General features: G+C 42.6%; 10 protein-coding genes, 2 long non-coding RNA genes and 1 other non-coding gene across 21 annotated transcripts; 6 read left to right on the forward strand and 7 right to left on the reverse strand.

Annotated features, from left to right (window-relative positions):
- Positions 1–8,300: 8,300 nt before the first annotated feature.
- On the reverse strand, positions 8,301–13,095 carry LOC122029948 (dof zinc finger protein DOF3.7-like). 5 transcript variants are annotated; one of them, XM_042589090.1, is made up of 3 exons: positions 11,904–13,093; positions 9,636–10,829; positions 8,301–8,612 (listed from the first exon to the last, which is right to left on the reverse strand). In XM_042589090.1, exons 1-2 carry the CDS (start codon positions 12,777–12,779, stop codon positions 10,614–10,616), a joined length of 1,092 nt encoding a protein of 363 aa, XP_042445024.1. In that variant the 5' UTR covers positions 12,780–13,093; the 3' UTR covers positions 8,301–8,612; positions 9,636–10,613. The 5 variants fall into 5 exon arrangements, with proteins under 5 accessions (XP_042445024.1, XP_042445028.1, XP_042445027.1 ...); XM_042589094.1 differs by lacking the exon at positions 8,301–8,612 and adding an exon at positions 11,464–11,546 and having other exon boundaries at positions 10,686–11,163; positions 11,837–13,093; XM_042589093.1 differs by lacking the exons at positions 8,301–8,612; positions 9,636–10,829 and adding exons at positions 11,185–11,338; positions 11,464–11,546 and having other exon boundaries at positions 11,837–13,094.
- A 6,242-nt stretch (positions 13,096–19,337) lies between these two features.
- On the reverse strand, positions 19,338–22,164 carry LOC122030481 (probable thylakoidal processing peptidase 2, chloroplastic). Of its 2 annotated transcripts, XM_042589698.1 has the most exons (6): positions 21,100–22,163; positions 20,880–20,948; positions 20,700–20,768; positions 20,506–20,592; positions 19,772–19,839; positions 19,338–19,648 (listed from the first exon to the last, which is right to left on the reverse strand). In XM_042589698.1, exons 1-6 carry the CDS (start codon positions 22,030–22,032, stop codon positions 19,543–19,545), a joined length of 1,332 nt encoding a protein of 443 aa, XP_042445632.1. In that variant the 5' UTR covers positions 22,033–22,163; the 3' UTR covers positions 19,338–19,542. The 2 variants fall into 2 exon arrangements, with proteins under 2 accessions (XP_042445632.1, XP_042445633.1); XM_042589699.1 differs by lacking the exon at positions 20,700–20,768 and having other exon boundaries at positions 21,100–22,164.
- Positions 22,165–23,400: 1,236 nt separating this feature from the next.
- LOC122030483 (nuclear pore complex protein NUP58-like) lies at positions 23,401–36,393 on the reverse strand. Of its 3 annotated transcripts, none has more exons than XM_042589702.1 (5): positions 35,943–36,393; positions 35,387–35,501; positions 24,375–24,788; positions 23,745–24,029; positions 23,401–23,610 (listed from the first exon to the last, which is right to left on the reverse strand). In XM_042589702.1, exons 1-4 carry the CDS (start codon positions 36,359–36,361, stop codon positions 24,000–24,002), a joined length of 978 nt encoding a protein of 325 aa, XP_042445636.1. In that variant the 5' UTR covers positions 36,362–36,393; the 3' UTR covers positions 23,401–23,610; positions 23,745–23,999. The 3 variants fall into 3 exon arrangements, with proteins under 3 accessions (XP_042445636.1, XP_042445634.1, XP_042445635.1); XM_042589700.1 differs by having other exon boundaries at positions 23,745–24,033; XM_042589701.1 differs by having other exon boundaries at positions 23,401–23,615; positions 23,745–24,033.
- A 10,820-nt stretch (positions 36,394–47,213) lies between these two features.
- Positions 47,214–48,907, forward strand: LOC122028553 (protein JINGUBANG-like). Its single transcript, XM_042587398.1, has one exon. The coding sequence runs from the start codon at positions 47,342–47,344 to the stop codon at positions 48,812–48,814; it is 1,473 nt and encodes a 490-aa protein (XP_042443332.1). The 5' UTR covers positions 47,214–47,341; the 3' UTR covers positions 48,815–48,907.
- Positions 48,908–67,827: 18,920 nt separating this feature from the next.
- Positions 67,828–70,764, forward strand: LOC122030580 (wall-associated receptor kinase-like 14). 2 transcript variants are annotated; one of them, XM_042589787.1, is made up of 3 exons: positions 67,828–68,826; positions 69,283–69,345; positions 69,438–70,764. In XM_042589787.1, the coding sequence occupies exons 1-3, from the start codon at positions 68,082–68,084 to the stop codon at positions 70,625–70,627; spliced, it is 1,998 nt and encodes a 665-aa protein (XP_042445721.1). In that variant the 5' UTR covers positions 67,828–68,081; the 3' UTR covers positions 70,628–70,764. The 2 variants fall into 2 exon arrangements, with proteins under 2 accessions (XP_042445721.1, XP_042445722.1); XM_042589788.1 differs by having other exon boundaries at positions 69,286–69,345.
- A 1,138-nt stretch (positions 70,765–71,902) lies between these two features.
- LOC122030570 (BTB/POZ domain-containing protein At5g66560-like) lies at positions 71,903–74,766 on the forward strand. Its single transcript, XM_042589776.1, has 3 exons — positions 71,903–72,631; positions 72,705–74,021; positions 74,089–74,766. Exons 1-3 carry the CDS (start codon positions 72,524–72,526, stop codon positions 74,587–74,589), a joined length of 1,926 nt encoding a protein of 641 aa, XP_042445710.1. The 5' UTR covers positions 71,903–72,523; the 3' UTR covers positions 74,590–74,766.
- LOC122030571 (pentatricopeptide repeat-containing protein At2g15980-like) lies at positions 74,647–76,378 on the reverse strand. Its single transcript, XM_042589777.1, has one exon. The coding sequence runs from the start codon at positions 76,320–76,322 to the stop codon at positions 74,778–74,780; it is 1,545 nt and encodes a 514-aa protein (XP_042445711.1). The 5' UTR covers positions 76,323–76,378; the 3' UTR covers positions 74,647–74,777.
- Positions 76,379–76,747: 369 nt separating this feature from the next.
- LOC122030619 lies at positions 76,748–76,865 on the reverse strand. Its single transcript, XR_006125495.1, has one exon. It is a non-coding gene; the product is annotated as a 5S ribosomal RNA (ribosomal RNA).
- Positions 76,866–94,768: 17,903 nt separating this feature from the next.
- LOC122030028 (probable galacturonosyltransferase-like 1) lies at positions 94,769–96,060 on the reverse strand. Its single transcript, XM_042589179.1, has one exon. The coding sequence runs from the start codon at positions 96,014–96,016 to the stop codon at positions 94,937–94,939; it is 1,080 nt and encodes a 359-aa protein (XP_042445113.1). The 5' UTR covers positions 96,017–96,060; the 3' UTR covers positions 94,769–94,936.
- A 5,713-nt stretch (positions 96,061–101,773) lies between these two features.
- LOC122030029 (elongation of fatty acids protein 3-like) lies at positions 101,774–103,217 on the forward strand. Its single transcript, XM_042589180.1, has one exon. The coding sequence runs from the start codon at positions 102,004–102,006 to the stop codon at positions 103,030–103,032; it is 1,029 nt and encodes a 342-aa protein (XP_042445114.1). The 5' UTR covers positions 101,774–102,003; the 3' UTR covers positions 103,033–103,217.
- A 547-nt stretch (positions 103,218–103,764) lies between these two features.
- LOC122028687 (glycosyltransferase BC10-like) lies at positions 103,765–105,320 on the reverse strand. The gene has a single exon (XM_042587533.1). It carries the CDS (start codon positions 105,021–105,023, stop codon positions 103,863–103,865), a length of 1,161 nt encoding a protein of 386 aa, XP_042443467.1. The 5' UTR covers positions 105,024–105,320; the 3' UTR covers positions 103,765–103,862.
- A 3,589-nt stretch (positions 105,321–108,909) lies between these two features.
- On the forward strand, positions 108,910–110,150 carry LOC122028688. Its single transcript, XR_006124915.1, has 3 exons — positions 108,910–109,473; positions 109,563–109,663; positions 110,090–110,150. It is a non-coding gene; the product is annotated as an uncharacterized LOC122028688 (long non-coding RNA).
- Positions 110,151–117,238: 7,088 nt separating this feature from the next.
- On the forward strand, positions 117,239–117,984 carry LOC122030009. Its single transcript, XR_006125278.1, has 3 exons — positions 117,239–117,339; positions 117,431–117,531; positions 117,958–117,984. It is a non-coding gene; the product is annotated as an uncharacterized LOC122030009 (long non-coding RNA).
- The last annotated feature ends 10,463 nt before the right edge of the window (positions 117,985–128,447 follow it).

Here is a 128,447-nt window from a genome sequence, read left to right on the forward strand (position 1 = left end):
TTCATCATCGTCTCCGATGTGGCCGTTGGGATATCCATCGCCACTTGGTTGAATCGCTGGATGTAGGCTCGAAGCGATTCTCTCGACTCTTGCTTGATGGCAAACAAGCTGACACTTGTCTTCTGATAACGCCGACTGCTAGCGAAGTGGTGGAGGAAGGCCGTTCGGAAGTCCTTGAAGCTAGTGATGGATCCGTCCGGCAGCCTCCGAAACCACCGTTGGGCCGATCCCGAGAGAGTTGTAAGGAAGACGCGGCACTTTACTCCATCTGTATATTAATGGAGTGTAGCGTGATTATCATTACCGGATGATCATCCGGGTCCGTTGTTCCGTTGTACTCGCCGATCGTCGGAGGCACGTAGTGCTGGGTAGAGGGTCTCGTAGAATTGATCCGCTCGGGAGATGAATCCGCCCGGGGGGCTTTCCCTTTTCTGTCATCCCGCCTTGGCATTTCGTCTGAAGAAGAGCCTCTATCTCTTCGAGCTGGTGCGGCTTCAGGGGTGCGAAATAAGGCCCGGTGGAATGCGACGGTGGCTTGAGGTGCTTCCGCTCGGCCACCCGACGCAGAAGTTGCTTGCTGCTCCGGCCGCTCGGTTGACGCCTTTTGTTTTTGCTCCACAAGTTTGGCGGCTCTCATCTCGACCAGAGCGTCCAACTCTTCTTGTGAGAGTGCCACATTGTGTATTCTTCCAGCCTCGTCCATTGTCTCTGTTCAGATGCAGGCGCGTTCCCACAGACGGCGCCAAATTGATCCTGTCCGAACCAGGGGTCAACGAACGCTGGGGACGTGGCGCTCCCTACTAGATCCTCAGGTGCTCCGGCGAACCTGCAACAAAACCGAGCCGGGAAGGGTTTCCCGGCGACGGCCCTCCGACGCTCAAGTCAGGCGAGGAAATAGATGAAGTGGCTTCAGAGATCCAGACGCGCGTACCTCCGGTGAAGAAATGGAGGCCTTATATAGAACTATCGAAAGAGCCCGGGCACGCCCAATCGAAGCAGTCATCTGCTTTAGACCATACCCAGGTATGGGTCTGTCAGAAGGGCCATGCCCAGATATGGATCTGTCAGGAAGACGTCCAAGAGACCATACTGCTACTGTATCAACCTTTCCATGATGTGACGGCAAGATCCTCCATCGTGCGATCTTGTGTACGGCCTAATCATCAGACATGCTTCTGCTGATATCCCATATCCCGAGCCGAGCGCCTAGGCCGCTCGGCCACCTTTGTACCCTCGCCCTTATCTTGGCCGAACGGACAACCCGCTCGGCCCTTCGATCCTCCTGCCTTGGCGTCGGAAACCCAAGCCCATGGATGGGTTATCTCTAGCTCCGCTCGGACCATTACCCGCTTGGCCAGCCCTCCATCCGTCCTTAGGCTGGGACCCTTCAGAAGGTGGGCCCCCCATTCTTATCGCCGGATCAAAGTGTATTACCGCCTGAAGAAATAAATTGCATAGAAAGCTACACATCAGCAAAAGACCTTTGGGAGAAATTCCTAAAACTCCATGAAAGAACATCCAAAGAGAAGCTCGCACGATGGGGCATTCTTAGGAACAAGTTAACGAATATTCATTTGGAAAAATATGAGAAGGTAGCCCAATCGCAAGTGACAATCAAGGAGCTGATCACCAGACTAAGCAATCTCGGTAAAACGGTAACCAATCGGGACTCGGTACACAACACACTAAACGCCTTCCCCATAACCCATGAATAGACTTCGATCGTAAACCTCTACTACATCTCAAAGGACCTGGAGATAAGCACCCTAAAGGAATTATTTTCAACTTTAGAATTACATGAGACTCGATGTGCAGGTACAACAGTATAGTCAAACCAGAATCTAGCACTAAGAGCCACCAAGAAGGAAGAACCCGAGTCAGACTCAAATCTGGAAGGAGACCAAGAAGCATACATGGTAAGAAAGTTTAAAAAAAAATTAAGTCTAATAAATTTAAAGAATTGTAGGAAAAAAAATCAAAGAAATAGAAGGAAGGTTCGATACTACCAGTGTTAAAAAGAAAAGCACATAAAGGAGGATTATCCAGAGCTCAAAAAGGAAAAAAGCAAAGGCCCTAAGCAAAACAAACACAAGAATCTCAAGGCCACTTGGGACGAAAGCTCGTCATTTAAGTCAGAAATAGAAACATACGCCGGACTAACGCTGATGGATAGTCACAAAGAACAAAGCTCCTCAGAAGCTAACATCGATGAAGGGGGAGCGACATCAGACGAATGCAACGAAGCAAGGGGGAGAATCAGACTTCAGATCTGACATGGTAAGTGAGGTATGTCTCTTACCTCCTGATCAACTTTACTTTGACATTAAATCTATGACTAAATTAATGTGCAAATCAAAAACCAAAAAGGAAAATTTGAAAAAAGAAAACTTAAAAATAAAAAGAATTTTAGTAAAATCTTGCTTAATAGAGGAGCTTGATAAATTAAAAATTAAAAATACTAATTTAAAACAACAAATAGAAAATTTAAAAAATCTGCATGCTCATATTCTAGATATTATCAAAAACTAATTTGATATTTTAGATACTATAAGGGTCAAATTAGAAAGTTATCATTAAAATATGTTTCTAAAAGATACTTGATCAATCCAGTAAGAAGAAACCTATATTGGGTTCTCAAATCCTGCTTAGAATAAATTAATTTTTTTTTGAAAGTCATAATTTACAGAAAGAAAATTAAATGTTTAATTTATTTAAAAAGTTTTGTCTAGAAGTGGTTGTTGTTCCAATATCCAAGAAGGTCTAGTGTCTCGCCATAGCTTGAAAGCAATTATTGAAATGAATATTTAATAGACTAATTGTTCTAATTTTTTAATTTGTCCAATATAAAATATTTGTTAATTACTCAAAAAGGTAGTTTTAAAATTTTAATTTTTTTAGAATTTATTTTCTGCTTAAGTTAACTCATTTGTACAAAATTTTATATCTACTTTATATATGTCTGTTCAAACTCTATTAAAATTTTTAGAATTTTTCAATACTTAAAAATATTTTTCAAATTATTTTTTTTTTAAAAATCATTTATAACTTATTAAAGTCAAGATTTTGTCAAAATTTAAACTTTCATGATTTCCTAGATAATTGTTATAATAGTATTTTCCTTTAGACTTTGTTTTAAACTTATTTCAAAGTACCTCATTTTATATGTGATCAAAGGGGAAGAAATGAAGGTCAAGTTTAGGGGGAGGGTATTCATTTAATTTTTGCACATTGCAAAATTTATTACCTAGTTATTAGTTTGTGTTAATTTTACCCTAACTTAACTTGGATTGTTCACATAAAAATTGGAGATATTGTAAATACCCTGTGTAGGTTTTGATATGATCAACCAAGTTAGAGTTAGGTTTTGTTGTGTTTGATGCCCTGTGTTTAAGTGTACAGGAACTTAAGAGCACATAAAGTCGAGTGAAAGATACAGCTAGCGAGAAGGACGACACGAGAGAGAGTGAGCTTGATGCATTCGACGGTCAAGGTGTTGCGAAAGAGTACACTGGCGGACGAGAAGGAAGCACACAGTGGTTCCGAGGGACGAGAAGCCGGAGTGGAAGACTGCTTGAAGACCGGAAAATGAGTTCGAGTGAACCCTATTCCGAATGGCCGAAATCATCCAAGCGAGTGGAAGGCCCGAACCGAGAAGTCAACAAGGAAGTTAACTTGGTCCGGACGCTCGGATCACCTGGGCACCCTCAGTTCGCCTCGTCCTAGGGGAGTTGGAATAGCACCGTCCTGGCGATTGGAATTGAAAGTTTATCACAATGCGATATGGCATGATCCGTTGCGACTTGAATAAAATTCTATCTAGGTGCCTGGAATCCTTCCAAGTGCCCCGATCAAGGCTATAAATACAGTCTTGATCCCAAAAGCTATATAACAACACTTGTAATCAATTCTCTTTCTGTTTAGCTTTATAATTGAGTGGTTCAACTACTGTAAGAGACTTGTCCACTTAAAGGAAACTTGAGTGAACTTTACTTACCTTATATTAATAACCACCTAAGTTGTAACCAAGTAAATGTTCTGCCTCTTTCTTTCTTTAATTAAGTTTCTTTTTATGTAAGTGTTTCTTAATTTAACTTGAAAAGACGAGAAAAGTTTTATTTTTATTTCAAGCTATTCACCCTCCTCTAACCGGCTGCTACGGGACCAATAGAAACATTTTTGATTCTTCGAGTTATCCTTTCCTCAAGCGACTAGATGTTCAATCCTTCCTTTCCATTGGTTGTTCCCCGTATCATTCTTTTTGCCATTCTTCTTATCATCCTTCTTTCATTCTCTTTTCTTATCCTTTCAGATCTAATTGGATTGGAAGATGAAGAAGTTTTAAGATTATCTTTATTCATGCAAAGATCCACTAAGGCATCGACAGCAACAAGTGCACTAGCCAAGCCCTTCACATTTTGCCTCCGAAGTTCAATACATGCCGAAGGCTGTAAACCATACAAGAAGTTATACAATTTATCCTCTTCGAACATATTTTGAATATTCAGCAACAAAAAATTAAATTCTTTGACATAGTCTTCACAAATCTTTCTGTTTGAGACGGTTTAACCCATCTCGTGCAATCCATGAGGTATTATTCAGAAGAAATTGATCCTTCATTTTCTTCTTCAATTGATCCCAAATATCAACCCTGAAAATTCTTCTTGATCTGATACATATCAGGACTCAATTCCATCTTTACGATTTACAGACATGCCCTTACTACATGAAGACTTTTATATGCGGCACATCAATCTACGACAAATGGAAGAGCATAACTCTATAATAAAGTTTTAAATTTAATAAGTTTATCATAAAACATATAGGAGCTTGCAGAGAAGAGCGTGGTGTGGATTGGGTAGTGCTCGTGGAAGATGACGTCCCGCCGCGCGCGGCGCGCCTGCCTTCGTCGCCATTCTCCACCGCTTTAGTTCTATTCCAAGTTCCAACCTCTCTTTTCTTCTTCTATTCCTTTCCCTTCACTCTTCACTCTTCCCCCGGGATTCTCGCTTTCTTCCCTGCCCCACTGTCCACCCACTTTTACGTTCATTTTCTGTGTAAAAATTCCAAAATCTAATCCTTTTGTTTCTGCTACTCGGTTTGGAGGATTAGGTGTCGAGGTTCTAGTGAGCAAACAGGCATCGGAACAAATTCGTTCCTTGAACTTGAAGAATTGGATTCAAGTGATGTGCCAAAATTGCTCTGAGTGGGGAGAAGAAGACAAGATTCTCTCTCACTCATCTCCTCGTATGCAGAAGATGGACGAGTCCCATCAAATTAATATTCGGGTTCCCCTTTATCAAAAGGAGAACATTTAAGCCTGCCTCTGGAAAAAGACACGCTTAAAGTGTGGTGAACAATCAAGTATACGGCTGCCCTCCAACTGCGAAGGAATCACACAGCATTGTGGATATCTCAATCATTTCTCAGGCCGAGGGATTCGGATGTGTATTAAGGAACCTAATTAATAATGCCCCATGTTAAAAGAAATAGGAATCACAAGATGAAGACAAAGTTGCATGGAGTTAAAATAAATAAATAAATAGAACTTTATTACCCCTTTTCACTGTCTGGCTTTTCGAAGTGGGAACAACTGTAGCTGAACTTGGACCTTCAGATATGCTTACTGCCACTGCAAAAGTTGAATTCTGAAAAAAAAAATGCACAAAGATTTCCAGACACCAAGATAATACAATGAAGAAATAAGAGTTAGAGAAACCAGTCCTAGTCCAAACTAAAAAAACAGGATCTTATTTACCATCAGTAATAGGCTACAACAGATACTACTTATGAATCATAACATAAAAAGGAAGCCTACAATTTGATTCGATCAGAAATACAATTAATAGAAACAATGTAAAATCTTAGTGGAAAGGGAACTAATTAAGCCTGGCCTTGCACTCGATTCCTGGTATGATGACAGTGGAGTATCTGCATGATATTACTTTTTGACTCTTAACATTGGCTTTTGCCTTTTGGAAGAGGAAAAATGATCAATGGTGTAAAAAGTGGCTCTATCTTATCCAGAAGACAGATTATGTGAAACTTTTTTGCTTGTGCGTTTTTTCCTATCGTCCTCAAGCGTTCTCATTTCATTCAACCAAATCACTGCTTAATTTTTGTACTCAAAATTTCTAGATTTAGCTCTGAAACAAGCTTATTGCTGCTGATCTCTTCTTCTCAAATTAAAGTAAAGTAACCCAAGCATAACTGCATAAGTAAAGTAACCCTCTCATGATCTGCATCTGAAAGATACTGCTTTTAATTGTGACGCTCGTGAAAAGCGTGGACTGGAATAGCAGCTGTTAAGATAAGAAGAGCATTTTATGGGATGTCGCCCTTTATTTTCAGTTTTTATTAGATCGTGCCCCAATTTTTCCAATTGATGGAATCACACCGCACTGCCCCTCTAATATACCTTTATCTTTGTCAAACAAGTAGATTGACTTATTTTGGATTAAAATCTAGTGCGAGACCATTTACATCTTAAAAAATGTTATACTTTTTAAGTCTTACTGTCCTATAATGTCTTAAACAGCCCAAAATGAGTCAACAAACTGATTGTAAAATCAACCTTTTGAATCACTTTGTAATAAATTCACACAAAATTTCAACCCAAACTGAGTCAAAAGTTGATTGCGTGATCAACTTGTTAAACATTCCATGTATTTATACCCCATAATTCACATTCAGGCATAATGAACTCACATCTCGAGGTTTTAGTTCAAAATGATTCAGCAAGCCGATCAAAGAACCAGATTATTAGGAATAGAGTATTCAGCAAGCCGATCACAGACCTCCATTTGTTTCTGAATGTGTATAAGTTATAAATTTATCTAGTAGACAAGCTAAGGGAAAGCCGTCTACTTTCAGAAGTAATCGGTAAAGCTCAGACAACTGAATTACCAAATAGAAAGGGATATACTATTAATCTCTTCCTATATAACAGAAACTTGTAAATCTCTTTCAGACACTAACGAATTGGGCACGCCAAGTTACATAAGAATAGAAAGCAAATAATGATCTGTCCTACCTTGCAATGGCCAATGGAGCTCATCCATCAATGATCTGGATAACCTTGAACAGATTATCAACTGTATATCGTCATGCATTTAATTTTGGTGTCCTTTTGCAAGTACCCACGAGACAGAGAATTGAAGAAAATTGCTGATTCCATTAGGACCCACTTCACATGGGAAGGAATCTGCATTTCCTCTCCCCCGTCATATCATGCAGCATTGAATGCTTTATGAGCCTGAAAGAATTAATTAAAGATATACTAAATACTATACCAGCAGCGGCGATGGCTCGTCTCCTTCAAGATTTAATGATTTATGAATTAGACAGAAGAATACGAATTATACCGACACTGGTTTTGCCTTCATTGGTGGTTGGAGACATGAGATCCATTCATGATGAAGCTAGCAACAAACAGTCACAATAAAAATAATAGATAACGAGGAAGAATCAAAATTCTAATATTCTGACAAGATATGCAGAGCTTGGAGACAAAAAGATCATTTTCATGGTGAAGCAGCGCACTGTCTAAGTAAACAAATGGTAGATAGTGAGGAAGAATCTGCATTTAAGATGTATGGAAGATGTGGAAGAGATAAGATCAAGGCATACGGTAATTGAATCACATCGGTTAGTTTTATTGGTCTTCAATTAGTTTGTGAATCACTTGCCCATGACAGAAAATTTTGTGGCTGTCACTATTTCAGTGGTTGATCTGGTAGCTTCTGAAGGGGCATGAGCTGCATAAGGAAACTCAGTATATTAAAAACTAATCATCCTCAGAAAGCTATCCTTATCAAGCTGTATTTTTCCGAAAAGTAATTATATATTGCATTTATGTAAGCAATGAAATTGTGCAGATTCAATTATTGTATGTATATCAAGCACAGAAGCTACACGCATAGAAAATTTCACACTCATATTTCATTGTAATACAGTTTCGCTTCAAATGAATCATATGTAGGACTTTGGATTGAAGCAATGTATTCAAATCAACATCAACTGGAGAAACTAAGACTTGATATGAATTCCAAATTATGAAAACTGAAAATTTTATCACCTATCACACCTTTAGCATTTAGAACATCAAAAGCAGCATTGTCGTAATTGGGCGATATTCGGTTCCCTTGTACATTTTCATTATGGAACTTAAATGGTGATTTTGCTAGAGTAGGCTCTACTAGTTCTTTCATAAATAAAACCCCAAACAAACCACTACATTCTGAAGGTCACCTAACATACTCTGCCATCCAGTGTAAATATTTCTGATCTTCTAATTAGCACAATAAAGAAAGTTTCATGCAGAAAATTCGTTGCAATTGAAGGTCAATTCCTAAGCAAACACACAAACTAATGCATACAACATATTTACTCTTGGTCTCAAACCAATCTCTCATTCTGCATTACACCATTATACAACCAACAAGTATTTCATTTTGCAATAAAACCTCCATTCCACTTTTAGAATGCATGGCTTCTCAAGCAATGTCTCCTTCCAATTCAAAACATGTTCTGGTCTCACTTGAGCCCTTGTCTGAATTTGCTTCAAAATTGATGGAGAAAGTTATGGCAAATCCTCTGAAGCCTACTCCACTTCCCTGCATTGATCATTATCAATTCTCAGTTATTAAAGTGATATGGATAGGAAACTAGTTTCATCAATACACACAATGCCTTAACGTATGTCTCTCTGCAATCATTTTCTTTTTCACTCTAAAGCACCATTTCTACAACTTTCTGGTCGATTGCTTGAAATTCTTTACACAATAGATGCAGTAGACACTTCTTCTTCTATCCGGGGGGCCCAAGAGTTAGAATGATTTGTGGTTTCATTTACCCTCATGATAGAGTTCACGCTTTCATTATGCACACGGTTCAATTGGCTCTATAACACATTTTTCGACAGACTAATGGTGTCAACTTTGTCACATTGAAAATCTCTTCCATGAACTTTCATTCTTGAATGTTGCCTGATACTTAGATGACACACTTTCACTCAATTTATCCTTCAAAACAACCCATGTGATGTCCATAGGATGTTGCCTCATGACATATGTCAGATGGCACTTCCATCATTATGCCATACTAACGATGTTTTCAAGCCACCAGATTTTCGACCTCAGTGGACATGTTCATGCCACATTACTACCAGCGGTTACGTAATCATATTGTTCCATGCCGAATGGTATGAAGTTGCCTGGTTCTCAAGATGGAACTCCACAAACACATCCTTCTTTCACCGTGTCAGCAAAATCATAGAAACAAATTGCACATTTAGTTTTTTTTTTTCCAAAGAGCAACTCAGCCATTGATCCACCAGTTCACTAGATATAACCCACTGTACTGACATTTCTCACTTCTCCTTCTGTTATGACAGCTTTCCTAGTAACTTGCAAACATTAAATTTCAAACAAAAAAGAAAGAAAAATGAACAGTGGGTTTTCTCTGCGTCGCTGATATAGCTCCAGTTAGTTATATGTCACTAACTTGACGACGAGAAGGATTCCTGACTCAGAAAAAGAGTAGAATATGAAACAAGAAAGAGGGTTTTCGAATAAAGCTTCGATCTTGATCCATCAAATGCATCCTTCAATTAACACGAGCAATGAGTAAGTTCTCACCTTTCATCAACGCGGCTTCGCGATCGCTCTTCCAATCTTCCTCTATCCCATATGATGCTCCTACCATCGTCCTCCGCCTATTTTCCTTCTCTCCGGAAAGATCGACCATGTCCACCTCGCCGTCTAACAACTTGGGCTTCCATTTCATGGTCCAGCAGAGGTTCATTTTGGGCTTTAATTACATGGACTCGTTCTCGTCCTTATATGGGCCTTTGTTTGCTTAAATCATTTTGCACGATTTAAATTCAACTAAAAAAATGTTCATAATGATTTCCAAAATCTAGGCATTCAATAGTTGGAAGGATATAGATAGATTCTAAATGAAACTAAATCAGAAAAGGAGGCCAAATTCTCCCTCTCCCCTCCTCTCTCTCTTTCTCTCTCTCTCTCTTGCTGTCTCTAAAAACATAAGGCTGCAGTGCGTGTGTTGGGTGGGGGAAGAATCTAATTCGCCTGCTGCGTTTAGGCCACACCCCCTTCCAAAGGCTGCCATCCTCCCTCTTTACCTCTCCACTTTCTCACTTCACAACAAGAAGGAATCTCCCTCCCATCATATCTCCTCTTTTTCCCCACTTTCATCACACTCACACTCCGGATCCACATCTCAATTTCCATCCGATCGACTCATCGATTTGAAATCAACGTCTCCTCTTTTTGTCACGATCGAACATTGCGTACTTCTCTTTGAGAATTAGGCCACCAAAAGACAGAGACCAAGAAAAGGGTGACTAACCACTATATCTAATTATCAATCGATCTCGATGTAGCAGCTGATGATACACAGAGTAAACACGCCCTTAAAAACACAACAATGATTAAAAAAGAGAAACCTAACAGTACGTCCATCACATTTCCCATATCTATAATTTGACTGAAGATATCATCTCAGTTCACCACCATGAACAAACGACGACATTAAGAAGCCTAAACACAAATTACTACAACAGAACAAAAGTGAGTCCTAACTTTTCCTGATCATTAATGGAACGCACCATTCGGGGTTGGGAGATCGGACCATGCCGCCAGTGCGGGGTTGTTGTTCCAGTAACCGAATTCGGCCGCAGCAGAGAGCTGTGGGATTGGCTCTAAGATGGTCGCCGTCGCAGAAGCTGCGGCGGCAATGGCGGAATTCGACAACATGGAACTCGAAGCGGTGGAACCGTTGCAAGAGGAATGCTCGAATCCGGCGTTGGCGTTGCCGACAGAGGCGGATTTACATAGTGACTTGGGGGGGCCATGGCCCCCCCACCCCAGTCCATGTGTAAATCCTGGATCAGTCCTGCTTTTAGCTCTCTTCTCATGAGCAAAATTTGAAGACACTCAAGCAGAGATCTCTTTTCAAAATTGTCGTCCGGAGAAACCAAAAGTTGGTGGATCATGGTGAAGGTTTATCCCAACACTGAAGCATATTGCGTAGCCAGTGGCGTTGAGGTCGCTAACAACGAGAAAGATAAAAGTAGGGTGCTGTCAGTGTGGAGGAGGTCTCTACTCTTCAGTTGCAGACTTGACAGACTCCATATCTACTAGACTGGAGTGTTCCAAAGAATAAGATACAATGAACATTCAACAAAGGATAAACTAAGCCAAAGAAAAACATTGACAAACTCCAGATCTGCTATTACAAAATTCAGGGAATGGAAATAGTGTATATATTGATAATAGGATGCCAAATAGAGGCATTTTGCGATCAACAAATAGACCCCCTGAAAAACATCGAGTTATGTTGGTCAACAGTGAAGAATTTACTGGGCTCTATAGGTGAAGTTGAGCAGGTGAAAGCTATATATATTTTTGTTTGATGGCAAATAGAGTTGTAGATAAGGAGTACCTGCATGTGAAGAATGTCACGAATGTGAGAGGAAAGCAATTCGAATACTCAGACGCTTCAGCTTGATGTAGTAATTAGAGTACCTAACCAATTAATAAACCCATATTATGAATAGCAATAATGAAATGCAAAGTAATAGATGCTGAATAGATGTGAATGATCAAAAGGATGGCAAATTGAATTCTACCCTAACGTTATCATATAACTGGTCTTTAGACCATACAAGTTCGCATGTAGCTCCGATGTGAAACAAGGGCCGACAGCTTATTTCAATGTCACAATATTACTTCGAGATATTGATATCAAACTACCAATAGAAAACTTAGGTCACGAGTTTTTCTAAATATATAATGAATTCTAAATTCTCCCGCACCATCGACAATGAATGTAGCGGCACAAGTTTTGGCCCCCCCAATGTTCAAATCCTGGATCCGCCCCTGGTTGCCGATCACCGTTTGCAGCGGCTCGTTGTAGTAGTTGGTTGAGGATTTGAACTTTTGGTACAGGTCTTGGATTTCAGAGCTTGGCATGTCGCTTATAGCCTGCAGGTGGTTGCCATTTTGCTGCGGCAGCTGCCGTGACTGCGGTTGGTGGTAGTAGTTGTTGTTGATGCTGTGGTGGTGGTGGTTTTTCCACAGAGAGGCGCCCAAACCGAGCTGGTTCAGGGGATCCAAGCTCAGGGCATGGGCATTTAGATCGGCCGCCGTGTTTGAACAGAGCAAGGAGCGGTCCTCCTTCGGTCTGGCCGCCGGCGAGCCAAGGTTGAGGCCGCAGTGCGTGCCGGAGATCTGCATGCCGGCGCCGGACCTCAACAGGCTCATCAGATGGGAAGTGTGCGGCGAAGCCCAGAGCAACGGGCCGGCGGCGGAGAGATCGCTCTCTAGCCCGCCGGCGCCACCTAAACCGGATCTCAGAAGGAGGTCGGAGCCGGCGGCCGGCGGCTTGGCCTTGTTGGGCGCAGGCTTAGGGCTGCAGACGGCGGCGGCGATGGCGGGGACCACCTTGGTCTTGCGGCATCCGCCGCCGATGGGGACGTTGCGGAGGGCGCCGCCCTTGGTCCAGTAGCGCCGGCAGGTCTTGCAGAAGTGGCGCGGCTGGGTGAGGTTGTAGTTGTTGTAGTAGCAGAACTTGGTGTTCGTGGAGTCGCACCGCGGGCACCGCAGATTCTGCTGCTGCTGCTGCTGATCTCCGGCAGCGGCCGCCGACGTGAGCGAGGAAGAAGGGGAGGAGATGTTGGAGGAGGTAGGGGAGTGGTCGATGAGGTGCGAGATCGTCTTCCTCTCCTCCACGACTCCGCCTAATAACCCTTGGATCATTTTCTCGATCGACAGAAAGACAATTGAACAGAAGGAAAAAGAACAAGGAGCAAAAGGAAGATGAAGAGGTAAAGAAATGCAGTGGCTTTGGTGAGTAAGAAGGATCCTTCAAAAGGAAGGAGAGGTTATGTTTGGATCAGAGTGATGGATAATGGGGAGATCGAATAACGTGGAGTGGATTGTGGAAGGTGGATTATATAGGAGAGAGGAGAGGGAAAAAGAAACTGCCATGGATGCACTTGTTGTCCCTCAGCAAGCAAACCAGACCAAGAGAGGTTTTGGGGAACTGCAAAGTTGCAGTATTTTATCATGCCGATGCCGATGCCGATGTTCATATTTATTTCACTATTATTCACCACTTAATTTCTCACTTCTCGTACAAATTTAAAAACGTAATATAAATTCTATTAATTCACACTGACATGATTCTGCTTACGTCCCTTGTAAGATCCAATTTTAAGTTTCTTATCGTCATCGCAAACTCTATCATGATGAATAAACACATAGGGTCGTGATTCCGTCCGCGAAGTTAGAACATTGACGGAGCTAGGAGTTATGGACTCGCGCATATTATAGATAAAATCGATAGAAACATCAAGGCAAGAATCAATGAGGGGTCATGGTGCAAGTATTTTAATGCTCAAGTTATAATGGTAACCGAGCAAAATGAAGAACAAGATTAATAGTAGAACAATAATATGAATACGTATGTATGTATATGTACCTGGCCAACAGAGATGATCCTCTTTCATATTATCCCTCCATAATAATAAGGCATCAGGGAACATTAAGTGTCAGAATATATAGGGTAGTGGAGATATATGACTACATTCTTCTAGACAGAGGAAGAATCTGTTGCATGTATATGTTAGAGTAGTGGACATGTAATTATGATTCCATAACAAGACTATCTTCTAGAGGGAGTATGATCAAGCTCGGAGCTAGGCGATCAAGTTTATGTTTGGAGGTATGCCCATGTGAGGTAGGAAGCCAAGCCCAATTGAAGTCCGATTGGTATAGGTCAGTCGAGTTTATACTGGAAGTCATATCTATGAAAAGTGGAAAACTTAAGCCTCGAAGGTCCGATCAAGTTTATGTTTGAAGTCATATCCATGTGAGGTAGGAAGCCAAGCCCAGTTGAAGTCCGATTGGCATAGGCCGGTCGAATTTATACTGGAAGTCATATCCATGAAAAGTGGAGAACTAAGCTTCGAAGGTCCGACTGATTATACGACCGATCGGATTTATGTTGGGAGTTATGTCCATATGAAGTGGCAAACTGAGTCCCGAAGCTCCAACTAGCTATAAGGTTGGTGGAGTTTATGTTGAAAGTCATGCCCATGAGAAGTAGGGAATTGAACTCTGAAGGTCCAACCGGCTTTAAAGCCGGTAAAATTTATATTGGGAGTTATGCCCATAAGAAGTAGGGAACTGAGCCCCGGAGGTCCGGTCGATTATAGGGCTGGTTGGATTTATGTTGGGAGTTATATCCATGAGAAATGAGGAACTGAGCTATACAAGTCCAACTAGTTATAGGGTCGGTCAGATTTATATTGAAAATTATGCCCATGATAAATACAGAACTGAGGCCCAGAGGTTCGGCCGATTCTAGGACGGGCCGAGTTTATACTTGGAGTCATGCCCATGAAGAATGGGACATTGAGCTCTAAAAATCCAACCGATTATGGAGTTAATCAAATTACTATTGGGGGTCATGCTTAGGAAAAGTTGAAAACTAATTCAGATATCCGATCGACTCTAGAGTAGATCGAATTTATATTGAAATTCATGCTCACAATAAATAGACAATTAAGCCCCATTAAAAATGATATATCCAGATACTTATACTTTAATTTTGACCACTACACTATCTCAACTTCAGTTTAATATATTCATCTTAATTATCGATCGATATTATCTTTGAAATCATTTATATGAAGCCGTATCATTTCACGACAGCAGCCATATGTTTTCAAGAAGTGTATAGCACACAGCTCTGCTCGGACGATTAAAAAAAGACAAAATATATATAAGTTTTTTTTATATGTTCCATAATTAATCCAAAAAGCACCAACTCACAATCGATCACAAACTTTATCTGCGTTCCGTAGAATTCAATCATTCAGTCAATGCAATGTCCCAATCACATATCGCCCCAGCCAAGCATATTTCGTCCTGCATCTTTAATTAAATCCGTTCGTGGAATGAGTCGTTCACTGAAACTAATATAAATAAACCGAGCCATATCGTCCTGTCGGTGCTTGATAACTTTGTGGTTTGGTTTGTGGATGAAATCTTAGTCAATGCAACCGGGGCACGAAGGATAGGGTCCTCGCGCGTAATCCCTAGTCTAAGATCCCTAGATTTTAGAGACATGATGGTTAGATTTTGGAGCAAAACATAAACAAGTATGGAAATGGCCGGGGACAGTGGGCATCTTGTCATGTTCCTCGAGAGTAGATACAAATTGGAACGCCATCATCTCCCTTCATTGGATTCAACACTGACAACGACATAGAGAGTGCTCAAAGCCGGTGCTCCGACTGTTTCTTTACCATTATTCTAATCGGATCGAAGGAATTAAGATTACTGTAAAGCCGATCCGTTTAAGTTAACCAGGAACGTTGTCAGAAGCATGAGAATGAGAAGGCGACTGAAATCCGATCCGGTCCAAGTGAATCTACCTGTTCAAGATCTTGGAAGGAAACGGTACTAAAGATGTTGGAGTGTGAGCTGGCCTCAGTCAGTGTCCGTCATCTAATCGATTATATTAATCACGATTCAAAGAAAATGATTACGAAGGCAGGCTAATTGCTTCGGAAAGAGTGCAAAGGGAATGTCCCCTTTGTGTCGATCTATGTCTGGATAAATCGTAGGCACGTTTCCCATGCAAGACGTTGGAGTTTATTATTGTGGACGTAATCCCACTCACGGAACTCGCGCCACAGATTTCGACGATCTCCTCCGGCAAATTCTCGCCACTTTTCGGTGTATAAATGATCAATATACGAATATTAAACAGAGCAGTAATTCTCGTCGTTTTCAATCTATAGTTTGTTTGGGCGCGATCTTGTCTTCTCCTTTTGGAAGCTTAGAAACGAGCCGTAGCGTACTATTCCTCCTCGCCTCGGTCAGAATCCAGTCCACAAAATTGGCACGTGGGCTCCACGACGGTCGCGTCGCGTAGCGCGGTTGGGTGCGTAGGGCTGAGCCGAGACGCGGAGGGAGTGATGGCAGATGGCGCAAGCAAGGAAGCGGTGCCGCGGCGTTCCCGAGGCAGCGCGGTCAGTGCGCGTGCCGTCAGGGAACAAGGGAAGCCGAGACCGCAGCGAAAGCGACGGCTCACCGCCAGCAACGCACCACAGCACGGCCCTCCCCCGTGGACTGGCCACGGCCCGAGCCGTACGGGACGGTTGCTTCGCTGAAGCGGGCAGCGAGATGGCTCGCGCAAACCCACCGCGGTCGCCGTCAAAAAGAGATAACGGACAAGAGGAGGGAAGGAGCGGAGTCACTGAATCGACCCCTCGGAATCCGGGCTCTCCCGCTGCTTTAATTTTGTCCCAAATCGGACGCTCTTTTCCCACGCTCCCCAATCTTATTCAATTCAGGAACAGTACTGGCGCGATGCGTGCTGCTGATAAGAGGAAAGCGAGAAAAGAAAGAGAGCGGGGAGACAGAAGGATAGATTCCCTTGGGTTCTCTTTTCTAGCTCATGGCTCTGTAATGGAAGCTGGGACGAGAAGGCATCGATGGGTGTTAATGGTGCATGCAACGCATGCAACAGTGGCTGGTGACGCTGGAGCTGGAACAGAGCGAGCAGGAGCAGGCAGGGGAAGGTGGGTGATGCATGTATGTCAGTGCCGATGCCAGTGCCTGCCACGATATGACATAATGATACGACATCAATGCATGACTTGACATGACATGGGGAACATACCCATCCCATGCATCCATCATCCATTCAATTCTCACGATCTCGCTTCTTTAGTGTGCAGTAAGTACGATCACTGATCATGACGGAGAGGTCTGCTCCCTCAGCAGCAGGCAGCTTCGACTTTCCTAGGGCTTCACGAATCCATCGCCATCCCATGCAACACAACGGACATGGAATTTGTCGATGCGGTGGCGATCGATTTGAACGTATAAACAAACATCAGGCTCCGGTTTGGTGCCCATGGTCTGCGTGGATTTTCGTGCGGGTGGAATGGTCCTTCTCGATCTCCACAGCCGTCTCGCTCTCTCTCTGCGCCTGATCGATCGTCGATTACAAAAGGCTTAAAGGAGTGCATGCTGCCGCATAGCTAGATTTCCTAACTAGAAGGAAAGATTCATGATTTCATACTTGTAATGGCCGATCTCCACTGCAACTTTTGCTTAGCCCCTAACCTTCCTAAACTCCGAATTATAAATCTAATCATAATTATGCAGGTTTGTATATAATAAATAAATTTCGTGGCATAGGAATTTGGATGTGACTAGGTAGATAGAGAGGTAGGTAGGTCAGTAGCTGGCAGTGGCGAGGAGGGCATGTTAGGGCGCTGCCATTGGAGAGGAAGGGGGGGAAGATTCGTCAGGACAGGTGGGGGAGAATTGTTGTGTCCAACAGGGTGGGGAGGGCCCTATGCGTGACCAAGATTTTGGGCGCAAGATTCGATGCTCAATGTTTAGATTATGCATCAGACATCTTTACTAAATTAATATATATCAGTTTCACGAGATTATTCCCATAATGAAGATCTTGGTCTCCTCTGATTTTGTTGATCGGCTATGCATTGTTTGTTCAGGTTTTGTCGGAATGAATCAGATTCTAATACTCATCGGTAGTCGAGAATTTATATTCCAACGTGATGAATTCTTTGTAGAATAAGGAGTATACAATAACAATAAACTACAGGGCGAAATACCATGAACAATAATAAACTATGAACTAGCCACGATATATATACAGAAATCTTATGTTACGATACTTTATGTATGATTTTACTGTGATACTTGCCACGTCAGCGAGAAAATAAAAAAAAAAAATCAACCTATAGTCTGGAGGTAGAAAAAGGTAGGGAGATCGGTCTGTGGACCGATCCACCTATAGCCTGATCGGTCCATAGACCGATCATGCTTCGAAGCCAACTCTCACAGAGAGTTGGTTGATCGGTCTAGGGACCGATCAACCTAGGCCCTGATCGATCTGGGGACCGATCAACCTAGGGCCTGATCGGTCCACAGACCGATCAACCAACTCCCAGACCGATCAGGTTGGAGCATGATCGGTCCAAGCCGAAAAAACAACTGCAAAGCCAATATGTTCTTTTGTGGTTCAACTATGAGTGTTCATTTGCTCAGGAGTATTGTCTGCAATTTACAGGAGTACATAATTGAAAATGTCTCTCTGATTTTTAAGTCAGCGCTCCAATTGCAAAAGAAGCCATAGACAACTTTTCAGCTGAAAATGATGCAACAAACTAATTTGCCTATCAAATTGTTGAGCATTTTTGTGCAATTTTATATCTAAATTTTATTTTTTAGATTAAATATATTGAGCCATTGTTTCTTATTTAGAATATTTTAGAATGATAAGTTGATTCATATCGCCATCAACCAAAGTTTAGGCACAGACAACATTATGATAGTGAGTTGATTAAATTAAAGTGCTTACCAGATACATGGATTCGAGTTAAAGGTAAAATTTCAGGAGAACAAAGCACAAGAATTAGAATGGAAGAAATTCTAATGAATAAATCATAATGGAAATATCCTTAAACTGCATTGTGAAAGAGAGATTAAAACATAATAATTAGTAAATCATATTGAAACAAACTAAGAGATTGCTCTAGCTTTTATCAATCTTTGTTCGCATGTCAGTAGATACACAAGGCAGCTACGAACGAATTCAGAACTCCTACCTTAAACTCGTGTTTTCTTCCATTAACTGACGCTTTAAAGCCAATTATGCAACTCCAATATTATGCTATCCACTTTGATAAGCAAGAATCCAGAAATTGCCACGATTGAAGGGCGTGACACTTTTTGAAACAAAGCATAACCTCTCATTAAGTACAATAACAGTACAACGACAAGAGAATACAAGAGTACTCCGACTCAGAAACTTACTCCTACAGTTACTAATTTTGTCAAAAACCTGTGCCAGAATGCTAAAGGGCTTTCCAATATATTTCTTCAAGAAGTGCAGAATTTGTCGTCTCCAAAACAAAGATAATGATCAAGAATGTAATTGGATTTTGCGAAAGTAGGGTATTCATGGAATGAATTAAGGACAAATAATTCAACAAACAAACTACCAAAGCATACAATCTGACTACTCCGTGGACTGTGAAGATGCAAAATCTTGAGCTCTATGATTTTCTTGTACCCAATGTGGGTTTGGCCGAGCCATAATGCAGTTCTAATGCATGATGAATATGTTTCCCCTCCATTCCTGGTTTGCAACAAGAACTTCCCTTCTGACGCATGATTACGCCGCCATAATTCAAAAATGCAGCTCTATAATTTTTTTAACATGTGCACCTCCGGTCTTGTTCCTACCCATAGATAAGCTCATGATAGACAAAAGCACATACATAAAACGGAACAGTTCTAGATGCACATGATGATACTCTTAAACATCATATTTACAATTCTACATCCACTTTACTCATCCAAAGAACCGTGGTATTACTCCTGCAACTTCAGAAGGATGCATAGACTGCATTGTTAATTCTGTTATTTGACAAATAAATGAATCCCTCCTAGAGATAACTAAGCCACACTATGGGCTGCATTTGGTGCGCTCGCTTATGGTTTCTGAAATTTTTGAAGGGGGCCAGTAGCGCAGAACTGACCTTCCAAGAATGTTTTTAACTGGGAGCGGTCCCCTGCATAAGGAGGAATAATTATAAGACAATGGCCAATATTAATTAGTGTTGAATGAGAAATTTTACAATTTTGGAGAAAAACTCAAGTTAATTAGCCAATCAAATTTATCTCAGAAGGCTCACCAATTGTGAGAGTCAAAGCTGTTGTTACGATTATCCCCCAGAACAAAGACATAGCCCTCAGGAATAAGCTATTTATTTAAGAAAAAAGCAGTGATTAGTTACTACAAGAAGAATTATAAAATATACATCAAAATAAAAACAAAAATCATTACATGATCTGCAGGTTAACAAGCCTATCTAATAATATTCATTTCAATGATGGTCATCATTTTAAGTGAATCCTACAGTTATTTACTATACTAGTGATGCAACTTTGCATAAAGGATAATGGAGAGGTAAGACCCATATAGTCGCTCCCAAATAGTTGGCACTAACACGATAGATGTTGATGTTGATGATGACTCAAATTCTATTCACTTAGACAAGGTCTATAGTGAATATTTCCTTTTTCTATTCATTAGAAAGGAGTTATTTTATGAAATAGAAATCCTTCCAATCATTGCTGTGAGGGTTAAAAATTGGCACACATGTATTTCTTTCTAGTAAAATTTGTGAACATAGTACACCAAAGCATTAGCAATCAACACTATAAAAATTTGATAAAAGTTTTAGGGAATGTGACTACCTGACTAGTCATATATACTAGGCTAGAAAGAATTATTCTAATGTATAGTACCATCATCTATAGCATGGAAACACATTAGTTGTGAAAAAATTTTAGTGCTCATTTCTAGCAATCAGACTAACTTTAAAAACTAAAATTAAATAATTCAAATCAAATTAATTGATCATACCATTGGTTCCATATCATAATCAAGAGGCTCTAGAATGAATTCCTCATTCTGGATGATACCATTCACCAATAGTTTACCATCACGGACCTAAATGAGAAACGAGAATAATCATAGTAAATTGTAAGCAACCTATAACCTACAAACGAAAATTTTTCAAGAGCACGTGAATTGCCACAATGAGGCTAGAAGCATACTTCAACATAGTCACCAGCCTTGGCTACTACTCTTTTTATAAAGACATCAGCGGAGTTATACCCATGTTGCTATATACGATATACAATGATTTTATATCAGAAAAGTTAATTATAAACAGAAGATGCTTCATATACTTCTTTGGCAAAAATAATTACTAGCAACAGTAGAATGAACCATACCTCGAGAGTTGGAGGAGCAGTGAAGATAACAATATCAGTAATTTCAGGCTCTCTGAAACAATAAGAAACCTATAGCAACATTAAAAAAAACAATCGTAAATAACATACCCAAAATATAGCTGTGCAAGTCAGAAATTTTTCTTACAAACGAAATAACCAAAAGAATACAATAAATGAATCAATACATGAAATAGAACAAAAAATTGTTGAAGACTATTACTTTCTCTGCAAGAATCCGATCTCCAACATCCAGCGTTGGGTACATCGACCTTGTGGGAATCGACCTAGGCTCCGCCAAGCGTGATCCAGACAACAGAGGAACTGTCACAGCAGCTATTAGCACCTTTGCATCTTCCGAACAGGAGCCAAACATGCGAGAGAACCAATGATTTGCGACACTAGCCCCATTGTTTCCTTTGACATCAAAACTTTCCATCATTGAAACTGTGGAGGCTTTGGAGGAGCATTTTTTCTCTTCACTCGCATGTGCAGAAGAAACTATTCTTCCTCCTCTGTTCTCATCTCTAGCAGGATGTAAAGTACTTATCTCTTTCTTATCCTCCGGGCCAACACTTGATCCAGGGAGGAGGTCACTACAAGGAAACCACTTTGATGCTTGGAAGAATGGGATGAAAGAAGATGGCTTGAACCCGACCGACAACGAAGAGGCGACCCCAAGGGCGCTGGTGCCGCTCAACGATCCAGATCCAGAGGCGAAGACGGAGATCAAGCAAACTGTCAGATTAGTTATCGGATCCTTAGCTGCCGAAGCTGATGAGGGGGCAGAGGCGACAGCAGTCGGTGTCGCAAGGGGGACGTCCAGGTTCCTCCTCGATACGACATGAAAAGAAGACTCATGTTCCGCACCGTGACCGGGGAAGAGAGAAGCGAGGGGACGACCGGCAGACTGATCCTTGGCCGCGGGAGCTGATGAGGGGGCGGCGGAGGCGACAGCAGACCGTGTATCCGTGACATCACGGCTCCTCCTCGATCCGTGTTGGAGAGAAGAATCATGCTCTGCGCACTGAGCGGCGAAGAGGGAGGCGAGAGGACGACCGACGGACTGGTTGACTGATCGGAAATGGGTTCCGGCGGCGGAGGCGAAGTTGTGCGCGAGGTAGCCGGAGAGATAGACAGTCTGTCGAATTGCCATGGCCGCGAGATTCAGCGATCCCCGTCGAAAGGATCGAGGGAGAACTAGGGTTACGATTTGGGAAGAGAAGCCTTTCCGGGAGGAGCCGAGCTCCAAAGGAAAGGGAGACTCGAGAAGAAGCGTCGAACCGATCATGGAATTTATATGCAGTTCCCATTTACAATAAACCGAACCGGAATCCTCCGGTCCAATAAAATGTAACACTTTGTCTTATTACTCCCACTGTTTTTGCAAAAAAATTTCACCAAATCGATTAATTCACAGCTTTTTATTGAACCATTGATAAGTTTTTAAAATTACTAAATGCTCCCGGAGCTAAGTTACTTAGTATGGGACAAAATTATGAATTTAAATTTTAATAAAATCAAGAAAAAAAAAAACTCCAGCCTTCGAGCAGCCTTCGACTATCTGCTCCAAACAAAAATTATAATCTGGTCGGGATGATAAACCCAAGAAGAGATCGCAACCATTTATAATCGAATCACGATCTTAATTCGATCATAAATACGAGTGTCATATCTGTTGGACCACAAACAATGATCCAAAAGATTACTTATATAATTTAATAAAAAATTAATTAATCTAAAATGACCCATCTATAAAAGTTTTCCATTAATTATCTAAATAACTAAAAGTTACTCATGATCAATAATCCATCAATTCTACCGTCAATCAAAAAAATTCATCCATTAATTAGGACTCAAAATTAAAAAGGCACCTGCTGCGTTATTTCCCGAGGACTTTGTTTATTATTTTTAATTTTAGGTACACACAGAGATTATAGGTACACCACATGAACAATTTATCTTAATTGTTTACATTTATTGAACAATTGACTTGAAATATTTTACTTTTCTTTTAATTTAAAAAAAAATGATTGATCAGACCCTTGAAACCACTACTTTTGAATGTAGACTTTGACTGGATATTATCTGTTTAGACATAAAACAAACCACGGCATGCGGACAACTAAAAGTGATATCGGATTGGGTCAGAGAAGAAGATCTATTTGGATCTGGAACGACCAGCTGATGATGATGATGTAAGGACATACGCAATACGTGAAATAAACAAAGGATTAAGCTTCCATATTACAATAATACCAGAGCTAAGCAAATCACAACATGGTTGATTAAGAAAACTAGATTTTTAGGTGCTCAATTACAAGAGTGCAGCATTAGATTAGAACATCAAAAAGAATTCCATGGAGCTTCTATTCATTCTTTTGAGGATTCATGGCCATAAAAAACTATCATATCCTTTACCCTACAAGAGAATAATTTCAGAGCTTCAAACAAATAAATTCTAGGCCTGATTTTATTTTATTTTTCTGAAATTTTAAATAGTATAGCTTAATTTAAACTTCTATTTGAATTTGGATTAATTGGTTAAAATGCTAGAGTTCCGGTTCTAACACAGATATCAACGAAACGTCTTTAGTTGAAATTAACAAATTGTTACTTCAATCTACAAAGAGAAAAGTTTTAAGAGAAAGTTGTGAATAAGAACGTAGAAACATCTTGCCTTAGCTGACGACATATTCGCTTATGCTACTGCAACTACTTGCTTGCAACTTTTCTGCACTTTGTGAAATTAATAAGAAGCACATGTTAGAGACAAGCAAATTAAAAAGTTGTTCATATTTAATCACAAGAAATATAAATTAAACGTAATTAGTCAGAATGAAATTTCCAAGTGAGATTTTAAGATACCTGTAGCAAGAGACTGATGTTTCAAGGGAAAACTAAGGCTGGGTAGAAGCTGTCATTGCAAACATTAGTACAAAGTAAACAATTGTGGAAAGCTTAGACAGCACTGGTTCCAACAAGTTGAATAGTTGGTTGTGGGGAAGTTGAAAAGCGAACTGATGAATGAACTAGTTTGGGAGCATCTTCCCTTTTCATAGCCTCAAGAAATGGATCACTTTTGTTCCCCTGCTTGATGCTGATGAGCAAGATATGCTTCTTTCATGGATTCAATACAGTGATGAAGTCTTTCTACCTAGCACAGACAAGCCACATGTGAGTGTATAATTGTTTGTACTGATATTATAGTTGTTTGTACTGATTGAAGGGTTTCTAGTTAGAGAAACTAAATTCAAGACAAATGCGTAATCCTACCAGACATCTGCACCCCTGTGTAACTTTTCTTAGACTGGAACAGTATTCAGTCAATATATGGTGTTTAAAGTATATCTATATCAAAAGTTGATAACGGATATTTTTAAGTAGCAAGTGTGCAATGTATTCTATGATGAAATCAATGCATGAAAGAGCAATTTAATGAATACTTACAAAATCAAAAATAGTATAAAGCAGTCACAAGCACACCTAAATTCTAACCTTCGAAACTATGTAGACGAAGAAGTCATGTGTATTAGAGATAGTGATTGGTAAAGCCTTTAAAGCATCTGAGAGTGTCATTCTAGTATCATTCATGAGCACTTGGTGTAAATGTTCAACACACTGGTAAATCTCATTCAGGCACATCTCTTGTCTAGCAACTGTATTCACCATAAAAGTTGAAGGCTTTTTTGGAACTCCATTATTGAAACCAGAAATCAACGCTACACTCCACATATTCTCATGAGAAATATGCCCTACAGTCAAAACATTTTGACGAAAGAAGAATTGGCTAAGAAGCATAAATGACTGGACAACAATTTCTGCATCCAGCAACATTCTTTTCACAAATGTCAATTTTTCTTGCAATAAAACTCTTTGCCTTTCTATTGCAGCACAAATAACCCCAAGTTCCTGCAAAAGAAAACCTGTCATTACTATTTCTCACCATTTGGCAAAAAATTATATCACAGTCATAGCTACTAATTTGTATTTACAATGATAAGAATGTTTAAAATGAATAATCAGCAATAGATTTTTTTGTCCGTAGCTCTTGTAGAAGTACCAGAAACATTATGACAAATTTTTAACATTATATAGATAAAATTCAATTAGCACCAAGAAATTGAAAAACTCGATGAGCAGATTAAGAATATTAGAGCATATCAAATTAAGAATTGATCCGCATCATAGGTGGAACTGTTGGCATGTAAACTTATTCCAAAGACATTGACTTTTTCAACTATGCAAGAACAATGCCAAGAACAACTTGATTTCATCAACCATGCAAGGAAGTTGTCAAAATCAATTTGACTTCATATGACTTTTCGTCAACTAAGCAAAGTTCAATTATCTTACTAAGTTCAATAAAACCCTCTAGAGTCATTAGTATAGAAAAGAACAAAATCTAATTGTTTTATGTTTAATGATATGATGTATTAATTGTAGAAGAATGTGAAAGCATGAATCTAAGTATATAAATAGGGACCTTGTATGATGATCAATAATATGTAGTAAACATTCTTCTTCATAGAATCTCTCTCTCAAATAGGGACCTTGTATGATGATCAATAATATGTAGTAAACATTCTTCTTCATATAATCTCTCTCTCATCCTCGTACTTTTCTTACAAAGTCTCTCCTACATTCTTGTTTCCTCGTCCTAGATCTATCAAAATTTCAACAAATCTGGTATCAGAGCCCTATATACCAATAGCTTCGATGAGCTCCCTCCAAGTGCCAAGTTAACCAAAGACAACTACAGAATGTGGAGTATACAAATGGAGACACTATTAAGTTCCCTTGATGTATGGGACCTTGTGAAGACCGATTATACTATAGCCGAAACAAGCGATGGGAATGAGTAAGCTCATAAGGCGATGAAGAAAAGAGAGAAGGTCTTATTCACTATCTATCAAGGAGTAGATGAAGCCGCTTCCAAATTGATTGCTCTAGCAACAACGTCACAAGCGGCTTGGGAGATATTGAGGACAACATATGATGGAGTAGATAAAGTAAGAAGATTCTCCTACAAGCTCTACGAACACAATTTGGAGCACTACAATAAGAGGCTTTAGAAACAATTCTGATTATTTCTCCTGAGTTATTTCCATTGTTCATCAAATGAGAAGAAATGGCAAGGAGCTAAAAGATGTTCGGGTCATTGAAAAGATCTTAAGGTCTTTAGACTCGAAGTTTGATTTCGTAGCTGTGGCGATCGAGGAATCAAAAGATTTGGAGGTGATGGCTGTGGAAGAGCTTATGTGACCCCTTCAAGCATATGAACAAAGAATATTGAAGAAAAGTGAAGAAAGAACTTTGGAGCAAGCACTCTAAGCCAAACTATCATTCAAGCAGAATGAATCATTGAGAGGGGTCCTCAACAAGGAGGGGTCCTCAACAAGGAAGGGTTTCTACATGGAGAAGAAGAGGTGGTCGTACTTCTAACTCAAATTGGCACACTCAAAATCAGAATGATGGAAATAAAGATAATCAAAAAGGACATGGAAGAGGCTATGGTGGAAGTCGATGTCAAGACCTTGGACAAGGTAGAAACATCGGAAGGAGGTATGATAAAACTAAATCTCAATGTTGCATTTGCAAGAAGTATGATTATCACTATAATGAATGTTGATATAATACTAACAATGGAGAAGAAAAAGTGAACTTTGTTAATAAAGAGGTGGACAATGAAGGACCATTATTGTTGATGGCATGCGATGGGCCAGAATCTGTCTAGCCTAGTACATGGTTCCTAAACACAGGAGCATCAAACCACACGTGTGGGAGAAAGGAGTTGTTCACAAAGCTTGATAAGAGACCAATACGCAATATCACCTTTGGAGATCTCTCACAAAGGTCAATTAAAGGAAAAGGTGACATTCTATTTGAATTGCAAAATGGAAAGAAGATATGCATCTTAGATGTTTATTATGTTCCTGACATAAAAAATAATCTTTTGAGCATTGGTCAACTATTGGAGAAAGGATATAATACATAAATGAGGGATTTGACATTTAGTATTCGTGATAAGAGTAATAATCTTAGTGCTCATGTCACAATGGCCAAGAACAAAATATTCCCACTGAAGTTAAGCCAATGAAGGGAATTGCTTCAAGGCAAGCACTATGGATAGTTCTACTCTTTGGCATCTTCGATATGGGCATCTAAATTTAGAGGCATTAAAGCTACTTTCAAAAAATGACATGGTATTTGGATTGCTAAAGATTGAGAGTTCTAACCATGTATATGAAATGTGTGTTATAATAAAGCAATAGAGGAAGTCATTCAAAAAGTACAATATGAGGCAAGTATCTTCACAACTTGAACTTTTGCATTCTGATGTTTGTGGATCCACCAAACCTATCTCTTCAAGGTATTTCTAGACTTTCACTGATGTTTATAGTGAAAAAACTTGGGTATATATGCTGAAAGAGAATGATCCGGATATGGCCTGAGGGCAGAGAGTGGAATAAGAAAGGAGGAGGGTAATGCAGTCATTTGACTGAGGTAGGTTTTTTGTTTTAAAGGTGCGTTGTTCATAGTGTAGAGAGGAGGAAGTCTGGAGGTTTTGGGGTCGCCGCCAAGCACAGTGGATGGGAGAGAGCGGACCGCCGTCGAGCACCTCTTCGGCGACTCTTCTTCCCGCAGGCACATTCGCCTTCGCTTCCAGCGAGCCCCACTTCCCGCGAGCGCCTCCACCTACAGCGGCCGGCGCTGTCTCCTAGTGGCCAGTGTTGCCTTCAATGGCCGGCGGTGTCTCCAGCGGCAGGTGCCTCCTTTTCCAGCAGTAGCCGGTGCCTCCAGCAGCAGGTGTCGTCTCTTCCAGCAGCAGTCGGCGTCTCCAGCAACCGCCGACACCTCCGCCATCGCTGCCGGCACTTCCCGCGGCTAGTGTCGGCGATTACAGCGGATACCGCACCCAGACCACTGCTACAGTAGCCTTTGGCAGCCAACGCCTCCGGTGGCCAGCGCCTCCGGCGTCCAGTGTCGTCACCTCTAGCAGCCACTGCCGCAGCCATCGCCACCCTCCGAGTAGCCGCTGTGCATGTATCGTACTATGTCTATATGCCGGCCTGCGAGCCGAGAGTGCGTTCGGCCTTCGTGCCGCTATTGTATTCCGACCTGCGAGCCGAGGTCGTAGTCGTACAGTGCGTCGTCCTGCGGATCCATATCGCGTCCGGCTCCAAGCCACTGGAGTTAGCTACTCACCAGGCGGACATTTATCCACTATCCAGGGTCACGACGACTCGGTCAGTATCCCGATCAGCTTATCCATCCATCCGAGGGCGCCCCCCGGGGCCAGGGTACGTTCTCGTACTCGTTACTTGTTTCATTGTGCGACTATTTATTCGACTGCTTATGTATTCGTGGGATCCGCCTCAAGCACCAAGGTACCAGAGACCGGGGCAACCTGGTCGCTGGCTGCAGGTACGGTTGACCAGAGGATTTCTGACGACTGGGTCAACACAGGAGACAGCTCTTCAGCCAGGTCGTGGAGATGCGGTCAACCTTCCAGACACGTCGTTCCGGCAGGTCCGTCTTCTCAGCTTCCCAACAGGATCAAATTGGCGTCGTCTGTGGGAGCACACCTGGTCTGGAACGTGAAGATGGACGACGCCGAAACTTTCTGTCATCCTCATGACCTCGGTAGATTTCGAAGAATATATCATATTCTCCTCACTCCACGGGTATTCGGGAGTCGAGGAACTGAGTCAGATTCTCAGCTGGTTGGCAGGTCAGTTTTTCCGTTATATTTGCTCCTTCAGTTAGTTGATCTGCCAAAGTTCCTCGATTGAAAACCCCATGCTGATCGGTCGAGCGTATATTATCCGAGCCACGGGCTCGATGTCGAAGACCCCGTGCCGACCGGGCGGACGTATACTATTCGAGTCACGGGCTCGATGTCGAAGACCCCATGCCGATTGGCCGGGCGTATATCAGCCGAGCCACGGGCTCGATGTCGAAGACCCCGTGCCCATCGGCCGGACGTATATTATCCGAGCCACGGGCTCGATGTCGAAGACCCCGTGCCGACCGGGCGGGCGTATATCATCCGAGCCACGGGCTTGATGTCGAAGACCCCGCGCCGATCGGCCGGGTGTATATTATCCGAGCCCGAGCTCGATGTCGAAGACCCCGTGCCGATCGGCCGGGTTTGAGTTATATTTGAAGACCGTCGAGAGGCGACATTAAACCCTCGCGTCATCGGCGGTCGAGCGGCGACCTTAAACCCTCGCCTCATTGGCCGTTGAGCGGCGACGTTAAACCCTCGCGTCATCGGCAGTCGAGCGACGACCTTAAACCCTCGCGTCATCGGCGGTCGAGCGGCGAACTTAAACCCTCGCGTCATCGGCGATCGAGCGGCGACCTTAAACCCTCGCCTCATCGGCGGTCGAGCGGCGACTTTAAACCCTCACGTCATCGGCGATCGAGCGGCGACCTTAAACCCGCGTCTCCACCGACCAGCTTATCAGAGCATCGGATATTCTATCTCCCCCATCAGGGGTCGAGCAGTTTTCATGAGCACCTACCTCCCCCATCAGGGGTCGAGCAGTCTTCACGAGCACCTACCTCCCCCATCAGGGGTCGAGCTTCGGGGTCGAGCAGTTATATCGGATCTCATATCTTCCCTGATCGAGGTCGAACGGTTTTTACCAGTCACGGGTCAGCCTATCAGATATATTCTATCTCCCCCATTCGGGGTCGAGTGGTCGTCACTTGGCTCGGGTCAGCTTATTAGATCTCTTATCTCACCCGTGCGGGTCGATTATCTTTAATGATCGCGGACGAGAGTAGGTCCACTGGTTTCAGATCAGGATATCTCACAGGCTCTATGTACACGCGGCAAAAGACTTTCGCGTTCGTGCGCCTCCATTTCCTGGGCTATGTTTCCGTTCAGTTCACGGGTGATGCGTCCGCTCGGCATCATCTGCACGACATCTATTCACCCGACGACATCCTTCCGACCGCCTGATCGGCCTCTTCGCGGTCGCGCACTCGGCATCGCTCGTCTGTCCAGCATTGGCCACTCAGCTTACTCGATTGTCAGGCCAACATTTTACGATCGCCTGATTGGCCATTCTCTGAGCCGCTCAGTCAGCACTCTCGTAGCCATCTGATCGGTATCGGTTGGCCGTCCATTCGGCTGTACGCTTGAACTAGGGTGTGCACTTGGCATCATTCGGTCGCTCAGTCTGCTCAGCATCGCGCGTGTCGATCGAGCTACTATCATTTTGCTCATCGCTTGCTTGACGCTCGACGTCGATCCAGTGACCGATTTGGCATCATTTCTCGTAGTTCGCTCAGCGTGGCTACCATCCCCTCGCGACGTGCTCTAGAATTACTCGGTTTGTATTTTTTCAGTTACTTGATCGGCACCTTCTCGATCGTGCGCTCGACTCGATCTCTCGCCTTTCTACCCGATCAACACTATCTCCGTTGCCCGGACCGCACTATTTCTCGTCGCTTGCTCGCTACTACTTGAGTCACTTGCCTAGCATCACCACAGCTGCTCGTTCGACGTGATAAGATGAGCACAGTTATCTGATTTCGCGTTCGACAGTGATTCTGTTTTGGGACTTGGTCCAGTCAGTCGGACTTGCGCCTCCTTCGACTAGACTTAAAGGGGAGGCTTGTGATCCGGATATGGCCTGAGGGCAGAGAGTGGAATAAGAAAGGAGAAGGAGGGTAATGCAGTCATTTGACTGAGGTAGGTTTTTTGTTTTAAAGGTGCACTGTTCATAGTGTAGAGAGGAGGAAGTCTGGAGGTTTTGGGGCCGCCGCCAAGCACAGTGGATGGGAGAGAGCGGGCCGCCGTCGAGCACCTCTTCGGCGACTCTTCTTCCCGCAGGCACATTCGCCTTCGCTTCCAGCGAGCCCCACTTCCCGCGAGCGCCTCCACCTACAGCGGCCGGCGCTGTCTCCTAGTGGCCAGTGTTGCCTTCAGTGGCCGACGGCGTCTCCAGCGGCAAGTGCCTCCTTTTCCAGCAGTAGCCGGTGTCTCCAGCAGCAGGTGTCGTCTCTTCCAGCAGCAGTCGGCGTCTCCAGCAACCGCCGACACCTCTGCCATCGCTGCCGGCACTTCCCGCGGCTAGTGTCGGCGATTACAGCGGATACCGCCCCCAGAGACCACTGCTATAGCAGCCTTTGGCAGCCAACGCCTCAATTGGCCAGCGCCTCCGGCGTCCAGTGCCGTCACCTTTGGCAGCCACTGCCGCAACAGTCGCCACCCTCCGAGTAGCCGCTGTGCAGGTATCGTACTATGTCTATATGCCGGCCTGCGAGCCGAGGTCGTAGTCGTACAGTGCGTCGTCCTGCGAATCTATATCGCGTTCGGCTCCAAGCCACTGGAGTTAGCTACTCACCAGGCGGACATTTATCCACTATCCAGGGTCACGACGACTCGGTCAGTATCCCGATCAGCTTATCCATCCATCCGAGGGCGCCCCCGGGGGCCAGGGTACGTTCTCGTACTCGTTACTTGTTTCATTGTGCCACTATTTATTCGACTGCTTATGTATTCGTGAGATCCGCCTCGAGCACCGAGATACCAGAGACCGGGGCAACCTGGTCGCTGGCTGCAGGTACGGTTGACCGGAGGATTTCTGACGACTGGGTCAACACAGGAGACAGCTTTTCAGCCGGGTCGTGGGGATGCGGTCAACCTTCCAGACACGTCGTTCCGGCAGGTCCGTCTTCTCAGCTTCTCGACAGGATCAGAGAATAAAGAAGTTTTCACCAAATTTAAGTAATTTAAAATTTTAGTTGAAAAACAAAGTGGATATCAGATAAAATGTATATGAATTGATCGAGGAGGTGAGTACAGCTCGTTGGAGTTCGAAAATTTTTGCAAGGAAAATAATATTCTTCATCAATTCACTATGCCCCAAACACCACAACAAAATAGTATTTCAGAAAGAAAAAAACGAACTATTCTAAATATGATTCCATGTATGTTGAAAAAGGAAACTGTCCCAAAAGAATTTTGGAGAAATATTATTGCTCGTGTTGTATATTTATTGAACATGTTTTCCACTAAAAGAATTAGAGACATCACCCCAGAGGAAGCTTGGAGTTTACACAAACCAAGGGTGGATCATCTTCGCATTTTTGGGAGCGTAGCATATGCAAAGGTACAAGAAAAGAAGCGGACAAAACTTGAAGATAAAAGTCAGAAGTATATTTTCTTGGATTATTGCGAGAATGCTAGTTAAGCCCCCTCGCACTTTGGCTCGCCTCATGGCCGGCTATCGTCGTGATGGGCTCTATTTTCGGAAGATATGTAGAAGGGGAGCCTTGGCGCAACGGTAATGTTGTTGCCATGTGACCAAAAGGTCACGGGTTCGAATCCTGGAAACAGCCTCTTGCAAAAAGCAGGGTAAGGCTGCGTACAATAGATCCTTCCCCGGGACCCCGCATGGAGGGAGCTTCATGCACCGGGCTGCCCTTTTCTTATTGCGAGAATGCTAGCGGGTACAAACTATACAATCCCATAATTAAAAAGCTCGTGGTATCAAGATATGTGGAATTTGATGAAGAACAAGCATGGAAATGGGACAATAACAATAATGATGACATGAAGCAAATCTCATTTGAAGAAGATTATAAAGAGAAGAAAGACAAGCAAGGAGAGAGTGAAGAAGTATCATCACCCCAACAAGTTGATACTCGGTCAAAAATAATGATCCACATAGTCCAATTGTAAAAAAGATGAAGAACATCCAAGACATATATAACTCCAGCCAAGTGATTGATGCAGACTTTGCGCTTAATAATTTGTGCTTATTTGCAGGATATGATCCTATAACTTACGAAAAAGCCTCTACGGATGCAAAGTGGACAAAAGCAATGGAAGAAGAGATTCATACTATAAAGAAAAATAATACATAGGAGCTCACTTCACTTCCGCAAAGACACAAAGCTATTGGAGTTAAATGGGTGTTCAAAACGAAGACAAATGCAAAAGGAGAAGTTGAAAGGCACAAAGTAAGGCTGGTTGCTAAAGGATACAAGCAAAACTACGGGATTGACTATGAAGAAGTCTTCACACCAGTAGTCCGGCTTTAAATAGTAAATTACTCATCTCTCTTCCAGCCAAAGAAGATGGACGTAAAATCTATTTTCTTAAATGGAAATCTTGAAGAAGAGATCTATATCGAATAACCATCAGGTTTTATCATCAAAGGACAAGAAGAAAAGGTATACAAATTAAAGAAAGCTTGGACTCAAGTAAACCGAGCTTGAAACTCAAGAACTGATGAGCACTTTATAAAAGAAGACTTCGCAAAGTGTCCCTATAAGCATTCTTTATACTTGAAGAAGAATTTATATGGACATATTTTGCTAGTATGTCTTTATGTGGATGATTAAATTTTTACAGGTAATAATATCTCCATAATTAGAGAATTCAAGCAATCAATGGAGAAGGAGTTTGAGATGACAGATCTAGGATTGATGAAATACTTCCTCGGTATTGAAATACAACAAAGAGAAGAGGGAATCTTTGTATCATAAGAAAAATATGCCAAAGAGATTCTCAAGAAATTCTCAATGGAAGATTGTTATGCTATGGATACACCCGTTGAATACAACATTAGAATGACTAAAGAGGGAGAAGGCAAACTTGTGAATCTAATTTATTACAAGTCTTTTGGGTTGCCTTAGGTATCTGACATGTACAAGACCTGATATATTATTTGGAGTTGGTTTGGTAAGCATGTATATGGAAACTCCAAAAATTTCTCACTTATATGCAGCTAAGAGAATTCTTAGATATATCAAAGGGACAATTGATTATGGGTTTCTCTATTTATCAATGCATGATATGGAGTTTTTTTTGTTTCAGTGATAGCGATTGGGCTGGAAGTTATGATGATTGCAAGAAACAATCAATTGAGCACTACTGGATACATGTTATATCTTAGTAATGTTGCATTCACTTGGTCTTCAAAGAACAATCAATTGTTGCTCTATCAACTTGTGAAGTTGAGTATATTGCTACAACCTCTTGTGTTTGTCATGCTATATGGCTAAAGAGATTACTCCATAATCTTAGATCGTAGCAAGAAGCTACAACCAAGATCTATGTGGATAATAAATCAACAATTGCTTTAGCCAAAAACCCAATTCATCATGAAAGATCCAAACATATCGATACTCACTTTCATTTCATAAGGGAGTATGTTAAATCGAAAGAAATAGAAATGCTCCATGTGAAGTCAAGTGATCAAGTAACTAATATATTTACAAAGCCTCTAAAAGCATAAGCTTTTCAATACCTAAGGGTGTAATCGAACCGAACTAAGCCGGACAATAAGATGCTCGAGCTCGGCTCGATAATGTTTTCGAGCTCGAGCTCGGCTTATTAATTTAATCAAACAAACTTAAACGAACCTTTTTTTGAGTCGAGACCTGAACAGCTCGCGAGCAACTTGGCTCATTTACACCCTTATCAATACCTAAGGAATTTGTTGGGAGTTCAGATTTTGGCATGTAAACTTATTCCAAAGACAAATTGACTTCTTCAACTATGCAAGAACAATGTCAAGAACAACTTGACTTTATCAACTATCCAAGGATGTTGTTAAAATCAATTTGACTTCATATGACTTTTCATCAACTAAGCAAAGTTCAATTATCTTACTAAGTTCAATGAAACTCTTTATGACAAGAGTCATTAGTATAGAAAAGAACAAAATCTAATTGTCTTGTGTTTAATGATATGATGTATTAATTGTAGAAGGATGTGGAAGCATGAATCTAAGTGTATAAATAAGGGCCTTGTATGATGATGAATACTATGTAGTAAACATTCCTCTTCATAGAGTCTCTCCCCCATTCCCGTACTTTCTTACAAAATCTCTCCTACATTCTTGTTTCCCCATCTTAGATCCATCAAAATTTCAACAGGAACTTGGTTGGATAATGCTCATATAAAATAATTAAAATTGGCAAAAAGTATGTGGACCATATACTTCTATTGTTTTAATTGATGGAAGAATGTTTGTGAACTAATTACACAACTTTGCATTAATAGAAGATTCAAAAGTTTCAAAATGGTGAACATACTTTCACAATCCTTTCCCTTACCCTTACTGGCAGTATAGATTGATATTTTGCTCTATTTAACCGTAGCTAACTTCAGCACCAGATAAGACTAGCCTAACTTACATCTCTTTACTGTATCTCATTCCCCTTGCAAATGTATTGCAAATGTGCTGCCATCTCTTCTTATTTTAAGGAGAGACAACAAATCTATTAATTCTTATAGGCTTAAGATAAAGTTGATCCAATGTATCATAAACATTAGTCACATCATGTGCAGCAGTTGGTTAGTTGCCAAGAAAGAAACTATAAATGTAGCATCATCTTGTGTATTAACTAATTAAAACCTTTGATAATTGAAAAGGAGTTGACAATTATTTGTAGAGATGGAGAGGGCAGTGCCAGTGACTACTATACTTGGATGTATAAATGGAGGACTATGTGCAGCTAATAAGTAATGACAAAACCTTGAAAGTCCTGTTAGAGTGAAGCTCAAAGGCATCAATTAACGCAGATGAACCAAAAAGCCGACTGCATTGATCCAATCTGTTACTTTCAGCCTTGTACTCATAAATCCACGCCCTACAAGCAATATCAAAACATGCAAGTGTAACAATAAAATTGAGATTTGAAGAAACATGACTTCGTATACCGTTGTCTCTATTAAACATATAACTTGGTTGCCTTCAAATGGAGATAGAAATACACAAGACGAAATGTATTTGCAATCGGTAAAATGAAGAAAAAGGTAACTTTGTCGATCAACTCAATAGACATCAACAAGAATGGGGGGAAAATAAACATTTAAATTCATCTACAAGAAAAGATAAATAGAACAAGTGACACTATAGAGATCAAATGCTAATATCACAACAATAACAGATTAATTAGAAGCCACCAGTATCACCCGAAGGATAAATAAGTTAGAAACAACTAACGCAGTAAAGAAGCTACGTACACTGAACCAAAATTCCGGAAATTGAGACAAAACAGAAAAAGAGTCAAAAGATAGAACTGGCATACTCGAGCTGCAGTAGAATACTCTGCGATTCAGGATGCAGATCCTCGAACTTGGAGTCGTATCCCGCAGGCTCGCCATCTGTGGCGAGCAGCAAAGCCTGCGGATGATACTGCGCACCCGGCACAACCACCGCTGCCCCCGCAAGTTGCTTCCGGAGAACTTGCTGCCCCAGAGGGTTCGGATTCTGTAACTGCAAGACCGATTGCTCAGGCTCCGGAGTGTCCGAAGGCCATAGAGCCCGCGGCTGCAGCAACGCCTTGTTCCCCGCACGCAGGCGCGATCGAGTTTTCGACGGTCGAGGAGTTGAGGTCGAGCTCAGCGGCGAGAGGGGGAGCCCTCTCGGGGTGTCGGGCGAGTACTGCGAGGGCGACAGGAACGGGAAGGTAGAGATCGGACTCCCAGGGGAATCTGTCTCCGCCATGGCGGCCCAACCAGATACCTAAAGCTCCGAATGGACGACGATGCCCTTGACGATTGACGAACACCCAAAGTGTCCAAGCCCTCGCATCTTGGGCCTTTTCGTCCTTGACAAGAAGTCCGTCGGCTTTGGGCTAACTCCTCCGAAGCCCACCAAAGAAAATGATGAATATTGCAATATTATTAAATCATTTACATAAAACATTAAAACGATTTAAGAAAATATTTAAACGAAGTGCCAAGTTGCTGCAGGATCGAAAGACACATAGCAATTAGTGATGTCATCGACGAGAATAATATAAGATTAATTTCAATTAATTATAGACACTGTTTCCACTAATTAAACCTGCTGCCTGCTTCATCGCATGCCTGCAAACTAATTAAAATAGGCAAATTATATTTAAAATGCTCTAAATCTCACAAGGATCGCATTAATTAATAAATAGTGTGATTCCGTGTTATCCGAAAAGTCTGTCTCATTTTTCTTGGCAAATTTTATTTTATTTTTATTTGGTACTTGCGTATTAATTTGTAAATGATAATCAGTACGGTGCCGCATAATTTAATATGCTTCGGTGGAGAAAAATTATTAATTTTATGAATTGAATTTTAAAAATAGCACAATTAACCGAAGGGTGCAGTTGCCGGATTCCTAAAAACCCACCTATTAGATTTGTCAAAAGTGCATTTATTTTTCATTTAACTTTTGCTAATGACTACGATGTTAGATTAAAAAACTAACCCCACTTTCATATTGAATTTCAAAAAATGTGTTGGATTTTAAAAACAGCATGTACTGTATTTTAAAAATCAACAACTAATTTTTAAAATAGATCACCACTATAATTATTATTTTTTAAATCAAATCTAGTTGGCTATATACTAATCTTGTAATTTATCTCACATCATATAATATGAGTGCAAACTGTGCGAGACATTTCAGATAAGCGTAGTCTTTACAATTTGAAAATTTAATGCCTAGATTTATTATAATGAGACATGGATTAATTTCTCACGGACGCGTCTCCTCGAAATTCTTTTTTCTACATCTTAGTAATTTGACGATCGATTATAAATTAACTTCATAATTTATCTCTTTATATAACATGAGGACAACTTGTGTATCTGGGTGACCATGACCATAAAAAAATTTTATTACTTGATGCGGTGATGAGGAGGGGCTTGCTCCAACCCTCGGAGGATAGTTACCACGTGGACGTCAAAGTCAAGACGGTCAACGCTTAGAAGTCATCGCTCGATCGAGCGAGTATGTCCCTGTTAGGACCGAAAGTAGCTAGAGGGGGGGTGAATAGCTCGTCGCGTTCGCTCGGTGCTTGGCGTTGCTCGGCGTTGCTTGTTTCTTCAAGAATATGCAGCGGAAAATACAGAAACAAATACAACCACGCTAACACTAGAATTTTACTTGGTATCCACCTCCAAAGGAGGTGACTAATCCAAGGATCCACACCACGCACGCACCCTCCACTATGAAACACTCCTTTTCGGTAACTACCGAGGGCGGAGAAGCCCTACAAGACTCTCGGTACAAGAAGAAGGAAAGGGAAACAAAATACAAGCACAAAGCTTACAATGAATGCAGAAAACCCTAACCCTAGCTTCTCTTCTTGCCTTTGATCCGCCTCTTGACTCGGAGAGCTTCCAAGAACCTTCAAGAACCGCGATCATGAGCTTTGAGAGTGCCTGTGGAGGAGCCGGTGAAGATCGAAATGAATCGGTGAAGAGATGCGGCAGGCAATGACGCCAACGCCAACGGTTGGATCCCGATCGATTCGAATATTCCCAATCGATCGGGAGGCTTTGGATCGATCCACGGATCGATCCGGAGCGCCTCTGTGCTAAGGCGCTCGGATCGATCCACGGATCGATCCGGCTATTCCAACAGCGTCCCAATCGATCCATCGATCGATTGGGACCTCGGATCGATCCACGGATCGATCCGGCTCTCGTCATTGGACAGTGCGGATCGATCCACCGATCGATCAGAGCCTGGATCGATCCATCGATCGATCCAAAGCCTTGATTTTGTCCAAAACCAAGTCCCAAACCTCCCAAACCAACATCCGGTCAACCTCGACTGTTGGTATGTCATGCCTAGCATCTAGTCACTCCTTGACCTGCTAGGACTCCCTTACCAAGTGTCCGGTCAATCCTTTCGACCCACTTGGACTTTTCTCTCTGTGCCAGTATCCAGTCAATCCTTTGACCTACTTGGACTTTTCTCTGTGCAAGTAGCCAATCCCTTTGACCTACTTGGACTTTTCTTTCATGCCAAGTATCCACAATCCTTTGACCTACTTGGACTTCCCAGGATGTCCGATCATCCTTGATCCATCTGGATTTTCCCTGCCGCTTCACTCACCGTGACTTTCACCTAGCTTCACTCACTAGGACTTTCACCGGCTTCACTCACCAGATTTCCATCCGCCTAGCTTCACTCACGGGACTTTTCTTGCGACTTCACTTACGGGACTTTCCTTCACCGGCTTCACTCAACGGACTTCCATCCGCCTAGCTTCACTCACTAGGTCTTTCATTTTGCCTAACATCCTAGTTAGGACTTCCATCAAGTATCCGGTCAACCTTGACCTACTTGACTCTTCTTCAATCAATATCTTATTGTCAAACATCTAAACCCAAACCAAGACTCGACTTGGTTACCAGTCAACCTTGACCTGAGGGATATTGCACCAACAATCTCCCCCTTTTTGATGTTTGACAATACCACAATAACACTTACAATCCCATATGTAAGTTAGGCTAATCCCATAGCCTCCTTCTTCATGCCACTAGGTAATTAAAGCATAAATTAAGCTCTTCATTCTCCCCCTAAGAGGGCAAACTCCCTCTAGGTAATGAAAGCCTAACTTACTCCCTTTCATGAGTCCTTTCATTCTCCCCCTATGACCTTCCCATAGGTAATGAAGGCCTAAGCTTAACCATACATTCTCCCCCTATTGGCACACATCAACCCATCGTTGGACACACATCAACCTATGCTCCAATTCTGGGCACACTTCAACAAATCCATTTGTTGAAGACTCTCCCCTCGAAGAGTTGCTCATCGTTGTTCACAACATCACTCGTTGTGATCAACACGATAATGAAGGTCCCATACCCTTCATTTATCCTTAAATTCTCCCTCAATGTAGACAACTACCCAACCTTGAGCATTATCTACCACTTGAGTGTCCACTTGAAATAATGAGGATATCCACTCCCCATTTCTCCCCATTTCAAGTTTAAATGCTCAACCTTGAGCAAGTCCACAACAGAAGGTTAACCACCTTCCAAGGTTCATGAAAAATAATTTTCATGTCTTTAAAGAGTCCCTCCCCCTAAAGACATGGTGGTAACTTCTGTCATTGCACCAACAATGACTTGGAATTCCTAAAATATTAGGAAACCCAAATTTAGAAGTTTTGAGGTTCAAATATTCAAAATTTGAAACAACCTCAACCTAAACTTCTACTTAGTCTTCGTTAACCAATCCATCCTTGTTTTCAACATGAAAACACCCTTTGTATGTATACAAATGTATTTAAGGGGTTTGGAATGGTTACCTAGACTAAAATAGGTTCAAAGATGCTGAAATCAGGCCTTCCCAGCCAAAACCAGCAACTTGGATCGATTGAAGTTGGGTTCCAATCGATTGATCGATTCAGACTACCTGGATCGATTGGCTGATCGATCCAGCGAGCTTCTGCTCGCGGGAATTTCCGTTTGAATCGATCCATGGATCGATTCAGGAACTCCAATCGATCCATGGATCGATCGGAGCTCTGATAGTTGCTGAAATTCCATTTCAGTCAACTTCAGAAACCCCTAGAAAATTCTACAAAAATCCAAAAGTCATGAAATTTCGTGTAGACATTATTTAGGGCATATACTATCAAAGAAAAATAGTTTTCTATGAAAATACTTCATATTTTCAAAGATTGACACAAACTTGAAAACTTGCAAAAACCTTAGTGTTTTCTTCAAGTTTGTGTCTAACTATTCAATGGTGATTACTATCAAAAGATAGCCTTCACCAAGGTTTTTCAAAAACATTTTAAAAACATTTTCAAAACCAATATCCCATCATGTTCCTTGGTAATAATGCACATGACTTGTACATTAGCTTTCCCAATGATGGGAACACACATAACTATGTGTTTTGATGAACCTAAAAACTCAAAAGAATGCACTAAATCAACATCTTGAGTTTTGTTCATCTTCCTAACATCTCACTTGTATCTAATGTGCACTAATCACATACAAGTCACCTTATGGTCTTTGTGAGATGTAGATTTTGGTTTTTGCCCTAATCTAGGGATCATGCATATCTATCTAGGCATTCTAGAGATATTAGACATCCACCTAGGATGTCACTTGTCAATAATTGTTGTTAAATGCCATTTGTCCTTAATTACAAGGAATTAAACTTAATGCATGATTATGTTATGGCATACATCAAAAGAAAATAATTTTCAAAAGAAAATATCCTATTACTACATGATGTATGAATGTCATGACATGGTATTTTTGGATTTTTCATAATAAAACATGAATGCAAAACTAGACATGATGTCATGGCATATGATGGGCAAATAATCATGGCAAGGTTTAGCATAATAAAATATACTTAGATTACCTATCTAAGTATCCTTAAAGTCTTAGCTAAACTTACACCGTAAACCTAGATTGCCCTAAAGTGCTACAAGAGAATGCCAAAGCCTAAATTGGCATTTCTAATTTCCTTGATTTAATGTATGCCAATTGAAAATAAACATGTCCTCAAATGTTGGCATATTCCATTTTTCCTCAAGAGTGATTACATTAATCAAGGCCCGGATTGCCTTAAATTTTCAAGAGAATACCAAAATCCCAACTTGGTATTTCTCAAGGTTTTCCCAATTTGTGTCATTTTAAGATAAAAACAATTTTTCACCATTAGGCACATTTTACTCTTTCAAGGAGTAATCAATAATTCCATTTCATTTTCAAAGGTTAACTAAAACCTTGAAAATGCTCCTTGAGTGTCAATTTCCTCAAAGTTGGGTTAACTACCCTTCTAATCGGAGTTGACACTCTCTAACCCATCTATGGGGTAGAGAAGATGCTCCTAGGAATCCAACACCTATTGGTGCTCCTTGGATGCTCTAGGTACTTACTAGGGATAACTTCCCTAGATACCTTCCTAGTGACCTTGTTGGGCTTCTTAGAAGCCTTGGTCACACTTTCTAGGTCAACTCTAGGGATAGCCTCCCTTGTGACCTTATTAGTGACTTTCTTAGACTTCTTAGAAGTCTTAGTCACTTTGGTTGCAAAGATACTTCTAGGGATATCTTCCCTTGTATCTTTGACTTGACCTCTAGACTTAGGGCTTGTTCCATAGTTATATGGAACCCTATGATAACTAGGCACATCCTTTTTAGCTTTGGGTTTGTATCCCAAACCTCTATAGCCATTGGATGACCTTTGTGCACCTAGCCCTAGGTATTGCTCTTTTTGCCCTTTAAGGATATTCTCCATCCTTTTTAGGGTCTTTTCTAGTTTGTCAAGTCTTGACCTCAAGACTTGATTTTCTATCATTAAATCCTTAGGTTTTGGTCCATGAGCATTTTTGATCTTGGGCATGTGTCTATTATCTTTAGAGTTATTGCTCAAATCTCTATCTACCTTCCTAACCTTAGGTTGGGTAGTTTTGGCATGTAGGGCCACATGTTTTTCCTTAAAGCCCTCATGCTTTCTATTCTTATGGTAAATTGCATTAAAATGATAAAAGTTAGAACTATCATGCTTTTCACCATAATGTAAAGGGGTAGGCTCAATAAATGTTACCTTCTTCTTTACCTTGGAGGCTCCCCCTTGACGAATGCCTCCTTGAGCCTTGACCATCTTCTTCCCTTTGGGGCATTGATTTCGGTAATGCCCCTTTTGATTGCAAGAGAAGCATATAATATGCTCCTTGCTCTTCTTTGTGTTGGGGATGATCTCCTTGGGCTTCGCCTTGCCCTTTTGTGCCACTTGGCCCTTCTTCTTGGCCAATATAGGGCACTTGCTCTTGTAGTGCCCATGTTCCCTACACTCAAAGCATATAATATAATTTTTATTTTTAATTGAAATATTTATACCTTTGCTTGTAGGGGTGGCATCTTTTCCTTTGGATCCGGAGGTAGAAGCTTCCTCTTGATCCGATCTTGATTCTCCTCCATTTGATTTTTCTTGACTCGTAGAGGTAGAAGCTTCTTTAATCTCTTCATCTCTTGACCCGGATGTAGAAGCTTCTCCTTCTTCTTGATCCGGCGTCACCAAGGATTGCTCCCCCTCAATCCTAGAGGTGGAGGCTTCATCATCTTGAATATGAAACAAGGAGTATGCTCCCTCCTTGTTCCTTTCGTTGCATTCCCTTGAGGATGAAGCTTCTTGGATTTCCTCTTGGTCTTGCTCCAAAGAGTCACCCTCTCTGGATACTTCTTGCTCTTGTACAGTGGAGGGGATCTCTTCATGAAGCTTGGCCAATTTGCTCCATAATTCCTTTGCATCTTCAAATTCTCCAATTTTGCAAAGGATGGTGCTCGGCAATAAATTTACCAAGAGCTTGGTCACTTTATCATTGGCCTCGCACCTTTGGACTTGCTCCGGGCTCCATTTGCTTTTCTTTAGAACTTTTCCCTTTGAATTTCTTGGAGCCTTGAAGCCTTCCATTAGAGCAAACCATTGCTCTATCTCCATCATAAGAAAATTTTCGATTCTTGATTTCCAAGAATCGAAACTCGTAGAAGTGTATGGTGGAGCCACCCTTGTGTCAAATCCAAGCCCATCTTGGAATTGCATCTTGAAGTTGAGCTTGATAAAGTCTTGAACTTGAAGAATTTGCCCCAACTTCTTCACCCTCTAGCTTTTCTTGATATGCTTGCCCCTTCCGGCGGTGATTCCGGTGAAGAGCGACCTCGCTCTGATACCACTTGTTAGGACCGAAAGTAGCTAGAGGGGGGGGGGGGTGAATAGCTCGTCGCGTTCGCTCGGTGCTTGGCGTTGCTCGGCGTTGCTTGTTTCTTCAAGAATATGCAGCGGAAAATACAGAAACAAATACAACCACGCTAACACTAGGATTTTACTTGGTATCCACCTCCAAAGGAGGTGACTAATCCAAGGATCCACACCGCGCACGCACCCTCCACTATGAAACACTCCTTTTCGGTAACTACCGAGGGCGGAGAAGCCCTACAAGACTCTCGGTACAAGAAGAAGGAAAGGGAAACAAAATACAAGCACAAAGCTTACAATGAATGCAGAAAACCCTAACCCTAACTTCTCTTCTTGCCTTTGATCCGCCTCTTGACTCGGAGAGCTTCCAAGAACCTTCAAGAACTGGCGATCATGAGCTTTGAGAGTGCTGTGGAGGAGCTGGTGAAGATCTGAAATGAATCGGTGAAGAGATGCTGCAGCCAACGCACGCCTGCAGCTCAAATACGACGCAACGGTCGGATCCCGATCGATTCGAATATTCCCAATCGATCGGGGAGACTTTGGATCGATCCACGGATCGATCCAGAGCGCCTCTGTGCTCTGGAAAAGCGCCTGGATCGATCCACGGATCGATCCAGCGCTTATTGCGCGAAGCAGCCGCGTCCCAATCGATCCACTGATCGATTGGGACCTCTGGATCGATCCACGGATCGATCCAGAGGCTCTCTGTTCGCTGGGACAGGTCTGGATCGATCCACTGATCGATCCAGCACTTGATTTTTGTCCAAAACCAAGTCCCAAACCTCCCAAACCAACATCCGGTCAACCTTGACCTGTTGGTATGTCATGCCTAGCATCTAGTCACTCCCTTGACCTGCTAGGACTCCCTTACCAAGTGTCCGGTCAATCCCTTTGACCCACTTGGACTTTTCTCTGTGCCAAGTATCCGGTCAATCCCTTTGACCTACTTGGACTTTTCTCTGTGCCAAGTATCCGGTCAATCCCTTTGACCTACTTGGACTTTTCTTTCATGCCAAGTATCCAGTCAATCCTTTGACCTACTTGGACTTCCCAGCGCCAGATGTCCGATCATCCTTGATCCATCTGGATTTTCCCTTGCCTGGCTTCACTCACCAGGACTTTCACCTAGCTTCACTCACTAGGACTTTCACCTGGCTTCACTCACCAGGATTTCCATCTGCCTAGCTTCACTCACCAGGACTTTTCTTCTGCCTGGCTTCACTTACCAGGACTTTCCTTCTGCCTGACTTCACTCGCCAGGACTTCCATCTGCCTAGCTTCACTCACTAGGTCTTTCATTTTGCCTAACATCCTAGTTAGGACTTCCCAGTCAAGTATCCGGTCAACCTTGACCTACTTAACTCTTCTTCAATCAATATCTTATTGTCAAACATCTAAACTCAAACCAAGACTCAGCTTGGTTACCCAGGTCAACCTTGACCTGAGGGATATTGCACCAACAGTCCCGACTGGGAAGAGAAAGGCTTGATCCGGTGTCACCTTTGGCTCGGCCATGCGGCGAGCACCCGACTCTCAAATACGAGGACGACAAAGGAAACAGTATACAAAAACTGAGCTGAGTGGCTCCTCCGCGCGCTCGGCCTAGCAACAGACTCAACATCAACAGAGCACACTGAGAGTAGATTTCCGACCGAGCGACTATCCCGCTCGGCCTATCCACAAAGCATGTGGATAGTGGACTTCCAACCGGATGGCTATCCTGCTCGACCTAACAATGGACAACACGTGGACAATGAAATTTCGGGCGAGCGACTATTCTGCTCAGCAAAACAACAGACATAGCAGGATATCTTTCGACATCCTTTTGGGAGCTAGTGCCGCTGACAGGCGACATAGTCAGACAGAGAATTGTATGACTAAAGCTTCTACTGTCACTTCAGAGATATACTTGACATGTTAAAGTACTGTGTCAGGAACACTTTACTGACAAGTCTTTTCAAGAAAAGCTTCGAAATGCGTCGCCTTAGGAAGTGTGCACACGCGCTGCCGGAGCTCCACTTACTATTGTACTACAGTCTTCTTGTTGCTCCACTTACTGCTTCTTCTTTTTCTCCATCGGAGACTGACTTAAGCGTCGGAGGACCATCGTCGGAGACCCCTTCCCTGACTCGACACTGACGTCAGTTGTGTTACAGGTTAGAGCGAAAGTCCATAGAAAATCAATAAGAACACCACGTCTCCAACATCCATCTCACCTTCTAGATAGGAACATTAATGTTTAAAAACTCAACAACAATATAATTTTTTTAAAACGATATATAGTAATTGACAAAGAGATAAAACGAAAAATAAATTTGTCGTTCAGCATCTGAAAGTTTGATAGTTTGGTGCGCTTTGTAAGAATTCCTCAATTTAAAAAATATCGGATATTTTACCCCCCTCGTATACTTTGAAGATGTGACAGACTTCTTAACTCGATTTGATAATTATCTTAATTATGCGTCGAAGTTAAAAAAAACCGTCTAATTTTAACGTGCGAGAGACGTCACTTTAAAATTATTTTTTAATATATTAAAAACGTACTTTTTAAATATTTATTTAAAAGAAAACTCGACCTAAAAAAGGTATGGCAAAGACAAGCAACGTCATTTTCTCATAAGCTTAATTAGACATGTCTTAAGAAAACGTCGCCTGTGCATATCCATCCACCATAGCCATCATTACGGAACCGCAGATAGATCTTCGTATCCCAGAATACCGCTCTATCCAAAACACGTCGCTGAAAAAGATCACTACGGGTTAAATCTTCTTCGTCAGATAACGTTAAAAATTGCCCAGCCCATGTTTTTTTCACTTCGACTGTTCGACATGAATCTGCAGTCGTCACCCAGCGATAATACAATTACTACCGAAGAACAATATTCAATTTAAGCATATTGCAGAATGCCACGCCTGGTGCAGCCCCGATTAGTTAATTGCGAGCGCGATTAATTACTGATTATCGGTGCGTGCGTGTTCCCGCCTATGCCTACTGTTCCCTAGCTACGTGCAGCGCCCGTTGAACAGAAAGCCACGTAGTGGCCATGATCATGAAATATTTTATATCACCGATTAATTAATCACCGAAAAATCTAATATAAAAAAAAAAACAAATCTCTGGTATATCAATCACTCTGCGAATTCGATGGATCAGTAGAGCGATGCCACGTGACGGAAACAGACAACCATCTTCGGCTTTCCAATCATTGCCAGTAGGTTTAGGATCCTGCTCCACGACAATCTTTAGCCGTTAGAATCACTGTTACGTGGCGGCTAATCGGTTCGGGTGGAGTTTGTGGCCTTACCTACCGTTACGCACCACGACACGTGGTGAAGGCCGGTTCCGGACGGAACCGGAACCGGCAAGTTACGGAGTGAGCCGGTTTTTGAGCCGGTCGGGTTCATTCTGTGGCATCCGTTAGAGGGTTTGATGAGTCAATTTGTTTTTTATTTGCCTTTCTCTTCTACTGTGCGTCAATTTGTTTTTATCCATTAAAGACCATCTGTCATTGCGGCATTGATTGAACGACGCTATAATCTAATAAAAACGTAATTTGCTTCCTCCCAACAGTCAAAGTCATTGGCTTTGTGCCAGCCTTGACTTGGCAGACGATTGCGTGTTGAGCGTTCGATACGAAACAGCTTGGAGCTGTCTCTGGAGATTTGGTATGGCTGACCGCATGGCATTCGTACGAGGGAACGATTTGGTGTTGGCTGTGACGGAAGACACATGTGATTGAATGGCACATGGTCTGCGCAATGAAAATAGGCTTGGCATGGCTTATTTTTCCACGTGGCAATTCCTTGTGCCATCGAATGGGTTATTTATACATCACATCTGGCATGGCCCCTTCGTTGTACTTTAGATTTCTTTGCTTCTTCTTGTCATTTACTTTCCGATACTTTCGGCTTCCTTCGCGACGAAATATTCTTCGTTCGGTCCTTCGTAGACTTAATCTCCAAGCTTCAAACAGGAATTTAAACAGAGATGGGAGAAGGATCGCTACATGCCTCAAAGTTGCTTGAAATGTTCAGGGCCGATGCCATGGTTCAATCTGACGACGAGCTCCCGAGTGGCGGCGGCTGTAGCGACGGGGGTTCCAGCCCCCGATACAACTCCGACACCCGGCCGCCCAGCGGCGAGGCCTCCCCTAACGGTCTTTTCCCGTGGAGCCCCGGCTGCGCATCCCCCTTCGCCAAGTCACCGTGGGCCTTCCTCCCCGCGCCCGTGTCTGCGGAGGAGACCGCCGGCGCTCGACTCGTCGGATCGCTTGTGCGTGAGGAGGGACACATATACTCCCTCGCTGCCGCCGGAGGGCTCCTCTATGCTGGCTCCGAAAGCCGCAACGTCCGCGTCTGGAAAGGCCAGCGCGAGCTCTCCGGCTTCAAGTCCAGTAGCGGTCTCGTCAAGGCCATCGTCCTCGCCGGCGAAAGAATCTTTACAGGACATCAGGACGGCAAGATTCGCGTGTGGAGGAAGACCGCGTCGGCCGAACACAAGCGCGTGGGGACGCTCCCCAGGCTGAGGGATTTCCTGCGGAGCTCCATCAACCCCAGCAACTACGTGGAGGTGCGCCGCCACCGCAGAGCCGTGTGGCTTCGCCACTTCGACGCGGTTTCGTGCTTAAGCCTCGACGAGAAGGCCGGCGTCTTATACTCCGGGTCGTGGGACAAGACGGTGAAGGTGTGGCGGATATCGGACTCCAAGTGCCTCGAGTCCATAAAGGTTCATGACGACGCCGTCAACTCCGTAGCGACCGGGTTCGGGGGAATTCTGTTCACGGGGTCGGCGGACGGCACGATGAAGGTGTGGAGAAGGGAGGCGGTCGGGAAGACGGGCGCCACCAGGCATGTGTTGGTGCAGACGCTGCTGCAGCAGGAGAGCGCGGTAACGTCAGTGGCGGTCGCGGAGTCTGCGGGGACGGTGTACTGCGGCTCGTCGGACGGGTCGGTTCATTACTGGAGGTGGGAGGGAGCGAGGCGGCGGCTGGCTTACGGCGGTGCGCTCCGGGGACACCGGATGGCGGTCCTGTGCCTCGCGGCGAAGGGTAGCCTGGTGGTGAGCGGGTCCGCTGACAAGACCCTGTGCGTGTGGAGGAGGGAGGAGGGGACCGGCGGAGGGCGGTACTCGATGATAGCGGAGCTCAAGGGCCACGAGGGCCCCGTCAAGTGCCTGGTAGTGGAGGAGGAGGGAGACCGGTCGGACGAGCCGCGATACGTGGTGTACAGCGGGAGCCTCGACAAGTCAGTCAAGGTGTGGCAGGTGGTCGAATGGGAGGTGACGGCGGAGGAGGTCCCCGAAGAGGAGTCGCGGCCGTCGTTGTCGGTGAAGACCGACGCGAGCGACGGTACCTGGCACCGCAATAGGGAGAAGGTGATTGGGTTGGGTTCGTCGTCGATGCGCCACTGCGCACCCCAGCGATCTGCTAGTGTTGGGATGTTGTTCGAGGCGCACGTGTAAAATACGTAGAGGATACTATCATACTATCTTGTGCGATCAAAAGCCGAACAGAAATGTTGGTGAGCACGTGATAAATGTGGACTATTATAATATTAGTTCATGTGTCCGAATTTGCCTATGAAACCCGAAGAAGGAATCGGAAATATGCGCGCTAAAAGAATAAGTTCTATTGTAAACAAATGTGTGTATTAGACTAAATAAATTATTTCTTAATAATTATATACGTCGCATAAAAAAATTTTTTTAGAAAAATAATATGCTCAAAGAAAAAATTTTAAGAAAAAATTCAAGCATAAACATATAAAATGATGGGACCCATAAAAAGTGGAATGATGGGCCATGAATTTATATTTATATCATTGAGCTTTTCATTGAAAATTTTCCTTATGCATATCATTGCTCAAACTTTTTATGGAATCAATGTGTTATCCTACAATAATTAATCTGTTGCGCACTCTCGTAGGTTAGGTCATGTTTAGAGTTAAGGTGATCAGATATAATTTAAAGATGAGCAGATATAGTTCAGACTAAAATCCAATCAGACTAACTCGAACGCTGATATTATCTTTTAGTATTGGCTTTGGATCCCGACATCCACCCTTACACAACCCTAAGTCTTAGCATAATCTCTCAGTCTTAGCTCCTGATCCTGATATCTACTATGGCTCGGGCTCAAGTCCTAGTATCATCCCAAACCCGACATCTACCCTGACTTATCCCCAAATCTCAACATTATATCTTAGTCTCAGATCTCGATCCTGACATCTATCCTAGCTCAAGTCTAGGTTATGACATTATATCTCAGTTTCGCTTCCCAATACTGCACCTGTCCTCTTAGTTTAGCCCCAAGTCCTAGCACCATTTATCAATTTCAGTTTCTATTGTCGACATCATCTCTGTCTTGGGCCCAATCATCGATATCCTCACTCAACATTAAATCTCGACATTTTCGTAGTATCAGATCCTGATTTTGTCTATTTTCAAGGTCACTCCACATCAATGCTACATTTTTCACCCTCACGACAAGCTTATGCCCTGCACAGGCACTATAACAACGACTCCAAATATTCCAAGAAGCATGATATTCTAAAAATGGGAGAGCGGTTATGAGGTTATTAGATTTGATTTCCTAGATGTCTCCTACTAACATGTGACATTAGATGAATGGGGAGGCAACAAAAAACTGTCAGATCTCGTCCTCTTACTAGCTTATACAATGATGATATTTCGGTTGACATGAAGAGGCTATTCTAACAACTATATAAACACTCACAAATGATATAACTAATCACAAGAGGTTTGATTTCTCCTTAATCCTACTAGGTTCTACCCTTCTTGAGCTTCTCCTTTCAAGATATTACCTTAAACAAACCCTAACTTGAGCATCGGAGTGGTGTGTTGATACTCCCCGACGGTAATCTAACTTGTTAGGACCAAAAGTAGCTAGGGGGGGGGGGGGGGTGAATAGCTCGTCGCGTTCGCTCGGTGCTCGGCGTTGCTTGTTCCTTCAAAGATGTGCAGCGGAAATACAAAGAAACAAATCACACAACGCTAACAAGGTTGGTTTACTTGGTATCCACCTCACAAGAGGTGACTAGTCCAAGGATCCACACCTACGCACGCACCCTCCACTAATAAAACTCTCCTTTATGGTAACTACCAAGGGCGGAGAAGCCCTACAAGACTCAGTACGCGAAGAGAGGGAAAGGATACAAGAAATACAAGCTTACAAGCTTACAATGAGTACAAACCCTAACCCTAGCTTCTCTTCTTGACTTTGATCCGCCTCTTGACTTGGAAACTTTCTAAGATCCTTCAAGAACTGGCGATCTGAGCTTTGCAAGTGCTGTGGAGAAGCTGGCGAGAGATCTGGAGTGAATCGGTGAAGAGATGCTGCAGCCAACGCACGCCTGCAGCTCAAATACGACGCAACGGTCGGATCCCGATCGATTCGAATATTCCCAATCGATCGGGGAGGCTTTGGATCGATCCAGAGCGCCTCTGTGCTCTGGAAAAACGCCTGGATCGATCCACGGATCGATACAGCGCTTATCGCGCAAAGCAGCCGCGTCCCAATCGATCCACTGATCGATTTGGACATCTGGATCGATCCACGAATCGATCCAGAGGATCTCTGTTCGCTAGGAAAGGCCTGGATCGATCCACTGATCGATCCAGCTCCTGGATCGATCCACTGATTGATCCAGCACTTGGTTTTTGCCCAAAACCAAGTCCCAAGCCTCTCAAACCAACATCCGGTCAACCTTGACCTGTTGATACATCATGCCTAGCATCTGGTCACTCCTTTGACCTGCTAAGACTTCCCACCAAGTGTCTGGTCAATCCCTTTGACCCACTTGGACTTTACTCGTCGTGCCAAGTATCCGGTCACTCTCTTGTCCTACTTGGACTTCCACCAGATGTCTGATCATCCTTGATCCATCTGGATTTTCCCTTGTCTGGCTTCACTCACCAGGACTTTCACCTGGCTTCACTCACCAGGATTTCCTTCTGCCTAGCTTCACTCACTAGGACTTTCACCTGGCTTCACTCACCAGGATTTCCAATCTGCCTAGCTTCACTCACTAGGACTTTCACCTGCCTAGCTTCACTCACTAGGGCTTTCCTTCTGCCTGGCTTCAGTCACCAGGACTTTCACTTCTGCTGCCTAACATACCAGTTAGGACTTCCTAGTCAGGTATCCGGTCACTCTTGACCTACTTGACTCTCCTTCAATCACACTGATCAATCCCTGATCAGAATCTCCCCACATGAACAACTGCACCTGCATTGTCCATGTGTCTACATGTATTGTCAAACATCGAAACTATGACCAAGACCCAAGCTTGGTCAACTCAGTCAACCTTGACCTAAAGGATATTGCACCAACAATCTCCCCCTTTTTGATGTTTGACAATACCTTTAAGTTAGGACCATTCTGAGTTAAGCTAGTCCCATAGCCTTAACTCCATTCATGCCAAAAGTATGAATGTTGGTTCCTTTCATTCTCCCCCTCTGAGCTCCCCCATAGGTAATGAAAACCTAGCTTAAACCACACATTCTCCCCCTATTGGCACACATCAACCCATTCCTCAATTTTAGGCACACTTCAACAAATGCCCCATTGTTGAAAACTCTCCCCCTGAAGAGTTGCTCATCGTTGTTCACAACTTCACTCGTTGTGGTCAACACGATAATGAAGGTCCCATACCCTTCATTATCCTTAACCTTACATTCTCCCCCGATGTAGGCAAATGCCCATCCTTGAGCATTATCCACTAGAACTCACTTGAACAATGAGGATATCCACTCCCCATTAAAGTTCAAACGCTCAACCTTGAGCATGTTCTTAACAGAAGGTTAACCACCTTCCAAGGTTCATGAAAAATAATTTTTCATGTCTTTAAAGAGTCCCTCCCCCTAAAGACATGGTGGTAACTTCTATCATTGCACCAACAATGACTTGGAATTCCTAAACCTTTAGGAAACCCAAATTTTAGAAGTTTTGAGATTTAAATGTTCAATATTTGAAACAACCTCAACCTAAACTTCTACTTAGTCTTCGTTAACCAATCCATCCTTGTTTTCAACATGAAAACACCCTTTTTATGTATACAAATGTATTTTGAGGGATTAGGAATGGTTACATTAACTAAAATAGGTTTAGAGTGCTGAAATCAGACCTTTCCAGCCAAAATCAGCGTCCTGGATCGATTGGAGTTGGGTTCCAATCGATTCAACCTATTTGAATCGATCCACTGATCGATTCAGGATGTGTGGATCGATCGACTGATCGATCCAGTGAGCTTCTGCTCGCGAGAATTGCCTTCTGGATCGATCCACGGATCGATTCAGGCACTCCAATCGATCCATGGATCGATTGGAGCTCTGATAGTTGCTGAATTTCAAATTCAGCCAACTTCAGAAACCCCTAGAAAATTCTACAAAAATCTAAAAATCATGAAATTTCGTGTAGACATTATTTAGGGCATACTTTATCATGGAAAAATAGTTTTCTATGAAAATATATCATATCTTCAAAGATTGACACAAACTTGAAAACTTGCAAAAACTTTAGTGTTTTTCTTCAAGTTTATGTCTAACTATTCAATGGTGATTACTATCAAAAGATAGCATTCACCAATGTTTTCCAAAAATATTTTAAAAACATTTTCAAAACCAATATCCCATCATGTTCCTTGGGCATAATGCACATGACTTATACATTAGCTTTCCCAATGATGGGAAAACACATAACTATGTGTTTTGATGAACCTAAAACTCAAAAGAATGCACTAAATCAACATCTTGAGTTTTGTTCATCTTCCTAACATCTCACTTGTATCTAATGTACACTAAAACACGGACAAGTCACCTTATAGTCCTTGTGAGATGTGGGATTTTGATTTTTCCCTAATCTAGGGATCATGCATATCTATCTAGGCATTCTAGAGATATTAGACATCCACCTAGGATGTCACTTGTCAATAATTGTTGTTAAATGTCATTCATCCTTAATTACAAGGAATTAAACTTAATGCATGATTATGTTATGACATACATCAAAAGAAAATAATTTTCAAAAGAAAATATCCTATTACTACATGATGTATGAATGTCATGACATGGTATTTTTGAAGTTTTCATAATAAAACAATGAATTTAAAAATAGACATGATGTTATGGCATATGATGGGCAAACAATCATGGCAATGTTTAGCATAAATAAAATATACCTAGATTACCTATCTAAATATCCTTAATCACTTAGCTAAACTCAAAATATACCACTTGTTTTAACTTAAAACGTTACCACTTGTTTTAATTTAAAACATTAAACCTAGATTGCCCTAACTGCTTCAAAGAAATGCCAAAACCTAAATTGACATTTCTTATTTCTCTTGATTTGTTTATGCCACTTAATAATTAAACATATCCTCAAATGTTGGCATATTTCATTTTTCCACAAGAGTAGCACTAAGAAAATACCAAAGTCCCAACTTGGTATTTCTTATATTTTTCTAATTTGTGCCTTTTTAAGATAAAATCAATTTTTCCACCAATAGACACATGTTACTCTTTCAAAAAGTAATCAATAGGTCCATTTCATTTTCAAAGGTTAACTAAAACCTTGAAAATGCTCCTTGAGTGTCAATTTCCTCAAAGTTGGGTTAACTACCCTTCTAATCGGAGTTGACACTCTCTAACCCATCTATGGGATAGAGAAGATGCTCCTAGGAACCCAACACCTATTGGTGCTCCTTGGATGCTCTAGGTACTCACTAGGGATAACTTCCCTAGATACCTTCCTAGTGACCTTGTTGGGCTTCTTAGAAGTCTTGGTCACACTTTCTAGGTCAACTCTAGGGATAACCTCCCTTGTGACCTTGTTTGTGACTTTCTTAGACTTCTTAGAAGTCTTAGTCACATTTATTGCAAAAATACTCTTAGGGATGACTTCCCTAGTATTTTTGGCTTGACCACTAGACCTAGGGTTTGTTCCATAACTATATGGAATTCTATGGTAAGAGGGCACATCCTTCTTAGCCTTTGGTTTGTATCCCAAACCTCTATGGCCATTGGATGGCTTTTGTACCCCTAAACCTAGGTTATGCTCATTTTACCCTAATAGGATATTTTCCATCCTTTTTAGGGTCTTTTTCATTTTATCAAGTCTTGACCTCAAGACTTGATTTTCCATCACTAAGTCCTTAGTTTTTGGTTTTCCATTAAGTTCATGAGCATTTTTGTGCCTAGGCTTGTAGATACAATCCTTAGAGTTCTTGCCTAGACTTTTACTTACATTCCTAGCTTTAGGTGTAGTAGTTTTAGCATGAAAAGCTATATGTTTTTCTTTAACGCTATCATGCTTTCTATTTTCATGGTAAATAGCATTAAAATGATATAAGTTAGAACTATCATGCTTTTTACCATAATGTAAAGGGGTAGGCTCAATAAATGTTACCTTCTTCTTTACCTTGGAGGCTCCCCCTTGACGAATGCCTCCTTGAGCCTTGACCATCTTCTTCCCCTTGGGGCATTAACTTCGGTAATGCCCTTTTTGGTTGCAAGAAAAGCACACAATGTGCTCATTGCTCCTTTTTATTCCGGGGATGGTCTCCTTGGGCTTCTCCTTGCCCTTTTGTGCCACTTGGCCCTTCTTCTTGGCCAAGTTGGGACACTTGCTCTTGTAGTGCCCATGTTCCCTACATTCAAAGCATATAATATGATTTTTATTATTAATTGAAATATTTATACCTTTGCTTGTAGGGGTGGCAGCTTTTCCTTTGGATCCGGAGGTAGAAGCTTCCTCTTGATCGAACCTTGATTCTCCTCCATTTGATTTTTCTTGACTTGTGGAGGTAGAGGCTTCTTCCTCCCCTTCTTCTCTTGACCCGGATGTAGAAGCTTCTGTTGGTGCAGGAAGCATCTGACGATCGAACCTAAGTTTTGATAATGGCAAAGGGATTCAAAGTTAAGATTCTCTGTTATCTAACATGTTGAATGAGTGTTTCAGGAAAGTCCTAACTGCGGTTAGGCAGGGAAAAATCCTAAGGGGGGGTAACCTTAGGTCTTAGGGGATGGTAACCCTAGGTGGAAGAAAGTCCTAACTGCGGTTAGGTAAGGGAAAATCCTAAGGGGGGGTAACCTTAGGTCCCAGGGGGTGGTAACCCTAGGTGAAGGAAAATCCTAAGGGGGGGTAACCTTAGGTCCTAGGGGGCGGTAACCCTAGGTGGAGGAAACCCTAAGGGGCGGCAACCTTAGGTCCTAGGGGGCGGTAATCCTAGGTGGAGAAAAACCCTAGGGGGCGGTAACCCTAGGTCCTAGGGGGTGGTAACCCTAGGCGGAAAGTCCAGTCGATCTGGAGGGCCAGACTGGCAACAGGTAAATCTCCTGAGTGGAGTAGGTGAGGACGCGTTCCCCGCAGAGGGAACAGTAGGCGTCGGGTCGACCTAGGGTTTCCGGTTGGAAACCCGAAGTCAGACTCGGACAGTTCGGAGACTGTCGAACTTTCATTCATATTTATGATATTATATGTGCTAACTTTGTCTTGCAGGATATGTGTGTATTTTGTGGACTAACACATTGTACAGGGACAAAAGAGCAACATTAGCCTCGGATGAACAGTGTCCGAGGCGCCTCCATGGAGCTTGGAGGCGCCTCGGGTACAAAGGAAGAGCTGGCTGCGAAACAGTGTTCAAGGCGCCTTGAGTGGTGATGGAGGCGCCTTGGACCTGTTGAAGGCGCCTTGAGTGGTGATGGAGGCGCCTTCAACTGTGATAAGCGCAGAATGGTCAGCGCTTATCTGCACGATGGAATCGGAGCGGTGGAGGCGCCTTGGATGGCTTTCAAGGCGCCTTGGATGCCCTTTATAAGGGGACTTCGAGCAGCTTCTTTAATAACAACTTACAAGCGATCTTTCTGCTACAAGCTGCTCACAAGACGATTCCGAAGTGCTGCTACGAGACACCGACGACCCGGAGCTCCGAATTTTCAGATTACGATATTGTCGTCGGTATAATTAATTGTTGTCATTTATTGTACTTCAAATTGTAATCATTATCGAGCTTATAGTTGTTGCCCACCGGAAGCGATCAAGGATCGCGGGCCTTCGAGTAGGAGTCGATCAAGGCTCCGAACGAAGTAAAATCGACCTGTCTCTGTGTGATTATTTCTTTTATTCCGCTGCGTATTTTACTCCGATAGTTTTACGAATCGAACGAAATAGCCGCGAGCGCTATTCACCCCCCCTCTAGCGCGTCTCGATCCAACAGCTTCTCCTTCTTCTTGATCCGGTGTCACCAAGAATTGCTCCCCCTCAATCCTAGAGGTGGAGGCTTCATCATCTTGAATATGAAACAAAGAGTATGCTTCCTCCTTGTTCCCTTCGTTGCATTCCCTTGAGGATGAAGCTTCTTGGATTTCTTCTTCTTCGGAGGTTAAGCATCTCTCAACCTTGGAGTCCTCCTCTTGATCTTGCTCCAAAAAGTCACCCTCTCCGGATTCTTCATGATCTTGTACAGTGGAGGGGATCTCTTCATGAAGCTTGGCCAATTTGCTCCATAGTTCCTTTGCATCTTCAAATTCTCCAATTTTGCAAAGGATGGTGCTTGGCAATAAATTGACCAAGAGCTTGGTCACTTTGTCATTGGCCTCGCACCTCTGGACTTGCTCTTGGTTCCACTTGCTCCTCTTGAGAACTTTACCCTTTGAATTTCTTGGAGTCTTGAAACCTTCCATTAGAGCAAACCATTGCTCTATCTCCATCATAAGAAAATTTTCGATTCTTGATTTCCAAGAATCGAAACTCGTAGAAGTGTATGGTGGAGCCACCCTTGTGTCAAATCCAAGTCCATCTTGGAATTGCATCTTGAAGTTGAGCTTGATAAAGTCTTGAACTTGAAGAATTTGCTCCAACTTCTTCACCCTCTAGCTTTTCTTGTTACGCTTGACCATTCCGGTGATGATTCCGGTGAAGAGCGGCCTCGCTCTGATACCACTTGTTAGGACCAAAAGTAGCTAGAGGGGGGGGTGAATAGCTCGTCGCGTTCGCTCGGTGCTCGGCGTTGCTTGTTCCTTCAAAGATGTGCAGCGAAAATACAAAGAAATAAATCACACAACGCTAACAAGGTTGGTTTACTTGGTATCCACCTCACAAGAGGTGACTAGTCCAAGGATCCACACCTACGCACGCACCCTCCACTAATAAAACTCTCCTTTATGGTAACTACCAAGGGCGGAGAAGCCCTACAAGACTCAGTACACGAAGAGAGGGAAAGGATACAAGAAATACAAGCTTACAAGCTTACAATGAGTACAAACCCTAACCCTAGCTTCTCTTCTTGACTTTGATCCGCCTCTTGACTTGGAAACCTTCCAAGATCCTTCAAGAACTGGCGATCTGAGCTTTGCAAGTGCTGTGGAGAAGCTGGCGAGAGATCTGGAGTGAATCGGTGAAGAGATGCTGCAGCCAACGCACGCTTGCAGCTCAAATACGACGCAACGGTCGGATCCCGATCGATTCGAATATTCCCAATCGATCGGGGAGGCTTTGGATCGATCCACGGATCGATCCAGAGCGCCTCTGTGCTCTGGAAAAACGCCTGGATCGATCCACGGATCGATCCAGCGCTTATCGCGCAAAGCAGCCGCGTCCCAATCGATCCACTGATCGATTTGGACATCTGGATCGATCCACGAATCGATCCAGAGGCTCTCTGTTCGCTAGGAAAGGCCTGGATCGATCCACTGATCGATCCAGCACTTGGTTTTTGCCCAAAACCAAGTCCCAAGCCTCTCAAACCAACATCCGGTCAACCTTGACCTGTTGATACATCATGCCTAGCATCTGGTCACTCCTTTGACCTGCTAGGACTTCCCACCAAGTGTCTGGTCAATCCATTTGACCCACTTGGACTTTACTCGTCGTGCCAAGTATCCGGTCACTCTCTTGTCCTACTTGGACTTCCACCAGATGTCTGATCATCCTTGATCCATCTGGATTTTCCCTTGCCTGGCTTCACTCACCAGGACTTTCACCTGGCTTCACTCACCAGGATTTCCTTCTGCCTAGCTTCACTCACTAGGACTTTCACCTGGCTTCACTCACCAGGATTTCCAATCTGCCTAGCTTCACTCACTAGGACTTTCACCTGCCTAGCTTCACTCACTAGGGCTTTCCTTCTGCCTGGCTTCACTCACCAGGACTTTCACTTCTGCTGCCTAACATACCAGTTAGGACTTCCTAGTCAGGTATCCGGTCACTCTTGACCTACTTGACTCTCCTTCAATCACACTGATCAATCCCTGATCAGAATCTCCCCACATGAACAACTGCACCTGCATTGTCCATGTGTCTACATGTATTGTCAAACATCGAAACTATGACCAAGACCCAAGCTTGGTCAACTCAGTCAACCTTGACCTAAAGGATATTGCACCAACATAACTATCTATTGAAGTGTGTTTCAGACCCTTTCATCTCAGTCACTGAGGACCTCAGGGGAAGGCGCGCGTCAACATGTTTGTTATCTGATGGCTTAACCATCCACTATCCACTATATTTGGTTGTAACAAATTGACGTATTTTGTGAGAACTCTGAGCCATAACACTGAGATGGTTAACACTAGAAGGACTACTAACAATTATGACTCCATAGGAGAGAGAAGCCATAGCAAAGCAACAACCATCATACAAGAGAACATTAATAAGATGGTCTCCAGGGCGTTGTAGGAATTCCTACAACAACACCCATTCCTACAACCACTACTAGCAGGAGGTCTGGCTCCCTTAGCTAGTGCGCCCTAGGTAAGATGCCCTCGCCCTTCATAGGGGGTCCATCAGTTGTGATTGTTGGTGCAATCGACCTCTAGGAATTCAAAATTTGACAATGTACTTAAGTCTAGTCAGTTTAACCAAGGGTTAATCCAAATATAACTTAATATTTAGAAAAGATAAGTTAGTCAAGATTAGATGACTAGTAAAGGTAAGTCCAAATCGAAGAATAGGTAGGTGAGAAATTTACTAAATGACTAGTCCTAACTGGAGATTAGGCAAAGGAAAATCCTAGTAAGTGAAGTCGGGCCCTAATGTGTGAAGTTAGGTAGTGGAAATTCTAGTGAGTGAAGTTGGGTCATAGTGAATGAAGCTAGGTAATGGAAGTCCTGGTGAGTGAAGTCAAGCCCTAGTGAGTGAAGCTAGGTGGTGAAAGTCCTGGTGAATGAAACCAAGTAATGAAAGTCCTAGTGAGTGAAGCTAGACAATCATAGGAGAAGGTAATCCTAGGTAATGAGAAATCTTTGAGGAGTAAACTCTGAGCATGTGTGATGGATTAGTTTCCGGTTGACTGCTTGCAGTTGATCGGACCAATGAATTATTAATAATTCTAAAACTATCTTTCTTCACTATTTTATATCTATTGTGCTAATTCAGTGTTGCAGGCAAGTCTTAGAAGATCGACTTGGTCAGATATTAAGCAAGACAAGAGAAAGTCCAAACATGTTTGAAAGATTAGATGTTTAGTAAGTAAGTGGAGGTAAGTACTAGAAAAAAGTAACTCAGTGAGGATGCGTCCCGTTTGAAGGAACAGTAGGCGCTGGTCCAGTTTAGGTACATTTTAGATCCCTAAATTGAGACCTTGACTAGTTCCTGGTCTTGAAGGATAGAAACTAATTATTACTGCTTATTTTTATTGTGTTAACTTTGTTTTGCATGGTATATTTTGTTTGTGTTAGATTAACACATTTTATAGGGTAAAAGAGCACAAAAGGTCTCGCGTGAACATCACTTGATACGCCTTCCAAGCGATGGAAGGCGTCTTGAGTATTATTCATGGAAGACGCCTTAGGGAGTTCGGGAGGCACCTTTAGTTGGATAACATAGAAGATTTCGGTGAAGATAAGAAGCTAAAATTATGAGATAAACTTTTGGGGTTGAAGGCGCCTTCGGTACTATGAAAGACTCCTTGAACACTAAAAATAGAGCATCTCGACCAACTACTCAAACACATCTCTTCTACGATCTTCTACGCGTCCATTTGACATTTCGACTACTCCGTCTTCTTGTTGCTACTCTGCTACGATATTTCTGTGCCCGACTACCACTGAGAAACAGTCTAACACCAAGTATAATTCGATCATCTTCAAAAGTGATGGGTAACAAAGTTTAATTCTGTACTTAATTATTGTAAAAAGGAAAGTGTAGCGTGTTACACTTGTTCCTATTCTTTTTATACTTGATCCCCTCTTCTGGCAGTTCTTGAAGAAGTTATTAGTAGATTATCCATCGATAGGTCCGCGAGACCTGAGTTTTGGAGTAGGAGTCGCCGAAGACTCCAAACTAAATAAAATCGACCGAGTTTGAGTTTTTTGTTTTGCCCTTTGTGCTTAGTTTTTTCGCTACATATTTTAAAAGAAAAAGAAAATTTTTTTAAATCCAAGTAATTCACTCTCTCTCACGTGTGTCTCGATCCAACAGTGATCTTAATCAACCGAGCTGCAGAACTCCCTGACAAAGATTCGTATGAATCGCGAGCAAGAGATACCCTACCTCGCGATTGTAAAGGAAAAACTCCTGCCTCCAATGAAGGATGCATCAAAGGAACGTGTTTTTCTCGAGTGGTTCTTGAACAAGAACTATATCAAAATGCTTGGCAACCACAGTTGAGAGAATACATAGGGTCGTCTAACCAAGAAGACCATCCTTGTCGATTCAAAAATGCTTCTCTGTTGTACTAATACACAGATGATGTTAAGTACTGAATTTTCCTGACTACTTTATCAGCCCAGCTCGAAGGTTATGCTCGAAGGTTATTTAACTGACTCATAGCTTCTTTCGTCATCTCTTTTGACGACTTAAAAGTCATTTTCTCCACCAGTTCGCTGACAGCAAGAAGTATCAAAAGACGCCCTTAATATATTTACCAGAAGTAAAAGCCTCAGGAAACTCTTCGAGAATATCTGTAGCGATTTAATCGAGTCGTTTGGGACATCTTGTCCACTACTTTAGAAATGTTAAGCAGCGTCTTTTCTCAATGTTTGGTAGATGAAGATTTTTTTTTTTAATCCCTACTGAAGAAGTCATCTTTCAACTATGAAAAATTGTTGGAATAAAACGAGAAATACATACACTTGGAGGAAGCTTAACTCGTGTATAAATGCAAGGCGATCTCGATCCCTTAACAGGACAAGAAGCCTCTTTAACCTCCATAAGATCCTGTATTAACCCCTCAGCTATGTCCTGGTTTGCAAAGAAGGGAGATCGATGCAAGATGTAAACTTGGCTCCCACATTGACAAGAGGCTCGAGCCAACTATCTTAAGAGGGAATGGTTCATTTTTGTACTTATCACTAATCGCACTCACATTGCACCTAGGAATGTCGGCAACTCACTCAAGAAGTTAGTTGGGGTCATAAATCAGCGACACTAGGGCAAGAGAACATCGTCTGTTGTTGTTCAACATTCACTGGTCAAGTACCTTCGGCTCAATGACCTAGGCAATCAATTAAATTGGCGTAGAGACAACTCGGCCCCTAGGACGGAGCCAGAATCCCCCCGACACCGGCCACCCGAATACTGAGATTATTGTCAAGATAATCATCAAGACAACGACCGAGATAATCGCCAAGACCATTACTGAGACCATCGCCGAGATGGTCATGACAATGCTGCTCCCCAAGGTGACATCCACAAGTTCTCAAGTGGCTCCATCGATGATGATTTCAACAATGGAAAAAAAAAACTCACGGACAAAGGTTGAAAAATTGTAATGTCGATACTAGCAGGGGTCGAGAAAATAACCCTCTTATAACCTTCAGGTTCCAAAATTTAAAAGAAGTTGTCACTCTACATGATGATGTCCGAGTAATTCATGCCTTTATAGCCAATTACAATGTGTCTAGAGTGTTTGTGAATACCAAACGTTAGTAAATGCATTATATAAAGAAGTCTTTGATTAGGTACAAATTGACCAAGATGACTTACAAACCCATGTTGACTACCCTATTCGAGTTTATCAATCATGAATTACAATCACTCGGGCAGATTTGCCTTTCCTTGTCATTAGGTGAAGTACCTTTGTAGTGAACCCGAAATATTATCCTCATAGTGGTTGAGCTTCATCCTCCTACAACGTTATCCTTGGAAAGTCAACTCTCAACTCATTAGGCACGGTGGTTTTTAACTTTCATCATAAATTGAAATTCCTAGTTGTTGATTGGGTCGATTCAATCGGCAAAGATTAGAGGGTTGCCCATAAATTGTATGTGGATACGATTCAAACCGATCTTTGGAAAGTACAAAGAACCCAAAAGAGAGAAATACATTCCATGGAGGATGTGCTTGTGCCTCGTCCAATTAAAGAAAAAGAAAATTATTCCATTATACTCGGTCAGCCTGACTGCATCACTCAAATAACAATTAATTATATTTAGCACCTGAATTAAAAGAAAGACAACTTGTCTGTTTTATTCGGAATAATGACATATTTGTTTGGTTACTGCATGAAGTCACGGGAGTGACATCCACTCTGATGTAGTATCGACTCAACATCTTTTTTGCATCTCAATCGATTCAGCAGAAGAAGCAACATTTCACAACATAATAAGATAACTAATCCACACCAAAATTATCAAACTTTTGCAAGCAAATCACATCCGAGAGGTCTAGTTCTTCTCTTGGCTGGCTAACATGGTCCTGGTACCCAATCAAGGAGATAAATGACGAATTTGCAAAAATTTCTATGATCTCAACAAAGTTTGGCCTAAAGATTGTTATCCCCTCTCCCAAATCAATTAACTCGTAGACTCAACCTCGGACTGTGAGTTCATCTGCATGATGAATGTGAGTTCATCTGCATGATGAACGTTAATCAAGGGTATCATCAGATCCCTTTTGGCTACAGACGGTTAAGAAAATGTTGGTTTTATCATTTCTGACTGGGCTTTCTATTATTCTGTTATGTCATTTGGATTAAAGAATACATGAACCATTTATCAACGACTTATGGACCGAGTTTTCAAGCACCAAATCAACCGTAACGTCGAAGTTTATGTCGACGACATCCTAAGGAAGTCAGCTCGAGCTGAGAACTTAATCAACGACGTGGAGGAGACATGCAACACTTTGCGAAGGTATGACCTCAAGTTGAACCAACCAAGTGTTTATTCGACGTCAAGAGTAGACACTTCCTTAGCTCCGTAGTCACTGAGCAAGGGATAGAGGCCAACTTAGAGAAGAGGGGTTCTGTACAAATAAAATAATATCACGACCCCAAACAGTAATGATCCCGTCCGGAAGCTGAGTCAGACGGACCGTCGGGTGAGGTGGCGAGAATGTTGACCGAGTCACGATGTCCCGGAGGGAGGTGTGCTGAGATGACTTTTGTGTTGACCCAGTCTTCAGAAGTCCTCTGATCAACGCTATCTGTAGCTAGCGACGGGGTTGCCCCGATCCCCGGCACCCCGATATTCGAGGCAGATCCAACGAATATATGAGTATAATACTAAGCCATAAAATAATGAAATATGCATAGAATATGAACGGAGAACATACCCTGGCCCAGGGGGCGCCCTCGGATGGGACGCTGCTCGAATTGTTGCGACCCGGAAGAGCAAATGACTATGAGCGGGCTGGATCTGACGACGTGGAGCCTGATGCGGCAAAGTCAGAAGACGAGCTACAGATCGGGAAATAATAACGGCACGTAGACCAGTGATAAAATACCAGCACACAGACCGGGATAAAACATTGGCACGTAGGTCGGGACACGAGGTTAGCACGCAGGCTGGGACACAAGATCGGTACACAGGCCGGGACTTGAAATCGACACGCAGGCCAAGACACGACACACAGACAGGATAAAAGCGTAGGCCGGAATACAGTACACAAGCCAGATCGGCGCAAAAGTCAAAACATAATAAAACGACACGAGGCTGAAAACAACAACAGCTTACAAGCGGAAGACCGTCAAAATCAAAGGGCCCAAGCGGAATGTTGGATCGTCGCTATACGTGTATGACCAGGGCTCTAAGAGCTCATGCGCTAACGAAGACGGCAGGAGAGAAACTGGAAGGCGACAACCTTTCAGAAAATGCTAGATTCTTCTGAGAAGACGACTCTGTGATCCAAAGAGGAAGGAGGCAATGCTGCAGTGTAGGGAGGAAGAAGACAACCTGTAGAGAAGGAGGCGACGTGCAGAGAAGGAGACGACATTATCGTGAGGAGGAAAGGGGCAGTGCGTGAGTTGGAGAGGGAAGAAGGCATGGGCATGAGTAGCTGGAGCAGCAGCGTCCCGGGGAAGAAAAGGAGGGAAGCGGCAGTGTCAGCTTCTGTGAAGGGCGTGAGGAGGAAGAAGAGGAGGTGCGGCCGGCGCAGAGCGGAGCATGAGGAAAAAGGGAGGGGCAGTAGCTGGTCCGGCAACGACGACACACAAGGAAGAAGAGAGGGAGAGGAAAAGAAGTGGAGGTCAGTGGTTGGCGTCGGCGAGGAGCTTGGGAGGAAGAGCGAGATCCCCATCTGTGTTCCTGTTGGCGGCGGCCAAAGCACCCACAAACCAACCCCCCTTTTTCCTGATGAACAGTGTCCCCTTAAACCCTCAAAACTCTCCACAAATGAAAAGACCAAATTGCCCCTCCTCCCTTTAATTCTTTCACTGCCCTTTGCCCTCATCCCATATCAAGTGACATAAAATAATTGGACACTAGTTGTTGTAATAGGATGTAGAAATATTAACAGACTTCAGAGAAAGAAGGGTGTATCGAAAAACGAAGGCGGACATAAAGTTGGTCTTTGAAAAAAGTAAGAAAACTAGCCAGGGGTGTGTGAGGATGATCATAGCCTGAGGGGATAGAGAGTTGATGATCGTGGGTGATCCGGTGATAAGGACGGGGGATCCTCATTGGCGGAAGGTCAATAGCATGTGGAGGTCAAAGGTCAAGAGATTCAACCCAGAGACTGGCCGACCGGACGAAGCGGGCCGACCGTTCGGGGGATGCAGGCCGACCGACCGTGAATCCCCTGAACCGAATGAAGACAACCCGACTAGGGGTCGGGTTTCCGATGCTCAAAGGTAAGAATGTTTTAAGGCCGAGCGGGATGTCCGTTCGGCCGGGGCACCAGGCAACAGAGGCAGGAGCAATCTCATCCGAGCATACGGCCGGGAGTTATCCCGGTCGGACCGATACCTACAATCGACGACAGAAGTAATACGCCTGCCGAGCGGCCGACCCGTTCGGCCCGGGAACAGACAGGAAACGCAAGAGGACAAAGGACACAAGGGATAACATTATCCTCGAGACACCTGCCGTCGACAAGCAGCAGAATTGGCGGTCGAGCCGTACACAGGATCATACGGCGGAAGCTTCCACCGTCACATCCGGGATATACTCGGACGATTGCGGAATGGCGTCAGGGGGTACTTTTCTGACACAGGCTCGTTAAGTTATGTTTGGGGAAGCGGGCACGCATCGAGAAGCGTGTTGCGCCTCCCCGGGGTCCTATATAAGGACCCTCAAACGTTGACGAAGGTATGCGCAACTCTTTACTGTAGTCACATTACGCTGCCTCTCTCGTTGCCTGACTTGAGCGTCGGAGGGTCGTCGCCGGGAAACCCCTCCCAACTCGGCTTCTTTGCAGGTTCGTCGGAGAGCTACACCACCAGTCGGAGATAGCGGAGCGTGCCATGTCCCCAGCGTCTGTCGACTCAGCGCTCGGACAGGATCAGTGGGAAATATGGTAGGTCATTTTCATTTAGTTCACTTCATCGCCGTTAAAATCCGATGAACTGAAAATATACCATAGGCCGGGGACAGCAGGAGGAGAAGGGGAAACAACTATGGAAAAGGAGGATGATCGAAAGTCAAAGGAGGAAGGATGAAACTTACTAGGAACAGTTCGCTGACAGTAGCCAACAAAGAGTGAAAAGGAAGAAGGTGAAAACAAAAGCGGAAGCAATACAATGCAAAGAAAAAAAGAAGAGAGAGCCTTAAAAACCTTAGGGTCAGTCATTTGTGGTCATCCGATCAAGGGTTTAGAGAAAAGAGATTTAATTTGGGTCATTAAATTCGAATAGATAGCCATCACTTCGAATTCTAACAGTCATCTATCATATCGAACATTCGACGACATGAGAGTGTGACACATGGTGATCAGTCATAGGAGACATTTATGAGGAATGGAGATGATCAACGGGCTCACGATGAAAAATCATGCTCGACATGTGTTTCATTAATGCCAGAGGATTTAATCGATTTTTAAAAAATTAAAATGATATCAGTAGTGAGCCCAAGGTACTGTGGAGAACTAAGGTCTTCTCAGAAAAAGAGAGAGGCAGAAGCTAATAAACAATCAAATGTCACTAACAGGCAAGTCGAGCAGTGCCACCCCATGAGGCCTCCAGTAGAGGAGTAAAGAGTTTACAGAGCAACTATGGATAAAAGCAGTGTTTGTTCAAACCGAGCAACAACCAAGAAAGCGAAGCGCCCGATCGAAAAGGAGGAGTATAAATAATACTAAAGATTCAGTCAATCACACTTGCAGCCTTATTCGACTAGACTTTGAGGGAAGGTTTGTGATACGATGATAAAGGTGGACCCCCCTAAAAGCGTGTTAAAATGAGGAAGATCGTCCCAACATGGCAGTCAAAGTCACAAAGAGGTCAAAGACACCAACAATAAATAAGAGTGTGCCCAAACTGGCCACATAACCGATCGGATGTGGGGTGTCTGATCGGGTGCCCCACTCGATCGAACTTCATGCGGCAACCCGGGACAGGTAGACCATCCTCATTTGCTGAGTATTGAGTAGTTCGATAGATGTCTTCAGTTGATCGACGATGTAGGCCAATCAAATAGGTTTTTCAGGTCGACCCATAAGGCCAAGTTGACGGTCCTCTTAAATGACGACCAATCGACCAAAGGTGGGCCCCATGTACTTGTTCTATCGTACTGTTTTGGAAGTTTGTATTATAAAGGACAAAGAATATCCTGCAAGTAAATAATGCTTTAGAAACTTCCAATTTATTAAATCACGGAGAGATGTCAGAAGCACTTTATGTCCTGTCCTTTCTTAGGAACATTTTGGGAAGTGTGCAAGTGCTTTGATATATGTGTGTATACACAATAGTGATGCTATCTATCTACAGACGAATGTATGCGATACTTGATATTTTTACATGTTCATTGTTATAGTTTTTTCTACTATTTTTCTCATTACTTGAATACTGACTTAAGTGTCAGAAGACTAATACCGAAGACCCTTTTCCTAAACTAATACTAATACTCCTTATGTTACACAAGATCGTATGAAATCTTCATTTGATCATGATAAAATTATATCCTTAACTCATTGTCTTCATCAATTTTAGACGGGATGAAGGGTATTCGAAAGGTTAGTGCCCTTTTGCGAGAAAAAAACACAAAAAAAGATAAAATAATATTTAAGTTATTTTTTATTATATCCGGGTAGTTTACGTGATAAGTTGATTGATCCAAATAACTGCGTCTTACTCCAGTGACCAATTTTAATGCAATCTTTGACCTCTTGGCACTTTGTCCGCCTTGGCATTCAATACTCGACCTGGCGGCTTAACAACCACCACGAACTCAACGGCAGCCCATCCATCAATTCAAGACTCTCCTCTCTCCATTGCAGATGTTTCAACCCAATGCCAATTATTATATCTACCATTACCCATGGAAATCAAAGAAGTGAATCCTCTGCTAGATCTTTTATGTTGAATTCAACTTGATCAATAGAAGAGGTTGCAGAATGGATTCATCCTATCAAAATCATGGCTTCTTCTTCTTCCTTGGAGTACTCGTCTCCTCATATGCCACCGTGAAAGCTTCCAAGTGCGAACCGACGTGCGCCGACTCGTCTGTCTCCTTCCCCTTTGGCTTTTCCAGGGGATGCCCAATTCGGCTGAACTGCTCCGCGGCCGGAGAGATGCAGCTCGGCGGATACCGCGTCAGAAACATAACGTCCGAGATGGTCGTACTGGACGTGCCCCCGGTCTGCAACCGCTCCGTCGGCGACGCTGCCAGGGGGCTCTTCGGGAGACACCACGCCGCCACTTCCAACAACGCTCTGTTTCTGCGGGGATGCCAGACGGAGGGCAGCGCCGATTGCAAAATCTCCACCGAGATCATTTCGCGCCGGCTGAACCTGCCCAGCTGCGGGCCCCAGGGAGACAACATCACCTGCTTCCCCAGCAACAAGATCGACGACCTCCTGCCGCCAAACGAGTTAACCAAGAACACGGGAAACTGCAAGTTCCTGTTGACAGCGGTCCGGTACAAGAAGGACGACGTGGGACAGGACTCGCTCGTGTTCGGCGAGGTCGAGGTCGGATGGTGGCTCGACGGCGAGTGCAGCTGTGCGAACAACGCCGGATGCACGCGCGTGCGTCCGCCGCAGCCCGCGACCAGAGGCAGGGAGTCCAAAGGCTTTCGGTGCAGTTGCCGCGAGGGGTTCATCGGTGACGGATTCGCCCAAGGCCATGGTTGCAGAAGAGGTGAGTCCTGTCGCGTCGTCGCCTGCTCGAATACAGTAATGAATTACCATCAGAATTTACTGAAACAAATCCTCAAACTTATCATTCTTATCACCATGCTTCACGATTAAGATAAGAATTTCCCTTGACCTTCATAATTATATAGTTGTTAATGGCATCTGCAAGTTGTAGTTGAAATTGATAGAACTTTTATGACTTACGACTCCAACTGCGGCTGCCCAACCGTGCCCATTAATTAATCGAGCAAGACATGAGGCAGAGCTGAGCTACCCGACTGTTGGTCGTGTAGGTTTCACTGGTTGGTGGGATATTAGCTTTCAATGTCATTTATCATATTATCGACATTCAGATTAACGTTCCCCAGTCACTCACTAGTCTGTGTAAAGTTGTCGATTTTCATCAGAATTTGTTCGCTCTTCAGTGCATTGCTCATTAATCTCTGGCTACTTTGGGCAGTAGAAAAGCGCAGTTTTCCAGGCTCTCGCAAGGGCAGTTCCAACGTCCGCGTTCTGGTGGGAGGTAAGCTCCCACTTTAATTTTTGTAGTGAATATTTTAAAATAATATTTATATATTAAAATGTTTTAATTAATTAATATCCTCTTAATTACAGGGATTGCGGCGGGAGTGTCGCTGTTACTTGGCCTAGCATTCCTCTGCCGCCGCATCCGGCAGCGCCTTACGATCTGCAAAGGGGAGGAAACCACGCAGCGCCTCCTCTCCCAAACATCCTGCGACGTGGCCGTCTACTCGCTGAAGGACGTCCTAGCCGCCACCGGCAACTTCTCAGACGCCTCCAAAATCGGCGTCGGCGCCTACGCCACTGTCTACGTCGGCAAATTCTCCCAAACCGGCCTCGTTGCCATCAAAAGGCTCAAGCACCCCGATGTAGATAACTCCGAGCACGTTATCAACGAGGTCAAGCTCATCTCCTCCGTTACCCACCCCAACCTCGTGCACCTTCTCGGATGCTGCATCGAAGGCGGCGAGCACATCCTCGTGTACGAATTCGTGCCCAACGGCACCCTGTCGCAGCACCTCCACCGCCAACGCGGCGAGGGCCTCCCGTGGCCGGCCCGCGTCTCCATCGCGGCGGAAACGGCCAGCGCCGTCGCGCACCTCCACGGGGCGGTGCGGCCGCCGATCTACCACCGGGACATCAAGTCGAGCAACATTTTGCTGGACTACGACCTGCGGCCGAAGCTGTCGGACTTCGGGCTGTCGAGGGTGGGCATACCGTTGGAGGATGAATCGCTGCCGTCGCACATCTCGACGGCGCCGCAGGGGACGCCGGGGTACGTCGATCCGCAGTACCACCAGAACTTCCACCTCTCCGACAAGAGCGACGTGTACAGCTTCGGCGTCGTGCTGGCGGAGATGCTGACGGCCATGAAGGTCGTGGACTTTCGTCGAGTGCCTGAGAGGGAGGTGAACCTGGCGTTGCTGGCAGTCAATGCCATAGGGAAAGGGCAGGTGGAGGACATCGTCGACCCGTTCATCAAAGGGAACTGGGACGATGCGACGAAGGTCTCGATGGGGAAGGTTGCGGAACTGGCATTCCGATGCCTGGAGTTCCATCAGGAGGTGAGGCCGTCGATGGCGGAGGTGGCGGAGGAGTTGGAAAGGATTAGGAAGGGGCTAAAGAGGTCTCAAGCGGGCGGCTCGGAGAGAATGGAGGTGGAGAAGGCCGAGTTATCGGCCATTTTGGCATCTCCGGTTTCAGTGCACGAGTACCAATTGGGTAGTAGCGAGCAGAGCTGCTCTTCAAATGGCTCCATGACCATGAGCAATCCAAAAGACTAAGATTTCTTCTAATAAGTTTTTTTTTCTTTTTAGTTTTGTTACAATATTTCTGTTTAGTGATCTATGCAAATCATTGGGAATATGCTTCATCTTGTTTATTTTTCAACTTTCAGTATTCTTCATTAAGTTGAGCAGAATTCTATTTAGCATTTTAAATCTCAAGCTTGAGGTACCATTATGGATATGTCAGATGACTCTTGTGTCATATGGCACGAGGCTATAGTGATTTTAGCCACCACCTGTTTGTTCATATGCATACTAGGAAAGTGACCCCGTGGGTCATCCGAGACGGTATGGGGCGGGAGTTGCTACAATGAGGCCGTCAGGTCGAAACTCAGTGGCAACGGGGGAATAAATCCCCTATCCCTGTATCCCACCCGGTCCGTCCCATACTAGCTCGGGTGCTACGATTTACCTCCCTCACGATGGCCGTGAGTCCGGTCGGTGGGGGCCCTGGGGGCGAGGGCTTCGCCTTTTGCTGCAATATGCATACTAGGAAAGCAATCCCCTGACTAACCTAATTATCATGTGGCATCAGAGCATGAAACACCAGCAAGAACAATCGCGCTATGGGCTTATCAAATCTGACATCCGAGCATGTTTGGAGCTGCCATCATGCCATGTGCTGGATCACTTCAATGAATAGAGTTAAACATGGGCCAGGTTAATTGATTATATTCACCAGATTCACTGGAAACAAAATCTTTCAACTTATGAGTCGACTGTTCATTATCGTTCTCAGTCTGACCAAAAGGCGCCAGCTTAAGACAATTATTTTGCAGCATCAAAGCTACTCATACATAGTAGCATTCTCATCGTGCCAAAAGCTTCAAAAGCTAGCACTCAGATGATCACCAAGTCAAGCTGATTGCATCAGCAACACCAAAAGTGGCCCTAGGCCATTGATTTGTCCCCCAAAGCAGCGTGCGCCTGTAACTTTTGTTGGTCCACTTGACACAAGCAGGACGTAGTCAGTAATCTACTCTCTCAGTGATGAACCTGTGTTTATTACTATAGACCAAACATAAGCCATGGACTGCTTGAAATGCTCCCAGAATTATTAACTAGACCATGCAAATCTTGCTCCTGACATTGGCATTGCCCGTCTCTTACTTTCTCGTATTTATAATAATCTTATCCTATCGTTATATGCACATGTCTTCACACAGTTAATCCAAATAGTGGGATTAGATTGGGAAAGAGTAGTTGGCTATTAGCATAGGATGCCATCAACATGCGTGTTTGTTCTTGCTCGCCATCTCCTGGGAATTTTGTGCAAATGCTTATAGACAAGCATATACCAATAAAGTATAATACAAATTCGCAGTCCATTTAGGATATAGAATTGTGCATAGCATTTATAACGGTCAATGTATACTGGAACGCGAAATGGTGGATGGACATTGATGAGCTCTGATCTGTGCCTGCAAAAGGTTCCATGGTCATTAAAGATAAGAACAAAGGGAGGCTAAGAAGGAGCTGTGTAGTGAGGAATTGTCAATCAGAAAGAACATAAAGCCACTTATATGGGGCATTAAACAAACACCTCCCATGCCTCCCTCACCGTAGTGAGATTCTGCTGAGGATTATGAGGCAGAGCCTGGAATTAAACAAGTACGAAAGGATTAGTAAATGGGCAAGACAACTGCTTTTGAGGTAAAACTCTGTTAAAATGCTCCTCGTTCATCTCGCCCACTTGGAATCCCCTGCTGACCAAGGGGACTAGGGGAGCATTTAATCTTCGCCTTCCCCTTGCTTGCTGTATCCGAGGCCCCTTGCCGGTTTGAGCCACAGTGGTGCGATAGCCAAAGATTGGATCTTGCAGAGAATAGCGAACAGTTTGAAACTCCATAGAACAATTGGAAGACTCGAGGGAGATTTGGATACAGGGAAGAAATGGCAGCCAAGAAAGCTTGCTCCAGTGGCCAAGCATGGTTCTGCACTACTGGTTTGCCTACTGATATTGTGATCGAGGTTGATGAGTTGAGCTTTCATCTGCACAAGGTGAAGTGCTGTTCCTCGATATTCTTTTTTTTTTTTCCTTTCTTTCTTTCATCTAACTCTGATTTGTTAGCAGTTTCCTTTGATGTCCAAAAGTAGAAAGCTTCACCAGTTGATCGCGGAGAGACATCAGAACAACGCAGCAGGTGGAGAGGAAGATGAGATCGAAGTAGACGAGGACTTCCAACGCATTGCGCTACCGGACTGCCCCGGCGGAGCAGAGATATTCGAGGCCGCCGCCAAATTCTGCTACGGAGTCAAGGTCGAGATCACTGCCAGCAACGTCGCCGCCGTCCGCTGCGCCGCTGAGTATCTCGAGATGACGGAGGAGTTCGCGGAGGAGAACCTCGTCTCTAGGACGGAGCGGTTCTTTGCCCAGTCGGTGCTCCGGAGCCTGAGAGACTCGATTAAAGCCCTCAAGGCCTGCGAGAATCTGCTCCCTATGGCCGAAGATCTCGGCCTGGTCCAGCGGTGCGTCGATTCCATTACTGCTTACGCGTCCGCCGACGCCAATCTTAGCTCCCTTTTCGACTGGCCCGTCTCCGACGGCGGCAGCCGAAGGACAGAGACAACAAAACTCTCCCACTCCGCAGTCCCCGCCCTATGGAACGGGATTCGGCGCAATGGCGTCCGCTCATCCGGCGTGACATCTGCCCTAGCGGTCGCCGACTCCTGGTTCGAGGACCTCGCGACCCTCGGCCTATCTTTCTACAAGCGAGTGATCGCCGCTATGAAAGACAAGGATCTAAGTGCCGAGGTGATCGAGGGCTCCCTCATCTCCTACGCAAAGAGGTCGATTCCGGGGCTCTGGCGTTCGGATCACTATCAAACAAACACTAAGACAGCTGCCTCCGCCGCTTCTCAACCAATGCCATCGGAGGCGGAGCAAAAGGAACTCCTGGAGACCGTCATCAGCAACCTTCCAGATTCGAACAAGAAGAAGATCAACAATACCTCCTCCGGGCAGGTCACCACCCGTTTCCTCTTCGGTCTCCTCCGCACGGCGAACATCCTCCGCGCGTCGGTAGATTCCCGGAGCGTGCTGGAGCGCAAAATAGCGTCGCACCTCGAGCACGCAACGCTCGACGACCTACTGATGCCGAGCTATTCCTACCTCGTCGAGACGCTCTACGACGTGGACTGCATCGAGCGGGTCATCAGCTACTTCCTCGAGGAAATGGAGGCGACAGCGTTCTGCGAGGATGAATCACCCCCTTGTGTTGATAAGAACAAGATGTTAATGGCAGGGAAGCTGGTGGACTCGTTCCTCTCGGAGATCGCGTCCGACGCAAACCTGAAGCCAGACAAGTTCTGCGATCTCGCACTGGCGCTGCCGGACCAGGCAAGGGCGTTCGACGACGGGCTCTATCGCGCTGTCGACGTCTACCTCAAGGTACGGCGACCACGCAAGGCGTTTGTTCATATGTCAATGTGATGAATGGTATTTACTCGTACCGCAGGCGCATCCCCGGATGAGCGACGAGGAGAGGGAGAGAGTGTGCGGGGCCATGGACTGCCAGAAATTGACGTTGGAGGCGTGCACGCACGCGGCGCAGAACGAGCGGCTGCCTCTGCGGACGGTGGTGCAGGTGCTCTTCTTCGAGCAGCTGCAGCTGCGGCGGGCGATCGCCGGCACGCTGATGGCGACGGCAGCATCGGAGGACGAGGAGGAAGGGGGAACTCTGGCGTCAGCCACGGAGGAGAAAAGGGAGACGGGGACGTGGAGGATATCGTCGGCGATACGAGAGAACCAGGTACTGAGGTTGGACATGGACAGCATGCGGAGCCGGGTGCAGGGGCTGGAGCGCGAGTGCTCCAGTTTGCGGAAGGAGATTGAGAGGATGGGCAGAGGACCGGCGGCCAGCAGCAGGGGGAAGCTAGTGCGGCGGCTCGGCTGCAAGTTCGGCACGCAGGTGTGCGTGCCGCACCACGGGACGGTGGCGCGGCCGAGGAAATCTTGAAGGGCGACATGAATTGTGGAAGCAATTAGCAGAGTCGAGATTGTTCAGAGTAAATGGTGAGAAAATCTTAAAAAGTTGAGTCGAATTGATGTATTAATCCATACTTTGAACTTACGAAGAGGAATTTGTATGATCTCACTGATGCTTTTGGCTGAAGAAGCATAATCACAATCACAAGAGACTGCTTGCTACACTTTTATCGTTATGCCCATCGTAATCATCTCATTCTTCAACATCTCCGCCTTCTCAATATCCCCTCGTTTCTTGTATCCCTCCACGAACGCATTGTATACCTCGAAGCTGTTCCCAAATCCTTTACCAGCCATCTCCGCCTGAAGCTTCGCCGCCTCTTCCACCTCCCCCTCTTCGCAGAGTCCTCCGATCAACACCTCGTAGCTCCTCCTGCTCGGTGTAAACCCTTCCCTCGTCGTCTCCTCCCTCAGAATTCTCATCCCTTCAGCGACTTTCCCCTTTTCGCGTGCTGCCGCGAGCAACTCGTCGATGACCGAGGCTTGCAGCCCAAATCCCCTCCTCCTCGCGTCCTGATACAGAAGCAGAGCGGAATCAACGCAGCCGGCCTTGGAGTGGCCGCCGATCAAATGCTCGAACGTGGTGACGGTAGGTTCGATCTCGGTCAACGTCATGTTCCTGTAGAGATCTTCGGCGGCCTCCATCTCTCCGGCTCTGCAGTGGCCGCCGATCAGTGTATTGAATGCGACGATGTCAGGTTTGATTCCCTTGGTCACCATCTCTTCCCACAATTTCTTTGCGTCCTGCATCATGCCCTCGTCGCAAAATCCGGACATTAGAATGCTGTAGGTGAAGACCGTCGGATCGCATCCAAAAGTCTCCATTTCGTTTCTGATCTTTATCGATTTCTCCATATTTCCCTCGCGATAGAGAGCAAGGAGAAGGGTGTTGAAGGTTCCTGGGTTTGGAGAAACCCTAACCTTCATGCTGACTCCATGGCCGACTGCCTGTGGCTTGAAGATCTGACTGTAAACCTCGAAACCCGCATCGGAGCCGTTCGCGCGAGACACCGAACGGATGAGTGCGTTGGCGGTGCTGATGGAGGGCTGGATGCCACGGGACATCAGGATCCGGACGATGTGGGTCGCTCGATCGAGTCGCTTGTTCTGGAGGTAAGCCCGTACGAGCAGGTCGAACACGAAGGGGGCGGAGTCGAAGACCCGGTAAGTCTTCGCTAGGGTTTTGAAGATCTCCGGGGGGCTATCATCGTCACCAGCAGCTGCAGAGGAGGAGGAGCGCGCTGTGTCGAGGGACCGGATGGCCGCCTGGAGGAGGGAGAGGGCATCAGCGCGTCGACGATGGCGAGCGAGCACGTGGACGGCGGCGGCGAAGGATAGAGAGTCGTGGTTGCAGAGGGAGTGGCGACGGGTGAAAAGGAAGAAGCCGAGGGCGAGGCGGGCGTGGTTGCGGAGGCGGAGAAGGACGTGGGCGAACTGGACGGGCGTGAAGCCGGTCGGATGGTGGACGGACTTGAGGAAAGTCCAGCGGCGCTTGGAGCGGAGCTCCCGCAGAATGGAGAAGGCCGAAGATACGACGGCCTCGTCATCAGCGGAAAGAAGTGGAAGGTCGTACGCCGGCGAGGACAGAGAGCGGGATGGCGTGAATGGTGCGGCGGCGGCGGCGGCGGCGGCGTTACGAAGTGTGGGGGAGGAGAGAAGAGGCTTCGTCCTTCGCATGCCATTCGCCAGCGTCGCCGCCGCCATCAGAGCGCCCCTACGAGGCGGATGGGGCTGGCATGTTAATATTCAATGGGCCGTTACGGGCCGACTTAATGGGCCTACTCAGAGGAAACATATAAAGGGTTCGTAGATGAGTTGGAATAAGTACGAAGATAATAGAAAAATAAGGGCTAAAAAAAAAGAAAACTAAAAACTAAAATTAAATAAGTTCAATCCTTGTCCTAAAAGATTTCCTTGTACTACAAAATATACCTATATAGTTATTTATTTGTTTTTTTAAAAATTTTTGTTTTAGTGAGCTTAAAAGTGAACTTAGCTTATCACTTTATAGTCTTCTTGAGGCCATTATTACATTCATAAATTGGGGTGGCAAAAGATGAATACGTTCACCTCTAGCGTTCCTATCAATCCGTCTCAGAGTCAATACGGAGAAGGAAATAATAAAGAAATAGGTGCAACACGAGGACTTCCCAAGGGTCACCCATCTTAGTACTGTTCTCGCCCAAACACACTTAACTTCGGAGTTCTGATGGAATCCGGTGCATTAATGCTGGTATAATCGCACCCATACATTCATAAACAATCACTAAAAGTGAACTTAGCTTACCACTTTATAGTCTTCTTGAGGCCATTATTACATTCATAAACTATCAAGCTAGATTGGGTGGATCAAATAAGTTAATCAGATTAGACAAATTGTTAGTGTAATCAGGGGACTCATGTCTTCGTCTCTTTCTTTGACTTCCATGGCCACCAGAATGCTACTGTCCTCGTTCTATCAACCCTTATTAATTTGCCTTACTGCAGCATGCTCGGCACTTGCCCCAACTATAGTTTTGAACGGTGAAGGTTGGTCGTCAGATCCGTGAAATTTCATGTGCTCATGCAGTCATTTGCTCCTATCGCAGACAACTTTTCTTTCCAATAAACTTCGAGGTTTGTGAAACTTCCAGACTAGTACTACTGTGTCATCTAACCAGTTCTTGATTTTCTTTGGGTAAAAATTTAAAAACATTTATTTTATTTTTACAAAATTGTGAGTACACCTCCACATTGCAAGAGTATACTGTTTCAGGCATGACAGAAAGAGCTCAAAGTAAAGCAAAAAACACACACAATGTCAAAAGATAAAGTATCGTTCGTGCAGTGGTACCAATCTCCAACGCTCTGGTTTTACCGAGTTCTCCTCTTCAGCTTTTACTGTAACGTCAGTCTGTTGGACATACAGACTACTGTAAACACCAGACATTTATTGGAGATTCCAGACTGGAATGACTGCTTTGTTGTTGCACCACACCACCTGAGCCCACAAGCTCCATCCGATACATGGATAATTCTGAAGCCCCGCACAAGCTTTCACCAGAGTTTAATCGCTGCTGCACATTTTCTGCAATTTCCCCTTTCAAATTCTCCCTATTCAAAGTACAGAATCCACGCATTTAATTGTCCGTTATCTTTAAACTTGATATTAATATGAAAACACCGACTTGGAAGTTACAAATTTTGAATGCCGTCTAATGATTTGATTATCAGGCTTTAACAAACACATGTAGTCCGTATTGAATAAAGACAATGGAGTAGAAATTAGGAACAACGTCCAAACTAACTTGTGAGAAACCAAAGCAATTTTAGGATTATTTAATTCATCAGACAGATCATTCCTTGTGATAAAGGTTAACAGTGTTGTTGAGAACCTCCCAATAATTCAAAGGAGAAATATTTTAGGGAAAGCATCTTCATTTCTAAACCCTAACACCACATAAGCATGTGCACTCTACCCATCCCACTAGCCTAACCTAACTAAGTTCTGATCTTCAATAATTTCGAAACCTACAAAAGCAAAGAAGCGAAAGAGGATTAATTACTTAATCCATGACTTTGGACAGTAACAACCATGGGGTCTGTTTTTTGTTTGTGGCCTTATTTCATTCATTTGTTTCCGTGTTGTTGTTGGAACATGAGAGTTGGACATTTGCGCACAGCGACTACATTTCAAGCAATGTTGTAAACTTGTTTTATAGAGAAACCTCCATCCAAATTGAAGAAGGATAAATGGAGGATTAAGGGTATGTGAAAGATGGTTATTTTAGCATGCTACAATAAAGGAGTTATCTATGTCTGAGAGAAAATATGATGGTCGGGAACAACAAGGGGACACTCTCATTTATAAAAAGTTAAAGCTATCATCTTTTTCACCACTTGAATTTTGATGGGAATTGTTTGAGAGAATGCTTTTATTGTCATCTGCAACTCCATCCATCTGTTACCTCCATGCTTGTCATTCGCCTCGGTTCACCATCATTGCATGCCAAGCCGGAGGAAGAAGATAAGTAGAGAAAAGTAGGGAGAAGGAGGGACTGACCGAAGCATATAGACGAGGTATGTTGAGATTCCATTTTATTACTATTGTTCTTCTGATGCCATGCTATTTCAGTCCTTAACAAAGTTCGAATCTTTCGTGCATTGAAACCTTGACCAATAAACAGGAACAGAGTTTTCAACGAATGACGCCATGAACTAACTGTTGATAGCTTGGAGTTCGGGTTTTGAAAGGTTTCTATGATTTATTTCCCTCTTGGAAACGTACAATTCATCAGGCATTACTAGAATGGCAGAGTTGACACTAAGAAGGCTCGAAGGAGGGCACGCGAGGATCAGAAGCGTGCCGATCGCGGTTACCCCGGAAGGATTCTGGTGCTGCCCGTCTCCCGCAGCCATCCAGAAAATAGTCAAGAACCAAAATCTTCAAGACAAGCAGAGATCCGCAGTATCTCCACCTCACTCCAAGGCCTCGTCCGTACAGAGGGCATCCCTCCCCCCGGTGGAGAAACGACTCGCTTCCACTTCTCTGAGATCCAGACTCATTGCCGAAGACCAGAGATGCCTCACCTCCGGCATCGCCGTCCCAGCTCCATCCAAGGGCCAAGAGAGGCCACAGATCAGGCAAAACGTCGAGGTCCCAAGAAAGATATCCGTTGGGTTTGGTCAGACGGAGACCAGCGACCTCAAGGTCATGCTGCACGGTGAGAGCGGCACTTCGGTGAGAATGAGCGTTCACAAGAACATTCTCGCAGGGCACAGCAGTTTCTTCGCCGAGAAGCTCTCCGGGCAATCTCCTCTGCCCCAAATCGAAATTCACGCGTGCGAGGACGTTGAGATTTATGTCGAGACCGTGGGGTTCATGTACACTAAAGACGTGAAGCAGAGGCTGATCAAGCAGAGAGTTCCACGCGTTCTCAGAATCTTAAAGGTCGGTTTAACTTTGTGGTTTAACTGTCACATTTGCTTTAAGGAAAAACGGTTAATTTACAGGTCGCTGAAGTGCTCGGCTTCCATGCGTGCATCAAGTCATGTCTGGATTACCTTGAGGCAATGCCTTGGGTAGGAGAAGAAGAGGAAAACGTGGTGTCGTCGATCCGACATCTACAGGATGATGACTACGGCATCAGCCCGATACTTAATCGAGTGGCCTCTGATCTCTCGCGCCCACCTAGCGACACGCTCTCTCAAATAATGGAGCTGGTCCTGGAGAGCAGAGAGGACAGAGGACGACGCGAAATGAAATCGTTGGTCCTCAAGCTCCTCAAGGAGAATAACATCATGGCGAATGGATCAGTCGACATCAACGTTCAGAGTTTGTACACTTCGTGTTGGCGCTGTTTAGACTCGTTGCTGGATCTCTTCGGGCATGCTTCGGAGCCCGGCTTCATGGACAAGTCTCTGGAAATCAGAGAGCCGGTGATGCGGCAGATCAGTCTGACGGCGGACAATTTACTTTGGCTCGTGGAGATCTTGGTCGACCGGCAGGCCTCAGACGAGTTCGCTTCGTTATGGGCGGGCCAGAGAGAGCTGGCGGAGCTGCATTCGAGAGTGTCCGTCACGTCGCGTCACCTGGTGAGCCGCATCACGTCGAGGCTCTTCGTCGGCATCGGCAAAGGGGAGATGCTCCCTTCCAAGGACACTCGCAAGCTGCTGCTGCATGTCTGGCTGCAGCCTCTCATCGACGATTACGGCTGGCTGCAGCACGGCAGCGGGGGGTTCGATCGCAAGGTGGTCGAAGAAGGGATCGGCCGGACGATCCTGACGCTGCCGCTGGAGGAGCAGCAGAGCATCCTGCTATCTTGGCTGGGGATCTTCTTGAAGTCGGGCGACAACTGCCCCAATCTGCAGAGGGCGTTTGAGGTGTGGTGGAGGAGGACCTTCATAAGGCCTTACGTCGAACACCATGGAAGCCTTCTGCAATCTGCAGACAGCACTTGACCTGTAATTTAATTTTAGGCTTTAAAAGTTCCTCAGTTCCACCCTTTGATCGGTAGGTTAACACCGACAAGTCGATTGTCTTCACTTTGTGGAAGGTAGGTGCTTTCTGATTGTTCCTCCTGTTTTAAAATATCTGTCAAACAAAATTCCAAATTTCATCTGGCGATGGCATTTCGTGTGGGTTGTTTGTTATATTATATTGTCTTGCAATTAATTGGCCCATGTATTCTCTACACACGTTGAAATGGGCCTTGTAAATTCTTCTGAATGGGTTTGGAAAATATATATATAAATGCAGTTAGTCCATAAATCGAGAAGTACGTGTTATAGGTAGTCTAAGAGCCCAATATCTTTTAATTATATGTCCATTTGAAAAAAATATTATAAATCTATTATAGTGGGGATCGAATTATGAGTACGTAGATGATAATTTAAATTTCTTATCACGACATCATAATTTTAAAGATTTCTTAATGGATTTGAATGAAGTATGATTATGATGCGTCAAACTTCATTAACGAATGTCCAACATCACACCATGTGCAAGGCAACAATAATGAAGTTTTGTAGCTGGGATTATTATTAATTATTCTTATTACTATTATTATAGAAAAATTAACGAAGATTAAATTTAAATTGAGGGGAAAACAAAAGAGGAGTCGATATTATATTCATGCAGGGCTCGTGAATGTCTTGGAGAATGATGGAAAAACTACTCTTCTACTTTCATTGCGGCATTAGATCGAGCACTCTGGTCCATACCAACACCATCATTCTAAAAGATGAGGAGGCAAGCGGAAATGGTGGCAGCGTGAGTCCTTTTCTTCTCTTTAAACCATAACACGTTCTAGATTTCTGCCCTTCTTTTTTAAGAAAAAACTCCTTTAAAAAAAAGAGGCAAATCATTCTTTGTTAGAATCAACTTCAGTATCATTGTGGTTTGACTTGGTATCTGCTCCAGCTCTATCACCTTCAGTTTCTTTTCCTTCCCACTGAGCAGACCCAACTCACTGATTAATGAACTTTTCTTTTAGGCTCTTTTCCTTTAATTATGTTAAGTTAGCGCTTCCAGCATGGGCGAAATCATTTAAGTAGCAACTGTTGCTTCACTTTTGCTTTATTACAATCAAAATGCATGATTTAATAGTCTTTGCTCCGTGTCTATGTGTGACTTTTCGCTGTAATACTCTGTCACTTTTAAAAAAAAATTTATTATAGCACCATCCCATCAGAAATTAAAATCCCACCCCAACTCTTCATCTTTTCTTTCCCTCTCAAAAATCTAAATATTTCGAATCCTTCGTCTTCTTTTTCCCTCTCAAACATTTAAACACTACCGACCCTCCTCCTTCGAGCTCTTTTACGCCGCCCTTCACCGTCTTTATCAATCAACTCCCTTAGTGTCGACTCACCTCACCTTGTCTACCTGCGGCTGTTTATCTGTATGTACATACTCATATTCTACTATCTATCTTTTAACTCTCTGCTCTTGCCTCATCTTAGTGTTTAGGGTTCAACACGTCATAGAAGCTACGATTTGATAATTGCTATAACATTCTTGTTCTGTGATGTTGGTAGCTGCTACAAGATGGAAACCCTAAAATAAGAATATTGTAGCAGCTACAATTTGGTAGCTGCTACAACGTATTTGTCACACCACGGTGTAGTAGCTACAATTTATTAGCTGCTACAACGTTTTGGCCACACTATATTGTGGCAGTTACGATTTGGTAGCTACTACAATGTGGTGTGACCAGTGCGTTCTCATCAAAACTAGCTGAATTATTATTTTATTGTACAAAGTTAACACACGATAATATATCATTTTATAGAATTAAATGGCGTATAGTTCATCAATGTCCCATAAAAGCTTTACTTCTCATGTATATCGTAAGAAAATACAATGGAAAAGCAATGTCCCTCCGGTTTAAGTTGTTCATTCTAAGTGTTTCATCTTTCAAAATCCGAAGACTAGATTCATACAAAAAATGTTACACTTATTCTAGGACTTCCAGATCATGACGATGAAGTTCCTTTGCATTAGGATGTCAGCTCCATCCTGCTCCACCAACATTTAATAGATCAGGTGTGTTCAAAGAAGGAAGTAGAGAATAAGCTGATCAACATCAGCAAACAACTAGAACTATCTCCTGAATCTGATACTTTGTTTTATCGACTTGTTATTTTGTATTTGTTATATACATGTTATTTACTCCTACTAGCAGAATATCTAAACTATTAGTAAAATGATTACTTGACTGTGTAGATGACTTTGAAAATATAGGTAGATATAATTGGTGTAAGGTTGTATATGACTATATCATCCCACAAATGGAAGGCATTGGTGTGATGCTCTCACTGAGGCCTAAGTCACTGGGCCTTGAGAGAAATAAAACTCCAATGCTCAAAGGATTTGCATCTACTTGCTGTAAGTTGTTAAATTGTATTATAACTTCATTGATTCAAAATTTATAATCCTACTTATTGTATTGCAAGTTTGGATGCGTGAATATGTTATAATTGTTGGATCGCGGTGGCCAGCTAGAAGGGGGGATTGAATAGCCTGAAAATAAAAAACACAACCTTTCTCGAACTTTCTTAAACTAACACTTGCATAAATTAAGAAAGTAATAAATTAAAACAGAAAAGACGAGGCACACAAAGATTTACTTAGTTACAACTGGGGAGATTGTTAATCCAAGGAAGATGTCACACTAGAATACCTCATTCAGGCGGAGAAACCTCTTACAGCAATGAAAGTGCAAAAAGAAAGAAGCCAAACTCTAAAAAAACGCACAAGTGTTGGAATTACAATTTCTGAGTTATTGAAAAGCTTCTGGACCAAGGCTGTATTTATAACCTTGGTCGGGGTGCCCCGAAAGGGTTCCGGGCACCCTGAGGAGATAAAACTTTATCTCCCAATGTTCAGATCGTGATTGACGCGATCTGGTCAAAAAGTCAACTCCGGGTGCACGGAAGGGTTCCGGATGCCCGGAAGAGTTCCGGGAGCCCCGGACAGTTCCGGGCGCCCCAGCTGGGAAAGTCAACCCCATTGACTTTTTTCAACCTGGGTCTTTTGCTTTGACTCCGTTTGCCTCGGACCGAGTCTTCCGCTCGCTTGGGTGATCTCTGCCATCCGGAATAGAACTCACCCGAACTCAACTTCCGGTCTTCTCGAGCAGGCTTCAGCTCCGGCTTCTCGTCCCTCGGTATCGCCTCGTGCTTCCTTCTCGTCCGCCAACGTACTCATCCGCAGTCTTCGTCCCTCGGTCGCACCCCGTTGCGACCTTCTCGCTAGCTGCGTCTCTTGCTCCTTGAGCAGTCTTCCGTTCCGGCTTCTCGTCCCTCAGAACCACCGCACGCTTCCTTCTCGTCCGCAGGTGTACTCTTCCACAGCGCCTCGTCCATCGGACGCACCGCGTGCTATCATTCTCGCTAACTGCGTCTTCCGCTGGACTACCAGTGCTTCTAAGCTCCTGCACACTTAGACACAAGATTAAAAACACACAAGATCTAACTTAACTTGTTGATCACACCAAAACAACCTTGGGGTTCCAACAATCTCCTCCTTTTTGATGTGACCAACCCAAGTTAAGCTAGGGAAAATAGACATAAAAAATAAACTAACTAAATTTGCAATTAAGTGCAAATGATAGAAAAATTAGTTTACCTCCCCCTAGACTTATACTTTTCCTTTTCTCCCTTTGATCACATAAAAAAATGGGGTTCCGAAAAAATCTAAGGGTTAAAAAAAATTTTCAAGTTGAATAAATTCTAAGTTAGAGAATTTGCAATAATTTTCAGCAAAAAAATATTCTAAGTTAAACAATTTCTAAGTAAAACTTTTAGGTAAGAAAATTTTCCAAGGAAAAACTCTAAATTTTTTTAAAAAAAATTCTAAGTAAAGCTTTAAGTAAGAGAATTTTTTTTTTTTTAAAAAAAACTGATTTAAGAAATTTTGCAAACAAAATTTTGAATATTTTTCTAAGTAAAGATTTTAAGCAGAAATTTCAGAAAAACTTTTAACTTTTATGTAAAAGTTTTACGCAAGAAAATTCTAAGTAAAATAAATTTAAAAAAATGTTTTAAAATTTTTTTTAAAGCATTATTAAATTTTAATCTTAATGCTTTATCAGAAAGTTAATTGAACATTTTATTTTAATATTTTGACTTCCAGATCGTGGCGAGGCACTAGGCCTTTTTGGTTATTGGAGCAACAACCACTTCCTTAGACAAAGCCTCATAGAGAAATTTTAATGTCTAATTTTCTCGCTGAAAGCTCTAAATCCGATAAAAAATTCAAGTTAAACAAGACTTAGGAACCCAATATAGATTCCGGCCTATTGGATTAATTAGGAATTTTTTATGGATATTTTTCTTTGAAATATTTCTAATTTGTCCCTTATGATATTGAAAATACCAATTTAAATTGTTATATTTTCTAAAATATGTTTTATTTGAACATGTATGATTTTTTAGATTATCTATTTGTATTTTTAAATTATTATTTTCTAATTTTAATTTCTCAATTTCTAATTCTAACTTTTAAAAATCTTCTACCAGACAAGATTTATCTTGAATTAATTTCAATTCTTTATTTTTTTTCTAGCATGCGCAGTCTTTATTTAATAACTTTACAAATTTGAACATTTGGTCAGGTAGTAGAGAGCGTACCTGACTTACCTTATCTCCTGCTGATGCTCACCCTATTGAGCTGGTTTCTTCCAAAGACTCTCCCCCTTCATCGATGCTCTCGATGTTTATTGAGAACGAACTTGCTTCGTCTTCTGGTAGATACTCAGCTATTAAGGCTGTTCTGGCAATTTCCTCGGTTTCAGATTCTTCCGATAATGACTGAGTGTCGATTGAGGAGTTGGATGCGGCTTCTTTTGGTTCTTCATGGAGCTTTAAGAACTTTTCCCAAAGTTCTTTTGTACTCTGATAGTCATTGATTTTGTTGAGATCTTCAACTGGTAGTACGCTTAAAAGGTAAAATTTAGCCTTACCATTTGATGTAAAATCATCATGTTGCTTTTTGGTCCAGAGGCGTTTCTCGATTTCTTCTCCGTTCGTATTCTTTGGTGCTTCATAACCATTTTTTATTATTAACATTAAATCAAAATCTGTTTTGAAAAATACCTGTATTCGTCGCTTCCAAAATGCGAACTCCCCCTCAAAAGTTGGTGGATAGATGTTAGCTCCGACCATCTCGTTGCTTCAGTCGGCGGTTAGTACTCTTGAGGCGCCTTGGCTCTGATACCACTTGTTGGATCGCGGTGGCCGGCTAGAAGGAGAGATTGAATAGCCTGAAAATAAAAAGCACAACCTTTCTCAAACGTCCTTAAACTAACACTTGTATAAATTAAGAAAACAATAAATTAAAACAGAAAAGACGAGATACACAGAGATTTACTTGGTTACAACCAGGGAGGTTGTTAATCCAAGGAAGATGTCGCACTAGAATATCTCTTTCAAGCGGAGAAGCCTCTTATAGCAATGAAAGCGTAAAAAGAAAGAAGCTAAACTCTAAAAGAAGCGCACAAGTGTTGGAATTACAATTCCTGAGTTGTTGAAAAGTTTCTGGACCAAGGCTGTATTTATAGTCTTGGTCGGGGTGCCCTGAAGAGGTCCCGGACGCCCGGGGGGGGGATAAAACTTTATCCCCCAACGTTCAGATCATGATTGACGCGATCTGGTCAAAAAGTCAACTCCGGGCGCTCGAAAGGGTTCCGGGCGCCCCGGCTGGGAAAGTCAACCCCATTGACTTTTTCAACACTGGTCTTTTACTCCGACTCTGTTTGCCTTAGACCGAGTCTTCCGCTCGCTTGGGTGATCTTTGCCATCTGGAATAGAGCTCACTCGAACCCAACTTCCGGTCTTCTCGAGCAGGCTTCCGCTCCGGCTTCTCGCCTCTCGGTATCGTCGCGTGCTTCCTTCTCGCTAGCTGCGTCTTCCGTTAGACTACCTGTGCTCCTAAGCTCCTGCACACTTAGACATAAGATTAAAAGTACACAAGACCTAACTTAATTTATTGATAACACAAAAATAACCTTGGGGTTCCCATAATAATCATATATCCACATAAGAACTTTGCCCTTCCAAGAATATGTCGATGGAACTAGACAATCTCACGTGTATCTATAATAAAGATGATGATTGCCCAACTACCTTTATCAAAAATAATAGCAACTTTGGTTTCAATAGATTTAGAGGAACATCTGCAATTAATTAATTTCCTAGTAGATGTGGAAGTGCAAATTAATAATCAAATTACATAGCACTTTGGTATTATTGAAACTTTTCCTGAGCAAACAGAGGATATTCAAAAGCATGTAGCAGAAGATGTTTAGGAGTAAATTGTAGAGGATGTTCAAAAGTAAACTATCAATGCTGCAAAGTAAAAGATGATCAACTTGTTGATATGTAAACTTTAGTTGCTGAGTTGAGCAAAGATATTGAATAAAAGAATACTAAAATAATGAAACTATTTGCATTACTAGATAGGAATGGTAATGTTGAAATTAGCATTGGTGAAAAGGACATCATTTTAGCTATAAAAGACAAAATCGTAGCTGAACAAGAAAATAAAATTACAAAGCTCCAAAGCAAGCTACAGAGCAAGGTATCAAAAGAGACAAGAACAAACCCTACCCGAGATAAAGAGGTCATAGAGCCTAATCCACCAACAAATATAAGAAGGAAGAGGTGTGCTAGAAAGAGTATTGGGTCACTATGAACTATTAAAATTCCTCCAGCTAACAAGTGAAAGAGAATTGATAAAAAAACAAATAATCAAGGGGAAAGAGAAAGACAAGGAGATTATTCAAGATGACGTTATAGAAGCCCCTATCCCATCAAACACAGCTGCCAGAGTTTCATCAAATAAAGTTGCTACAATTTTATCAAATCAACAAATGAGGCTTGCTGAGATTTAGAAGGTTAAAATCGAAATATTGAAGGTGGGGTTGACTGTAGTTAATTTTTATAGTTTTTAATTCTCAATGACATGCTTTTGTATGTATTTGTTTAGCAAGCGAAGACATATTTTAAGAAGAATAAATATGATGTAGTAGTAAATGCAGTATTGAAGCTCAACCAATTAAAGTGAGTGTAACACCCCAAGTTTTTTTTTAATAATATATAAACTACGGACGCCACAAACTCATACTTTCATATCGGTTTCTTAGTTCAAATAAAATTACATAGATAGTTTGAGTAATAACATAGCTAAATGTAAAAATTACACTGGAAGGTCTTCGGGTTGTACTGCTATTATTCCGAGCTGGTTCACTGGTCAACGTCTCCTGTCTCATTTGTTCCATTGTCTAAAAAAGAAAGGTTAAAGTCTATGAGTCGAGAGACTCAACATATTCAAAATCATGTCATGTAACAGTTAGCGCCTATAATCTAATGTACTAATAGAAACCACATTCTAAGTAACTAAAGACCTTCCTACTAACATATCACGAATGTATTCATAGGTATCGACATAAGCATGAGGGCATAAATATAAGCTTACGAACAGATATAATCATAAGCATGTACATCAGTATAACATAAGCATAAACATAAGCATACGAACAGATATAATCATGAGCATGTATATAAGTATACCATAAGCATAAACATAAGCATACGAACAACCATAATTATGAGCATGTACATAAGTATAAACATAAGCATACTAACAGACATAATCCTGAGCATGTATATAAGCATAACATAAGCATAATATATAATAAATCCTTTTAAGGTAAGGATCGTTAAAAGTGACTAGCTATCATCATATGGTCGATTGATTGATCTCAGCTGTAAAATCATGGTACCTGACAGTGGGGTGTTAGCAACTCTCGTCACTGGGCCATGACCTAACATGGAAAACTGATATTGGGCTCCCTCTGGGGCCTTGTCCCATAAACGGGATTCCTCTGGGACCTTTTCCCTTACGGTGTTCTCATCTAATTATTATCATTTTGTCACAGTCAACTTACTTGATATTGGACTCCCTCTGGGGAATTTTCCCGTAAACAGATTTCCTCTAGGGCCTTTTCCCTTACGGTGTTCCCATCTAATCATTATCATTTTGTCACAATCAACTTACTCGATATTGGACTCCCTCTGGTGCTTTTTCCTGTAAACGGGTTCTCTCTAGGGTTTTTTCCCTCAACGTAGCCTCATTAAATCTTCATTATTATTATTATTATTATTATTATTATTATTATTATTATTATTATTATTATTATTATTATTATCACTTTGTTATATTCAACTTATCCGATATTGGACTCCCTCTGAGGTCTTTTCCCGTAAATGGCTCCCTCTGGAACCTTTTCTCTTACGGTATCCATATTAAATCATTATCATTATCATATCACTATAAGGTATCGTAATCAGATATAAGAGAGACATGAACATAAACTTAAGCACAAACATGCAAATTCACATCATAAGCTTAAGCATTGATTTCAACGTAATTATATGCATAAACATAGTGTGAGCATGCATAAACATAAACATGGCATAATTGTAAACCTAAACGTAAGCATGTAATTTTCAAATCATAAGCTTAAATCAGAAGAACTCTAATATGGCAGATTCAGTAAAACAAAGCAATAAATCAGAGGAGGAAACAGGAAGGAATCCCTCTCGCCATTGGGTTGTGGTCGGAGTTTCAAAGGAAGAAGATCGTCGGCTGGAAGGCGAAGAAACTAGGTCTAATCCGTTCGCTTATCCTCTTCTCTGCTTCTTCTTCTTCGCCTGAAGTAGCGACAGAATTGGCTTCCAGATCTGGATTAGAGGGATGAAGTGGCGTTGCCGGTGGTTGATAGGATTATGACTGGAGGAAGGGAAGTGCCCTTGACCTCAGAAGATCACTGACAATGGAATATCATAAGGAGATCGCTCTCCTCTGCTTTGCGCAATCGTGCTTCGCCTATAGAAGTTGATGAACGAAGAAGTGAAGTCCCATTTCACTGTAGCATTTGATATTTAAATTAGATGTGGACTGTTCGTACGACTGTATATAACTCAGATCTTGATCAACGGTGGGAAGTCGCTTTAAATCCGATCCAAAGGTGTCAATCTTCATCAAAGGTTTAGATCTACTCCTCCTTAGGTTGAATGACATGGATCATGATAAATGGCTCAGATCTCCTCAAGTCTTTGATGAGCGATCCAAATTACTCCAGAACTTGATCTCTTCATTTAAGCTTAAATTTGAGCCCAAATTTGGTTTGATCTGATTATGTCCATGACCCTTTGATACCTACAAAGAATATATTCAAATATTAGCATCAACTACCATAAATATAAGATAATTTATAATTAAGTCCATAAATGAATACAACTCATGAAATATGATATAAATATGGAATTAACACCTAAGAAGATCAAATGATATGCTTATATGAACCAAAATGTCATGATAAAATTATGGTTATCAATGAGCTACGGAACAATACATCAGCTAAGCGTGAAGGATTCACGCGGTGCATCTGAGGGATGAAAAGCTAAGAGGATGTCTGCTTGAGGAGAAGGTCGGAGTTAGGTTAGGGAGAGATCTGTTGGGACATTGATTACTAGTTAGAAGGGAATAAATAGATAGTCATCCACTTCGTTCGCTTTCCTACACTTGTTAGCATAGTAGAATGATGAGATATGAGAGCTAACCCTAGACTTGTTAACAATAAGTAGAAAGCTAACCCTAGAAACAATAAAGATATGATGAAAACAAACAAACTCTAACACGTTCATTTAACGTGGTTCGAAGATAATGCTCCTACTCCACGACGTATTCATAAGATGAATGATCCCTTAATATGTCGGTGGATCAATCCCTAGAACTCTGATTAGTACAATCCTCCTTGTCGGTGGAGAAACTTCACCACAAACTCGATCAAGATCTTGAATTACAATGAGAGCTTTGGATATTCCAATTAGGGGTTAACCACCTCTAATTTTGTCACCTAAGCTAGCTATCCCAATCTCTATTATATAGAGTTTGGAAAAAAAACATTCAAGCTATTTTCCTGCTATCAGTTGACTGGTAAAGCCACTAGTCGACTAGCTTCCGTGAAAAATTGACCGTTACACCCCAATGACTCGATACCAATTAATTGGTCCACTTTGGTTGAGAGAACAGAAGCATTCTGCTCTCTCCTAGTCGACTGGGACCAATCAACTGATGAACATACCAGTTGACTGGTCACCCTAAGCTGAGCAAATAGAAGCTTATACTTGCTGTTTCTCAACCACCAATCGACTGGGACATATACTAGTTAATTAGTAAACCCTAATACTAGGGTTTTTATCCCGACTACAATCACTCAGTACTCATCTTCGTCCACACAACTTGACCTTGCCTTCTAGCCTCCTCCATCAATCTTGCGTCCCTCAGATGCTTCCCCATCCCTCACGCTTTGCCTTTAAGAGCTTCCTTCGGTCTTGCCCTTATTGTCGAATTTTATATTGCCAAGAGACTCCTTACATCCAGGACTTCAACCTTGCCAAGAGCTCCTCACTTCCGGGACTTCAAACTTGCCAAGAGCTCCTCACTTCCAGGACTTCAACCTTGCTAAGAGCTTCTCACTCTAGGACTTTATCCTTACCAAGTCACACTTGGACTTATATTGTCAAAATCTCACTTGAACTTTTTCTTTGCCAAAATTACACTTAGGCTTTTCTTATTATACCTGTCACCTGCACACTTAACAACGCATATCAAATACAACAAATAACCAAACTTAGATCTTTACCCAAATATCAAAACCTATGGTCACACTGATTGCTCCAACAAGCTCAATTATGAATGGCAGGAGAATCACCCAAGTGAGAGAAGTCAAAAAATGATCAATTTGAAAGTTGACCATTCGAGACGTTCCATTAACTGAAGGTGCCATATTGATATGAAGACCTACAATGCCCCATTTGATTAGAGACACCTCGGATTAATAGGAGCTGAGGTGCCTTAACTAAACTGAGGCACTCCCAAAGAGCAGGAGTCATTACCGCATAGATAAGCGCAGAATCCATCGTAGCACAATCGAGACACCTCCGATGCTGCCAAATAAAAAAGTGTCGTTACGTGTCGATTAAATTCAGTATAATTGAGGCACTTCCATTGGAACTGAGGCGCCTTAGTTGTCAGGTCAGCCAATAGTCAATTTTGATCAGAGCTATAAAAGGAGCCCTTGAGCTCGAAATGAATACAACACACAAATGGATTAAAATTAGGTGTTAGGTTATCAAACCTTTTTACCGAGTATGTAGGACTTGATGGTGAATGATCGAAAAGAATTTAGATATCTCCATAATGGTATAATATTATCCACTTTGACCCTAAGCCCTCATGGTTTTGCTCTTGGTCTATACCTGAAAGACCTCATACCAATGAAGATATCTTTTTCTTATAAACACATGATCTTTCTCATGTATTTTCAATGCGAGACTATGTTTTCAACCTTGCAACCCCAACAATTTCCCTCAAACAAAGGACCACAAGGTCACCCTCAAGTATCGAGTCACTCTTAACCTGCTCAGGGTCTCCCCTTAAGCATCAGGTCACTGACCTGCTCAAAGCCTCTTCTATTTTGTTCAAGGTTTCATCCATATGGTTCAATCTTGGATTATAGATTTGGCTCATGCTTTTTTTAGCAGTTAGTCCAGAGAAAGCAACATTGCTCTGATACTAATTGAAAGTTCGAAAAGAATTTAGATATCCCTACAATTGTATGATATTGTCCACTTTGGACCTAAGTCCTCATGGATTTGCTCTCGGCCTCTACCCAAAAGACCTTATGCCAATGAAAATATATTTTTCTTATAAACCTATGATCATTCCCATGTGTTTTCAATGTGAGACTATGTTTACAACGTTACAACCCTAACAGATGGGACTAGAGGACCTGCCATTAGGCTAAAGCCCACTTAGGTATGAGGACCTGATAACTGACACAAAATCTAGATAGGTTAAGGAGTGACCTGATATTTGGCAGGAAGTTCAGCTGAGTTTGAGGGATCTAACAGTTGGATGAAGTCCAGTTTGATCTATAGACTTAACAAGTGGCAGGAAGTCCTGGTGGGTCAAGGGACCTGACATCAAGGAAGCTTGTAATTGGTAAGTGAAAATAAGTAACTGTAAGAGAGATCTAGTGAGGACGCATTCCCGATTGAGGGAACAGTAGGTGTCGATCCAAACAAGGGTTTTAGTGAAACTCAAAGTTAAAATCGGACAGTCCGGAGACTGTCAAATATTACTACTCTTCTTTCCATTGCTTTTTGTGCTAACCTTATGATGCAAGAAATCAAAAGTCTGGAAAAAGAGTGTCCAGGCACTCAGACATAGTCCAAGCGCCCGGAGTTGGTCTAGGCACCCGGGATAGGGTTGAACAAGGCAACCAATGGAGCTTAGGTAGCACACTGTGATTGGTCAGGATACATCACAGTTCGGGCGCCCAGATAGGTTCAGGCGCCCTAAGAAGGATAAGTTTTCATAGATGAAGTTTTACCGAGATGCAATCACGTCAGCACTCCAAGCGCCCGAGGGTGGTCCGGGTGCTTGGAGGAGGATAAGTCAGTGAAGTCTTAGGCCGTATTAGAGGCACCCAAGGGGATGTTCGGGCGCCTAAATAGGGCCTATTAAAAGGACTTCGACCATAGCATTTAGTAGACAATCCACTCTGACTTTCATTCTTGTGCGCTGCTCCGAGAAAACTCCAACGATACCGAAAGACTACTCTGACAACCAACAACCAAGCTTCTTTCCTTTTGTTGTTGGTATTCTTTTATTATTCTTATATTGTACTTAACTGTTTGTAATCTTTTTGATATTATAGTGATTGCCCAACGAAAGCACTCAACAAATGTAGACTTTGGAGTAAAAGTCGTCAAAAGCTTCGAACCAAGTAAAATTACTTGTGTCAGTCCTACAGCTTCTTCGCCTCCAACATTGGCGAAGGAGTTTGTTAGTGTGTGTATATATATGTATATACCATACTTATTTTATGGTGCTCATCTTGTAAGTGTATTTTTTTTTTAAAAAAAAATTACTTTAGCTTTAATATTATAATCTAAATACTAAACTCTAAAGGCTAAACTCTAACTTCTATATCCTAATTTTTAAAAAAAAAATAAAGAAAAAAATATATATACTTGGTGTTCAACTTATGAGCACAATAAGTTGGGTAACATTTTTGTATACAAATATATATTTTTTTAAATTTATTTTTAGAGCTTAAGATTTAGAATTTAAGGTTTGGTCTTTAATTAAGATTCAGAGTGTGTTATAGTATTAATATTAAAGAAATAAAAAAAATTACACATGATGTTCACCATAAGATAAGTAAGATAAGTATATAGTAGTGATATGTTAGGCGCACCCATAAGAATGTGGGTTAAATTATGAACAATTGCACATAGGAAAACTCTATTGCATTGCTAGTCCACTTGATTTAATTGCAGACAAATAAAATTTATATGACTTGGTGCCCTCACAACTACTCTCTTTAAAGAAATCTCAATGCGAAGAAGCCTAAACAAGCTTCGTTTTGGAATTTAGCCTAAACACCATGGTCCACTTCAAGACTTTGACACTGAAACAATCAACATGGCAACGTGATGCTGATGCATCCACCTTGCTTACTTATTGGTCAATCTACGTACACTCCTTGGAGACTCAGGCCCCATTTGAAATTCTAAAATATTATTTTATAGTTTTCTTTTAATTTTGCTTGGAATGCAGGGCGCGATCATTATCTACCTCGCCGACACTCAAACACTATACAATTACAAACATTTCCAGTAAGTCAATGTGCCTTAATTGCCATCTACCGATCGACCACGAAAGCTCCTGTGCTTTGATGAGAAAGAACTGGGCATCAGGTTCTCAGCCATGAGAACATGTTTCATGGCATCATGCATTGTAAATTATTAACGTAACATATGTGCTATTATTCTTTAAGACACTGATCACCATTTACATAACTATGCATGCATGTGGCAAGCACGTAACTCAAGTTCATTTATATTCAGGTTAATGATTCTATAATTTGCAGTGATGTAATTATTTGCATGTCTTCCACGTTCTTAACGAAGCATCGCCAGCTAATAGAAAGCCATGGCTTTTGCTTGTCAAATTACAGAAAATGAAGCCACATCTGTTTTTGTATCATAAAGATTCGTTCATATTCATATTATTATTATTATCATAGATATAATTAAACAATATGTATATATTAAATCTACATTTGATAAGCAAAAGTTAGATCTGTACCTTTGATTTTGTGGTAAAGATTTTAAAAAAAAAGAGAGAAGAAGAAAAGGCAAATAAGCAAAAAGATCGAGTAGATTTTGTCGATCGGGTCGGGTGAGGATGGCTGAGTTCAGGATTCATCAATGGCGATGGTGTTGCGGAGGAGGAGGTCGTAGGGAGCCCAGAGGGCGTCCAGGGGGCAGGGCCGGCCTGCGTCGAGGCGCGCCCACGGTTTCCCCTTCCCGCTCCAGTGCAGAAGACTCACCGGCCCCGGGTGGAGGTCCCGGCAGAGTCCTCTGTAGTTGTCGCCGCCGAGCCCGTGCTGGTTCCACCGGTGCTCCACCGCCGCGATCCGACCCGCGAAGACGAGCAGGAAGGGCGGCAGCGACCCCAGCTCGTAGATCCGCATCCGCTTCTGCAACTCCATCCACTCCTCGATACGCTCCGTGTAGCCGCCGTCGCGCCACCGCCCCAGATCCATCACCATCACCCCCGTGTTGAAGTAGCATGCGCGCTGGCCCTCGAAGGCCACCGACAGCGCCGGGTTCGCCCAGAAGGTGGGCGTGAAGTAGGAGGTGAAGTTGGCGTTGCAGTACTCTGGCGCGGCCAGCACCACTCCGTCGGGGATCGGCGTCGATGCCAGAGATGCCACGTCGTCGACGAGGACGAGGTCTGAATCGAGGTAGACGACGCGGCGGACGCACTCCGGGAGCAGGCGCGGCAGGTAGGAGCGCGCGTAGTTGAGGGGGCGATCCAGCGCCGCGCGGATGGAGGTGGAGATAAGCCCAGCCACGCGCAGCTCCTCTCCGGAGAAGGAGTGGATCTGGAACGCCAGCGAGGGGAACGCGCCGGCGACAGTGGCGTTGAGTCGGCCCGCGGCGGAGGCAGCTACGAAGTCGAAGAAAATGGATTGAGGGCACGCGGTGTGCTGCAGCACCGACAGCACCGCCGCCACCGAGCCGCGGAGGTACGCCACGTCAAGGGTCATCGCCACGTGGACCAGGGCGTTGGGGGAGCAGGCCGCCCCGGGTCCTGCAGGCAGCAGCGGCGGGCACGACGGCGAGTTGTAGAATTGCGGGGCCTCGCGGAACCGCGGCATGCCGGTGCTGACGTTGTCGCGGCCTTCGTCGACCCCTGCCGCATGGGAAGACGGCGCGGGAGTGGCCAGGAAGAGGAGAAGCCCGGCGGCGAGCAGCGACGGAAGAGGCATCGATCGGTGATGCGATGCGTGGCGTGGGGAGTCAACACTGCGGTCAAGACCGCGGTGCTGGATTTATACTGGCAAATGCGAAAGACGGGCAAAATTAATATATAATTTGACCACAAATAATAGTCAATTTCATGGTTCCATAATATAATTTTTCACTAACTAACAATTTATATACGATTAATTAAAAGCCATCGTTACTTTCCATCATTGTCGGGAGGTTACTCAATCAGCATCAGCTATATATAGATTTGATCCCCCACCATAATATTTACTAATGAATAACAAACTGTTGGCTTAGGTTTCAATTAACTAATTAAACTAGTTGAAAATACATTGTGTTATAATAAATAAAGCGTGAATAAGATAAGATTTGCGCATCGAGCAGTGGTTGGATGATGTGCATGGAGCGAGTCAACCTAATTCCTTGCCTTGGTTTCGGGGATGGAGCTGCATGCCTTCGATAACTGATAAGTAGATTGTGTCAGAAACAATTAAATGTTAGGTGTGGATGTGTTGCTTGGCTTGGGAGAAACCTCTGCACCATATTCGATGGGCCGGTGTCGAGGGAAATCTTACTCAATGTCTGTCATTTAATTCTCTCGAGCATTTGGCTGTTGGCGAGCCAATTAACTCAAGCATTGGCGAGGCACTGGATGCAGAGGGGAGGCCATGCCTCGGGATGAGTGAATTAAACAGTGTCGATGGAGTGGGGGCAGTGGCCACTGCTAATCTAGATATCTCCCTTCATTTTAAGTGATCTTTGTTTACATGTATTAGATATGCCTTCATCTCCGTACCAAGAAGGTTGTGTGGGTTAGCATTCGTACGTGGGAGTTAGTTTTCAATTGCAAGGGAATATTGGATCACGTGGTCACCGACGCCACGATTGCGTGAAATGGATGCCTGAAATGCCACGTACGCAAAGCGCGTACGTAAAGAGAAATCAGCTGACAGTTCTTTACGCGGAATTCACTTTTAATGCCCAGTTCAGTTTCGAAGCACCAGTTCATTAAAACAAGCAGAAAATCACCAGTACGAGTAGATCAATTTTCCATGCTTTCCAGGAAGTTTCGTCTCTAGTTGATTGCTAAGTCTCAACTTACTTTTATAGAGCGAGAGCTATGAATGAATGATCTAAGAGACTAGTTTCCACAACTCTATGACCGGCATGGACTCCTGGAATAATCTAGTGGCATTCTGTCAACGTAGCCAGGCTTTTCAATTTGACTTTCAATACTCTCTAAACAATGAATTCGTGCATGCAAAAAGGAGAAAGATGGCATAGCAACTGGGGCTAGGAAGACAAATGTGAGCATCAGGACAAGCTTGCCACCTCTTTGCGTGTATCCACAAGTTGCTTCATGTGCTAATGACAAAATCAAACAACTAAATGTGAGAGTTATTCGAGAGTTGTATCCACAAGTTATTACTGAAGCATGAGGTTATTCGAGAGTGCGATCATTGATGGACCCAATGTTTGAATTGCTGCCTATTAAGTTCAGACTTAAACTGGAAACTGGAACGAGACAGAGCAAGGAGATGGAGAAAAACTTGATACAATGTGGGAGAGACATCTCTATGCATTTAAAGTTCTCCTCACCCGCATTCTTTAATGCTGTCAGCGATGAGAAAAAGAGGGGCAGTGGCGACGGTCCACCAAACAAAAGGGCCACCGGACCATGTCACTGGGTTGCGCTCATGCCTGTTACAAAGGAAGTAGCTTGAGGTGCGAACAGGGGTGATTGACCCTGACCAAAAAAATACAAGCATTATGCCACGTAAAAAGTAATTAGAGCAATATGTATAATAGTGCAACTTGTAATTGGACTCAATCTGAGATGAACAACTGACTGCAAGGTCTCGCACCAATGCTTGTGAGCACAAGTTGAGATTTTGTAGTCCACTAAGGAATTTAGTAACCAAGGGTTAGTCGATCACAGATATATGAAATCAATTAATGAAATAAAACAGCTTACTTCTAGTTCTAAAAGAGGAGAAACATAGTCAACGGACGCTTAAAATAAATAATGTGAATGGATGCAATGATCAATCCACTGCCATATCATGCATCAAATTCCAAATTGCTAAATAAGCATAAAAGTTCAGTGATAACAATGAATAACAACAAACTTCAGCAAATACCATGTATGCAACATCCACATCTTCTTCACTGTAAGCATCCGCATCCTCCTCTATGGTACTATAGCAGTGGAAGGGCATATTGATTAATTTGAAGATATAATTAGAACTGAGTCAACTTATGACATTAAATCAAGTTCCATTTTACCACTTAGAAAACAATTTTAGGCTAAGAGGGTTCTATCTTAATTAAGCCCCACCATTTTAACTCTCGTTCCAACAGCATCTGGTATAGTTTGACACCCATGTGTAAGTATGTGTATTATGATTACCTAATGAGGATGTTTATAAAACGATGAAGAATCAGAGGTGGAAGAAAAAATCATTGAACACACAGTTACACGCTCATATAAAATCATTTAATGCACAAGGATGCTCATAAGAAAAAACAGAAATAAGTATAGAAACTGAAACTTCAAAAGCCACTTTAGCTTAACCAAGTATATCTCTAGAGAATAAGCTAATATAATAACCTGCTTGAGATAGTGATGTGGACACCGAGGGTTGAACATCGCTATAGTTGGAAGCAAATTAATTACTACCTAATTTAATTAGTAGAAAATCTAATTAGTTTTTCTATTTTTAATTCCTTGTTTTCCTTTATGGTTGGTCTTTCTTAATCTTATCGTGTTTGACTCCTTATATAAGGAGTGTCATTATTAATAAAGGAGGAAAGAGAAATTGAGCAATTAGGACTCTTTCTAGGACAAGTCTTCCCCCTTGAATGATTTAGACTTTGTTTAGGACGAGTCTTTTCCTCCTCCCTTCCCTCCTTACGTGTGCATGACCAAGTATGGATCCGAATCTCGACCTGTGACTCGTTCCTATACTCAGGACCATATCAACTTGGTATCAGAGTCGGTCATGGGTGACACGGGTCCTATCACATCCAAACTCGAGGCCTTCATGGAAAGATTAATGTCACAACAACAAGTTTTCATGGAGTAAATCACTTCCCGCCAGTAAGGACTAGAGGAGCAGATTGCCGAGATTTCCCGTACTGTTCAAGATACTAGACGACGACCTTTGCACACTGCAGACAGCCCTACCAACGCAAAGTATGGCCCTTCTAGAGGCTCAGAGGTCAGACCTGAATTGTCAACCAACGGCACCATGACTCTGCGATACTCAAAGATGGAGTTCCCCGCCTATTCTGGAGAAGAGGATCCGTTGAGCGGAGTTAAAAGGTGCGAAGAATTCTTTACCAACCAAAAGACCACAGAGGTTGACAAGGTTAACCTTGCTGCCTTCCACTTGGTAGGGGAAGCCCAACTTTGGTTTGATCAGGTAGAGCAAGAAGAGCCAGAGATGACTTAGAAGCAGTTCAGAGACCACTGTCATATCCGCTTTGGCCCGCCCCCAAGCAACAACCCTTTGGGAGAGCTAGCAAATCTAAAGCAGACAGACTCTGTAGAAAATTACCAGCGCCAATTTCAATCTCACCTCGCTCAGACCTTGGACCTCGGACCTCGGACCTCCAACCACAACAACAAGTTGACTTATTCATTATAGGGTTAGTCGAAGATCTCCATATAGACATCGAACTACAGAAGCCTGAAAACCTAGGCATTGCAATGAATATGGCCAGGGCACTAAAACGGAAGCAGTGCTTCCATCAAGGTGGGGGGCTGCTCGGCACGAATTGGGGCGGGACCACAACCAAGCTCAACACCAGTAGTGGAGGCCCTCCTTTGGCGAAGACCAGGACCTCGGACATCAGCTAGGAGACTCCACATGTTTCATTTTTCAAGCATCTGACTCACGTCGAGATGGCAGAACGGAGAGCCAAGGGCCTTTGTTTTAATTGTGATGAATCCTACTCCACGGGTCACAAGTGTAAACGTATGTTTTGCATTGAAGTGTTTGATGATGATAGGGAAGATGAGGAAGAGGGGCAAGTGAATTCAGAAATTTTCCTTCATGCTATTAGTGGCGTTATACCTCGCTTTCGAGCTTGAGGGCAAGCTCAATATCGAGGAGGGGAGTGATGATGTGGACGCCGAGGTGGACGCCTTTGTTGAACATCGCTATAGTTGGAAGCAAATTAATTACTACCTAATTAGCTATTAGAAATAAATTAGCTATTGCCTAATTAGTAGAAAATAAATAATGGCTTAATCTAACTACTACTATAGTAGAAAATAAATAATGGTCTAATTAGCTTTTCAATTTTTAGTTCCTTGTTTTCCTTTATGGTTGGTCTTTCCTAATTTTGTCATGTTTGACTCCTTATAAAGAGTGTCATTATTAATAAAAGAGCAGAGAAAAATTGAGCAATTAGGGTTCTGTTTAGGACGAGTCTTCCCCCTTGAGTGATTTGGACTTTGTGTAGGACGAGTCTTTTCCTCCTCCCTTCCCCCCTTACATGTGCATGACCAAGTACGAATCCGGATTTCAACCTGTGACTCTCTCTTATACTCAGGACCATATCAGATAGCCACCAACATAATACAATAATTTCAACAATTTACCATCATATACTTTTCTCACAACCGTAGGCACAAACATCATAATGAACAATCTACCAGCATATGCTTATCTCGTAATCTGAAGGAGAATAGGCACCCGCATAGTATAATCATTTGCATTTGTTACACAATAGTGCAAGTATTATCATGCCAATACAGATCATGAATTTATATGGATTTTTCATCACATATAACACATTTAGAATTGATAAATATAGATGTGCATCAATTTGACTAAGTCTAGCGATTTAAGGATTTCATTCCCGTACAGCATATAAGAGTATCCTTTGCCTCCCTGTTCATCAAGAATATCAAATAGCAACAGTCTTTGTTAAGCATTCCTATCAATGAAAGCAGCATTCTCATTCAAACAGTGTGGCATTGTAGAAAATTTCAAGAACACGTAATCATCGCTAGCTTCAAGTGAGTCCTCAAGGAAGAAAAGGGTAACATAGGTGATAACAAACGATGAAAAGGTGATGCCTAAGCACACTATTGATGATGTGGGCAGTAGCGAAGGAATCTAGTACTTACAGAGGCATTTTTGATAGTATATCAGAGAATACCAGAACAACAAGCACAAACAAAAGGATCATCCAGATCTGGCCAAGCCCCATCCCAAACCAACTGATTTGAGTTCATGAACCATGGGTGATGATGAATATGGTTTGGATCAGGTTGCCGATAACAAAAGCAATTGTCATTTAATGCCTCTTGATTTGGTAGATTACTTTCTGTTAGTCTCTGTCGAATTTAAGCAAACTTTCCTTTTCGTAATTCACTGTTTGAATTTTAAAATAAAAATATAACAAAATTGACGGAGCAAAGGGCCGCCGTGGAGGTTACGTCCATTGTTCAGCTAGACTATGGTTCTAATTTCCCAGTCAAATTGTAATCAGCAAATTTAATTTAATTAACAGGCACAGAGGCGTAATCACTGACCTACTCATTATTATTATTGAATTCCAAGTGCTAATTGACTTCAATATTTCTTCCTATACAATCAAATCAAATAGCAACAGAATTTTAGTTCTTCACAGTAGAGGGACGTTTAATTGTCAATCGTCAGTTAAAACAGACCTAAGCAAGTTTTTTTAATAGCTTGATATTTTATTGGGCTTTGATTATGATGATCATTCCAATCCCTTGCTTTTTTTAATTAATTTTTCTCGTCTCCTCTACAGGAAATCATCAGTCATCGCCAACCAGTTCATTAAATTGTCGATCCGCACGCGGAGAGGAGACGAGGCTGAAGGATTTCTCATGCGTTCGATCTCAACAGCCGCCGCTGGCACGTGGTATTCCACAACGACGACGATCGAGAATTGCTGAAGAAAAGGAAAAGGAAAAGGAAAATCAATCCAATTGGGGTCAGCTTGGATGAATAATAGCGGCGGCGGCGGCGGCGGCGGAATCGCGTATTGGATGGCGGAGCACCCGGCCATCATCGGCTTCCGGTGGAGCCACGCCCAGTCTTGGGGCTCCACCTGGCCCTTCCTGGTCTCCTTCCTCGCCTCCTACGCCCTCTTCGCCGTCGCCCTCCACCTCCTGCTCCGCCTCCTCCGCCTCAAGCCTCTTCCCCTAGGCCCCCTCCCTGCACTCCACTCCCTCGCCATGGCCCTCGCCTCCGCCGCCATCTTCCTCGGCCTCCTCCTCTCCTCCGCCGCCGAGATCCGCGACACCCGCTGGTACTGGCGCGGCCGCGCCCGCACCACCCCGCTGCAGTGGCTCCTCTGCTTCCCCCTTGGCACCCGCCCCTCTGGCCGCGTCTTCTTCTGGTCCTACGCCTTCTACCTCTCCCGCTTCCTCCACCTCCTCCGCACCTTCATCAACATCCTCCGCCGCCGCCGCTGCGCCCTCGCCGCCGTATTCCGCCACTCCGCCTTCGTCTGCATGTCCTTCCTCTGGCTCGAATTCTCCCAGTCCTTCCAGGTCGTCGCCATTCTCTCCGCCACGCTCGCCCAGACCATCGTCTTCGGCTACCGCTTCTGGGTCGGGGTCGGCCTCCCGGCGGCCTCCCGTAGCGGGGCCCTTCTCGTGCTCGCCTGCCAGGTGGCGCTCACCGGCTCCAACCTCGTCTGCCACTTGAGCTTCCTCCTCCTCCACTTCGCCAAGGGCGGATGTAACGGCATCGGCGCCTGGGTTTTCAACTCCGTCCTCAACGCCGCGCTGCTCTTCCTCTTCGTCGACTTCTACGTCAAGGAGGAAGTCAGGAGGAAGACAGGCGAGATCTTGGAAGACGACACCGGGAGCGACCAGCATCACCATTCCGGTACCCATCGCCTTCACCATAGTAAACGACCCTCCTTCGAAGCTAAAAACAACAATAAATTCCTTCGGAAATCAGGAACCGGGAAAACTAAATTCGTCTTCTATCGCCATAAATTCGCTCCTCTGTACAGCTACTGAAAAAGGAACTTTTTTTCTTCTCATTTTACCTTGAAAAGATAAAAATTTTGCAATAAATGTAATTAAACAATTGCAGCTTAAAGATTACGAATCCATAAATCTGTCCTGATTCCTTCTGGATCAAAGAAAGGACAGTTGATGTAAATCTACTCAACGTAATAACAAAGTCCTTCTATGTTTATCTTCCATTTCAGAGCACTCCGCATATCATTTATATACACACTTTTAACATGTTTGGGAACAATACTGAAAGAATAGGATTGTAACTGTGTTTTATCTAATACAAATTTATGACTTATAATCATCAAATACAAAATTAGAAAGACAAATATATTTTTTTTTCAGTTTTATATTTTAGTGGCATCAAAGGTTACATTCTTTCAATTTTTTTCTTCTATCCATTCAATATTATCCTGATCCCATAAGCAAACAATGTTGGAGGGCCAGAACTTTTTAGTTCTTTTCTCGTTGCTTCATTAGAAATCCGGCTGCTCTCCAATTCTGTCTGGTTTCACCTTTTTCCTCTTCTTTGTCTGACATAAAATAATTGGAATAAAATAAGGGAATAGAATTGCTAGGATGCCAACGAAATTGAGCAAAACGACGGCCAATTTCCCCATTTTTGAGCATCCGATCAACTGGTGAACAGAGTCACAGAAGAATTAAGAATTGTAAGGTTGAAGCCGTCAAATCAAAGACGCAGAAATTGACGAAGAATTAAGATGTCTACTTTCTTTCTTTCTTTCTTGATCACAACATGAACCAATCAATCAGTGAACTGAAAGAAAATAAAACAGGTGGCCCATAATAATCTCAACATTCTTAACAAATCATTCGAACAATCGTTGCTCGCTGCCATAGCCAAGTAAAATCGGTGCGAAGTGCAACAAGGGCTTCAATGCACTGGGAGAAAACTTGCGAGCAAAAAGGAAGCACACAGCCGCCGGGAGGTCATTGTACATGCAGCTCTGCCGTCCCTTGAGCCTCTTTAGAAACCCTTCGGTCACATCTCGCCCTCCAAACGTAGCAGGGTGAGCTCCTCCCCTCGACCAATCCACCGAGGTCAAACTCCTGTTCGCAAGAAGATGAGGCAGCTCGATCGCGAGAATGGTCGGGAAGTAGTGCTCGTCTACGTAGCAGGGAGGCCTGCAGAAATCCCTAAACTTCGGATAGTATTTGGCGTCGTGAATGAGGAAGACCGCAAGGTTTCGATCCACCTCGAACCATTGCGCGCCTTTTCTCCATTGGGAGATGCTCACTTCTGGCGCCATGTTGTGATTGTATCTTCCTCGTCCGTGAGGACCGGGGTCGTCAAATGCCCCGACGAAGCTGCGCTTTGAATGAACCAAGTAACCGTAAACGGTGCTGAAATTGTGCAGAGGAATGCAGGATTCCGACAGCAGCACGAATCGCTCGTTGTCCACGTCGAGCAGAGCGTTCGCGAGGAGTCGCTGCTCGGCGTCGCACATGCTCATCTTCCCCCACTCGGCCACCTGACTGGGAATCTGCCGGCGGTAGAACACCGACCGCCGAGGGAAATCCGGCTGGTAATCCGGCGACGAATGAACGTAAATGGAATACTTCCCTTCGTGGCCTTTCAAGAACTCCTCCCACAGCGGCGCGAGAGGCAGAGGTCCTTTGGTGAGGAACATAAACGCCACCTTCGATGTCCTGTTATAAGGGTACTTTTTCACCTGCGGAACGAAGGAAGCTCTCCAAAAGAGCTCCTCGTCCGTCATGCTATGCGTCAAGTTGGACGGCGGCGCAATCCACCGCTGGAGACTGGTTCCCTCATCTGCGCAATGGGCCGGGGACCAAGACATAGAGATAGTTCGCATCGCCATGGAGTGAAGGTCGATGTACTGCGGCTTGTACATGATGAGAACAGAGAAACCGGTGCCTAATACAATCAAGAGGATGAAGGACTTGACGAGAAGATTCAACGTGAAGAGCTTCGATGGAGCCCTCTGCGGCGCATTCTTGGAATGCATAACTCCAAATCTTCTAACAAAAACGCAACTCGCGATCGCATTAATTGGCCTTAAAAATCGAGGAGATCGATGCAGAGGCGGCAAGAACAAGGGACGTACATGGATCGGAAGAGCGCAGACAACAGAGACCGAAAGTCATCGACAAGAAAAGATGGGAAGATAAACAATAGCTAGAATCAAGAAGCAGGACAAAAGTCGTGCGAAGGCGGATCAGTTAACGGAAGAGAAGAAAGAAACAAAGAAGATTGCGTCAGTCGTCGCAGGCGTGATATTGGCTTCGAAACGAAGCGTTGTGGCTGTGACAACACGTTGCTGGAGGTAGAAGACAATGAAAAGGACATTAATGGCGCCGTCGAAAGGCAGGAAAAGAGCAGAAGAATACAATTCCTGCTGACGAGAGATTGCAGGAGGACGGGGACAGAGAATGGAAGGGAGGACCGATGGTTGGAATTATTTGGATGGATCGCGGAGGATTGTTCATCAGCATTTCAACTTCGTGTTTTAGGGTTTGGAAAAACAATTAGAAGATTGTACGTTACGTTTTCCATCTCCGATCGAACGTAACAGAGACTCTCACCTTCGTGCTTACGAAGATTGTTTCATATTTTTTTTTATTAGACTTTTCATCTTAATTACAAGTTTTTGTAAAAAAATTTCACATACAAAATTTATTATTTGATGATTTCAGAAATTGATGATAAATATTTATATTTAATGTCCATTTATAATTCAATTCTTTTCACCTTCGATGAAATTTTTTATTTTATAAAAATTCAATTAAAAATTACCCTCATCTCATGCTGGTACGACAAATAAGGTGGGCCCAGGTCAGGGTTGAAGCCAAGAATATCGATTGATATAATGGTCCAAATTAAAAATGCGCTAACACTTAGGGTTATCAGGATCATTTAGTTTGATCGAGTGGTCTAGTTAATCGGACCACTGGATCGATCGGACCCTGAGTCTCTTAAAATCGATAAAATCTCGAATTGTATCTATGACATGGTGATCAAAGCCAAGGAGTCAACACTCGGGGTTAGCAGGGTCATTTGATTCTGTCGAGTGGTCTAGCCAATCGGGCCGCTAAGCTAATTAGATCTCGAGTCCCTTAGAGTCAATGAAATTTTAAGCTCCGTCAAGTGCTCTAGTCGATCGGACTAGAAGTCTAATCGGACATACTAGACACATGACCCGACCGGATCAAACTCTTTACACAAGTATAAGGGTCGAGCATTTGAGATGATTGTCATTCTTTAGTCGACCCGATTCCATCCATGAGCGGAAGTCGATCAGACTACAAAGGGGAACTCGGCCAGTCGGTCGGCTCACCATGTCGAAGGCCCATCAACCGAACGGCTTAATATTCCCTTTTAGCATTTTTGTAACGGTTGTCAGAGAATTAAGGGAATATTCCATGTGTTATTTGTACCAGAAAACTTTTATTCTACAAAATATAGAAATAATGAGTCCATTTTTGAAAAATTGTCAAAGTGTCAGAATGGTCAGTTTTTTTTTTACAGGACTTCAAGATTCGTACAAAAAGTAAAATTAATACTATAAAAGAGGGTCTCCATCTAGATACGTAGGTACGTTAATATAAACACTACACTACGCAACCTAAGACACCCAGATTCTATATATTATCCTTCACTGCTATTTGTTGAATTTTCTCTTGACATATGTTTGACTTGAGTATCAGAGTGTTTGGCTAAGGACCCCTCCCTAACTTGATTGTTGATGTTTTTCATGTACTTTCTATTTTTGAGACACAAAATCACATGACATCTTCAATTTGTAAGGTAGTGTATATATATATATATATATAATATATGATAAGTTATAATAATTTGATTTTAAATCAAAAGAAAATAGATAGTAGTTGAGTAAGTAGCATATAAAAATGGATGAGAACTAATATGAGAATAATCAAATAGGATAATTAATTTAATTATAAACGGTCAAAAATCCTAGTAAAATAATCTAACTAGTAAAAAATGATTTTAATTCTTACCATAATGTAAAAATAAAATGAAATTTATAAGAAGTAATTCTAAAATCCCTATTTGTGCCATCAAAATTTAAGGATGATACTATAGATGTCAACGACAATTGACAAAGGTGACACATTTTACCCTAGTTTCTTTATAGAGACATGGAATAGTAGTTTTTTTTTTTTGTTACGAGGGAGTGCATATTCATGTATACAAGATATTAAAAGGGCATTTACATCAGATACTTTTATCATACATGAATCATTTTTAACACCTGATTATTATATATTCTTGAACTTTTGATCAAGGACGGAATCAAGGTGGGGACGATCAATGGCGGCGGCTGCTCCCTCCTAATTTTTTAATATAAAAGATGTCGAGGTATAGGAATAGGAGAGTGAAAGCGGAATTAGGGCTGGGGTGAAAGAGGAGCAAATTGTGGGGTCCAGTGGCAATAATATGACTGCCCCTTTAACATAAATATATATATTTCGGCCCTTGCTTTAACACCTGATTAATTATGTACTCTTTGAACTTATGATCAAGGATAGAACCAAGGTGGGGATGTTCGATAGTGGCGACTGACCCCTCCCAATTTTTTAATGTAAAAGATGTAGGAATATGAGAGTAAAAGAGAGACGAATAAGGGGACAACAATACTACTAGCTCCTTCAACATAAATATATATCTTTCAATCCTTCAATATGAAATTCCTGATTACATCCTTGCTTATGATACGATCGCCCCCTTCAACATAAATATACATCTTTCATCCCTCGCTTTTAACACATGATTATTATGTACTCTTTGAACTTATGATCAAGAACAGAATCAAGATAGGGGCAAATAGGAGAGTGAAAGAGGGACGAATAGGGGGGCAACAATATGGTGCACCCTTCAACATAAATATACATCTTTCATCCTTTCAATATTAAATTCATGATTCCGTCCCTACTTATGATATATACATTTAACTTATCAAAAAAATAAATAAATAAATTTATAAAAGAATAAGCATTTCCATAAAAACACATATTTATATTTATGTTAAAAAATATTTTTATAATTTCAGTTAATAAAAATTAGTCACATTCTACTGAACAATGACAAATTAAGAAAACCTAATAATTAATGTCATTAGGAAAGCCTAATAATTAATATAAGCGACAAATTCTCAAATGGTGCATTTTAAATTTGGTTTTATCAAAAAGGAGCACCTAAGTTTTATTCTTCTCAAAAGACCCATTTAATTTCAATTTTACCGACAACTATTTACTTTTTCTCTTCTATTTACTTTTTACACCCTTAATCTCTTCTCTTCCATGTCTCCTAATTTCCCTCCCTTCCCTTTCCTCTAAAATTAATTTAAACACCATAAATTTGTTTTTTTTATTTTTAATTTTAAAACTCTAATAAAAAATTAATAAATATAAAAGAAAATTAATAAAATATCAAAAATATTTTTTTTATTTAATATCTTCTATTTTTAATAGCCATTTATAAAAGAATAATAAAACAAAATAAATAAAAATGATTTTATTAAAATACCTGTGGTACTGAATTTTAAAGACCAACATCATTGTAAAATACCAGAAATAGGCGAATATTAATAAGGGAATTTTTCAGAATTTTTGAAAATTTTTCTGGAATTTTTCGGAGCTCGTACAGACGAGTTAACGGGGGATAAAAACGGGGGCCAGAAAAGCCTGTTTAGGTTACCCCGTTTAAGTGAGGAAATGTTTATATTTACATTTCCTTTTTCTTTATTTTCTTTTCTTTCCTTTTGTTTTTTTTTCCGCGTGCCCGAGTTCTTTTTTTCCCCCGATCCCGATTCTCTTCTTCCTTTCTTCTCTTTCCCTCACGCGAGCCCTAACCGGCGCCGCAAATCGCCAGTTCCTCCCTCTCCTCTGCCGACGCCGACGACGCCAAGGACCAGAGAGCTGGCGGCTGAGTTTCGCCTTTCCTCTCCCTCTTCCTTCTCGGTGCCCTAATCTTTGCTTCGCTGCCCAGTTGAGCCACCGGCCGCCAACACTGTGCCTTGCTGACGCCGTCACACTCGCCGGGGAGATCCCAGTGACCGACCCTCCCCTGTGCCCTAGCACCACAGTAGTGCCACTGCCGAGCCTCTCCCTCTTCGTGAGTTGCGGCCGCACCATCAAAGGATTTCAGCGTAGATCACCGGCGTAGATGCATTCTGAGCACCCGTTGCCAATGTCGAGCCCTCAGCCCTAGCACCTCCTCTTCCTCGGATTCATGCTTAGTGTCGTCGCTTGATTGGGCTGATGCTCCACCATCTCTGTGCTCTAGCTTGGATTCACTACCGATCCTTGGATCGCATTGCCTTCTCCACCCGAGCGGTTTCCACTGCGCTAGTTACCATTGGTTCTTTCTTCACTCATCTCACTTATCTGCTTTTGTTGAATTGCTTGCAGAGATGAAACTGCCGGCACAGAAATTGGGTAAGTCATTTTGGTTTTGGATTTATAGAGATCTATTCCAATTTTTTTGTATAAGAGGTTTGTGCTAAGTTGGTGGGTGATGGCTGTAGCTCCGGCTTTGCCTTGGTAGCAGCTTTACGGTAGCTTTGGCCATGAATTTCTGTCTGCAAGTATCTCTTCCGTGGCTCAACTGAGGAGTCTCCAAATCTAGGTGAGTTTTGGAAGATGAATTAAATGATTTCTATGGTTTGAGCAATGAAATGTCTAAGTATTAGATCAGTGCTGGTTTTGTTCAGTTTCAACAGATTTGACAGAACTAACCATGTGACATTAGGTAGATCAGGATTTGAGTTATTGGTATTGCTTGTTATTAGGTAAGCATAGGGTTAATTACATTAACTTCTGTGTAGGCCCTGTATGGTGTTTTACTTGGCAGACATGGTTGGTGAGAGCACTAACCACTGTGATCTTCCTTTTTGGTTTGATCCTAAGATAAGGTTTAATGAATACAATCAATTATGTTGGTTGATTTGGATGATGTGATTAGGGTTTTACCCTAAATTAGTCGTACGGATTTTTATTTAGCTATTTAATGAATTGTTAGCTAAATAAAAATGTATATGTATTATTGACACAGGACTTTGACGCGAGACGAGCATCTCGATGTCGGATTGGACCGGATACGATACTCTCATTGGAGGCGGGTACCTCTTGACTTATCTTTTATGATATTGTCATTGGATATGCATAGTATTTTATAACTACATGCAATGAACATGTTTGCCTTTGGTATGTCACTGTTTGATATCCATAGCATGTTAGGTTTGTCACCTGTGATTATATCTCGTGATTTGTTGCCATGATTATCTTGTTACCATGAGTATCTTAGTTTCTAGAGTGACATACCATGCTTACTGAGGTTAGGACTAGGATTTGGATTGTTGTTTCTGGCCTGTGTATCTAGATTATCTGATACTTAGGTTTTTGTGCCATATCAGATTTGTGTACCTCTATTTGTATATCATATATGATTCGGGTGTTTAGACCCTGATTCTTTGATCTGTGTATATTGTTGGTACATATGCTATGGAAGAGGGATATGATTTGGGTCTAGGTTGTTATACCTTAGAGGACTTGTATACCCTAGATCCGTGGATTTGACTTACTGATACTGTGGTACCCATATTATGTATATATGGATTTTTCTATGCTGATCAGGATATTCCATACTTATTATGTTCAGGACATAGGGTTATTGATATTCTATCTGACCTGTGTACTCTAGATCTTGGTATGTGACCATCGCTTTTACAGTACCCATTTTGTATGTATGGATATGGTTATGTTGATCAGTTTTTGCCATGCTTAGTGTCATGCATCATGATTGCATGCTGTGCGATAGTCGACTCCATTGTCGTTGAGCACATCGCCAGTTACATGGATCTGCACATACCACCACTCATGGGTTAGTGGTCGATTCAGGCAGTGTGTGTTGCAGCAGGGACTTTGTTTAGCTACGTTGGTCCGCTCATGGGTAGTGTGACACAACGTGTTAGCCGGCAGGGATTCCTCCCCGTCATCGTGTACCGGGAGTTGAGAGCATTGAGCTCCCCCATATATGATTTGGGGTCACAGGACAGGAGTACTCCGACAGCATCCCGTCCACTCGGTCACTCATCAGGAGCAGTGACGACAGAGTGCACGGGTCTCACCATCATGTGTGAGACGGTTGACTGGAGCGTCGGGGTGACCAGGACGCATCATTGACATCATATGCATTGATGCATTTATTTCTTGTGATTGTGTTTGCTGCATTTATTTGCTGCATTTGGTTGGATGCATATGTTTGACATGCATACAGGATTTAGGGCACTTTCGGTTTGACGACCCCTTTGTTTGGATAGAAGTTCCTGGTGAGTACAGCTTCCTTAGTTACCTTTCAGTTTTGCATCTTTCCTAGATATATGATTAGGAAGCTGTATTCCATGTTTATTGCTGTTAGATATATCTTACTAGGCATGTCTATTGGTATTCGCTGAGTTGTTGAACTCACCCCCGTGAACTCTATATTTTTCAGGTACCAGGTTATTTATGGTGTCGCTTGGAGCATCCTGTCTGCTGGTCCCCACGTCACATCAGAGGACTTATCGATTTCACGTATGTTTTGTTTGTTTATGTATCAGTTTGTTTAGCTCTGTACTCCGGTTTGTTTTTGGAGTGTTGATGTCGTTATGTGGTATTTTGTATTTGTTATTGGTTGTGTAAGCCTAGCCGGCTAGCAGTTTGTGTTTTGGTTTTGGTACAGCCGAGTGGGCTGCTTTATTTTTAACTGCGTGGTGGTGTCAGCCAGAGGCTGAATTTGATATTAACTGCGTGGTGTTTGTTTTCTTTTATTGTTATTATTCCAGCCGCATGTGGCTGAGGTATATAGTGCTTGTAGAAAAGTTTCAGATTGTCCGCCGTACAGGGGAGATGCTGCCGAAATTTCTTCGGACAGAGACTCCTCTGGGGCGTGACAATTTAGTGGTATCAGAGCAGGTATACGATACTTGCTATGTGTTCTGGATTTTTGAGATTTATCTGATATCAATTTATTTGGTATCAGAGATCGACTTACGTGTCTTATTTTTCCAGTGTTTCGGATTTCGTGTTTTGGTCTTCTCGATGTGACTTTTTGGGTTTTGGGACCTGGCAGCAGCAGGACATCTCCAAGCTATAGGAGGTATGTTGGTATACTGTTATCCTACTATTTAGTTAGAGTATGCATTGTTGAATGTGATAGTTATGACACTTTGTATCTGGTATCTGTCTGATGTTGTAGCCATATTACATGTGAGGGATTACAGTTTCTAGTGATTTTTCATATCATACACCAGTAGTTTTAGTTTCTGTTATTACTAGTTGGATAATGGATTGAGGTACATACCAGTGTCTGCTATTATTAGTTGGGTAATGAATAGTATCTATATATTCATCTTGACTTAGCTGTAGAATACCATGTTATCTTAGTTAATTTTATCAGCAGATAATTAGGTTACTTTAGTTAGATCGGTCAGTAGAAGACTGATCTACGTTTGTTGACTTGGGTAGTCGTGATCGATTTACCTTAGATGCTTGTAGAGGCTTTATTTATTCTTGATTAGTTAGTAGATGACCGATTAGTTTTGTTGACCCGAATAGTAGGGGATTGACCTACTTTACTTCTAGATGTTTGAATCTTGAGTTATTCGTGGTTAGTTGGATATCTTGAGCACATCGAGTATCTAGCTTATCCTGACATGGGAAAGGATTGGATTAGCCATATACTATTGATGATTTGGTCAGTCAATAGAGGATCGAAGTATCCTATTCCATGGGTACTGTAATTTTAGACTGTTTGTACCTAATTGGATAACTTAGAAGATGACATAGGGTTTGTGTGATAGATTGGATAAAATATGTTGATTATGCATATCTATGAAGTGTACATATGATTGTTATGAGTTGAAGGAGTTCTATGATGGATAGTTCATTTGTGGATAGTGTGAGTATTTCCATCTAGATATGGTTATTGTAGGTTCCTTGTGGATTATAGCTATTTAGTTAGCTGTACGTGTCTGATTGACATATTGGAGGTATCTTGTTGATTATGTGCGATTTGTGAATGCACCTGGGTTTTAGTATGCTTTATTGGAAGTATTAAGTGATTATACTCATTTGGTATGTGTTGTGAGTATTATTTGAGGTGTATTGCCGATTATACCTACGTTGATTTTTGCACACGTGTTCGGTATGTATTGTTGGAGGTATCATACTGAATATACCTGAGTTGTGTGTCTGTTTGATGTATAATAATTGAAGAATTATGTTGATCATACCTATGTTGTGTGTGCACGTGTGTCAGGTCTATGATTGGTAGCATCATGATGATTCTACCTATGTTGAATGTAGAATGTTGAGTGTCTACATTATGTTATTAGTTGTATTATCCTATCAACTGATTCTCCTATTAGTGGGTGACTGATCCACTAGGATAATGATATAGTGGACTATGAATTTGATTTGATTACTGGATTGTGATACCCTAGGCTAACCACAGTGATCTGTGGTAGAGAGATCTCGTGCAGTCTCTAGCTAGATAGTTAGGTGCCTTGGACACTTATGTATTGTTGGTGGTGGAGCGTTGCTCCCACACATGTTATGGATTGTCTGTGGTGGAGCGTTACTCCCACCTATTGCGGATTGCTTATAGCGGAGCATTGCTCCCATATCTATTGCAGATACATTTTCGGGTTATTTGTGGTGGAGCGTTGCTCCCACATATGGAGGATTTCTTGTGGTAGAGCGTTGCTCCCACATTTGTGGTATTTCGTGTGATGGAGCGTTGCTCTCACACTAGAGGATCTTTTCCTTGGTGATTTATGTTATTAGTGGGTGATCAGATCTGTTTATTGTTGAGGATCTTATGGTTAGGAATGTCTGTGATACAGACATGATGTGTCTTGGTTTTACCATTAGAGCTTGCGGTGCTCTAGATGTTATCATGGACTCGATGATTTGGGTATCCCTAGAATGTTTGGATCGGTTTCCATTTTCTTTGTTGACGATGTTGTGATTTATTACGGATCTGAGGTGAGTCACGTACACTACCTTTGCTTAGATCTAGAGATGTTTCGACGAGAACATCTATATGTGATGATCAGTAGTGCTTATTTGGATTGTCTTATGTGATGATGATTAGGACACACGGTCACCAACAGGAGTATACCGTGGTTCCATAGGAGATCGAGGTTGTTACCGTTGGGAGTAGACGGAGTCGATATAAGAGGCTCGCAACTTCCTTTGTTTGGCTTGATAGTTCCGGAGATACGTGGAGGGTTTCTCACGGATTGATATGTTACTTTCACGCCTGATCATGAAAGGCGTGAAGTTTACTTGGACTGTGGAATGCAAGACCAGCTTCTAGGAGCTGAAGTGGAGACTAGTGTCGATTTTGATTTTTGGTTTTACCTTCTGGAGAGGACGGATATGTCCTCTACCTCGACGCATCTATTCAGGGTTTGAACGCCGTTCTGATGCAGCACGATAGAGTATTCTCCTATGCTTTTCGTCGGTTGAAGAAGCATGAGAAGAACTGTCCTGTACATGATCTGGAGCTAGTCGCCATTATTTTTGCCATGAAGATTTGGCGACATTATTTATATGACGTTACATTTGAGATTCTCACTGACCATATGAGTCTCAAATATCTGTTTTACTTAGAAGGAACCTAATCTCCGACAGAGGAGATGGATGGAGTTCCTGAAGGATTTTGATTGTACCATTAGCTATTACTCAGGGAGAGCTAATGTGGTTGCCGATACACTTAGCAGGAAGTCCAGAGAGACTTTAGCTTGCCACCGAGTTGTGGTCACAGACTTGATTAAAGGTTTCTTCGAGTTGGGCCTTGAGGAATAAGGACAGACAGGGCAGGGTACTCTGGTTACCATGGTTGCTCAGTAGTCGATCAGGACGAGGATCCGAGAGCCCTAGGCTGTATTTGCGGGTTATTTGCAGTCAGATAGCTTCCGGGTAGCAGACCGAGTTCACACGAGACGAGGAGGGTATTATATACTTCCGAGGTAGATTATGCGTATCTCAGTCTCATCCGGTCTTATAAGAGTTACTTCCGGAGGCTCATCGCTCATGATTTGCTGTCCATCTAGGCGGTACCCGTGTATACCAGGATTTGAGGTGTTTCTATTGGTGGAACGACATGAATGAAGACATCGTGGATTTTGTAGCTAGATGTCTTGTCTGTCAGTAAGTGAAGGCCGAGCATCAGAGATCTGTCGGCTTACTTCAGCAGATTTCTATTCCTGAGTGGAAATGAGAACACATTACTATGGACTTTGTGGTGGGTTGCCGAAGACACGACGAGGTTATGACGCGATTTGGGTAATCGTTGATCGATTAACCAAATCCACGCACTCGTTAGCGATCCGGAGGACTGATTTCCTGGATCGATTGGTAGATCTGTTTTACCGGGAGATCATCAGATCACGTGATGTTCCATTGACTATTATTTCGGATAGATGCCCGGTTCACGTCTCGTTTCTAACAGAGTCTGTAGCAGGCCTTGGGCACTCAGCTCTGTTTCGGTATAACTTTCCATCTACAGATAGATGGACAGTCAGAGCGGACCTTTCAGACTCTAGAGGATTTGCTGAGATTGTGTGTGCTGGATTTTGGAGGCAGTTGGGAGGACCATCTGCCATTTGTAGAGTTCGCCTACAACGACAGCTTTCTTTTGGCTATCCAGATGGCACGTTGAAGCGATGTAAGGTAGGTCTTATAGGACACCCACCCTCTGGGATGAGGTTGGGGAGACCCAGTTGTGGGGACCTCATAGAGCTCAGCATGACGCAGAGTTGGTCCGTACTATCAGACGGAGAATGTTAGAGGCACAGGATCGCCAGAAGAGTTATGCTGATCGGAGACGCAGACCACTAGAGTTTTCTGTTGGCGACCAGGTATTTCTGCGAGTTTCACCCACGAAAGGAGTGAAGAGATTTGATCTCAGAGGTAAGCCAGCTCCGCGATACATTGGATCTTTCCAGATCTCGGAAAGGATTGGAGTAGTAGCTTACCGGTTGACACTGCCACCGTCCCGGGCAGTCGTTCACGACGTATTCCACGTATCTATGCTGAGGAGATATGTACTCGGCCCGACACATGTACTGACAGATGTCTCAGTTCCTATTCAGTCTGACGTCACTTATGAGGAGGTTCCGGTACGGATTCTAGACCGGGAAGAGCATTAGTTGCGGAACAAGACTATCCGACTGGTTAAAGTCGGATGCCAGTATCATTTGGACGAGGAGGTTATTTGGGAGCTTGAGGATATTATCCGAGCTCGATACTCCATTTTTCACTTGAGGATGTGATTTAATTTACCGTTCAGCATTTATACTGTCTATATCTGTTGTTAGTACTTGCTGATGGTAGATGACGAAATTTGGGGACCAAATTTTTATTAGTGGGGGAGAATGTAAAATACCGGAAATAGGCGAATATTAATAAGGGAATTTTTCAGAATTTTTGGAAATTTTTCTGGAATTTTTCGGAGCTCGTACAGACGAGTTAACGGGGGATAAAAACGGAGGCCAGAAAAGCCTGTTTAGGTTACCCCGTTTAAGTGAGGAAATGTTTATATTTACATTTCCTTTTTCTTTATTTTCTTTTCTTTCCTTTTGTTTTTTTTTCCGCGTGCCCGAGTTCTTTTTTTCCCTCGATCCCGATTCTCTTCTTCCTTTCTTCTCTTTCCCTCACGCGAGCCCTAACCGGCGCCGCAAATCGCCGGTTCCTCCCTCTCCTCTGCCGACGCCGACGACGCCAAGGACCAGAGAGCTGGCGGCTGAGTTTCGCCTTTCCTCTCCCTCTTCCTTCTCGGTGCCCTAATCTTTGCTTCGCTGCCCAGTCGAGCCACCGGCCGCCAACACTGTGCCTTGCTGACGCCGTCACACTCGCCGGGGAGATCCCAGTGGCCGACCCTCCCCTGTGCCCTAGCACCACAGTAGTGCCACTGCCGAGCCTCTCCCTCTTCGTGAGTTGCGGCCGCACCATCAAAGGATTTCAGCGTAGATCACCGGCGTAGATGCATTCTGAGCACCCGTTGCCAATGTCGAGCCCTCAGCCCTAGCACCTCCTCTTCCTCGGATTCATGCTTAGTGTCGTCGCTTGATTGGGCTGATGCTCCACCATCTCTGTGCTCTAGCTTGGATTCACTACCGATCCTTGGATCGCATTGCCTTCTCCACCCGAGCGATTTCCACTGCGCTAGTTACCATTGGTTCTTTCTTCACTCATCTCACTTATCTGCTTTTGTTGAATTGCTTGCAGAGATGAAACTGCCGGCACAGAAATTGGGTAAGTCATTTTGGTTTTGGATTTATAGAGATCTAAATTCCAATTTTTTTGTATAAGAGGTTTGTGCTAAGTTGGTGGGTGATGGCTGTAGCTCCGGCTTTGCCTTGGTAGCAGCTTTACGGTAGCTTTGGCCATGAATTTCTGTCTGCAAGTATCTCTTCCGTGGCTCAACTGAGGAGTCTCCAAATCTAGGTGAGTTTTGGAAGATGAATTAAATGATTTCTATGGTTTGAGCAATGAAATGTCTAAGTATTAGATCAGTGCTGGTTTTGTTCAGTTTCAACAGATTTGACAGAACTAACCATGTGACATTAGGTAGATCAGGATTTGAGTTATTGGTATTGCTTGTTATTAGGTAAGCATAGGGTTAATTACATTAACTTCTGTGTAGGCCCTGTATGGTGTTTTACTTGGCAGACATGGTTGGTGAGAGCACTAACCACTGTGATCTTCCTTTTTGGTTTGATCCTAAGATAAGGTTTAATGAATACAATCAATTATGTTGGTTGATTTGGATGATGTGATTAGGGTTTTACCCTAAATTAGTCGTACGGATTTTTATTTAGCTATTTAATGAATTGTTAGCTAAATAAAAATGTATATGTATTATTGACACAGGACTTTGACGCGAGACGAGCATCTCGACGTTGGATTTGATTGGATTGGACCTGCTATTTGGAGGCGGGTACCTCTTGACTTGTCTTTTATGATATTGTCATTGGATATGCATAGTATTTTATAACTACATGCAATGAACATGCTTGCCTTTGGTATGTCACTGTTTGATATCCATAGCATGTTAGGTTTGTCACCTGTGATGTATCCGCGCTTATATCTCGTGATTTGTTACCATGATTATCTTGTTACCATGAGTATCTTAGTTTCTAGAGTGACATACCATGCTTACTGAGGTTAGGGCTAGGATTTGGATTGTTGTTTCTGGCCTGTGTATCTAGATTATCTGATACTTAGGTTTTTGTGCCATATCAGATTTGTGTACCTCTATTTGTATATCATATATGATTCGGGTGTTTAGACCCTGATTCTTTGATCTGTGTATATTGTTGGTACATATGCTATGGAAGAGGGATATGATTTGGGTCTAGGTTGTTATACCTTAGAGGATTGTATACCCTAGATCCGTGGATTTGGCTTACTGATACTGTGGTACCCATATTATGTATATATGGATTTTTCTATGCTGATCAGGATATTCCATACTTATTATGTTCGTGACATAGGGTTATTGATATTCTATCGACTGTGTACTCTAGATCTTGGTATGTGACCATCGCTTTTACAATGACCCATTTTGTATGTATGGATATGGTTATGTTGATCGTTTTGCCATGCTTAGTGTCATGCATCATGATTGCATCTTTGTGCGATAGTCGACTCCATTGTCGTTGAGCACATCGCCAGCTACATGGATCTGCATATACCACCACTCATGGGTTAGTGGTCGATTCGAGCAGAGTGTGTAGCAGGGACTTTGTTTAGCTACGTTGGTCCGCTCATGGGTAGTGTGACACAACGTGTTAGCCGACAGGGATTCCTCCCCATGTACCGGAGTTGAGAGCATTGAGCTCCCCATATATGATTTGGGGTCACAGGACAGAGTACTCCGACAGCAGTCACTCGGTCACTCATCAGGAGCAGGGACGACAGAGTGCACTGTTGTCACCCTACCCACTCGGTCTCGCCATTGTGTGTGAGATGGCTGGGGTGACCAGGACATCATTGACATCATATGCATTGATGCATTTATTTCTTGTGATTGCTGCATTTATTTGCTGCATTTGGTTGGATGCATATGTTTGACATGCATACAGGATTTAGGCACTTTCGGTTTGACGACCCTTTGTTTGGATAGAGTTCCTGGTGAGTACAACTTCCTTAGTTACCTTTCAGCTTTGCATCTTTCCTAGATATATGATTAGGAAGTTGTATTCCATGTTTATTGCTGTTAGATATATCTTACTAGGCATGTCTATTGGTATTCACTGAGTTGTTGAACTCACCCCGTGAACTCTATATTTTTCGGTACCAGTTATTTATGGTGTCGCTTGGAGCATCCTGTCTGCTGGTCCCCACGTCACATCAGAGGACTTATCGATTTCACGTATGTTTTGTTTGTTTATGTATCAGTTTGTTTAGCTCTGTACTCCGGTTTGTTTTTGGAGTGGTGATGTCGTTATGTGGTATTTTGTATTTGTTATTGGTTGTGTAAGCCTAGCCGGCTAGCAGATTGTGTTTTGGTTTTGGTACAGCCGAGTGGGCTGAATTTGATATTAACTGCGTGGTGTTTGTTTTCTTTTATTGTTATTATTCCAGCCGCATGTGGCTGAGGTATATAGTGCTTGTAGAAAAGTTTCAGATTGTCCGCCGTACAGGGGAGATGCTGCCGAAATTTCTTCGGACAGAGACTCCTCTGGGGCGTGACAATCATAGTGTCATGAAAAATTTAAATCATTTTGAGCATTATTGAGTTGACCTTAAAACAGTAAACGATGACTTATCTGGACTCAGGTTTACCAAATAAATATATAGAAGTTGGAATGAGTTATATTAAAGATCTTTAGATTTGTCAATTGGTTTTGACAAAAGCTCAATGAAGGATCTAGGAGACTCATATTTCTAAAAACTTGAAATGAGATGAAAGAGATGAGTGTAGAAGGGAGATATGGTGAGAATCTGTTGGTTCAACAGGTAGATCGGCAAAAGTGGTGAATTGTATGTCAAATAAAAATAACATTTCTCGATCTTTCAACTTAAATTAGTATCACAATTAAATTAAAGCAATTGAACAACTAATAAAATAAGAAAGACAGAAAATTTATTAGTTACAACTTAAGTGGTTGTTAATCCAAGGTAAATGAACAACACTTGAAAATCTCTTTTGTTGAAGGTGGAGAAATCTCTTGTTGGTTGCTACTCGGAAAACCTAGAGGTTCCACTGTACAAAAATTTTGTACAAAGGTCTGAACCTTTTCCTAGCTACCATGTGTTTTTTTAAATTAAATTTTGGATCGCCTGCGGAACTTAACACGTTTGATCCAAAACTTAATCTATTCGTTCTTTTAGGTTTTGACTTGGGTCTCCTGCAGAACTTAACACGTTCGACCCAAATCACCTTAAGTTATTAATTCCATTAAATATTAATTTTCATAATTGGTTCCCAGTACTGACGTGGCGAGGCACATGACCTTCTTGGATATGGGAGCAACCACCACCGACTAGACAAAACCTTTTATAGAAATCTAATATTTAATTTCCTAAAATAACTTTAGGTTAACCGAAAAGAACAATCAAATCATAAGAAAAAAAAAACAAAAGAACACAACTTCGAAAAACATATTCGAAATACTAGAACGTAAGTCTCTTGTATTTGGTATTATTTCCATAAATAACTAGTATGATGCGGAAAGAAAAATTACTAGTTATACCTTGTAGAAAAACCTCTTGATCTTCTACCGTATTCCTCTTCTAACCTCGGACGTTGTGTGGGCAACGATCTTCCGAGATGAGAAACCACCAACCACCTTCTTCTCCTCCTAGCTAGGTTTGGCCACAAATAGCTTAACCAAGGATGAAGAACAAAACACCAACCAAGCTCCAAGAGATGCTAGCTTTCTCTCCGTCTTCTTCTTCTTCTTCTCCAAGTAGTATCCGGCCACCACAAGAGCTCCAAGCCTTTGAGAGATTCGGCCACCACAAAGAGGGAGAGAAGAAGAGGATGGTCGGCCACTCCAAGGAATAAAAGAGGGAGAGAAATAATACACGTTGTATCTCATGAAGGCATCCTCACCACTTCTTTTATATTCCTTGGCCTAGGCAAATTAGGAAATTTAATTACAATAAAATTTCCTTAATTCCCTTGACATGATTTAATTGAGAAAAATAAAATAAAATTTCCCCAATTAATCTCTAATGGTCGGACACATCAAAAGAGGTAAATTAGACAAGTTTTAATCAACAATTAAAACTTCCTAATTTGTTTCCGGAAATTTTAAAAATTAAAATTTCTCTTTAAAAATCTCTTCATGGTTGATAAAAAGAAATTTCTATAATTTTAATTTTATCAACATGTGGATAATTTTAAAGAGAAAATAAAATATCTCACCAATCTACAAATAAGGAAAGAGATCTAATCTCTTTCTTTAATCTTTTGTAGATCTTTTACAAGAGAGATATTTTAATTTTAATTCTCTTTAATAAATTATTTCTTCCACATAATAAAAATTAAAATTAAAATTCCTTTTTAATTTAATTTGGTCGGCCCCCACTAGCTTGGGTTCAAGCTAGGGCCGGCCACCCCAATTTATACCTAGGCCGGCCCTAGCTTGGTTCCCAAGCTAGCTTGGTCGGCCCCCTATTGGTGGGTATAGAAGGTGGGTATAGGTGGGTATAGTACTGTAACGCCCGAAAATTCTCAAAACTATTTTAGAATTATTCTATGATTTTTCTGGAATTTTTAGATATTTTTCCAGAATTTTCTGAGTATCGGAAATAGCAAAAATAATTAAAACCGCAAAATAGCTTAGGCGGGAATCGAACCCGAGACCTATGGTATACGGGATAATGTTAGTAACCGGTTGAACCCAGCAGGGCGTGCTGAAAGAAAGGAGAACCAAATATATTTATATTAGAGTTGGGTTCATTAAACCACTTAATATAGATTAAAAAAACTTAAAGAGGGTTTGGTTTATTTTAAGAGTTTGGTTCGGCACCTCCTCACCTCACGCCACTTCTCTCCTCTCAAAACCTCACCGCCGCCTCTCCCTCTCCTCCTTCTCACGGCACACCAAGCCCCAAGGGCCAAGGGAACTTCTTCCGGCGACGACTCCAACACGAAAAAGGTTCTTCTCCGCGAGAGGAACGCGAAGACGCAAGTGGATCGTCGAGAGGACCGTTTCCATCGGAAAACCAGCGGTTTGAATCGTAAGAAATTACGAATAGGAGGTAAGAAACCCCTCACCTGCAGTATAATAGCTCCGTTTGGTTTTCTACGCATTAGTTTTAGCTATAGGCAGGTTTTTCGGCACATAGGGTGTGTTTAAACCCTCCTCGAGGATTAGGGATCTAGTTGAGCACCTCTAGACGGGCCGGACACGTTGGTCTACTTTAGTTGGAGATTCTAGACATTGTCGGGTGCCTAGAGGTGATCTCCCTATTAGAGGAGAGAGTTGGAGCACACCAAGTGTTCGGTAAAATGTTAGTATAGCTAAATACCACGTCAGTTATGTTTAATAGCTCAGTTAGATGCATTAGGAGCATTTAAAACAGCGCATTAGTTTAGTTCAGTTTATGGGACTACGGTCCAATGGGTGGGCTCCCACAGTCGCCTCTAGGTTCAGATAACCTAGCTCTAGGTTCAGATAACCTAGAAACAGCAAGTTAAAACAGTTAGCTATATTCAGTATTTTATTTTCAGTGGCACTGTACTGGATCAGATATCCATTGGGTTGGACTCCCACAGTCGTCCCTAGGTTTAGATAACCTAGTTAACCCTACTAAATTCGGGACTTGCAAACCCGGGTCTAGTTAGGGATGCGCGCACAGCAAGTACAGTTGCTGGGCCCAAACAGCATGATTACTATTTTCACTTATTATGATATTAGCTTTCAAACTCTTAATCTAATCCAGTGATTATAGTTTAAGATCAGTTTTAGCGCAGTTCAGTTTCAGTTCAGTATCATGCTCCAGTTTAGTTTTTCCCTGTGAATATGCATGATCACTTTATGTGCAGTTGTTATACATGCTTTTATGTTCAGGTTTAGGTATGCCATGATTGTATGCTTATATGCCATGTCATGCTAGTTTATTCAGTATATCCAGCATATGTTTTAAACAACATGATTTAAAATCATATTTGCATCGTTGCATGTTTTTGTGAGGTAGATAGTTTCTTACTAAGCTTTAAGCTTACAGATACTATTTTTCCTTATACTGCAGATAAAGGTAAAGGAAAGATGGACTAGCAGAGGGAGCTGGAGGACAATGCAAAGGATGGTGTGTGTGGCAGGAACTGGAATAAAAGACCTTGGAGAGTTTAGCAAATTAGAAACTAGTTCTTCCTTAAGACATTTTCTTATACTTTGCTTTTTATGCATTTCTAGTAGTTAAAGGTTATGAGTTGATGAACCTTGCTTAGCTTAAGTTTAGAATTGTTACTACATGTTATTAGAATAGTTTATCATGCATTGGATAGTTGTTATGCGGTATTTTGGCACGCCAAAGTGCTGAAATCAGTCAAAAGGGTCAACATGAGGTCCGGCCGATCGGAGAAAGGGTCGGTCGACCGATCGAACAGATCCCTGTATCTTCTGGATCGGTCCACCGACCGATCCAAGAGTGCACTGATCCCGATGCGGATCGGTCGACCGATCCAGACATACTGGATCGGTCCGCCGATCATTGTCTCTGGATCGGTCGGAGACCGATCAGAGTTCTGATTTCGCTCCTGGAATCGGGACCGATGCTTCATCGCGCGATAAGCGCTGGATCGGTCCGTGGATCGATCCAACGGAAAGCAATCGATCCAGTTTGGATCGATTGGGAAGCTTCGATTTCGACCAAGAAACTCAGTAGATCAACTTCTAGTCCATGGGGGATGTAGGATACGCTTTGTGTTCCTCAGATTGCATCCTTTAGCACATGTAGAACCAAGAACAGTCATCAATTAGTAGAAAAATTTAAATTAGATCAGTTTTCCGCACAGTCAGTACAGTACAACTGTAGCGATTCGCCTTACAGCCTAGTAGTTAGAAGGCGGGTCGTTACAAGTACTCTATAAATAAGAGGCTATGATAGGGACCGAGAGGAGGAATTGGTTTTGGTCTCCCGATAAAATTAAGCATCCCGTGTTCGCCCCGAACACACAACTTAATTTTATCAATAATAATTCATTCCACTAGAGAACTATTATTGAACTACAACACCAATCCCAAATTACATTTTTGGGCTCCTTCTTATTATGAGTGTGTTAGTCTCCCTGTGTTTAAGATATCGAATGTCCACTAATTAAGTGAGTTACTGACAACTCATTTAATTAATATCTAAGTCCAAGAGTAGTATCACTCAACCTTATCGTCATGTCGGACTAAGTCCACCTGCAGGGTTTAACATGACAATCCTTATGAGCTCCTCTTGGGGGCATTCTCAACCTAGATCACTAGGACACAGTTTCCTTCTATAATCAACAACACACACTATAAGTGATATCATTTCCCAACTTATCTGACTTATTGATTTATCGAACTAAATCTCACCCATTGATAAATTAAAGAAATAAATATCAAATATATGTGCTTGTTATTATATTAGGATTAAGAGCACACACTTCCATAATAACCGAGGTCTTTGTTCCTTTATAAAGTCAGTATAAAAGAAATGACCTCAAATGGTCCCACTCAATACACTCTGAGTGTACTAGTGTAATTATATAGTCAAGATAAACTAATACCTAATTACACTACGACCTTCTAATGGTTTGTTCCTTTCCATTTTGGTCGTGAGCTACTGTTTGCAATTTATAAGGAACCAATAACATGATCTTCTGTGTGTGACACCACACACCATGTTATCTACAATATAAATTAATTGAGCAACTACATTTATCATAAATGTAGACATTTGACCAATGTGATTCTTATTTCTAGATAAATGTTTATACCAAAAGCTAGGCTTTTAGTATACACTCTAACAATCTCACACTTATACTAAAAGACTAAGCTGCCATATCTGCTGCCATACATCTGATTCCTAACCCTTCAACATGCCCATCAAAAGCTCTTGCCTTAAGGACCTTAGTGAAAGGATCTATAGGTCATCACCTGATGCAATCTAGGCAGCAACAACTTCTCCTCGTTTATACGATTTCTCGTATTGGGTGGTACTTACGCTCTATTGTGTTTACTTGCCTTATAGACTTATGGTTTCTTCGAGTTTGCTACTGCACCAACATTATTACAATAAATTGTAACAATCTTTGGACAAAGCAGAAATCATATCTAAGTCTATCTTGAGGTTATTGAGTCATTCAGCTTTTATGGCTACCTCAGAGACTTGCCATATACTAAGCTTCTATGGTGGAGTCCAGAAAAACACCTATGCTTATCACTCTTCCATAGTTATGACTTTACCTCCTAAAGTAAACACAAAAACCCCGAGGTTGACTTATTATTATCCCTATCCGATTGGAAGCCAAAATCTATGCAACCCACTAGGACCAAATTAACTGCCCTGTAAGCTAGCATATAATCTCTAGTGCCTCTAAGGTACTTCAATATATGCTTTACTGCAGTCCACTGTCCTTGTCCAGGGTTACTTTGATATTTGCTAACTTTGCCCTTGGCAAAACAGATTTCTGATCTCGTGCATAACATATATTAGGCTTCCGATAGCCGAAGCATAAAGAACTGCCTTTATTTCCTTTATCTCCTTTGATGTCTACAGAGACATATCTTTAGATAAAGTTACTCCATCCTAAAAAAGTAAGAAACCTTTCTTGGAGTTTTGCATGCTTAAAACGAGCAAGGATTTTTCCGATGTATGAAGCTTGGAATAAGTAAAATATTCTTTTCTTGCGATCCCTTATTACTTTGATCTCAAGAATATATACATTCTCCCAAGTCCTTTATATCGAATTGTTTGGACAACCATACCCTTACTTCTGACAACATTTTGATATTGTTTCCAACTACAAAAAATGTTATCTACGTATAGTACAAAAAATACCACCACGCTTCCATCACACCTTTTGTATACACAAGACTTATCCAGTTACTAAATGAATCCAAAGGTCTGGATTACTTTGATAAACTGGATGTTCCAAGACCTTGAAGCTTTATATCAGTCCATAGACTGATTGAGCTTGCACACAAGATGCTCTTAGCCCTTTGCAATGAACCCTTCTGGTTGCCTTATATGGATGCTTTCTTCAAGACTTCCATTAAGGAATGCTGTGTTGGCATCCACTTACCAAATAGATAAAAAAAATCCGGATAGACTTAAGCATGGCTACCAGTGAAAAAGTTTTCTTTTTCATCTAGCCTTGCTTTGAAAGTTTCTACCTTCCTGTCTATCCCTCTTGTCCTATTATAGACCTTTTTATACCCAAAGACTTTTACACCATTTGGTGGTTCTATAAGCTTCCAGATTTTATTAGAATACATATATTCTAATTATGTTATTCATTATTCTTTGCCAAGATATTGTATCTTTATCTTGGAGTGCTTCATCATATGTCCGGAGATCAGGTTCATGTCCTCCAGGGATCGAGTCCAAAAACTCTCCCAAAACATGAATCTTTTTAGGTTGCCTAACAACCCTCCCACTACGACAAGACACTTTCTGCAATTGTGTATCATTTGTGATACGTGTTGCAGTTTCCTTGTGGTATCTCATCTTGTACAGTTGGTACTAGATTAGACATGTCTTTTATTACTTCCTTAAGAACAAATTTTCTTAGGGGAACATGGTTTATTACATAGTCCTTTTCTAAAAATCGGTCATTGATACTAACAATGACCTTCTGATTTTTAAGACTATAAACCTACTTTCATTTCACTAGGATAACCCACAAACAAGTGAATTCCTGTCCAACTTATCATTGTCTCTCTTCTGCATATGTGCTGGACTACCCGAATCCGAATATGCTTCGATATAGGCTTACGCTTATTCAGCAATTCTATATGAGTAGAGAGTTCTGACTTTAGAAGGAACTATATTCACTCCCGTTTCCAGAGTATATCCTTAAAATGATTTTGATAATATTCTTAATAACTCATCAATCTACTTATTTCCATAAGAGTCTTATACCTTCCTTTTCCTACACCATTCTGTTTGGGGTGTACCAGGTGCAGTTAGTTGGGATTGAATCCCTACTTCTGATAAATGACTCATAAATTCTCCCAAGAGGTACTTGCCACTACGATCTTACCGTAGTGTCTTGATACTTTTACTTTGTCATTTCTCCACATCAGTCTCGTACTCTTTGAACTAATCAAAGCACTTAGACTTGTGGCATATCAAGTAAATATATTCGTATCTCAAATAGTTGTCTATAAAATAGATGAAATATTTGAAACAACCTCTTGCCTGGATGCTCATAGGATCACACAAATCAGAATGAACCAATTCCAATATATCTTTGACTTCATACCCCTTAGACTTAAAAGCTTCTTGGTTATTTTTCCTTCCAAGTAAGACTCGTAGGTTGGAAAGATTTCCACTACTAATGAACCCAAAAGTTCATCAGCTACCAATGAATCCTACTCAAGTTAATATAACCTAGCCTTAGAAGTCAAAGATATAATTGGTTCATTTTCGAAGGTTACTTTCTCTTAAAGTTAGAAGATGTGTTACTAATTTCCATTTGTTGCATCGTGAGAGTTATTGGATTTATAAATTGCCAACCAACGTACCAGAACAGATAACTTCCCTTTTTTTCTTAATAATAACTTTGTTATTAAAAGAGGCAGAATATCAAGTTCTTTGAATAGTTTAGAAACTGAAAACTAGTTCTTTCTAAACTTGGTGCGTAAAGACAATTATTCAAAAATCCATGTTTTATTCTTATCAAAAGATAAACATCTCCCACTGCAACAGCTACCATTTTTACAGTAGTGCCCATGTGGACGGTGTTTTAATTTTCATTTAGTTGTCGGGTTTCCTGGAACCCTGCAATGAATTGCGGACATGATTAATGGCATCTGTATCTACACTCCAGGTTCTGGTAGATAACTCCACTAAACATGTTTCAACTAATGAATACACCTATGTTGTTCTTAGTTTTAAGAAGACAGTCTACCTTAATGTCCAAGTCCTATTTCCAATCATTACAATTGGGACTACTAAGCCTTTTCTATAGTATGACTACTAGGGGATTGACAAATATTTAAATCCTAAGAATCACAAAAATATTTGGTCAAGATCAACTCCTTAAAAATCCCCATGAATTTTGTATACCACGATAGTGTGGATGTATACAAAATCGAAGAAGAGATTTTATTCATTAATTTTATTATCTCGTCAACTTTACTTTATGACGAATAAAATTAATAGTTGATCTGTCTTTGATCAAATATTTGGTCAAAAACTTTTGA

This window comes from Zingiber officinale, chromosome 10B (genome assembly GCF_018446385.1).
Source record: "Zingiber officinale cultivar Zhangliang chromosome 10B, Zo_v1.1, whole genome shotgun sequence".
In the NCBI taxonomy this organism is placed as follows: Eukaryota; Viridiplantae; Streptophyta; class Magnoliopsida; order Zingiberales; family Zingiberaceae; genus Zingiber; species Zingiber officinale.

Bases quoted from the DNA above. Each gene is read 5' to 3' on its own strand.
- LOC122029948 (XM_042589090.1), bottom strand. From the start codon at position 12,779: ATGATCCAAGGGTTATTAGGCGGAGTCGTGGAGGAGAGGAAGACGATC. The intron at 10,830-11,903 runs CAGGGGCGGATC...TCTGTCGGCAAC, and splicing joins TGCAAACGGTGATCGGCAAC to GCCAACGCCGGATTCGAGCA.
- LOC122030481 (XM_042589698.1), bottom strand. From the start codon at position 22,032: ATGGCAATTCGACAGACTGTCTATCTCTCCGGCTACCTCGCGCACAAC. The intron at 20,949-21,099 runs GTAATAGTCTTC...ATGTTGCTATAG, and splicing joins ATCGGATTCTTGCAGAGAAA to GTTTCTTATTGTTTCAGAGA. The intron at 19,649-19,771 runs GTGAGCCTTCTG...CTCCTTATGCAG, and splicing joins AGCTTTGACTCTCACAATTG to GGGACCGCTCCCAGTTAAAA.
- LOC122030483 (XM_042589700.1), bottom strand. From the start codon at position 36,361: ATGGCGGAGACAGATTCCCCTGGGAGTCCGATCTCTACCTTCCCGTTC. The intron at 35,502-35,942 runs GTATGCCAGTTC...TATTGCTTGTAG, and splicing joins AGTATTCTACTGCAGCTCGA to GGCGTGGATTTATGAGTACA. The intron at 24,034-24,374 runs GTTAGAATTTAG...TGTCTGTGCTAG, and splicing joins TCGTCTACATAGTTTCGAAG to GTAGAAAGACTTCATCACTG.
- LOC122028553 (XM_042587398.1), top strand. From the start codon at position 47,342: ATGGGAGAAGGATCGCTACATGCCTCAAAGTTGCTTGAAATGTTCAGG.
- LOC122030580 (XM_042589787.1), top strand. From the start codon at position 68,082: ATGGATTCATCCTATCAAAATCATGGCTTCTTCTTCTTCCTTGGAGTA. The intron at 68,827-69,282 runs GTGAGTCCTGTC...TACTTTGGGCAG, and splicing joins AGGCCATGGTTGCAGAAGAG to TAGAAAAGCGCAGTTTTCCA. The intron at 69,346-69,437 runs GTAAGCTCCCAC...TCTTAATTACAG, and splicing joins CGTCCGCGTTCTGGTGGGAG to GGATTGCGGCGGGAGTGTCG.
- LOC122030570 (XM_042589776.1), top strand. From the start codon at position 72,524: ATGGCAGCCAAGAAAGCTTGCTCCAGTGGCCAAGCATGGTTCTGCACT. The intron at 72,632-72,704 runs GTGAAGTGCTGT...ATTTGTTAGCAG, and splicing joins TGAGCTTTCATCTGCACAAG to TTTCCTTTGATGTCCAAAAG. The intron at 74,022-74,088 runs GTACGGCGACCA...CTCGTACCGCAG, and splicing joins CTGTCGACGTCTACCTCAAG to GCGCATCCCCGGATGAGCGA.
- LOC122030571 (XM_042589777.1), bottom strand. From the start codon at position 76,322: ATGGCGGCGGCGACGCTGGCGAATGGCATGCGAAGGACGAAGCCTCTT.
- LOC122030028 (XM_042589179.1), bottom strand. From the start codon at position 96,016: ATGCCTCTTCCGTCGCTGCTCGCCGCCGGGCTTCTCCTCTTCCTGGCC.
- LOC122030029 (XM_042589180.1), top strand. From the start codon at position 102,004: ATGAATAATAGCGGCGGCGGCGGCGGCGGCGGAATCGCGTATTGGATG.
- LOC122028687 (XM_042587533.1), bottom strand. From the start codon at position 105,023: ATGCATTCCAAGAATGCGCCGCAGAGGGCTCCATCGAAGCTCTTCACG.